Source organism: Ailuropoda melanoleuca, chromosome 3 (assembly GCF_002007445.2).
Source record: "Ailuropoda melanoleuca isolate Jingjing chromosome 3, ASM200744v2, whole genome shotgun sequence".
NCBI lineage: Eukaryota > Metazoa > Chordata > Mammalia > Carnivora > Ursidae > Ailuropoda > Ailuropoda melanoleuca.
Genome location: NC_048220.1, coordinates 122236392 through 122344569, shown reverse-complemented (window position 1 = coordinate 122344569; position 108178 = coordinate 122236392). Strand labels below are relative to the sequence as shown.

Here is a 108178-nt window from a genome sequence, read left to right as displayed (position 1 = left end):
GGCACTGTGACTAATGCTTTTTACCTTCATCTCCATAGCGTCGCTCCCAAAGCCTCTCCAAATAAACATAAAATCTAAGGGAAAACCAATGTGCTTATTTTTGCAAACATGGTTTCAGGGGAAGTCCTGCAGCCGCATTTCCAGTTAGATTGCCCTCTTCGAGCCTATCCAGTATGGCGGCCCTGGAGCCACAGTTGAGTAGCATTATCCCGGTTTTCAGGTGAGACAATAGATGCAAGTAATTTGCCCGTGTCTCACAACTAGTCACTGAGAGAGCTAGGATTCCAACCCAGGTTTGTCTGATTCCAATGCCCCAATTCCTAACATTGTGATTATGCAAATTAGGAAGGAGCGCAATTAAAAGGAGCCGATTCTATTTGAGAAGACCAAGTCGGTCTTCATAAAGAAAGACACTCTTCAGGGAGGTATGAGTTATTTGTTCAGATTAAAATATCACTTTCTCTCACAGCAGATTTTACTTACAAAGTGACATGACAGGGCAAATTTTTACTTTCTTACTTTTCTAAGGACTTTGAATTTCCATGGTTTTCCACCATAGTATGTTACCTTGGGTACATATGACCAGGGTTGGCTTCTTGGACATGCAACTAGTGCCGTCAGTCACACTGGGCTGGCACTTAGAAGTGTTTGAGGTTTAATGCTCTGCAGTTGCAACCTGGAAATTCTTAATCATTTTATCTTGAATTTATGTTTTTTTAAGTGAAGTTTGATGGGCCGATGGAGCAAGCCCAGGGGTCTTGCAGCCTCATTTCTACACAGTCCTGCCTCCCCTCCTCTCCCCACTTCTTCCCCTGTGCCCACTCCCCTGATACCTTGACACACCCCCGCCCCCCGCCCCAGCCAATCCCATGACTGCTGCCCATCTCTGTTGCGGCAGCAAGCTCATTCAATAGGAAGGAGTAAGAAGGGAATCTCGCATTCCACCATCGCCACCCACCTCTCACCCTCATGGATGCCTGGACACTGACTAGGAGATGATTAGGGTCAGGCACAGCCCCCACCCCACCCCTTCCTCTGTCTCTGGGTGAGGTAAACAACTATCCTTGCTCGAGACTGGAAGCACCATGGCTACTGGTGCCCACCCCCATGCAGATACCAAATGTGGCCACGCACAGCAGTTCTAATCCCTTGGGGGTTGCCCACACACCGTGGCAATAGGAGTTGACTTCCCTGCCCCTGGCCAGGACTCCACATTTCCATTTTGCACTGAGCTCCTCAAATTGTGTAGCTGGCCCTGCCTATGCCCTTTATTATCTCTGTGTCTTTGAGCAAGGTACTTTTCTCAGTGCCTCTATTTTTATGTAGGATGATGGCAACGGCAGTGATCATTTTCTCAATCTCTTGGGGATTGTTCTGAAGCTTAAAGATGATTCAGGTGATGCCCAGTAAGCAATAAGAACGAAATAGGGACAGCTGTCTTGGTACAATCCTACCAAGCAGGACTTAATTTCACCCGTTTCCCCGGACTGTAGAAAGAGAAGCAAAGTGACTTCTCCCAATAACCGGCTGTGGGGCTTCGCTTAACCAAGACTTTTTGTTTTTTTCCTTGTTTGTTTTTGTTTTTAATTTCTAGCCTAGTCCTGGGACTAGAAATAACAGCTTTTATTTTTAATCGACGGCACCAAATTTCCCTCTCTTCAAGCCATCCTGCGTTATGACAATTACTTTATCCTACTCTTCAACATCCATTTATGCTCAAGTTGGTTTGCAGTGTGATAATTCTGGACACTTGACACAACCACTGCATTCATACACCCTCAGGAAACTATAGCTAGCAAGAAAGGAAAGGTTTTAGAGAGCGAAACACTAGCTGCTTCCAGGGGCAGTTTAGCCTCGATGAAAACCCACACCTTTTTTTTTTTTTTTTTTTTTTTTTNAGTAGGATCTACACCCAATGTGGGGTTCAAACTCACAACCCTCAGATCAAGAGTCACATGCTCCACTGACTGAGTCAGGTGCCTCATAAGATAAAAAACAAAACAAAACACCACACTTTCTTTAAGAAGCAGTAAGGGAATGAGGACAGAGAATAAACTAACATGTGTTTCCATCTTGCTCTTAAGGTTTTCCAGCTATCGGCATATTTTTGCTTAATCTTTAGGGTGTGGGTCAGATCTCCTTGGGACAGCCTCTCCCAACTGATTGAAAAATTCCTGTCATGCTGAGGTCAAATAATTCTCCATCTATTAATAAACACAGATGGAAGCCCTTAGACGTTGAAATATTTTAATTTACACACAGTAGTTTAAAGTCACTCTTTTCTCCTAATGCTGCCCTAAGCTTTCTTGGAGAATTATAAATAGTAACAAATCTTCACTCACATAGAAACAAGTGCCAGACCAAAGGCAGAGCTTCCCACAGACAAGTGAAACCTACAGCATACTCTGAAATAGGGGGAAAATGTTTTCCTCTGGTGGATAGTTAAGCCTAGCCACATTCCCATTTCCTCTTCTTTGGAGTCACTTGAAGCAGCCTATCTGTGTATGTTATTCATCTTTATCTGGTATGGGCACATAGTAGGAATTCAATCAATATTTACACCTAAGTGAGTGAGATGTTATTAGATGAAAAGCAGCCCAGGTGGCAATTACTGTGTGGGGGAAGCAAGAGTTTGAATGTATATCATATTTTATGTATTATGTTATATTGCATATATATAATATTCAAGGACTAAGATGCACATGGCCACTTGCCAAACTTCAACTTTAGCAAATGGTCTGGATCTGACCATTTACCCTCTATTTTCACTGAAAATAGAAAATTCCTTAGCCTCTTGCTGCAGCCAGGGCTCTTTCAATCTTCGTCCGAGGATGGTGAGTAATAGACCATTTGGACTCTTCTCAATCTTGTGCGCTACAATACGACGTCCTGCTAGGGAGACTCAGAAATTGTAAACAAAGACTTTCTGGTAATTTTTCCCCCCACAAAACATGCGACTTAAGATGGTCACACGGTAGGGGGTCTACTGTATGCTCTGTATTCTCATCAAACACAAGTTGATGGCCTGATTCGTTTTTCATTAAATAAAGATTTACTAATGGCTCACTGTGACTCCCAGCCTCCCCCAACAAGACTGGAAGTAAAAAAAAAAAAAATGGGGCGCCTGGGTGGCTCAGTCAGTTAAGTGTCAGACTCTTTTTTTTTTTAAGATTTTATTTTTTTATTTGAGAGAAAGAGAGGCAGCAAGAGAGGGAACACAAGCAGGGGGAGTGGGAGAGGCAGAAGCAGGCTTCCCGCTGAGCAGGGAGCCCCATGCGGGGCTCGATCCCCAGAACACTGGGATCATGACCCGAGTGGAAGGCAGATGCTTAACGACTGAGCCACCCAGGCGCCCCAAGTGTCAGACTCTTGATCTCAGTTCAGTCTTGATCTCAAGGTTGCAAGGCCACTTCCAGCATTGGGCTCCACGCTCCAGGTAGAGATAAATAAATAAATAAATAAATAAGACCGGAAGTTCTCTAGAGCAGCGAGAGTGTCCTTTATAACTAGCACCTAACCATGAATTGGATGCTACAATATGAAGTGAGCCTTTAGTGAGAATGGGAGAAACAAAGATTCTCATCCATTAAGGGGTAGGGGGAGGATGGGGTAAATTGATGGGGCAAGAGGGAGGGCAACTTCGCAATATCCTTCAAAACTGTATCAATAATTTCACTTCTGAAACATAAAGTTTCATACATACATGTCTATATGCATCCTATGGATACACCCATACGTGTGTGAAATGCCATGTGCCCAAGCCTACTCATTTAGCAACTATTTGGAAAAGTCTAAATGTTCATCAGTAGGAATTGATTGAATAAATTATGGAACAGCCATAGAGTGGGATACTGTGCAACTGTAAAAAAGAATGAAAAAGTTTTTAAGTAGAGGTTGTAAAGTTTTGGTTAAAAGTAAATATTCTGGAGTCAGGTGCTTGGTTCCAAGCACCTGGCTCCCCCAATTAATAGGTGTGTGACTTTTAATTAAGCATTTACCTTCTTAGGTTTCAATTTTCTCCCCTATAAAATGAGGGTCATAGAGGAGCCTGGCTGGCCCAGTCAGGAGAGCATGAGACTCTTGATCTTGGGGTCATGAGTTTGAGCCCCACCTTGGGTGTAGAGATTACTAAATAAATAAACTTAAAAAATATTTAAACTGAGGGTTATGAAAATTATAATGGCATCTACCTCATAGGATTGTTCTGAAGATTAAATAAGTTAATGAATATACAGTGTTTACAGTGTTGTTACATAAGGTGTGAGAACCACAGTATATTCAGTGATCAAAGCAAGGGGCAGAACAGTAGGCAGAGTAGGCTACCATTTGTATAAAAAACTAGAAATAAAGACAGCGTATACCTAGGTCCTTACATTTGTATAGAACACCTTTGGATAGATATAAAGGGAACTTTGACATTAATTGCTTTTAGAGGGGGAACTTGGTATTTGGAAGAAAGATTGAAAGAAGAGTTTTCACTGTATGCTCTTTTTTAAAAAGATTTATTTATTTATTTATTTATTTATTTATTTATTTTAGAGAGAAAGAGAGAAAGCTTGAGCAGGGGGAGGGGCCGAGGGAGAGGGAGAGAGAGAATCCTCAAGCAGTCTCTACATAAGTGTGGAGCCCGACGTGGGGCTCAATCCAGGACCCTGAGATCATGACCTGAGCCAAAATCAAGAGTCGGACACTTAAGTGAGCCACCAGTCACCCCTCACTGTATTCTCTCTTATACCTCTGGATTTTAAGCCATCAGAATTATTACCTAGCTCAACAAGAAATTAATTTAAAATTACACACAAACTCACACACAGAATTATCTCCTATAGTTTTTAAAAATTGGGGTGAAAGTCACATGACATAAAATTAATCATTTTAAAGTGAACAATTAAAACATATTTGATTTTAATTTAAAAGCAAGAGCCTTTTATAAGACATTGTCATTTTCTGTCTCTGCTTGTCTTGGCATTAGTTCCCAAATCAAGCCATCCATCAAGGTCTAACCCCAATGTCACCACCTCTTTGACATCTTCCTTAGAGACTGTTGGAACTAGTCTAGAGATCTTCTGAATCCCTAAGCATCCAGTATCTGAATGCTGCACTGGCCCATGAACTTGAATATGTCTTGGAATCATAGCAAAAGGGCCTCCTCACCTTTGTCCTCTCTCCTAGAGCTATCCTGGGAGCTTCTCACAGTCAGAAGAGGCCCCCCTGCACATCTCGGCATTCCCTACAGTGCTATCCTTGGTGCTTTGAAGATAGTTATCAGATGGATGGAAAGCCTTTAGAACCTGCCTGAGCAACTGAGCATTCCTGAACCCTGGGGTCTCTGGGACAAGGAAACTGTGCCCTCTACAGGACTATCTAGGAAGTGCTGAGCAAGGACAGTATAGGTCTCCCACATTACCCCAAAGTTCCTGTTACAACACTCGTTTATGAAGGACCTCCATCAGTACCTGTTTTTGCTAATGAAAAAAAAATCCGAAGACAATTTTTGCTTTTACAAAATGGTAATTGCTTCTTTGTTTACACCATTTTGGCTTAGAATAGGTTTCATAGGAATGCTTTACTTTCCAACACACAGGACAGGCGGGGGTGTTCCCTCAGCTCGGGCTTGGGATCAAGGAAAATGATAAAGGAGGAGGAGGCTGGGCCCGTTCCTTCTCTGTCCTCCTTCACCAGGCCTCCTCTGGGCCCTCCTTGGGTCCCCAAGCCCCGGCAGCATGCAGTAGAAACTGTGCTTGTGTCCGCAGCTGGGCCACCCCTGGAGACTGTAGCACTGCTCCCAGAAGAAAAATTCATTTTCAGGAGTGGGGGTGGGGGTGTCTCCAGGCGCAGAGAAGTGAAACAACTGTCCTGAGATTGCACTGATCCGTGCCACCCTGGGACTTAACTTCTGTAACTCAATCTTCTTCCTGAACATGAATTCTAAGGCAGAGGCTCTAACACAGGCAACGTAATCGGGTTATTTCTAAGCTTTATCTTTGTCACGTCAAGTCTTCTAAGTCAGTCACAGTCCATTCCAGAGCTCCCTTCTGCGAGTCTTCCCCCACTCCCTGGCCTGACTTAAAGGATGCACAGAGCCCCAGCAAGGCCGGGGTGGGGCAGGGTGGGTGGCCCATCTCCCTGACTCAGGCCCATTAGGTGTCCTGTGTGTTCCTGGGCAGGGAAGGCGCCTGGTTCCAAGCGTGCAGACTTGGGCCTGCGATCGCTCGGTCTTCCCCGTGTGCAGCTGGCTGATGTGGCGATTCCGTAGAGCTGCAGCTCAGTCCTCATCCCTGGGGAGGCTTTGTGCCCTCTCTGTGAATGGCTGTGCCCATTCCCTCTGTGAGGCAGCCTCCCAGGAACACCTTGGCTCTCCCTCCTAATTACTTTCTGGGTCTCACTTGGGGGCTACCGAATACTCTGGATCATTTCCAAAACCCTTGGGAGACACAGAAGAGTCAAGGGGCTTTTGCAAGGTCTTTAGCGCCTGGAAAGTCCACGCCACAATTTCAACTCCTCTGTGCCTGGAGGCGGTGGAGGAGAGATGGTCTGCAGGGCCATGGCCCTCCGGAAGTCCTCTGTGGGGGTGCCAGGCTCAGGCCGGCTCTTCCCTTCTCTCGGTTTCCCTAAGTGATGGGGTAACTGTGGGGCAGGGTAAGTGCAGGGACACTACCTGCTTCTTGCTCTGCTCTTTCTCTCCCAGGCTAGCTCTCTCCCCAGCTCGGAGCCCAGGGCAGGGTGTGTGTGTGTGTGTGTGTGTGTGTGTGTGTGTGTGTGTGTGTGTGTCTGTCTGTCTGGAGTAGGTGGGAGGAAGCAGCCGGCAGAAAAACCTGTTACTTTGTTTGGCTCTCCATTTCAAATTTCTCTTGACTCATTCCAGGATGATAGAAGTCAAGATCTTTTGGGTTCTGATACAAACATGATCTCCAGGAAAGAGGAACGAAAAAACCTTGTTGATAACTCAAATTATTAAGATTGACGTGACTTCATGCTTTACGTGTTGTCCAGCTATGTGGAGGCTGCGTATCACAAAATAAAAATAAGGTATTATTCCTCCTTGAATTTTAACTGAGATCAGAGCATTACGTCCAGGTCTTACAATTTCTGGTGCTCCAGAGCTGGTTGGGAAAAATCGAGGGACCTGACATCCAGGCTGTTTAGGCTCTAGTTCGAAGGAAGATGACACTGAGAGAATCTTCTCTCCCTTCCCAGTTTTGTTCAGGGCTGTATCTGGTTTGAAATTCTGGAAGAAGGGTGGGAGGGCACCTCTTTTCCACAGAGTAAGGCCACTGGCGTTTGGAGCCTAATCATCTTAGAGGGAAGAAGGAAGCCATTGCTGTCACAGGAGCCAGGAGAACCTTCTCAAATAAAACAGGCTGCGCATGCCTCCCTGCTGGGATATTTGATCTTTGTTGAAAGTGCAGTCAAGCCTGTTTTGAGCTTGACTGACCCATTCCCGCTCACTGGAAACCTGAAAGCCTCATTGTTCAGGTAGAGTTGTAAAAGAACACAGAGGTCTTGAAAGGCCCGCTGTTTTTGGTCTGAAAAAGTTATCTGTCCCAAGGCAAAAATGTAATCAAAATTGTTTTTTAGAAATCCCTTTTGTCCAAAGGCAAAAAGAGAGTGTAAGGAATAGAAATGGCTGAGCCGCCAAGAAGCATCTCAGTATTTGTACAGAGTCACTTTCTGCTTGAGCTCTGTTAATGGTCGGCCATTTCCCTGTTCCCCTCCAGAACACTGGCGTCTATTCACCATTCATTCACCTGGTCTCTGGAACAGATCCCGAGGGCAGCCAAGTAAAGCACCAAGCCAGGCAATCGCAGACTTTGCAAACATCTTACACAGGTTTAAGAAATCTGAAAAGAAGTTTTGTGGCTCCGCTGAAATGGGGGGCCCAGAAAGAGGGAGGGAAGTCAACTCATTCTCCCCCCTCATTGGAGACAGCATCAGCTGAAGAGAAAATACTAAGAGGAACTCAATCTGAAATCACACAATGTTAGAGAAGCAACTGATTCCTTTTTTTCCCTTTTATTTCTTTTTCCTTTTTTCCTTTTTCTTTTTCAAGTAATCTCTACACCCATCAAGGGGCTCGAGCTCCCCACCGTGAGATCAAGAGTCTCAGGCTCCACTGACTGAGCCAGCCAGGCGCCCCAGATTCGTTTCTATAAGGAAGTTTCTCTGCTCTACTTTTCTCCTGGTCTCGTTTTGTGCCAGGGCAACACCGCCCCCATCCCCGAAGGAAAGGCTCTGTCCCTCTTGGTCAGAAAAGGAGCACCCCTCATGGGCCTATGAGGATGACCTCAGAGGGAGCAGGACGTGCACCCTGGGGAGAAGCGTGAGCCAGGGCTTTGCCCTGAGGTCACAGTGCTGGTTCCAAGACGGGCAGTGGTGGAAGATGAGGCTGGAAGGACAGGCTGGAGCTACAGTTTAGGGGCCCCTGAATGCCAGGCTAAGGATTTTGAAATTTATCCTTAGGGACGTGGAGCTATTGAAGACTTTTTACACCACTTTCTTCTTTTTAAAGAATTATTATGGGGACACCTGGGTGGCTCAGTTAAGCATCTCTTCTGCCTTCGGCTCAGGTCATGATCCCAGGGTCCTAGGACCGAGTCCCACATGGGGCTTCTTGCTCAGTGGGGAGCCTGCTTCTCCCTCTGCCTCCTCTGCCTGCCGCTCCCCCTGTTTGTGCTCTCTCTCTAATAAATAAAATCTTTAAAAAAAATTGCCCACTCATGTACATTGCTCATTTACACTTTCAAACAATGAAATTTATCTTATTATGTATTACCAAAGTTTTCCATGTTCATTGTCAAATCATCTCCATCTGTTGAAAAAGTCATCGAGGATCTCGTAGCATGGAGATAAGCAGTGGTAGCAGTTTAGAGCTGGAGCCTACACAGGTAGATGCAGGCACTGCAGAGGAGGACTCTCACAGATACTGGTTTTAAGAGATTATTTGTGGCCATCTCAGCATGCCAGTAAATACCTAGCTACACCATTATATGTAACGATCCACTATGTGGCTGTTCCATTTGTTAGGTTCTTGACCATTTAGGTAACATAATAAAAATCTTTATGCCTGTGTCCAATTCTTTCCTTAGTGGAATCAGCCCAGTTATTTGTCTTTAAATTTTATTCTGGGATACAGGAATTTTATATTTTTGTAGTAAAATTCATATGTTGATTGATTTTCATAAATTGAACCAGATATTCCCAAGATAAACTCCACTTGGTTGTGGTATATTATTCTTTTTAAAAAAATATTTTATTTATTTATTTGACAGAGAGCACAAGTGGGGGAGAAAGGCAGAGGGAGAAGCAGACTCCCCACTGAGCAGGGAGCCTGATGCGGGGCTCCATGGATCCCAGGACCCAGGATCATAACCCCATTGGAAGGCAGACGGCACACACAAGTGGGGGGAGGGGCAGAGGAAGAGGAAGAAGCAGGCTCCCTGCTGAGCAACGAATCTGATGTGGGGCTTGATCCCACATCACATGACCTGAGCTGAAGACAGATGCTAAACCGAGGAGCCAACCAGGTGCCCTGTGGTATATCATTCTTCCTTCCTTTCTTCTTTTTTTTTTTTTCAAGTAGGCTCCATGCCCAGCATGAAGCCCAACGTGGGGCTTGAACTTATGACCCTGAGATCAAGACCTGAGCTGAGGTCAAGAGCAAGGTGTTTAACTGACTGAGCCACCTAGGAGTCCCTATATTATTTTTTATATATATTGCTGGATATGATTTGATAAATCTCTCATTAAGGGTTCTTCCCTCTAACTTCATAGGTACGTTGGTCTGAGCTTTGTTTTTCTTTCTTTTTTTAAAAAATAAGTTCTATACCCAATGTGGCTTGAACTCACGACCCTGAGATCAGGAGTCACACATTCTACCAACTGAGCCAGCCGGGCAGCCTGGGTTTTCTTTGAGCTGTTTTTATTGGTTTTGAATCATGGTAATGTTGGCCTCATAAAGTAAGTTGAGGTTGAGCCCCAGAAAAAAATTATTATGAAGTTATTCATAAATAACTTTATGGATCGATTACCCTAGCTCCTCCCACTCCCCAATCTGTCCAGTGTGTTCCAGTTACCCAGGACTCCCCTTCTCAATCCTCTGGCCAGAAATCTGGGGCTCTAATTACTACTACCTGCTACACACTTCTATAGCTGTACTCATGTCTGTGGCTAAGCAGTGAGTTTACCTCTGGAAGGTGGAAATACGGCAAATTGTTAAGTTTGATGATATTTCAATACTTGTCTTCTCCAATATTCTTGTCACTAATTATGTTTCGGAGTCCTCAAATTGCTGTTCTATGTATTTTCTCCAGACTTTATATAATTGCATTCAGAGGGAGAGACAGGGAGGAGGGTGCTTACTTCATCTTACTGGGAACTGGGACTCATAAATTTGGTTTCAATTAATAATTTAGTTGCAGCTGCCTTTCCACTTTACCATATACTAAGTCCTCTCCTTTTCATCTCTTTTGTTGTACACTAAATTTCAGAAAAAGAAAAAATTTAATGACTCATATAATTAAGAATTTTGCCATCTACAAAATCTCTTTTCCCTTTGAGCCCATCTTTGTTTCCCTTCAACTCCCACAGCCTTCTACCTCCTTCAGTAAGTCCAACCGAAAAACAGGAAGACAGAAAGGCTGCTCCAATGTTACTATGAGATTTTCAGGAACCTTCAGGAACCCTTTAAAATAAAGGGTTCCCCATGGGGTGCCTGGGTGGCACAGCGGTTAAGCATCTGCCTTCGGCTCAGGGCGTGATCCTTGCGTTGTGGGATCGAGCCCCACATCAGGCTCCTCCGCTCTGAGCCTGCTTCTTTCTCTCCCACTCCCCCTGCTTGTGTTCCCTCTCTTGCTGGCTGTCTCTATCTCTGTCGAATAAATAAATAAAATCTAAAAAAAATAAAAAAATAAAAAATAAAATAAAGGGTTCCCTTATGGCTGTAGTTTGCTTAAATTTCAGGCCTCTTTCCTGACAGTTCTGAAACAATTAATGAAGGAAGTGCATTGAAGGTTTCCTTTATGACTGTCCTTTAGATTTTACTGTTTAAAGTCATCTCTATACCCAACATGGGGCTCAAACTCACAACCCTGAGATCAAGAGTTGCATGCTCCACCAACTGAGTCAGACAGATGCCCCGAGGACTGTCCTTTATGTTAAGTGTGGGTGTCATCGAGTAACGTAGTGTATAGGAGAGAAACACATGATCACGGAATTGAAGAATTTTGGAACTGAAGGTGATTTTGGAGACAGTGGCTCAGTTTAAGGGATGTGTTTACACACTAAAATTTGGGAGAGTCTATAGGTAAAATGGCTGGGGGGTCTCTGATGTCATAAAATCAAATGCACATAGGCAAAACAGGGAATGGTAGAGGCTGTGAATAACTTTCCAGAAAAGATTTTGTCTTAAATTTATCCTCTGGAAGGAATGGCCATTAGTCTTAGCTTTAGCTAATTGTTAATGCACAAGAACACATGTACCCTGTCATCAGATCTTCCAATTTTTCAAGAGGAATCAAGTTGGGATTTTTGGTGAAATCTTTAATATTGGCTGTTTTAAACAGTGTTTGGGCCAAATAAGACACAGCTATATCCTGGATCTAGTACATAAGATATGATCTCTGGCTCAGGTAAAGGTGGAAATGCAGAGCAAAGTAGATGGAATTCCCTCTTTTTCTAGAATTATTAACCATTGACCTTTGAAAAAGATGTAGCTTTTAAGTTCCTTAGAATGAAGAGGGGAAAGGGGGCTGATGAGTAGGCGTTGGGAGTAGACCAAAATTGGGTTACTTAAAATCTATTTGTACACCATGTGTTAAGCATTAAAATTCTACAGAAAGAGGCTTGGATGCAGGACACATCTATGGGCGGTTAGGGTTAGGGTTGAATGCTTGGTTTTGAAATCAACAGTACTCTCCAAGTACGTAGCTCTCTGATGATATGACCCAGTTCAAGAGATTGTAGCGTTCAAATGATCTTTTATTACAGAAAGGGCTAATTACTTAAGCTCAAGCCCTAGTTTACACGTGTGTAATACTGAACACATAGCAGTGTTGTGAGGATGAAATAATATATAACGTTCAGCACAGTGATATGGAGTTGCTTGAAGGTATTTTGAGCAGGAGTGACATAATCAAACAGATGCGTTAGGAGGAATAATCTGGGGGTTGTTGGCTGAGAGACTGGAGGCAGAAAGAAAAAAAGCAAGATTGGGGTTTAGATAAAGGCAGGATTTGGAAATAATTTTAACAAACAGAATATTTAAAACTTGGAAGATGAATGAGATCATCAATAGCATGTATATATACCGAAAATGCTGATGACAGAACCATGGATGACAGAAGCAGCAGCACAGAAGGAATGTTTGGAGAGACAGGAGGAAAAAAAACAAAACAAAACAACCCAGGAATTTCAGTGCCATGGATAACAAGGGAAATGTTAACACATTATGTAGCAAAACCAGCATCCATTTTGCCAAATCTTCTTTATGCCTGCATTTTGGCTGCCATGAAATAATTATCGACTTTGAGGCAACTGGCTATCTATTCAAATGATCTTTACCACGTCCATGGACTAACAATATAAAGGCATTCTTCTTATTGTGCTTTGCTTTATTGCCCTTCACAGATGCTGCATTTTTTAAATAAATTGATGGTTTGTGGCAACTTTGCATCAAGCAGCTCTATCAGTATCGTTTTTCTGACAGCACTTGCTCACTTAGTGTCTCTAAATCACATTTTGGTAATTCTCAAAATATTTCAAACTGTTTCATTAGTAAAATTGTTATGGTAATCTGTCATCAGTGATTATGACTCTGAAAGCTCAGATGATGGTTAACATTTTTTAGCTTTAAAAAAATTTTTAAGTTTTAAAATTTATTTTTATTTATTTGACACAGAGAGAGAGAGAGACAAGAGAGGAAACACAAGCAGGGGGAGTGGGAGAGGGAGAGAGGCAGGCTGCCAGCTGAGCAGGGAGCCCAATGTGGGGCTTGATGCAGGGCTCCATCCCAGAACCCTGGGATCATGATTTGATCTGAAGGCAGACGTTTAACGACTGAGCCATCAAGGCGCCCCCTAAAATTTATTTAAAAAAACTTTTTACTTTTTAAAGTTGTGTACATTGCTTTTTAAAAGACATAGTGGTAGGGACGCCTGAGTGGCTCAGTCGGTTAAGCGTCTGCTTCAGCTCAGGTCATGATCCCGGAGTGCCGGGATCCAGCCCTGGCATCGAGACCGCATGGACCTCCTGCAAGTGCAGAGCCTTCTTCTCCCCCTGCTCCGCACCCTGCTCGTGCTCTCTCAAATAAATAAAATCTTTAAAAAAAAAATAGACAAATGTAACTTATATATATATGGGGAAACCACTTTACAGTGACATTTACTGTATTGTGGTGGTCTGGAACTGAAACTCCAAGTACCTTCAAGGTATGCCTGGTAATCACATCTTTTTCTTTCTTTTTTTTTTTTTTAAAGATTTTATTTATTTGACAGAGACAGACACAGCGAGAGAGGGAACACAAGCAGGGGGAGTGGGAGAGGAAGAAGCAGGCTCATAGCGGAGGAGCCTGATGTGGGGCTCGATCCCATAACACCGGGATCACGCCCTAAGCTGAAGGAAGACGCTTAACAACTGAGCCACCCAGGTGCCCCTGGTAATCAGATCTTAAACTTGGAAAAGATCTGATTATCTTATATACTTTCATACCTAATGCCAGGACCATTAACCAAAATCTTTTTTTTGTTTTTTTTGAAGATTTTATTTATTTGACAGAGATAGAGACAGCCAGCGAGAGAGGGAACACAAGCGGGGGGAGTGGGAGAGGAAGAAGCAGGCTCATAGCGGAGAAGCCTGATGTGGGGCTCGATCCCATAATGCCGGGATCATGCCCTAAGCCAAAGGCAGATGCTTAACCGCTGTGCCACCAAGGCGCCCCCCCCATTAACCAAAATCTTAAACAGGTGGTTATAATTTTGAACATGGGCGACAACTTTACAGATGACCTCTATTTTACTGTTGCAGTTAACATTTTCAAAAAGCAATTTGATTTTTTTTCTATAGCTTTTCATATTTGAAAATACTTAAAATCCTTTCTCACCCCCACATCATCTGTAGTCCCTCCTGCTCTGTGGTTCCAATTACACAGCTTAGTTTCAAATTCACTACCTTGGTCAAAGTATCACTTAAAATAAGAATGCCCAGAGGGGCACCTGGCTGGCTCAGTCAGTAGAGCATGTGACTCTTGATCTCAGGGTTGAATTAAAGCCCCACTATGGGCATAAAACTTATTTAAAAAAAAAAATGCCCACGGGGTGCCTGGGTGGCACAGCGGTTAAGCGTCTGCCTTCCGCTCAGGGCGTGATCCCAGCGTTATGGGATCNGTCCCTCCTGCTCTGTGGTTCCAATTACACAGCTTAGTTTCAAATTCACTACCTTGGTCAAAGTATCACTTAAAATAAGAATGCCCAGAGGGGCACCTGGCTGGCTCAGTCAGTAGAGCATGTGACTCTTGATCTCAGGGTTGAATTAAAGCCCCACTATGGGCATAAAACTTATTTAAAAAAAAAAATGCCCATAACTGAACACTATGGCTCTAGATATGGTGTGACCAATGCCAAGGATATGTATCTCTCATTTTGGGTATCAGATAAAGGACAGAGGTAGCTCCTTCTGGGTGAAGTTTCAATGCTAGCTCACTAAAATAAGTTGTGATTGGTAATGTAGGTTTGAACTTACCTCCAAACCCCTACCTTATGCATTAACATTTTAAAACATTTTTTAAGTAATCTCTGTACCCAACATGGGACTCAAAACTCACAACCCTGAGATCAAGAGTCACATGCCAGGTGCCCCAGGGCTTCTGTTTTTATCTACATTACAAAGCACACCAAATTGCACTGAAATGCAGCATGCTTATTTTAGGTAGCTCATAGAAAGCTCGTTGGAAATTACAAGACCCTGGAATTTTTCTCATCAGGAGGAATCTGTCATACTGCATTATCCTGTATTTCTTTAACATAAGGCTCCATTGATCCAAGCCCTAGGTATGTGCTGTTTTCCCTAAATAGGGTTAGGGTTAGGATTTCTGAACTCATTTTAAGAGTGATTAAGCTAATGGAGATCAACTTAATTGCCTTTTCATACTTTGATTCAAGAAGCATTCATATTGTTACTGAACTGATTAAACAGTCCTTTTCAACTTGAAGACCCTATTTCGGTATTACTGGAACTAATACCAGGTATTACTTGGAACTATTTTAAGAGAAGATGAATATAGTAGCTTTGTATTTAACATACCAGTTTTTTCTCAAAAATATTATTCAAGCTTTAAGTTGGTTACTGTTTTCTTTCAGATTTTATTTTATAGCTAATATTATCACACTAAACAAGATAAAGGGAGACTAAAACTACCTAGACTACAGTTAATCAGTAAAATTGCTTAGGGAACAGGGATATTATGATTTGCTAAATATCTTAATTAACTTAATTCTATATATATTGTGCGGCTGATAATAAAATACCTTCCATACTAAATTTAAAATATAGTTTTGCAGGGTGCCTGGCGGGCTCAGTCAGGAGAGGAGACTCTTGATCTGAGGGTCATGAGTTCAAGCCCCACCCTGGGCATAGAGCTTACTTAAGAAATAGATATATAAACAATAGAGTACATCATGGTCACTTCTATAAAGCATGTTTTTTCAAACATGATCAATGTACCACTCTTATCAGAACCACCTATACTTAAAAGAAAAAACATCTAATTTGAAACGATTCTATAGTGCTTGTTAAAACTGCAATTTCCTGAAGCACCTGGGTGGCTCAGTTAAGTGTCCGACTCTTGGTTTTGGCTCAGGTTGAAATCTCGGGGTCATAGTTTCAAGTCCCAAGTTGGGCTCTGTGCTCAGCAGAGTCTGCTAGAGATTTTCTCCCTTTCCCTCTGCCCTCCTACCCCACTCACGGACACACTCTAATAAATAAAATTAAAAAAACACAAAAAACAATCTCCCTATGTGTACTGATACGGAACAACCTCCAGGGCTCCAAGATATTAAATGAAAGGCAGGTATAGAACATAAACAGTACGCAGTCATTTTAAAAGAACAAACGGGTGCACATGTTCACGCACGCGCACAGACCATGATACATAGATTAATACTGACTACCTCTGGGAAGGGGCAATGTAAGAAGATGACATTTATGCCATATACTTCTTTACACCTTTTAAATTTTAAACGTGTATGAACCATCCACTCAAACAACATTCTTAGGCTTATTCTGGTCCTCCACAAGTTTTGGAATTAGGGCTTAAAAACCTTCATTTTTATGTTCCCCAGACAGCTCTCATGAACAGTCAAAATTTGAGACCTTGGGGCGCCTGGGTAGCGCAGTCGTTAAGCGTCTGCCTTCGGCTCAGGGCGTGATCTCGGCGTTCCGGGATCGAATCCCACATCGGGCTCCTCCGTTGGGAGCCTGCTTCTTCCTCTCCCACTCCCCCTGCTGTGTTCCCTCTCTCACTGGCTGTCTCTCTGTCACATAAATAAATAAAATCTTTAAAAAAAATTTTTTTGAGACCAATGCTATGGATATTATCATTCCTAGGATACTATAGAACTTGCCCTTTTTATTGGGAAAAATCTTCAAAAATTAGATAGCTCTGTCAAATTCAGTATAAAAAGTAGTGGATCCGTTAAAGCAACTGCTTATAACTCTAATTCATAACATACATTGACAACTAACAGGATGACCAGGCAAGACAAAAAATTTTTTTAAGAAGCAGGAAAAAATTATTTAAAATACCTGACTTTAAAAAACCAGAGATCTTTTGCTGTGGTGTTCATTTAATTCTGCATTTTTAATTCTAACTCAACCGAAAAAGCAGAAGAAAACGTAGTGGTGAAGAAAAATAAAATTCTAATTGGAGTGCATTGTAAAATGCACATGTAAAATGCACATTGTAAAATGCACATGTAAAATGGGTGAAAGGAAATCAATTTGCTTTATTTGGGGTTATCATTAAATTACTCTAATATAAGAACAGGGAAAGCCAGCCTGAGATGTAGAGAACTGATAATTAGTTGCCAAAACAATTGGTTAAAGAATGTATTAGCAGGACAATGCCCAATAGTTTTTTTTTTTAAAGGTTATTTTATCTTTGTGAGAAAGAGAGAGAGAGAGAGAAAGGGCACAAGAGCCCACAAGCAGAGGGAGGGGCTGAGGGAGAAGCAGACTTTCCACTGATGAGGGAGCCGGACGTAGGGCTCTACCCCAGGACCCCGGGATCATGACCTGAGCCAAAGGCAGATGTTTAAGTGACTGAGCCACCCAGGTGCCCTTCCCCCAATACTTCTTTTAAGTTTATAGTTTTCTTTAGAAATTGTCAAAGCAGAGGCTCCTTGGTGGTACAGTCCGTTAAGTGTCTGACATTTGGTTTGGCTCAGGTTGTGATTTGAGGATCTCAGGATTATGGGACTGAGCCTCAAGTCAGGCTGCACACTCAGTGCAGTCTGCTGGAGAAGTCTCTCTCCCTCTTCCTTGGCCCCTACTCCCTGCTTGCTCTTTCTCTAAAATAATCTTTTTAAAAAATGTCAAAGCAACAGATACAATGAATCCAAGTTATTTCATACAAGATGGTTAATGTGGGTCTAGCCACAACAATGAAAATAATTAAGTCGTGCAAAAAAATTAGTACTGAAACAATTATTTTTATAAAAAATTTAAATGGCACCAACTGTGTATCTGGACGAAGACACCCAAAACAAATGCAAAATTTTGAAACAGGCTGAAAACATGTTTAGAACATAACTGTAAGATGAATGGAGCAGCCTGGGAAAGTGCAGAGCATGAATTTTGAAACCTGACTCAATCCTGTCACATTAAGCTGATTTGTGATCTTGTTAGTTAGCCACTCTGGGCTTCAGTTTTCTCTGAAAAATAAGAAATATAGCACCGTCACTCACTGTTTAAGATGGGAAAACATATGAAATGACATAGCATGGTATGTCATTGGTGTGTGATGTTAAGTTCTTGCCTTCTTAAAGAGAACAGTGAGAAACAAAATTCAAAAATTTTACTGGGCAAAACTAATTATTCAAAAGAGTAAAACGAAACCCAGAAACACTTAAAAAACAAAAAATGGGGGTGGGGGTGAAAAAGGCTTGCCCATATTACATCGATAGTATGTGACATACTTGGGAGAAAAGCCCAAGTCTCCTTTTCCAGTTCTTCAGTGGTTGTCTCCTACAGTTTCCTGGTCTTCTAAGGGTCCAGGGAAAGATTCTAACTCCAGAAAGACACTGAGCCAATGTACTACTGAATTAGATTTTTCTGGAAATTATGTGCTGAGGCAACAAGTAGTTGTCAGGAATAATAAGATGTAAGTACCCAATAAACTTGAATATGGTTTTACCGAAGCGTAAGTCATTTCAAAGCAAAAGCAGTTTACGAGTCAATTCTAACATATAATACATTTAAGTCATTATGTGAATTTAAGTTTTTATTTGTGTATTTCACTGTAGTGCTGTGACAACAAAATGACATCTGTGTACCAGAGCATACATACATCAACAGTAAGATGTAACTTCTCATTACATCACTGCTAGAATATTTAGCTTTTTGCAGGACACATAAGCATGTAAGATGGCCACACCAAATAATTTTCTGGGTTTTTTTTCCTTAGATAACCTTAATTTTTTATCAGTAATACTTTATCAACCTCACTGTTAAGAGACCTGTAAATTATATGGGTGATGGGGTATGAGGGCAGGGGGGAGGAATCATTCAACTGTGTTATACTGTAATAGTTTGCTAGAGTAATCTCACACACACCAATAAGGAACTGTCATCATAATTAAGGGCTAGTTACTGTTGTTAGTTGCACAATGATAAAGTTCTTTTGAAAATATTGGTTAGCCCACTTATATATGAAAAATGCCCTTTCCACTTATGCAGGAGAAAAAAATATTCAGAAAGTTATTTTTGGCCTTGCTATGTCAAAAAGTCAACTGTACAAAGATCTACGTGTCAAACCTAAAATTATAATTTTAAAAGTCTATTAAAAACAAAAATGTCATGCATTTTTATTATCAATTATGCAGAGGCTTTAAAACTGTTGCAAGACCATATAGTATATATTAGCTTTTATACTGCTAATGCACAACTAACAGCAAACTTGATTAGATTAACAGAAATCTGTCTTAATTACACCTTTATATATCACACTAGAGACAAATGCCACAAGATCTGCAGAAACATTCAGTTCTGAGCACTTAAATGGCAGGATAACTTTTTGTGTTGTAATCCATCACATACAGAATAACAAAACAAAAGGAAAAAATTCTGCAGTTTCACGTTACAAAAAAACGTACTGCTGTATAATATTAAGAAGGGGTAAAAGATATCATCTATAACACAAAGTAACAACTAGTGTCAAAGAGCAAACAAAACTCCTAAATAAAAATATCAAAATACACATAGTAACTGAAGCACAAATACTGCATTAAATACAGTAAAGATTTAATAAGACTAGTTAATAAAAGACACAAAAATAGGGGGAGCTAGGGCAACCAGTAAATAAAACCAAAATAATGGGGAAAACATCTTAAGCATTGTTTTTCCCCTAGTTGGAGCACAATTTTTTTTTTTTTGGGTGTCTTTCCATTCATATAATACCTAACACTGTACATTAAGATATTAACGTCACAGAAAAACTTGGTTCTTCCATGAAATTCTTTAAATTCTTGATAAATTTTTCAAAGTAGACATTATTATGAATGAAAAACAACCAACAAATGGGCACCTGTTGTCTTTAACACTGCAGATTTACAGGAACTTTTTAAAAGTTATCATAATCTTTTTTGTCTTTTTTCCCCTCAGCTTCAAATCCATCAACTCCATCGCTATCCCTTCTTCGTTTCCTGTTGTTGTGGATGTTAAAACGTTGGCTCATTTGGGGTAATGGATCCATGCCTAGAACTTTGTGTATCTGGCGGAATGCAAGGAGTCTCAATGCAAACTGCAACAAAAAGAGCCAGAATTCAGAGTTAATTTTAAGAACCAAAATATTAATTAACTAGGTTTATAGTTCCATATAACAGTATAAAAAAGCATATTTAATGAAATAAACACCTTGAATAATTTTGTCTCACAACCGAAATACTCCATATGTTCTAGTGTTTACATTTTCAGGCTTTTCTGTATGCATGCTGTTTTGCTTTTTATTTTTATTTTATTTTATTTTTTTTTAAGATTTTTTATTTATTTATAAGACAGAGATAGAGACAGCCAGCGAGAGAGGGAACACAAGCAGGGGGAGTGGGAGAGGAAGAAGCAGGCTCATAGCAGAGGAGCCTGACGTGGGGCTCGATCCCATAACGCCAGGATCACGCCCTGAGCCGAAGGCAGACGCTTAACCGCTCTGCCACCCAGGCGCCCCTGTTTTGCTTTTTAAAACATAAATTAAGAGGTGCCTGGGTGGCTCAGTCAGTTAAGTGTCTGACTTGGTTTCCACTCAAGTCATGATCTCAGGGTCATGAGATCAAGCCCCAACTCAGGCTCTGCACTGGGCATGGAGCCTGCTGATTCTCTCTCACCTGCTCCCTCTACCCCTCCCTGCCCTGCTCGCAAACACTTGCATTCTCTTTCTCTCTCTCTCAAAAAAGAAAAAAGACATAAGTTAAGAAAGAAATCTTAAAAATTCAGCATTATGTTCATTTAAAAAAATGAAATTCAAACAATACACAGCAAAAGGAATGTAAATCTCATTGAGTAAATCCCTCTTTGGTTTCTACTCATGTATTTCCCCATTTTTCCTGTGGATGCCCACGTGTATAGGCTGCACACATGCACACACACTTCCCCAGGTTTACAAAAAACGGTCACATTTCTTCAACTTGTGACTTCATGAACTAAAAAGAAAATTTTCACTACATGGCTATGTACGTGCAGGTATGTGTTAGGCATCAATGTCACAAGATTTCATAAGACANGGGTCACATTTCTTCAACTTGTGACTTCATGAACTAAAAAATTTTCACTACATGGCTATGTACGTGCAGGTATGTGTTAGGCATCAATGTCACAAGATTTCATAAGACATAATCTATTCCTCAAATTAATTCAAGGAGATGTAGTCNATAATCTATTCCTCAAATTAATTCAAGGAGATGTAGTCGTTTGATTATACGGCAAATTTCACTATATGGTTATAACCTTTAATGTAAATGTTTAGATTATTTTTTGAGATATAATTAACATATTCTAAGAGTCACCCTTTTAAAGTGTACAATTCAGTGTTTTTTAGTATACTTACAAAGTTAAAGTTGTTGAACCATAACCACTCTCTAATTTCGACATTTTCACACACCTCCACCCCCACAACCCCATAACCCAATGTTAGTCATTCCTCAACCCCTCCATCCCTAGGTCATGATAACCACTAATCTATTTTTCTATTTCTACAAGATTTGCACACTGTGGACATTTCATATAACACATGGCTTTCTGTGTCTGGCTTCTTTCACTTAACAAAGTGGCTGCTATTGAGACTATTTTTTAAAAAAAGATTTTATTTATTTGAGAGAGAGAGAAATAGCGAGAGACAGCACAAAGGGGGGTGGAGAGGGACAACAGGCTCCCTGCTGAGCAGGGAGCATGACGCAGGGCTCGCTCCTAGGACCCTGGGATCATGACCTAAGCTAAAGGTAGAGGCCTAACTGACTGAGCCACCCAGGCGCCCCTATTTTTTTTTTTTTTGAGAGAGCGAGTGTGTGCATGGGGGGAGGAGGGCGGGGGGACCGAGGGTGAGGGAGAGCAAATCTTTTTTTTTCCTTTTTTCTTAAAGATTCTATGCATTTATTTGAGAGACAGAGACAGTGAGAGAGGGGACCCAAGCAGGGGGAGTGGGAGAGGGAGAAGCAGGCTCCCTGCTGAGTAGGGAGTCCAACTCGGGGCTTGATTCCAGGACCCTGGGACCATGACCTGAGCAGAAGGCAGGTGCCCAACCAACTGACACACCAAGGCGCCCTGGAAAGAGCAAATCTTAAGCAGGCTCCATGTCCATGGTGGAGCCCAACGCAGGGTTTGATCTCATGACACTGAGATCAGGAGGACCTGAGAGGAAATCAAGAGCCGGACATTTAACTGACTGAAGCACCTAGGTGCCCTGAGACTACTTTTAATACCTAATTATTTTCTTCAGCTGAGATTTAGTTGTTTGTTACAATTATCTGTGTAAGAATTTACTATTTTGGAACTTTCCTCGATTATACAATTCCAATTCCTTGGAACTTTGCCTCATATGTTAGCTTTTGAAATCCTCAAAGTCTCCAAATCATCTGTGTTAAGGACTTGATATAGCAACTATTTAGTCTGTAATTCCAGATTTTCTCGAGTACTGGGTGCTTCTCTACCTCATTTAAGCTTTAAGGCTGTTAACTTTCTGAAGTGAGAAAAAGGAATATTTATCATTATAGAATACTAATTCTTTATTGAGAGACTTAGAAAAAGATAAACAGAATAATGTTTTCTTCTGTATTCATGGAAAATATCCAAAGATACCTGGTATATAATAATGAATACTAATACATTTCTACCACAGGGATATTGCTGCTAATCATCAGCCTATTTTAACACTAGGAGTTTCTAAATGAAGGAATACGCCAGTAAGTAAAATTAAGGATCTGAGGCTAGGGTGAGCATCCCATAACCTCTTGTTCTGCATGTGGTTTGTATGTATTTATAACATTTAACAAGGGAGAATTCTGCCACATAATTGGCAATTATTTAGCAGCAAATGCAATTTGAGGATTGACACTGGAATAATTCTCAAAGGCATCTTGGAATTTTAAAATAACATCGAAGAAGGGGAGGGTTTACACCTATGGGAAGGCATCTGGATAAATGGACCAAGGCTTTATCTTGCAGAAGCATCTTGAAAGGATCACTGAAGAATAAGACTACAGAAATACAGAAAAATAAAGATAAGCATTATGGGGGTGGGGAGAGAAGAACAGACAGAGACCAAGGAAAGAAGAAAATTATTAACATGGGTGCTACAGGTCACCAAGAAATAAACTGAAATCAACATGGGTACAATTCATAGAGCTTATTCAGATTTTACCAGTTATATATGCACTTCTGGGTCTTTAGCTTTAATGAGATTTTGTCGTATGTGTAGCCTTGCATAGCCACATCACAATCAAGATATTAAACTGTACCATCACAAGACTCCCTTTTTAGCCACCATTAACAATCCCTACCCCCACCCCTAACTCCTAGGAACCACTACTGTTCTTCATCTCTATGTTATTTCATGAATATTACATAAATGGAATAATGCAGTTAACTCCTTCACTTTTAACAAGGACATTTGTCACTGCCTCCTAAAGCCAGACCACTTTCTTCAAGGTGACGTTAAAAAAAAATGCCTTTCGGGGCGCCTGGGTGGCACAGCGGTTAAGCGTCTGCCTTCGGCTCAGGGCGTGATCCCGGCGTTATGGCATCGAGCCCCACATCGGGCTCCTCTGCTATGAGCCTGCTTCTCCCTCTCCCACTCCCCCTGCTTGTGTTCCCCCTCTCTCTGGATGTCTCTATCTCTGTCAAATAAATAAATAAAATTAAAAAAAAAATGCCTTTCAAATGTGAATTCTATTAGTTTTCGAATGCTCTGCTCCTAATCCTAAATTTCCTTTCTCTTAGAATTTACAAATAATTCCTCCTTTAAGCACCAAGGAAGAAAGAAAGCCACTTAGGGTAACTATGTTCATCCCCAAAAATAAAACCTAAAGAAATACAAACAAAACTTGTCCAAAACACCTGAATTAGTAATCATATAAGTTATCCCTTAATATACTTTTGACATAACAATTTATTTTAATCTTGACATCTTCCAAATTATCGTTGCCAGAAGAGAGAACAAATCAAGAACTTTAAGTCCAATAACTTAATGTCTTAGAGTGAAATTATTACTGTTCACTGCTAGTTTCCTTTTTTCCCCTTAGTACATTTTTCGAATAAAAAAAGGAAAGCTATAGTTTTTAGACTGGGTTTTTTCATTCATTTATTAGGTTCATGTATCTTTTCTCTTCCATTAATCTTTTTTTTAAAGATTTTATTTATCTATTTTTATTTATATATTTTTTTGAAGATTTATTTATTTATTTGACAGAGAGAGAGAGAGAGAGAGAGAGAGACAGTCAGAGAGAGGGGGAACACAAGCAGGGGGAGTGGGAGAGGAAGAAGCAGGCTCCCAGGAGGAGCCTGATGTGGGGCTCGATCCCATAACGCCGGGATCATGCCCTGAGCCTAAGGCAGACGCTCAACGACTGAGCCACCCAGGTGCCCCCTCTTCCATTAATCTTTTTCCAATAAAATTCTTAACTGATAATGATGGTAATAAGCTAACATTTATTAAGATCCTTCCATATCCCAGATACTATTGACAAATTAACTCATTTATTCCTCCCAATAATCCTGCTTGAGACAGGATACTACTTTTATCCCTGTTTTATAGATGAGATGGCACAGCTGGTATTCAAACCCAGGGAGTCTTGACTCTAGAGCCCATCCTCCCACCCTCAAAAGATTTTATTTATGTGAGAGGGAGAATGCACGTGCAAACTTTCATGGAGCGGGGGGTGGTGGTGGTGGTAGAGGGGCACAGAGGGAGAGAAACTCAAGCAGACTCTCCACTGAGTGCAGAGCCTAACACAGGGCTGGATCCTGCAATCCATGAGATCATGACCTGAGCTAAAATCACCAGTCCAACATTTAACCAACTGAGCCACCCAGGTGCCCTGAGCCCACACTTTTAGTTAACTACACTAGGAGCCTTTCCAGTGGCAGGAGAGACTAAATTATAATAATAATTACCATAAACCACACAGCGTATCACTTCTTACAACCAGAGTACATAAACAGTTCCCATACCGATCCTGATATATAACCTAATACTCAGATTTAATAAGACACTGAAAATACAGTTCTATATTCATATAATACACTTACTTAAGACATACACATTATAGTTAAACTAATAGAATCTAAGATTATTTTACTGAAATCTAGTTTAAATTATATCCCCTCCAAGGGCTTACTTACTAAAGAAGAATAGAAATAAATACTATATAGTAACTTCACTCATTCACTCACTCACTCACTCATTCATTCATTCATTCAAAGATTTTATTTATTTGACAGACAGCCAGCAATTCATTCATTCAAAGATTTTATTTATTTGACAGACAGCCAGCAAGAGAGGGAACACAAGCAGGGGGAGTGGGAGAGGAAGAAGCAGGCCCTCAGCAGGGAGCCTGATCCCAGGACCCTGGGATCATGCCCTGAGCCGAAGGCAGACGCTTAACAACTGAGCCACCCAGGTGCCCCTATACAGTAACTTCTTTTAAAGGACAATTATAAAAAAACAAAACTTTAAGGGCAGTGAGCCAACAACAAAGCTCTGGGATTACAACACATTGGTACCTGTGCACTGGATGTGATGTCTTCACGCTGTTGGTCAGTCATTGTTGCCAAGGTATCGAATGGATCCTTCTCACAAGGATCCAGAAGTCCAGGACTACCTACAAGCAATCAATATATGGAGAAAAAGGCATTAGCATTAACCATTTGTAAAAGAAAGAGTTTTTATTCAACTATCAAACACACAAACATTAAGAACAAAGCAAAATTTACCTTTAAGAATAATCCCTGAAGAAATGCACTCAAAAACTCTTCTCAGTGCATCTCCAGGGCTCTGAGGACTAGAAGCACTACTGATTGCTTTCTCTACTAGTAACTCCATAGCCTAAAAATAAAAACATAAAAGATGTATTTAACAGCTTATAGACCAAAGGAATCATTCAAACACCAGAATGCCAAATTACTTATGAAGTCGGTTATTAAAAATTTTAAAAGACTGAAAACGTTACACAGATCACGAAACCAGAAAATGAATCACATATAAAAACAATCAAAATGAAATAAAACAAGTAATGAAAACAAAACTCATGAGGCAATACATAACTTACATTTAAAAAAGATACTGTAATTTATGCTTAATGAAGAAAAATGTAAAATAGAGTAACAGTGTTTTTGATTTTTAGTTTTAATTACTGCTGGTTTTTCCTACTAAAATGACAGTCCTTAAAATTCTTTTCTTCCCCCAAATATTTTATTTATCTGAGAGAGAGCACGCACAAGAGGGGAGAGGGGCAGTGGGAGAGGAAGAAGCAGACTCCCTGTTGAGCAGGGAGCCCCACTTGGGGCTAGATCTGAGGGATCACAACCGAGCCGAAGGCAGACACCCAAGTGACTGAGCCACCCGGGCACCTCAATCCTTAAAATTCTTCTTTTTTTTTTTTTAAAGATTTTATTTATTTATTTGTCAGAGAGAGAGAGAGAGAGAGGGAGAGAGCACAAGCAGGGAGAATGGCAGGCAGAGGGAGAAGCAGGCTCCCTGCTGAGCAAGGAGCCCGATGCAGGACTTGACCCCAGGCCCCTGGGATCATGTCCTGAGCTGAAGGCAGACGCAACCAACTGAGCCACCCAGGAGTCCCAGTCCTTAAAATTCTTTACATATTTAGAGGTTACATGTTCGTTCTTTAAACCTACAGTTAGGGGTGCCTGGGTGGCTCAGTAGGTTAAGTGTCTGCCTTTGGCTCAGGGCATGATCTCAGGGTCCTGGGATTGAGCCCCACATCAGGCTCTCTGCTCACCGGGGAGTCTGCTTCTCCCTTTCACTCTCCCTTTGTGTTCTCTAAGTGAATAGATAAAATCTTTAAAACAAAATTAAAAAACCCCTAGTTAGAGCAGGTCAATATCCCAAGTAAAGGCGACTTGTTCTTTCTTTACAAACAATGTATATTATCTAAATTTTCACTTAACGCACAAATGGACTTCTATTATCCCTAAGGAAAATATAAATTATGCTTTCACTGTAAATTACATTTGAGAGACTCAAAATCTAAACCAATCGATAAAAGACAAAAGTATAGACATAGAAGCCATCCAGGAAGTGTTCTGAACAGTCTATTAGAAAAAATTGCTTTCATTTAGATTTTAAAACTTGAGATGTAATTCACGTAAGAATCATTCTTTTAAAGTGTACAATTCAGTGGTTTTTAGTATACTTAGAAAGTTGTTCAACCATAATCACTAGCTAATTCCAGAATATTTTCACCACCCCAAAGAAAGTCTATACTCCTAGCAATCATTCCCCATCCTCCCTTTCCTCCAACCCCTGGCAACCACAAAACCACTTTATTTCTACAGACTTGCCTGTTCTGGACATTTCTTACAAATCTAACTATATAAAATGTGGTTTTTTGCATTTAACTTCCTTCACTCAGCATAATGTTTAAGGTTCACCCATGTCATAGCTTTTACTGAAATTTTTAAATATGGCCACCAATATAACATTCAAAGAAACTGAATATATTGGAACTACAATAAAGTCCTAAAAATGATAGCAAAGCTGAAAATACCTTAGTAAGAACCCATTTTTAGTTGTGTACCTAAGAAGCTTATGGATGTATCCACCTATTCACCCCAAGCTTATCTCGCAGATCTTTTAAATAGGAATAACTCTAAAAAGTTATGTGGAGATTGCAATTCCAAGCAAATCAGGAATAAATTGTAAGAGAAGGAAATTTAAAGAGACAGTACACATTAACAACTACAAAAAATGATAACCTGAGCAGCATGAGATTGAAAACAAAAATCAAAAAATATAAATCACAATGAAAAAAATTAAGACAGTTCAGTTTATTCAGTAGAAGAATACAGGGAGATGTTCTTTTTTTTTTTTTTTAAAGGATTTTAATTTAAAAATTTTTAGTATTTTAAGGAATCAACTTCAGTTACTCAGATAATTCTATGAATGTATAACGAATATCTTTCCTTTTTTAGACAAACCAAGTATTATTTTAAGATGTCTAATAGACTGTGAAATCCTTAAGGATAAGATCAATGTCATTTATTTTGAGCTCCTGTGACTAGTGTAAGTGGCCAACATATAGAAAATACTCAATAATTATATGCTTAGGAAACAAAACACTTTTGAAAATAATACTGCTCATAAGAGAAATTAAGGGAAAGAATTATCAAAATTATTGATGCTATGCTTGAAATACAAAATGAATCATAAAATATGCAACTCTCATAAATATAGTCGACCCTTGAATAACATGGGTTTGACCTGTATGGGTCTACTTACATGTGGATTTTTTTCAATAAATGTATCAAAAAATTTTCTGGACATCTGTGACAATTTGAAAAGACAGTTGAACCACACAGCCTTGAGATATCAGAAGAATTTAAGAAAAAGGTATTACTATAAGAATACAGGATATAGGTGCCTGGGTGGCTCAGTTGGTTAAACATCTGACTTGATTTCAGTTCAGGTCATGATCTCAGGGTTATGAAACTGAGCCCCATGATGGGCTCTGCACTAGGTGTGGAGCCTGCTTAAGATTCTCTCTTCCTCTGCCCGCCCCTCCCCCCCTCTTAGGAAAAAATACAGGATATAATACATATAACATATAAAATGTATTAATTGTGTTATTGGTAAGGCTTCCAGTAAAAAGCAGGCTATAAGTAGTTAACTTTTTGGGGAGTCAAAAGTTATACATGAATATTGGACTGTGTGGGGATTGGTACCCCTAAACGCCTGCATTGTTTAAGGGTCAACTGTATCTCAAACTTTTACTAAGTACTGTTAGAGAATGTTAAGAGAAAATTAAGTATTAAATAATCAGCTCTAATCTTGGTATGTCAAGATACAGATGTTTTCCAAGTAATTCAAAGCTTTAACAAAATCTGCTTACTAGCTGATCTTAAGAAACGAAACTTTTTTTTTGTTTTTTAAAGATAATTTCATTTATTTGACAGAGAGAGCACAAGCAGGGGGAACAGCAGAGGGAGAGGGAGAAAGCAGGCTCCTTCCTGAACCACCCAGGTGCTCCAAAAAAAATGAGAATTTACGATTTATAGTTGCATATAAAGGTAGAAACTAAAAACCAATAAAGAAATAAATTATTTATGGAAAACCATAAGTCAACATAGCAATACCCACAATAAAACTAAGTCCACTATCTGCCTTCTGAGATCATCTGCAATGACTGAGCAATTTAAAAATACTGATTTTCTACAGAACATAGCTGTTTGCCAACCAGATGTAAGTTAGGAAAGCAACAAAACTAGAATACACATGGTTTATAAGCTCTGAAATGTATGCAAAGTAAAAGGACAACATCAAAGATGAACACAATTGAATCAGAGAAATAATATTTAGACTGTACTATAAAAGGTCTTGGTAGCTTATGTTAGAGAGAAAAGCTCTCCATATTAAATTATTTGAAATCTAAGATTGTAGTATTTGCTTTAAAAACCACTCATGGGTCCCTCTCCGGCATTCAAGATGTTGAAATGACTACATGGTGGGTCCTCTGGTGTGAAATTCCAGATTTCCTGGGTCTTCTGGTAGGAGCCATGATCAACTGTGCTGGTAACATGGGAACCAAAAATCTGTATAGGGGCCCATGAAGAGGACCTAGGGATGACTGAACAGACTTTCTGCCTCTGATGTGGGTGAGACGGTGACAGCCACTGTGAAGACAGACAAACCACAGCTCAGAAAGAAAGTACATGGAGCAGTGGTGATTCAATAATGAAAGTCATACAGGAGAAAAGACGGTGTGTATCTCTAATTTGAAGATAATGCAGGAGTCATAGTAAACAATAAAGGCAAAATGAAAGGTTCTGCTATCACAGGACAAGCTGCAAAAGGGTGTAAAGACTTGTGGCCCAGGATTTAATTCAAAGCTGGTAGGACTGCATGATTCTTTGGTGTATTTGTTAAATAAATAAATAAATGAATGAATGAATGAATGAATGAATGAATAAATAAATAAATAAATAAATAAATAAATAAATAAAAATTATTTGTGCCCTCCCTACTCCACCACTCATGTAGCCTATTTTTCCTTCCCACCTCTAGTAGTAGTAATAATGCTTACTATGTGGAGCAACATGCTAAGCACTTTAAATGCATGATTTCATTTATTTTTTTTAATTAAAATTTTTAGAAAAAGATTTTATTTATTTGACAGAGAGAGACAGTGAGAGACGGAACACAAGAAGGAGGAGTGGGAGAGGGAGAAGCAAAACAGGCTTCCCGCTGATCAGGGAGCCCAATGTGGGCTCAATCCCAGGACCCTGGGATCATGACCTGAGCTGAAGGCAGATGCTTAATGACTAAGCCACCCAGGCTCCCGTGCATGATTTCATTTAATTCTCATATCTAGATGCTATTATACCCTAATTTTAAGATTAGGGGGTTGGGGAAAAAAGTTAAACAGGCTGTCCAAGGTTATACAGCTAAAATGTAAAAATTAGGCTGGGATTTGAACTCGGGTCTGATTTATAATCTATTTTTGTTTTTTAAAAAAACCACAACTGTATTTCAATAAATATCCTTTATCAATGGGTGATCCAGACCAATAACTAGTTTCCTTGCGTATTAGTTTTTGTTTTTTTTTTTTTAAGATTTTAGTTTTTAAGTAATCTCTTTCCCAACGTGGAGCCTGAACTCACTACTTGAGATCAAGATTCCCATGCTCCACTGACTGAGCCAGCCAGGTGCCCCACTGACTAAAAAACAATATGAGATTGTAGTAACACAAATACTTTCATTTGGTGGCAGTGTAAACAGGTAAAACCTTTTTTAGCATACAAGTGACAAATTCAAAAATTTACAATGGGGCTATTATACTTAATGAAAGCACAAAAAAGGGCACCTGGGTGGCTCAGTTGGTTAAGCATCTGCCTGCAGCTAAGGTCATGATCCCAGGGCCCCGGGACTGAGCTTGGCGTCAGGCTTCTGGCTCAGCTGGGAGTCTGCTCTGCCCCTCCCCCCACTCCTGCTCACTCGCATGCTCTCTCTCTCCAAGCAATCAATCAAAAAAAAAATTTTTTTTTAATGAAAGCACAAAATATATCTAACACTAGGAAGTCTGGTTAAATAATAAAAATAGTAGTAATTATCCTCTTCATTACAGCTAATATTTACTGAGTGCTTATTATATACTGACCACGGTTGTAAATTCTCACATTAACTAGTTTAAATCATCACAATCACCTTTTGGGGATAGATATGACTATTATTCCTATTTTACAGATGAAGGTGTTTATATTAATAACACAGGATTTTATGAATACCATTACAATAAGCAACTGTATACACAAAAAACATTACTACATTCCAGCTGATGTAGGTTAATACTGATACATGCATGACAGACTTCCATTCCTAAGTCCATGTGTAGGATATTTACGCATAACACCTTATTTCATACTCAATAATTCTTGGTAAAAACCGTCACGTCTTGTGGGAAAAAGATTTTTACAGCTTTTGGTGATTCAGGAGTGCATGTACCTTTAAGTAGATGGTTTTTGTTGGGGGTAGCTAAGTGTTGCACATATATTATTTTTAAGCTAAAGTGAACAAGATGATACACTTCAAGTATAACGTGTGGATTCTTTCGCAAGCTAAGAGAATGGTTAGTTCTTTGCCCTAAATGTCAGTGTCCTATCATTTAAAAACTCTTCACTGGTTCTAAAAGTGACAGACTGGGGGATGGGGGAGGGGGAAGGGCTGGCTCAGTCAGTAGAGCATGCAACTCTTAATCTCAGAGTCTTGAGTTCAAGCCCCATGTGGGGTAAAGAGATTACCACCAAAAAAAAGAAAAAAGAAAAAAAAAAGTGACAGGAGCTCTCTTACTACAAGCTACCACCATTAAAATCTAAATTACTTATATTCTTAAAAACAACAACAAAAAAACCCCCATGAAATATGTAGAAAGAAATACTGAATCACATATTTCAACAGCTATTTGGGACAAAGTAGAATTACGGCAGTTCTCTCAGCCTCTTCTTTGAGAACTGTCTTTTTACATTTGACATCGTTCTTTTTTTAAAAAGCAAGGTAAAATTCACATAATATAAAATTAAGTACTTTAAAGTGAATAATTTAGAGGCATTCAGTACATTCATTATGTTGTACAATGACCACCTCTTATCTAATTCAAAACATTGCCATAATTCCAGAGTAAAACCTCTTAACCCATTAAGTAGTTTCTTCTATAACCTCTTTCCCTCAAGTCTCTGGCAACCCACCAATTCGCATTCTGTATGAATTTATTTATTATGGATATTTCATATAAATGCAACCATATAATGTGACCTTTTGTGTCTGGCTTTCTTCACTTAATGTACTGTTTTGGAGGTTCATTGATCTTATAGATCATTCTTGTCTGTAAAATATTCCTTACCCTAATCTGAAATAAAACATATAATAAACATTAAATGATCTTATAGATCATTCTTGTCTGTAAAATATTCCTTACCCTAATCTGAAATAAAACATATAATAAACATTAAAAAATTAAATATACACCCTTTGTAAATTATAGCAGGTATACCATTCCAAAGGAGGTTTAGATACTACATAGCAATTCTGATATCAGACCAATCTGACAAGAACTCTACCTGTATTTTCTTTACTTCATTACCATGTGTTTAGGACAAAAGAACTAATTTGAGGGCAGAGTACCATTTTCAGTACTCAACTGCAGTGGTGAAGGAAAGCCTAAAAGTAGGCACTGTTGTTACTTATTCATTCAAGGTAAATAATCTGAATGCTAAATAAAACTGAAAATAATAAAGTTCATTAAGAATTTCACATTTCTTTTATGAAAATCAAGAAACACTACTCTTGGGGTGCCTGGGTGGCTCAGATGGTGAAGTGTCTGCCTTCGGCTCAGATCATGATCCTGGAGTTCCGGGATCATGCCCTGCATCAGGCTCCTTGCTCAGTGGGGAGTCTGATACCCCCGCCCCCGACCTTGTGTTCTTTCGCTCTCTCTCAAATAAATAAAATCTTTAAAAAACAAATTTTATCTCTGCCTAAGGTGATAGTATAAAGCCTAATTTCATGCTCTTGCCCCAACACATAATTAATAAATATGTTACAATACACCCAAGCAAAAATGTAACAGTTTTAACCAAAAACAGAAGAAAAGGTCAGTGAAAGACTCTTTCCAAGGAACAAACTACCTTGGGAAACTCTCTCCATGGAGCTCCTAACTTGGTTCTCTAGAGAGAAGATGGGGGTAGCGCTGGCAGTTGAGTGGAAAAAAAAAAATCCAAAAAAATTTCAGCAATAACTTCCCAACTAAGAAATGCAGATAGAACAAGACATACTGAAGTCAGTCGCAGAAAAAGAAATTTCCTAAAAGTAAAAATCCCTTCCTTACCAGAGAAAGGAAAAGAAAAGAATTCACCATCCTGAAGACTCTTGCAGAAGGGAGGAAGAGAAGAACAAAAGAATCCTAATTATCCACATCTAATATCTCTAAACAGACATTTGGCTAATATGTAGGTAAAAGAAAAGGTAAGATCTACCCAAGAAGGAAGCAGTAGGGAAAATGTATTATGAAGAATGGCTGTAAACTGTCAACAGAAGCGTCCCAAAGTGGCTTCACATACTCAAAACACTGTTGGCTCAGGGAAATGAAGTTGTTCCTAAAAGGGAACGGTGTATAGAAAAAAGAAAAAAAAAAAAAAAAAAAGCGTGAGTGATCAGATTCTGCATAGGCAAAAGCTCTAGGTGCCCACACTGGGTTTGAAACCAAAGCACAAAGGTGTGCCAATGGAATCTACCTCATAGAGTAGCACAGCACATTTAATCAAGATGTCGTAGAGAGCACTGCCTATGTCTGCAACAAGGCTGGATGCAGCAAATCCATATATCTTTTGTTTGATCCTCAAAGCAGAGCTCACAGGGGAAGAGAAAGGAGAGCTATTTTAAAAAGGCACGGAGAGGTTCAAAGACAATTCTTGTTTGGATGTCAGAGCACAAAAAGATGATTTTGCAATGGAACTGACAACTAATGAGATGAAAAAACAAAAACAAACCAGGCGTGGTATCTCTATATTTGGGTGGAACATACCATGAAAAATAGAGATGAAAAATCTATTCTCTATGGACTTTGAGTGATAATGATGTGTGATCTATGTTCCCTGGCTTGTAACAAATGTAGCTCTCTAGGGAGGCATGTTGATAGGGAGGGTGTGCATGTGTGAGAGTAGAAGATCCAAAAACTGCTCTAAAAAAATAATGTCTATTAAAAAATAAAGTAAAAAACCTGTTCTGGAAGGATCTTAGTTTAAGCTAATAAAGATATAATCAATCTGCTAATATTCTGAGTTATAAGAGAACTTGATGAACAAAAAACCCCAATAAAATCAAAAACTCAAAAGGAAGATTACAGAGCTAGTAACGCATGCTAAAAAATAAAATAACATTATTAGAGAATAAATGAATTATAAATAGCGAAGAACACTAGGACACAGCTGAAAACCAAGTTACTGTCAAAGAAATAATCACAAGAGACACAAGAGGAAAGAAGACAAGACTTAAAGAAATTACAGGGGTGTCATGGTGGCACAGTCAACTTAAGCAGCCAACTCTTCGTTTTGGCTCATGTCGTGGTATCAGGGTTGTGAGATAAAGCCCCATGCTGGGCTCCACACTCAGGGGGAAGACTGCTTAAGACTCTCTCTCCCTCTGCCCCTCCCACCCTACACACACTCTCTCTCAAATAAATTAACAAATCTTAAAAAAAAAATTATAAAGATAAAAGATATGCAGGACAAAAGCAATCCAACATAAGGATAACGGTGTCCCTAAAATAGAGAATCCTATCAATTAGACATAATGGAAGATTGTTTTCTCCCCCAACTGAAAGAAAAATCAAATCTGCAGGATAAAAGGACAAAGATTTCAGTAAAATGCTGATACTGTACACAACACATTCCAAGACATAATTTGGTTAAAGTTAATGATATGCAAAGGTAAAGAAAGAATTCTTTCAATGGCTTGTAAAAGGAAGACAGGGCCAAAAAACTAGGCTGAACTTAGACTTACTAACACACAATACTGAAATACAGTGAGGTGAAACTAAAAATGGAGAGGGGGGAAAACTGTGAACTAACAATGTATTTCTCATTAAAGTAATGGCAACTGGGAAAGCTTCTCAAACATGACAGAATTTCAAAAAACTTAAACACCTTTTGGTAAAAGCTATTTGATTATAATATACAACCAGGAAACGAAAAGGAAAAGCCCCAGTATGAGACCTAGTGGTTTGTATCGAACCATTTTAATATATAGAACATTGAACAATCAGAATATGAATACAAAAGGTAAAGGTAGTTATTTTTACACTTTTAAGGTTTAAAAAGCCTAAGTGTGTAAATGGCTCAGTTTTCTAGTGGAATCAGCATATATCAACATAAGTTAATCAAGAAACAGGTTTAAATACATTAAAAAAATTTATGGAACAAATGAAAGAATTACGGAACAAGAAACCCAAAGGAGGACTGGGGGAAGGGGCAGAAATATAAACGAAAATTTTCTCAACTTTTTTTAGGTGAGAGTTGACAGATACTATATAAAACTGTTAATAGATGAATGAGAACATCATATGAAACTAGAAAGGCAACAACTAACTGTCACAAGGAAAACATTCACACACAAAAAAGAATTAAGAAAAGGAAAGAATAAGAATTATGGTAAAGCACAGAAGAAAACAAAGGAAACATACCATACTCATACCAGACAAATGCTCATGACAAGAAAGCTAGAATTCAATATTAATCAATGGACAAGACTTATTAACTCAGGGGACCCTTTAAAATAGCAAAGGTTCAAATTCACTATGAAGATGTAACGGTACTGTTTATGTCCAAAATTATCACTGCAACAAAACAGTAAAGCACAAACTATAGGAAATAGAACAGAAATGGAAACATAATAGAAATAGCAGATTTTAATTCACTTTCATCAATCCATGGATGGATGAAGTACACAAAAAATATATAAGGAAAAAATACAGATGATATGAACAAAACGACTAAGCTGAACTAAGAGGTGTTATGCTGTGTGTTATACCTTACTGAGAACACCTCTTTAAGGTGCCCATAGATCATAAAAACTGTACAAATTAAACAATAGAGACTTTAAATTCTAAAAATTGTAAATAGAATACATTTATCAGATTACAATGCTGTAAAACTAGAAATTATTTACAGAAACAAAAGCAAGCCACCTTCAATCACTAAAATTCCCTCAAAGGGGGCGTGTGAGTGGCTCAGTCAGTTAAACGTCTGACTTGGGACTTTGGCTCAGGTCATGATCTCAGCTCATGGGATACAGCCCTGCGTTGGGCTCTATGCTCAGCAGGGAGTCTGCTTCTGATTCTCTCCCCCTCCATCTCTACCCCTGTGTATGTGCCCTCTCTCTCCAAAATAAATAAATAATTAAATCCCACAAAAACCAAAAAACAAACCAAGAGTGTACCTGTCTCGATGAGCACTGGGTGATGTACAGAACTGTTAAATCACTATAGTGTACATCTGAAACTAATATTACACTGCATGTTAACGATACTGGTATTAAAGAGTGAATGAAACAAGTATCCAACTCAAGGACTTTGTAAAAGAACAATAAACTCAAGGAAAACGAAATTAGGAATAAATAGGAAAATGGTAGATCTGGCAGATAAATCCACGGAGCTGATTCTCTGGGGAAAGGAAAAAATAACATGAAAAGTAAGCCACTGCCTAAAGAAGATAATACTAGGAGCATTTTAAAAAGTCAAAATACTAACATTCTGGTGTGTCTTAAATAATCAAAAAGCTGGTGTACTTTATGTAAACCGTTTAAAAGATCAACCACCAGCTTCATTTGTTCTCTCTGACTCTCCAATCCTTACCCTGCCATGGCCTATGCTCTTCTAATTCCTTCTACCTTTTCCTCTCTTTTCCACTCAATTCATAAAGCTCTGCACCCTCAAAGGGTGTCTGAAGTTCATGTCTCCCTCTGATAAAGAGGAAAAATAAAGTTGTAGGGCAGGGATATCTACAGTGATGAACCTTCAGACTCCCAAGAGTGGCCTAGAAAGAATGGCCTGAGAGTCCATTCTCTAAAGTCTTGTATCTTGGACTTAGTACAACAGTAACAGCCTCAAGGGCACTTAGGTGTAGGGAACTGAAGCTGAAGGAAGCAGAAAGTAGAATGATGATGTGTAATAGTGCATATATTTTTAAACATTAAAAAAATTTGAAGTTAGATAATGCTTAACACATTTTTATATTAAAATATATCAAGAATTTAGTGAATTCTGACCACATGTAAATAATGAAACACCCATTTGTCATTTTGCTCCTATATAGCAACTACTACCGCTGGCTAGTCTAAATCAATCAAATTAAGAATTAAAAACAGACAAAATAATAATAAAGATCCTGTAAGTATTTAAAAAACCCTGAGAGGGGCAACCTCGGCGGCTCAGTTGGTTAAGCCTTTGGCTCTTGATTTCGGCTCAGGTCATCTCAGAGTTGTGGGATCGAGCCCCGCATTGGGGTGGGGTGGTGGGACGAGTCTGCTTGAGATTCTCCCTCTCCCTCTCACCCACTCATGTGTGCACTTTCTCTAAAATAAATAAATAAATCTTTACACCCCCTCCTGCCCAAAAACCTAAAAAGAAAAATAAAAACAAAAACCCAAACAAAAAAAGCAAAAACCAAAAAAACAACCCCCCCAAGAGCCCCCAAAGCAAAATTCTATCATACAAAAATCTGAATATCTAGCTGAATTGGTCAAATTTTCTAGGATAATAAAAGTTGCCAAAATTAAAGGAGAGAAAAAAATTAGACTAATCACAACAGAAAAAACTGAGAAAATGCTACCCGCTTTATTAACAGAGATTGGAAAATAATGTCATCAAATGACAGTAGCTTGATCCTACTAGAAGTGTTTCAGAATTTAGATACAGAACAAAAGCTTTCAAACTGTTTTTAGAGAGCTAGTGCACTATGATTCTAAACCTGAAAAAGAGGACAAAAAATAAAACTATAAAACTTTATGGCACCAAGAAAATTCCTAAATAGACTATCAGCAAAATAGTTCATTAATATCATTCTCACATATGAGAATCACCCTTGGAATGCAAAGATAGCTCAGTACGAGGAATGTATTTGTACAATGAACAATACTGAACAGGTTGAAAGGAAAAAACTATACGTTCAGGTCAATAAACCTTGAAAGAGTATCTGATCAAGCTCAATTTCCATTCCTGATTCATTCTTTTAACCTCAAAGCATTTTTTAAAAAAAAATGTAAGCTCCACACCCAATTTGAGGCTTGAACTCACGACCCTGAGATCAAGAGTCACATGCTCTACTGACTAAACCAGCCAGGTACCCCTCTATTCCTGATTCAAAATTACTTAGCAAACTAGGAAAAGACTGATAATTCTAACTTGACAGAGAAGTGAGTATCTCAAATAAAAGGCTAACCATCATGCTTAGTACACTGTACACCCTAGAAACATTTTTTTTTGTTTTTTTTGCTTAAAAGTATTTTCAATACAATCAGGAACACAGCATGCATGTAAAGTACTATTTCTTTTATTTCCTATTTATTCTAGAAGTATCAGTTAAATTAGAAAAAAAGAAAGAAGGCAAAATATAATTTATAGGTATGATTCTAATAGAAAACACAAGAGAACAATATGAAAAAAATTATTATAAACAAAGAAATGCAGTCAGGTGGTAGGGGTTGCAAAATTAACATCCAAAGTTAATAGCTTTTATATACACAAAAAATAACTAGAAAATAGATGAGAAGGGGGAAAAAAAGCCTCTAAAAGATAAACTACCTACCTAGCTACAAACAACCAAAACCAAAACTTAACATGCATAGAACATATTCAAATTTAAGCAGGTACAAAAAATTAACTTCAGTAAACAGGACGTCACATACTCTCAGCTAAGAACAGTATAGAAGTGATAATTCCCCCCAACGAATCTATAAATTCAATGCAGTACTACTTAAAAAAACATCACAAGAACTTTGGAGAAACTGAACAAAGTTGTAGTCAAGTTCATTTGGAAAAACAAACATATAAGAAAAGCCAAAAAAAAAAAAATTCTGTGCAAGACGGTGTTTAAAAGGGGGCAAAGAACAGAGAGGGAAGAATGTGATGACAAGGACAATCAGAAATTTAAAACTCTGAAACTTCAATTGTTAAGTTTAGTACTACAGAAGAAAACAGACTGAAGATTCAAAGACAACTGCTGAAATGGACCCACAAAAAAGGAGCTTTGGTCTAGGACAGGGTTTCTCAACCTCAGTGCTACTGATAACCAGTTTTGATAACCAAAAGTGTCTCCAGACATTACCAAATGTCTCCTGGAGGACAAAACTGTCCCATGTTGAGAACCACAGGTTTATGATAATGGTGGTATTTCAAACTGGGGGTTGGGAGAACAGATATCAGTGTTAAATAAACTATTAAAATGGTACTGAAGTAATTGGCAAATGGTCTGAAAAAACATTTAGCTAAATCCATTTAGGATTTGAAAATGTTTTTTAATTGAAAATTCTTTTTAACTATACAAGTAATGTGTATATATTTTGTCCTGGTATAAACATTACAGATCTCTATCATAATCATCCCTTTCTCCGACTCGAGACAACCCCTATTGTAAGTTGGAATATAGCCTTCTCAAAGCTTTTATTATGTATTAAAAAATATATATATGCACTTGTAGAAAATACAATTTGGGGGTGCCTGGGTGGCTCGGTCGTTAAGTGTCTGCCTTTAGCTCAGGTTATGATCCCAGGGTCCTGGGATCGAGCCCTGCATCGGGCTCCCTGCTTGGCGGGAAGCCTTGCTTCTCCCTCTCCCACTCCCCCTGTTTATGTTCCGTCTCTCACTGTCTGTCTCTGTCAAATAAATAAAATCTTAAACAACAAAAAAAAAAGAAAATACAATTTGATGGGGGAAAAAAGCTTTATAAGAAAGTATGTGTGAACTAATTTATAACCTAAAATAAAAGAGGATCTTTATAAGGAGAATACAAAACACAGAAGTCATCAAAGATTAATGGATTAGAATTTACAAAAATTTAAAAACTCTGATACAGCAAAAATGATCTTGCTATAAAAAGTAGACGAAAAGCTGGAAAACACCATTTTTGCTAGAGATAAGGACTAATCTCTTATAAAAAAAATTTAATGTAATTAAGAAAATGTTGAGTAACAAAGGAACTGCTGGTTAAGAGAAAAATAATTCTAAATGCCAGTAATCATTCAAATAAATGTAAATAAAAAATGAGACACCATTTTATATTTATTTATTTTTTTAAAAAATATTTTATTTATTTATTTGACAGAGAGACAGCCAGTGAGAGAGGGCTAGGGGGAGTGGGAGAGGAAGAAGCAGGCTCCCAGCAGAGGAGCCCGATGCGGAGCTAGATCCCAGGACTCCAGGATCACACCCTGAGCTGAGGGCAGATGCTTAACAACTGAGCCACCCAGGCGCCCCCCATTTTATACTTATTATTATTATTTTTAAAGATTTTATTTATCTATTTGACAGAGAGACCGTGAGAGAGGAAGCACAAGCGGGGGTGGGGGGTGGGAGAGGGCCTGATGAGGGGCTGGATCCCAGGACTCTGGGATCATGACCAGAGCCTAAGGCAGATGCTTAACAACTGAGCCACCCAGGCACCCCTATTATATTGTTAAGAAGTGTGATGGTATCACAGAGTTAGTGAGGGTGTGAAGGAAATGATCAATCCAACAGTTTTTGGATGTTTTCAATGATCCAACTTTCTGATAAATAATTAGCACATTCTTTGACCTTGGAATTCTAGCCCTAGCAATTTATTACATCAATTATAATACAAAAGCTTGACCATAGTATAATGAAGACTTAACGGCAGAACACTGCAAACAACCAAAATGCCCATCAAATGAATACTAGTTAAATAAAATATGGTATGTCCACAAAAAGAGAATACCATGTAGTCAATGCAAAGAATAAGGTGGATTTGACTATGCCCTTCTCAAAGAGCTCCAAAATGTATTTTGTTAAAATGAAAATAATGTAAATAGCACAAACGCCCCTGTGTTCAGAAAAAAATTAAAGAATTAAAGTAAACTGGCTATTCACGTCTCACTAACCCAACTCTGAAATCAACAGGTTCAATTATATTTTTGAATAAACCCCTCCTCTACCTGAATTCTTGCTATTCAGTAACCAAAAGGGTTCAAACATAAAAAGTATACTAGTACATATATAAATATAAGAACATATATGGTTATATACATGTACTTTTTTCCTGGAAGTAATCACAACAAACTGTTAAAGATAATTTGCCATTAAATAATGAGAAAACTTTCACTTTTTGGGGCCTTTCGGCATTATTTGAATTTCCTAACTTCACACATTTCTTTTTCTTCTTCACATTGTACTTCACAATCTATATTTCTGAATTCTTAAAATTTTAAACTTTCACACTTTTTAAAAAAACATTTTATTTATTTGAGAGAGAGCTTGAGAGAATGTGCACGAGCGGAGGGAGGGGCAGTGAGACAGCAGGGAGCCCAATACAGGACTCCTTCCCAGGATCCTGAGATCACGACCTGAGGCCAAGTCAAACACTTAACTGACTGAGCCACCCCAGGTGCCCCTACACATTATTAAAAACAAAACTGTCAACAGAACCCTGCATAGGGAGATTAATAGCTTATTTTTAGTCTTTGTACCTTTATGTAAGTAAAAGCCTATTAACAATTGCTGTTATCTTAAAAAATAAACATCAAGACAAAAGAAAAAAAAAAACGAGAGGACAATACAAAAGAAACATCAAGGGCAATTCTTTAAATAGTAATATCTCAGGAAATTATAGACACACTATGACGCCCAGGATTTCTCACTAGAAGAGGAAAGAAACTACATTTAGGAAATGAAAATAAAGTTGACAATTAAATGTAACATATTATAAAAACTGCGGAAGCATTTCCTAAATATTTATTTTTCACACCATAAAGTTACATACTACTCACCCAGCTTGGAAAATCAGACCACGTTGGAACTCGTTGACAGAGGTCCCGGAGAATACGTATGATAATCACACAGGACTGCAGACCATTAGCTCTAGCCTTGAGAGCAACACAAAAACCCAGGTGAATTAATCTTAGAAATATTGAAAATATCCCTTGATGAAAAAAAGTTAAAATACCACTGTTCAATGGAAGCTCAGATAAAAATAAAACAAAAATAACCACACTTACAATTGGATTCAATGAGCTGCCATTTACAGCAGTATTTTATGCCAGGGTTAGTATTTAAAAGCTGGTATTTTAGGTCAAAGTAAACAGATTATACAAGAATAATATTTCTTGATCCCCTGTGAACCTTGACCTGTGTTCATTTAAAACAGTAAACTTAAAAAAAAAAATCTGCCTACATTAGAAATAAAAGAAAAAGTAAAGAGCTAAAAAGTTTGTCTAGGGACTGAAAGGTTAAGGAAATCTGTTTGGTTTCCCTTCTGTGCCTTTGCATGACTGCAAAGTCACTAAACCAAACAGCTGCTTCCTCACCTTTCACTCCCTACACTTATTAACTTAGAGAAAGAGGGGAAAAAATCTTAAAACTATACACAAAGCTTTAAACACATATTCCATTATTTAAAGCAAAAGTTAATCTGCAGCCTTATGGAATATAATATATATACACAAACATGTGATGTTCCTAAACAAGTAAACTTTAAATATAGCCACTAAAAATTAAAATAAAAAAACCCAAACTACAAAACACCCCCAAACCTAAGGTATTGTCAAATTAATAGTAACTGCAATATGCAGATCTTCATACCCAGCTTTCTATGTTAACATATTTTCTGAGATTTAATTTAAAATAGTATTGCTTGGGCAATCTTTTGAAATGTTTAAACACAGTTAAACATGTTGCACTGAACTACTCTCTCATAAGGCTACAAGAAAAAAGTAAAATGATGTTCCGAACCTGGAACCACTTAGCGTGGCGTAGAGCAGCCAGAGCGTCAAGGCATTTTTGCCTGTCCAAGACGTCCGGTGGGTCTTTCACCATACCCGAGGTTACATCTAAAATGGATTGAATTGGCAAAATGCAGTGAGGAATGGGTGTTTGACCAGGTGAGCAAGACACTTCCTTAAAGTAGCATCAGTGTCACATGAGCCATTTGCGAGTTTATCAGCACTTTAATGTACCCAGAGTTATTTTCAGCAAATTTATATAATCCAATGTGAAAATCAAAAGGACAATTTAGACTCTTAAGAAATATAATAAATGATTCCTGCAAAAAAATCAACCCTACCCACCAAAATAAAATCAAAAGGAAGGATTACTGGACACAGCGCACCAGCATAAAGACAAGACAAGAGGGAACACAAAAATCCACCTTAATAAATGAGAGTTCATGATAAACTATTAAGTTTGTTCAGTATTCTAAACCGTCAGGTTATTCTGGGGCTCATATAGCAAAGAACTAATAATAAATATGGAATGATCAATACAGTAATCATGGAAAAAAACGGAGAGCGAAAAACACATTTCTAAGAGGTCAATGCTTTCTCTTCTACAAGGAAATTTTAGCTTATTTAAGGGAATATGAAATGCTCTTTTAAAAAGTTCCCATGAAGTATTCCAAAGAATAATTGGAGAGAAATAATGGGTACAGTGGAAAAGGGCAACAGGAAATACCATGGTTAAATAGGAAAGTACAGAAAAAGAAGAGGTGTAGTAAGAAGTCTTTGATGATAAATAATATGTATGGTCTAAAATTATAATAACTGATTTTAAATCAGACTATTGTATTAAAACATAAAGGAGCTATCTAAAAATTTGAGAAAATCTGAACCTAAACTAGGACAAGAAGTTAATTTTACATTCATGTTAGATTCGTGATTGGCCAGCTATATGTTCATCTAAACATATCTGTAAAGTGTGTATAAAAATAACAGCATATTTGCCAAACTATTCAAAACAGCAACTAAGTCAATCTAATTCATAGCTCTTAATGATTTTAATAGTAGAAATATTTTCTAAATACAGCATAATCGCATACTAGATGAGTAATCTATTGAATTTAATAGTCTTCTGGCTAAAGTGACCAAAATTATGGGGTACTTAAGATGTAATTGTAAATCACTGAGGGTACCAAATGAGTGTGAGGGACAAAAGAAATATATGACAAAAGAAGTTAAAGATGATTTTAAAAGTATTATTGCCGCTTTTGGCAAGTTATTTAACCGTTTATTTTGTATGAGCATTTAATTATCTTAAAAGACACTTCTCCTTGAGTAGATAACACATAAAGCATATTCTAACATGATAAAGAAATTTATCCACTTGGGCTTTCTATTCTTAGTTCTTGCTCCTCAAATAATCAGATGATACAGGTTTTTCAAGAAGACATGTTAGGCAATTTATAGATAATCAAAGAATACTGTGCAGCATTCTGAGAACACTTAAAAAATTTGGGTACTAAAAAGAAACTATCAAGACAAAAAATATTAGTGATTTTTAAAAAATAGTGGACACTCTCAAAACCTGAAAGACCTACTACTAAAATCAGAAACATACTGACCACAAGAGATGGGGCTCTTCTGAGATAAGGAAAGGGAATACAGGAAAGCACAGCTAACTAAGGAAATAAAAAAGAAAAAAGTGAAACAAAAAACCACTCCTCAAAGCAGAATTACAGAAATGAAGGACCCTCTTTCTATATCCCTCATTTACATTATTTGCTAAAGCTAGAATGCAAATAGGTGACAATGTGCAATCTCTTTCTAAAAAAGTTTCTGCGTTTCTAATGTTATTTTCACGATGTTATAATTTCCTTCAATATGTAAGAAAAATTTTTTGCACACAGCATTTATAACTTTGAAAATTTTAATTAATGAAACAATTTCAAAGATGCCAAGACACCTATTGCAATTTAAAAACAAATTAAGAGCTGTAAGTAGAAAGTTTCTGTTAAATTTAGAGTGTGGATTTTTGCACCCATTTTGTATTTCAAGTGGATTAACCCCTTAGGTATATTGTACTAAAAACAAAAAAATCATACTTGTTGCTTAATATCCAGTTAACAAAACAAAAATCATTTAATTTATTTAAAAAAAAAAGAGCAAATTCTTACCCTACATAAATGTATTTCATAAATTTTAAGGGGTTAATCACCAGTTAGAAGACATGCTGTGTCCACACTATTTTATGATTAAAAGTTAATGGGAATATATTAATTTAAATTAACATGGTTATATAAAATATATAATCCACCCACAACCATTTAAAAACTAGTGTGAACACTGCTCAAATCTAGAATAGACAAAGACAAAACAAACAAAACAGCCACACAAAGGACAATAAATGCCAGACTCTGCATCCAAAATCCCTCCTTAATCAAATGGCAGGTGTGACACTGAGCTTTTGAAAACCTTGGTCAAAAATCCTTCCGATGTCTTGGCAGCAACCCCTGACAGGAATCAATCCCCTCTGCTAGAAGGCTTTGGACCGGGCCTGATAAGCTACAGGTGGAAAAAAACACACACATACTTGACTTGCTGCAGAAAAGACTCTGTAGCAAGGGTTAGAGCATTTGGAACATTTCAAGCTTCAAGTCAATTAACTGTTAACTTAGTGTTTAACTGTCAAACACAGTATCATAAAACAGATCTGTCATGCGTTTAACAGTTATTTGGGCAATTTAATAATTTCTTTTAAATAATCGAAAAATAATTTTTGGTATTAAACAGAACCATTAAAGAGCTACCACACTGTGCAAATCTCAAGTCTCAAGATTTATAATTGCTCTTCCGGCAAAGCCTTCCTTACCCCCTGTACTAACTCCCCAAAGCAAGCTATAGGCTTTAAGTGATTTTAAGACACAGAGCATTGGGAGCTGCAGTGAGAGAGAATACATACCGTTATTCTGCAGCAAGAAAGAAGCAATCTTCATAATGAAGCTAAAGACATAGTTTACTGCAGTTATCTGCAGCAAGGAACACTCTTATCAATGTTTCTACGCTTTTTGTACATCCAACTTTTCAGCTCAGTGTCTTGAAGTAAAATCTTCCAATTTTGGACTGATCACTTCTCTCACCAGAGTATTTATGAAATCCAGAATAGTAATTCTAACTCAAGTCTGGGTCAGACAAAAATATAATTTTGTTTCCTTTAAAAGGGATAGGTTATCAAAGACTCTACTACAAGTGAGATATGAACTTTAGACTTTTGCAACATAAAAAAATAACTTGATATTGCATAAATTCAACTAAGGCTAAATATAATTGGATAAAATATGCTCTGAAATAGTTAAATGGTTATATGAGTATAATTTCATCCTAAGTACAACTTTTATTTATATATTAGAAGATTTCTTTTTCAAATCCTAAGGGTCATATATTGCATATGAATCGACCAGACTGACTCAGGAACTATTTTTCCAGCAATATCCACAGTCAGACCTTGAGTGGAAACTCATGTTCATATAAAAGATCCTTTACACAAAACCCATTCATTTTTAAGATGTAAAGCTTATACAATATACAAGTCCTGATATGGTGTGTATATGAAGTATGTAAGATCAGACATGTCTCCCAATGACCACATTTTAAATAAAGTGTTCTCTTCCTGGGTCGTGGAAAGCCCAGTGCCTTAAAAAAAAATTGCTTTGCTGTAAGAAAACAAATTTAAAGGGACAGAAAGAGCCTACTGATGCTATTTTAGACAATTTTAGTATTGAATATACAATATTCTTTTCTCCTCTATCTGTATCACAAAGAAGTATTAGTGTAGACTATATAACTCCATACTCAACAAGTTAAGATGTACAAAAACAACATGAAAGGAAACAAAGTAAATTTTATCTGACCCATAAAACAACAGAACCAACATAAGGCAGACACTGACCATGCTTTTTGGCTTAAAAGCTTTTGAAGCTTTGAAAATGTTACAGAACAGTCCCTAAAGCAACATTGCTGGCACCAGCAGGATTTCATATTCTACAATTGTAAAGTAAGTTTAAAAACCCTGTAGGTACTATAACTTACTAACTACACCTAAACCATTTATTTTTCAATATCTCTAGTATAATAATATTGGGTTCAAATGCCCAAATCTACGTGCATTAGGATGCTCTGCATTTATGAAAACTCTCCAAACCAAAGAGCAACCTCAGAGAACTAGAAATATTTACCTCAGGACAAGCCAAATCCATGATTACACATGTAACAATGCCTCTTAAAATATAAGTATTACGAGTATATAACCAATTTTATTTGAAACTCTCTTGTCTTTTTTGTAAGACAAGGCAAGAACAAGAACTTCTTAACAGAAGTTAAATTTGTGGCCCCTTACTACCAACATTTAATTTTTTTCACGTGTCCACTACATCAGCAAGAATAATTTTGAACTTTTTTTTTTTCCAGAAATCTGAGGTTAGCAAGAAAAGAAAAAAATCAAGAAAGTCAATAATACCATGAGTGTTTTATATAAAAGTACATGACTTAAAAAGAGCATTTACTTTCTGGGAAATGATCTTAAGCAAACTGGTTGCTACGTAAGTCAAAACTATCAAATTCATATGTAATGCCAGCATGTTGCCTTCTAGGGCTTAATGCCATCTTAAAGAGTAGGTAAATGAAAAAAAAAAAGTTAATAGAAAAGTATAATGTTTAATGGCTTTCCAACCTCCTTCCCTCATGTTCTCTTCTCGAATAATTGGAGATGTCAGGGTGATAGTGACTTGCATTTTGGGTTCCACACATGAATTCAAAATTATTGCCGCTTCAGACACAGCACATTTTATATCATACTTCTCAGGACTTATAACCTATGTAATGAAGAGTACAAAAAATTATTTGGACTTTTACATTATCAGACAAAGCAGTTTCACTATGGCTCTTTCATTTTCTCACTACCAAAAGCATTTTGTAAGGAGTAGATAATATACTACTCCTCCAAGAAGCCTTACAATAATGCAAAGATCATAAATCTCTTACTATACCTTCCTTTTAGAATTCTTTGTTTTTTACCATTATTTGTATCAGAAGAGTTATTTATATATGTCCCTCTTAGATTATAAATTCTTGGCTAAAGAAACACTGCTATATTTGCTACTGTACCTTTCAAATAGCATCTGGGTAGTTAAGTTCTCATACATTTGCAGAATTTGAATGAAACTAAATGACAGATGAATTCAACAATTCCCACTGTACATTGTGAAATCAACAAATCTATATTTCATAATCAGAGAGCAAAAAATCTTGATTAACATTCCAGAAAAACCAAGATTCACTACAATTTGATAGATATAGATAATACACCTCAGTTTCTATGAATGATTACAGAAATTACATTGAGTGTTTATAGTATAGTATATAAGTTCAAATTCCAGCTGTAACGTTACTAGTGCCCTGAGGATGGGCAAACTATTTAACTTCCCTATCCTGTTTCTGTAAAATGGGGACAGAAATCTTTACCTAACCTATAGAACTAAACGAATTAACTATATAAGGCCCTTAAAACAGAGCCTGGGGTTGGGGCACCTGGCTGGCTCAGTCAATTAAGTGTCTGACTTTGGCGCAAGTCATGATCTGGGGGTTCTGGCACTGAGCCCCATGTTGGGGCTTGTGCTCAGTGGGGAGTCTGCTTGAGATTCTCTCTCTTCCTCCCCCTCTGCCCCTCCCCCAGCTCATGTGCTCTCTCTCTCAAATAAATAAAATCTTAAAAAAACAAAAAACTGTGCCTGGTACATACTAAGTACTATATAAATGTCAACTATGACGATGATGGAGAATTAATTCTACTTTTTTTATTCACCTGTACAGTAAGTATAGTCTGATTTGGAAAGGGTATTTTGTTTTTAGTCTAACTGCTTGATTATTTCCTTAGGATTTATTTCCTGCTTTGTAGTTTTACTAAGCATTACAATTAAGAGCAAGATATTTCTAGCAAATTACATAATTCTCTCAAGGTCCTCAAACCTTTCCTCTCTTTCCACCTCACACCCCACTGCCCTAGCAGCCTCAACAGATAGATAAGAAGCAGACACACAGTGCCAATTCTGTTGGCTTGTAGTACTTAAAAAGACTCATCCACAATAAGAAACTTTTTATCTGGAACAATGGTAACATAAAGCAAACAACAGTAAGTGTCAGAGTTGTCAGAGCTTAAGTTCAACACTGTGCTTCACTGCCCCTTTTGTCACCAGTTGCACTGCTGTGTTCAGGTACTATTTATTCTGACTCATTGCTGTAATGTGTTTTACATTACCAATCAACTGTCAATCCTTGGATTTAGAATATCTAATTAAACTGCAAGGTTTTAAAATAAATTATATACATTAAATTATTCAAGGAATATTTTTTTAAAAAAGATTTATTTAGAGAGAGAGGGGGAGGAAGCACTTGTGGGCGAGTAAAACGGGGGTGGGGGTGGGTGGGAGGCAGAAGGAGAGGGAGAAAGTCTTAAACAGATTCTGAGCTGAGGGCCAAGCCCAATGTGGGGCTTGATCTCATGACCCGAGCCAAAACCAAGAGCTGGACGTTTAAATGACTGCACTACCCAGGCGCCCCAAGGAATATTTACTTTAAATCCCAATCTGAAGGATGCCTGCGCAGCTCAGTTGGTTAGCGCCTGCCTTCGGGTCAGGTTATGATCCTAGGTCCTGGGACAGAGCCCCACATTGGGCTCCTTGCTCAGCCAGTGCTTCTCCCTCTGTCTGCTTTGCCTGCTGCTCCTCCTGTGTTCTCTCTGACAAATAAATAAATAAAATCTTAAAAAAAAAAAAAAAACCCAATCTGAGATTCTGACAAACTAATGTATAAAATTTCTTAGAGTTCAAACTTGAAGTTTGCTTTTGTAAGACCAAAAGGGGATATTCTACTAATTGTGATTTGCTGGAGACAGAATTCCTATCATTATAAACAAAGAAGAACAAAACAAAACAAAAATCACAATAAAACCAGGGAAATTCAAATTGGAAAGACTATTTCTTACTATATTTTATTAAAAACATGTATTCAACTAAATAGACAAGAAGCTCACAGATTTAAAATATTTAAGCCTGCTATGCAGGGGCTTTGTTTTGAACAAAAAAAAAAAAGAAAAGAAAGAAAGAAAAACCATTTTCTGTCAACTGCCTTCAAATACTTCAAAAAAACAGGATGAGGACATGTGCTACAATTTTACATTTTTAAATAAATTAGCAAGATGGCTTCATGTCAAATACAAGCACTATAAAACCAAAAAAGACAAAGTAAAAAATAGTCCTACCAATTTGCACAACGAAGCAAAAAAAACTCAACATGGAAAGTCAAGCCAAAAATTTAAAGGCTGGCTTAGATTTAGGCTGAAGCACAGTTAGTCCTGCCAAAAACTTCTGAACCAGACAAGGGGTAAAAATGAACATTTCCATAATACTTACAGCAAGCTGTTTGGGTAGGTTTTCTGCAATACGGCTTAATAATGTCTTTGAAGGTTTCTCGGAGCACAGCAAAACAAGGTTGACATTTCTATCTCCTCGGAGAAGTAATCCTTTTGCCAATACTCCTACTCGTAAAACTCCTTTTAAAGCTCTGCAGTGAAATCAAATTATATTATGACATTTCCCTTCCAAACCAGATCCATGATAATCTCTAAATATATAATAGTAAGTGTAATAATTTTTATACTATTAAAAGTTTCAACTACAGTTTAAAAATATTTAATATTTTTAAGAAGTATCCTTCATTTAGATAAGAAATATGGATAAATAAATCAAGAATTAAGTTCTCACAGGGACAATTTCAAAGAATATCAACATTTCTGCCTCTCATTTTACAAATCGAAATAAGTGTCATGGTTCTTTTTTTTTTTTTTTTTTTTAAACTCATGACCTTGAGAGTGAGACCTGAGCTTTGATCAAGAATTGGATGCTTAGCGGCACCTGGGTGGCTCAGTTGTTAAGTGCCTGCCTTTGGCTCAGGGTGTGATCCCATGGTCCTGGGATCGAGCCCCACATCAGGCTCCCTGCTCTGCTGGGAGCCTGCTTCTTCCTCTCCCACTCCCCCTGCTTGTGTTTCCTCTCTCGCTGGCTGTCAAATAAATAAATAAATAAATCTTAAAAAAAAAAAAAAAAAAGAAAAAAGAATTGGATGCTTAACTGACTGAGCCACCCAGGCGTCCCAAGAGTCATGCTTAATATAATATAAAAATATTTCCAAATGGTAAAAGGAAAATGAGAAGTTATAGGCCACAATGCAAAACGTGATATGAAAGATGTTTCTGGGGATGCCCGAGAGGCTCAGTTGGTCAAGTAACTCTTGATCTCAGGGTTATCAGTTCAAGCCCCATGTTGGGCTCCACAGTGGGCCTGGAGCCTACTTAAAAAAAAGGAAAAAAAAAAAAAAAAGATGTTTCCAGAGCCTAAGGTTCTTCATGCTCTATGGTCAATGAATTAAGGAAACAAGATGCTAAAAAGGACTGAACATGGGACAGATATAAGAAACAAAAACTGCAGAGTAGCTGAATGCATTACAAAGGCTGCTTTGAAAAAAGACTCAAAAGTGTTATAAATTAAAATAAAATTAGTAAAATCACAAGGATGGAGATTTTAAGGAGCTGTATTTCTCATTTTAGCAAAAAGCAGCTAAATACATTAAATATCTACCCAAACAAGATAGACATGTACACTCAAAACAGAGAGTTTTAGTCTTTATAACTTTTAATTTCAAGTATAAGAAGTCCATGGAAGGAAAAACAAAAATAAGCAAAGTAAATAACTCAGAAAACACACCTGTCTTTACCTCCCTCTTTCTTATCATCTCCCTCTTTGCTCTTGCTCTTCTCATGTTCAGACAAACTGTCTGAAACAAGTTTTAAAGCACGTTCAGTGATAGAAACAATTTTCTGAACTGCCTGTAATTCCTCCTCAGTTGGATAAATGGTTGCATGTTTTGTCATTACATAACGGTCATCAGATGAGTCAGGACGACGTAATGGCTAGAGAAAAAAAGTTATTTCATTTAAAAAGTGTTTACTGGGCAAAAGTAAACTTATTTTTCAACTATACATATATTTGTCATATCTTTAAATAATAAAGTCAACTATGCAAAACGTCCATTTAAAATTATCTTCCCTTTCCCTATTTCAGTAAAAACAAAACTGCAAACTTGGGAAAGTTACACTACCAAGAGTCTGATGCTTGTATACGTATGCTTGTCTCTGAATGTATACACGCTTTGCCTGAACACCACACCTAAGGTTATGAAAATACTTTTTACTCAGCTTTAAAGACCAATGATTGTGAAACTTTTTTTAGCTTTGTTAAAACAGGTCTTACAAATGCTTGTTCTGTGTAAAGACAAATGAGAAAGAGAGTAAGCTAAAGAGGAATTTCTTCGAAACACTCTCTGGAAAACAGAACAAACAAAAAAAATCCTCTCGTTTTGTAGTCTGAACTTCTATGAAATGTTCCTCATAAGCTGGTGTCTCTTCTTTTACACAGCTTCTATTCAACACAAACCCTCATGATGCATATCTTTCCTACAGTTTTCATAGTACACCAACTGTGACGCTCAAGTTGAGCCATATAAATACCCCCTTCTCCTGCACTCAATTCAGAAGCAGTAGCAAGTTTTAGATGGTCAGGATTTGAAGAAGGAAAAAAGATTCTCAACAACAGATAATGGGAAGATAATAATGTTGAAGGCAAAGCAGGTGCCTTCAAAATTGGTTGTTCATGCAAATGTCAAGAAAACAAAGGAAAGAAAATCTCTAATGTTAAAGAACACTTGACAGAACAAAAGCTCTGCTCCTGCTTAGTTTATATTGAAAGTAAGAAAAGTTCATGGAAACTCTATGAAGTCCTTATATATAAAGACATGAGTTAGGAAGCTATAATAAAAGGAGGGAAAATTCTAAATTAGATGAAAAAGTTACACTGAGATTATGAGACTACTAAATCTAGCCCCACCCAAACTGTTATCTTCTAATGCTCAACCAATCATACACTTTCACTCCTATGTAAATTAAGTGGACACTCACTGCAGGCCCCTGTGGCTGAGGAGGCATGCCTGGTCGGACTCCCAGGAGACCTAATGGGCCCGGGGGACCATGAGGATAGCCTCCATCAGGCATTCGGCGGCGATCATCCCAATGGTGTTGTTCTTCCTCCATTCTTCTCCAGTACATGTCCTCTTCATAACGTCTGAAAACAGAGAATGATATCACAAGACTTTAAGAAAAATAACAACCCAAGAACTTAAAAAATGACAAAAAAAATGCAATTAAAAAAACTGTCCTAAATCAGCTTAGCTAAATTATTCCCAGTGTATCTAATATCCCTTATTTGCTTTCACCTACAAGTAAATGGATGCGAATATAACAGAAAAGAGGTGAGAAAACAGAAAAGCAACACAAAATTTCATAGCCTGATGTCAAAGCCAAAGGAACAAACACCAGAAACCTCAGAGCTCCTTTCAGTCTCTCCCTCTTTAAGATAAAGATTGTAAACTTAAATGCCTACCCTAGAGTGGCCAGACCAGTAATATGTGTGAATGAAAGACCTGAAGCACACATTCAGGAATTATCTTCCTGTCTCCAAAGAAATGTACCATTTTCTCCTTAGAGAGAATTAAGACTAATTTTAATTTCCCCATTTATGATACAGGCATACACACATTTGTCTACTATGAGGAAAGACAGTGATAAATGGCAACTCAAATTCTGTCTCATTTTTGGGGACATATTAAGGGTGGAGAGGACTATGGTCAAGTAGAAAGCACATCTTTGTTAACTAACTAGAATTTAAATAAAAATTTGAAGGGGGGACAAAAAAGAAAGTACATGTTCTAGCTAAAGAGAACAGCTGCTGCTCAGCCCCAATTAATTAACTACCATAAGGAAATACAGGTTTGCAATCCTAAGATCATCAGGATTTTAATGTTTTTCAAATCTTTAATGTTGGTTCAGATTAAAAATGCCATGTACATCAAATGAAACATCCATGGGCTGAATTGGACTGTGGGTAGCTATTTATAACCTCTGTTTCAATGGTCATTTTCAGAATCTAATTTCTTTTTTACTACCTCACTCACTCTCACTTCTGTCTTTACTTTTATCTTCAAACTAAGATACTGATAACTCCCAAGGGAAATCATGTCTCTAAAGTTAATCTTGATAGCAATAAGGTTTTACTAGACAAATCTGTGTAACATAAAACATAAGAAAAAAGCATGCTTCTCCAAAAACGAAACAAACAAACCCAGGTATGCTTCTCAAGTAGCTCTGCAGCAACTACCAACTTCTCAGTTTGGGAGTAAGTAGTGCTTTTTTGGGTCATCCAACTTAGAAGTAGTATAGAAACATACTTCTCTGTTATTTAGGCCTTGAGAGAAAATGATTAATAACAGGTTGAAAGCTCTGGAAAACTACATTCATTCCAGTTTTGAATAGTTTATGACTGAACACAAACCTTTAAGTTGTATAAGTGCAGGGATTTTTATCCATTGCTTACCAATTCATACTCAGTGCCTAACACACTATATACAATTTCCTAGCACATCATAAGTGCTTAATATTTGATATATCAGCAAAAGAGGAAGAGTTCCATAATCTAAGTATATAGAGTTTCAAATGCATTACAAAGGCAGATTATTCATAAAAAATGAGACTGATATATTTAAACATATTAAAAAAATAAAAATCAGGGGTGCCTGGGTGGCTCAGTCATTAAGCGTCTACCTTCGGCTCAGGTCATAATCCCAGGGTCCTGGGATTGAGCCCTCCATTGGGCTCCCTGCTCAGCGGGAAGCCTGCTTCTCCCTCTCCCATTCCCCCTGCTTATGTTCCCTCTCTTGATGTGTCTGTCAAATAAATAAAAATCTTAAAAATAAAATAAAAAAATAAAAATCAATACATAACAGCAAAAAATATCTCAAGATAGCACATTAATGATACGTTAATAGCTACAATATAGTGTCTATACAAAACAACAGGTAAGTAAAAAAAATTAAAAATGAATAAGGAATTTACTACAGAGGAAATGTAAATGGTCAAAAACATGAAATAAAATTCACTTTATGAAATAAAAAGCGGTTGACAAGGATGTGGAGAAAAAGGGACCCTTGTATGCTGTTGGTGGCTATGTACACTGGTGCAACCACTGCAGAAAACATTACAAATGGAAATAATTTATGATCTAATAATTCAATTACTATGTTAACTACCCAAAGAAAATGAAAACACTAATTTGAGAAGACACATGCGCCTCTATGTTTACTGCAGCATTATTCACAATAGCCAAGATATGGAAGCAACCTAAGTGTCCATTGATACACAAACAGATAAGATGTGGACAGACACACACAGGAATATTCACACAGGAATATTATGCAGCCACAAAAAGGATAAGTTCATGCCATTTGCAACAACATGGATGGACCTAGAAGGTATTATACCAAGTGAAATAAGACTGAGAAAGACAAATACATGATTTCATTCATATGTGGAATCTAAAAAAAACAAATGAATAAACAAACAAAAGCAAAATCAGACCTATAAATACAGAGAACTGATGTTTGCTACAGGGGAGAGGTGTGGGGGGGCCGGGCAAAATCAGTGAAGGGGAATGGAAGACACAGGCTTCCAGTTATGAAATGAGTAAGTCATAGGAATAAAAGGCACAGCATAAGGAATATAGTCAATGATACTGTTAACAGTGTTGTCTGGGGGCAGATGGAAGCTACACTTGTGATAAACACAGCATGAAGTATAGACTTATTGAATCAGTATGCTGTACACCTAAAACTAATGTAGTACTGCATGTCAACTATACTCAGAAAAAGGTTTTGAAAATTTGCCAGTAATATAATTACACTTCAAACTGAACTGAAACAAATTTGAAAAGATTTTCCCCTTCTACCCCCAAATTTCAAATATGAAAACAAAAAACCACCACCCAAAAAAGGATTTCATCTTTCTCTCTCTCATTGGGAGAGACTTTAATGTTATAGCAGCAATTTTTGAAGTATGGCCCAAGGACTCCAGATGGTCCCTGAGGCTCTGTCAGGGGATCCATGTCTTAATATTAAGACATCATCTACCTTTTCCATTCTCATTCTCTTTTGAATGTACAGTGGAGTTATCTAGAAGCAAAATGTGGTATTGCAAAACAAACTGAACACAGAAGCACATACGAGAATCATGCTGCCCTCTCTTAAGCAAAACATTAAAGAGATTTGCAAAAATGTAAAACAGTATCACTCCCACTATTCTGGTGAAGAAATAGTTATTTTATAGTTAATTTTCACCATGTTATATTTATTAAATACATGCAATGTAATACAGTCAATATGTTTATATTTTAACAAATATAGTTCAAATGTCAATTTTAAATGAACTCATAAATATTAAACTTCCCAGTCTTAATTTTTAATACAGTGAAATCTTCATAGCTATAACCCACATAAGCAAAAGCTCTTTGGAGTCTTCAGTAATTACTGAGTATAAAGGGTCCTGAAACCAAAATGTCTGAAAACCACTGAAGTTACAGTATTCAGTATAGGCAGAAATATGGGTCTCCTTCTAACAAATATTTCCATTTCTGGAAATATTATTATTAGCAACTAGTCATGATTTATGCAATAATACAGTCTCAAGAATGGTCAATGTAATAATTATGTTACAGAAACACTGGAAACAACCTAAGTATCTAATAATACGGGACAAGTTATAAAGAAAATTACACATCTATACAAGAGAATACTACGCTGTCATGAAAAATAATCCTAGCTTAATTTTTAAGTTGACATATAAATGAAAAAAGTGAATTATAAAATATGTACAGGGGCACCTGGGTGGCTCAGTTGCTTAAGCATCTGCCTTCGGCTCGGGTCATGATCCCAGGTCCTGGGATTGAGCCCCTCACCAGACAGGGAGCCTATTTCCACCATTCCCACTCCCCCTACTTGTGCTCTGTCAAATAAATAAAAAAATCTTAAAAAGAAATGTGTACATTATGCTTCTGTTCTTATTTTTTGAAATTCCATATATATATATTTATATATGTTTAAGATTTTATTCATTGGACACAGAGAGAGAGCATGTGCACACAAGCAGGGGGAGTGGGAGAAGAAGAAGCAGGCTCCCCATTGAGCAGAGAGCCCAATGTGGGGCTCGATCCCAGGACTCCTGGATCATGACCGGAGCTGAAGGCAGACATTTAACTGAATGAGCCACCCAGGTGCCCTTGAGATTATATTTTTAAACTTGTACACGAATACTCCACAGCAGTATTTCATGATAGCCCAAAAGTGGAAACAACACAAATGTCCATCAACTGATAAATGAACAATGTTACACATTCGTATGATGGACTTTTATTCAGCCATGAAACAAAGTACTGATGATACATGCTAAAACACCCATGAACCTTGAAAACATTATGCTAAGTGAAAGTAGGCAGACAAAAAAAGACCACAGATCATGAATCCGTTTATATGAAATCTCCAGAGTAAGTCTAAAGATTTATTTATTTGAGAGAGAGAGAGAGAAAGAGAGCATACAGAGGAAAGGGAGAAGCAGATTCCCCCCAAGCAGGAAGCCTGACGCAGGGCTTAATCCCAGGACCCTAGAATCATTACTTGAGCCGAAGACAGATGCTTAACCAACTGAGCAACCCAGGTGCCCCCAGGGTAAGTCTGAAGACCGAAAGTATATTGTGGTTGCCTAGGCGTAGATGTAGGGGTTGGGGGGAAATAGGGAGTGATTGCCAATGGGTTTGTGGTTTCTTTTGGGGGTGACAAAAATGGTTCTAAAATTGACTGTAGTGATGGCTGTACAATTCTGTGAATATTACTTAAAAACCATTGAACTATACCATTTATTTTCAAGTAACCTCTACACCCAATGTAGGGCTTCAATCTATGACCCTGAAATCAAGAGTCACATGCTGTACTGACTGAGCCACTGAGTGACCCTGAATTGTATCATTTAAGGATATGTTCGGCTGCCTGGCTGGCTCAGTTGGATAAGCATCTGACTCTTGATTTTGGCTCAGGTCATGATCTCAGGGTTTTGAGATCAAGCCCCATATCAGGCTCCGCACTGGGCACGGGGCCTACTTAAGACTCTCTGTCTCCCAGGGGCGCCTGGGTGGCTCAGTAGTTAAGCGTCTGCCTTCAGCTCAGGGCGTGATCCCAGAATCCTGGGATCGAGCCCCACATCGGGCTCCTCTGCTGGGAGCCTGCTTCTTCCTCTTCCTCTCCCACTCCCCCTGCTTGTGTTCCCTCTCGCCGTCTGTCAAATAAAGTCTTTAAAAAAAAAAAAAAGACTCTCTCTCCCCCTTTTATGCCCTTCCACTTGTGCACACACTCTCTCTTTTTTTTTTTAAAAAAAAAGATTTTATTTATTTATTCGACAGAGATAGAGACAGCNAAATCTTTTTTTAAAAAAAAAAAAAAAGAAGGAAAGAAAAAAGATGTCAGTTATATCAATAAAACCAAATGTTAATATATCTCTAGAAGATAGGTTTTCTCCTTTCCCCTTCCCTATAGCCTCTAAAGCTTCTATAATAGACGTTTCTTTTTAAAAAGTATGTTAGGGGCACCTGGGTGGCTCAATCCGTTAGGTGTCTGCCTTCACCTCAGGTCATGATCCCAGAGTCCTGGGATCAAACCTCATATCAGGCTTCATGCTCGGCGGGGAGTCAGCTTCTCCCTCTCCCCCCCGCTCATGTTCTCTCTCAAGTAAATAAATAAAATCTTAAAAACAAAACAAAACAAATTCCACACATTATTGTCTAGAATCTACCAAATCTTATACTCAGGATATTTTTGTCATGTAACCAAAAGTTTGGTTTTAAACTGAGGCGTTTATTTATAATATAATAAACTATTCTGGGGCACCTGGCTGGCTCAGTCAGTAAAGCAGGTGACCCCTGATCTTGGGTTTTTGAGTTCAAGCCCCACACTGGGTGTAGTAGTGTTTAAAACAAAACAAAAAAACCCAAAACTATCCATATGTAATTCAACTATTTCTTCATATATTTAACATATATAAGACACCACTTACACATAATTCCTAATACCAAGGCCACAGTCAAGTACTAGAATAGCCAATAACTTAATTTTAATGCATTTCTTTCCTGTACCTAGGATCTTCCTGAAAAGTGAAAATTAAAAGTACATTAAATAAATCTGGATTGCTCTGAATGGGCGTCACATACTCAGAATAAGTTTTTTAGAAAGGCTGAACCACTTTCTATCATGCTACTAAAAGTTAAAGATATTACCTCATTTCCATTCTCCAGCGTTCTTCCTCTTCTCGTCTTCGCCAATACTCTTCTTTCTGCATTTGCTTCCTCATTTTCTCTTCTTGAATCTTTCTGGCTCGAATACTGGGCTTTACTTCTACTTGCAAATCTGGATTTACTTTTTTCTGTTAACACAGACACTTAAAAATTAGCAGGCCCTCTAATAATCTACACATACTATTAAACCATACAATCCGCCATATTCTTTCATCATAGAGGCCTTCAGTTGCAAATTTCTTATTGTAAGGGTAAGATCAGTAAAATAAGTTGTATTAGAGGAAAGATTCAGAATATTAATAAACATCCTTTTCCCCTCCCACCTCCCAAATTCTTAATTGTCAAAGTTTATGATGACATACATAGTATGTAAAAAGTACATAACTTAGAGTTAACCAATAGAAGAAATCCTTAGGGAACTAATGGATATTTAATTTTCCTTTATTTGTTTTTAAGTAGATGACCCTAAATGCCTGCAAAAAACAGACTGTTTTAATTTTCACTACCTCTTTGTTTAGAAAGGAAAACATGAGGGGCGCCTGGGTGGCACAGCGGTTAAGCGTCTGCCTTCGGCTCAGGGCGTGATCCCGGCGTTCCGGGATCGAGCCCCACGTCAGGCTCCTCTGCTGAGAGCCTGCTTCTTCCTCTCCCACTCCCCCTGCTTGTGTTCCCTCTCTCGCTGACTGTCTCTATCTCTGTCAAATAAATCAATAAAATCTTTAAAAAAAAAAAGAAAGGAAAACATGAATCTAGTGCATTAGTCTAGGCTAATTAAAAACTTTTAAGTTTTTTTTTTTTTTTTAATTGGACAGAGTGAGACACAGCGAGGGAGGGAACACCAGCAGGGGGAGTGGGAAAGGGAGAAGGAGGCTTCCCGCTGAGCAGGGAGCCCGATGTGGGGTTCGATCCCAGAACCTTGGGATTATGACCTGGGCTGAAGGCAGACGCTTAATGACTGAGCCACCCAGGCGCCCCTAATTAAAAACTTTAAATAAGTAAATCATTTGGATTTAACATCTGAAGTGTTTTCAATGAAGAATTCATATTATAATTCATTTTAGTGGGAATTCTACCAAGACAAAGAAGGTAAATAAATGGAGACCTAAGACTTCTTTCAAAGTACTTTATGTGAAGCAATTATCTATATATACGTGATTACTTTATCCAAGTAATGTTACAGTCACTAAAAATGATGAAATATGGATATACTGTTCTTAAGTATAACAAACTAATCAATAAAAACCAAACATCTGAATCTAAGTGAGACATGACATGCTAATGTTAGAATGGAGTTCATGAACTGAATTCTGTTTAGTGTTTTGTTTTTTATGGAGAATGTTCCAAGCTGTGTTAAAAAAATAAAAAATAAAAAATAAAAAAAAGACAGTTGAAAAAATTTTTAGTGGGGGAGGGGTAGAGGGAAAGAGACTCTTTTTTTTTTTTTTTAAAAGATTTTATTTATTTATTTGACAGAGACAGAGACAGCCAGCGAGAGAGGGAACACAAGCAGGGGGAGTGGGAGAGGAAGAAGCAGGCTCACAGCAGAGGAGCCTGATGTGGGGCTCGATCCCGTAACGCCGGGATCACGCCCTGAGCCGAAGGCAGACGCTTAACTGCTGTGCCACTCAGGCGCCCCAGGGAAATAGACTCTTAAGCAGGCTCCATGCCTGACGTAGTGTTTATCCCACAACCCCGAGATCATGACCTGAGCTGAACTCAAGGGTCAAACATTTAACCGACTGAACCAACCTGACAGTTGAAATTTTACTCACTTTATACTGAAGTCTGTGTCTTCGCCCTTTTAAGTGCATCTCCTTAGCATTGGGATCGTTGAAACTGCACTCACATAATTTACAGTGGAATCGAATTACTTTTCCCTCATCATTTCGTACCTTGACACGGGAAAAAAGAATTCAAGAATCATTAACAAAATATTATAGTTGAAGATTTCATTCACAGACCCTCACAGATTCTGTGATGAATAATGTAAACAAATAGTTTGAAGTGGGGGAAAAATGAGACAGTATCTGTAATTTTTTAAAAAACGATAATCTGGAGAAATGAACTAAATGTTAAAATTCTTAACTGCAGCATGCAAGATGTGTATTTGCATGTATTTGCTTTTGATATTAACTTTAATTTCAATACCTTTATCTATGTGTAAACATTCAGATTTAAATGCAATTGGGTAACAGTTCTCTAACAAAGTCTCTAGTCAATAGTGAATACCGGCTACTGGCTAGGTACTGCTCTTGGAGATGGAAATAAGATGATTAAAGACATTATTTTGGTATACAAGTTTCTACAAAGCTCAAGATTTTATACATGTAACTATGGAAAATCAATGTCAATATTTTCTAAATGCACAACCACTTAGGAAGAGAAGTACAGGGTTATTAAGATGTCTATAATGGATACTAGGTTCAAATTATTTGTGAAAGCTTTAAAGATCGCCTCTGAATGCAATTCTCTGAAGTTCTGGATTACTTAATTAACCAATACCATTAAATATTAAGGTGTCTTGGCTGTGTACATTTCTTTAGATAACCAAACGTTACTCTTAAGATCTGTAATTTTTAAATTGTGAGCTACTTATAAACTATATAACCCAGTTTTCTATCTGGTAAAGACAACATAATATGTAATTTTTCTTGATGGGAGTAAAAAACAAAGAAATATTTACCAAAAATCTATATGGTAGGCACTGTCTTAGGTACTTTATTTAATCTGATCTTCACAACTGTGGAAATATCCAAGTTCTACAGATGTGACCACTGAAGCTCAGAGAACTTATGCATGTTCTGTGATACAGTGAAAGTAAAGAGTAGTGCTACACCACTCTATGTTGGGCTTTTTGCTAACAGCAAATATTTATTAGGCCCCTCCAATGTTCCCTCATTCCTCAATTTACTGAGTTTACCTGTAAAACAGGAAGATTTCTAACCATCCTGAGAAATCAAATAAACATAATCTGATAAATCAGCAACTCTAATTTACACATGAATCTACATGATTGTACAGAAAGAAATATTGGCTCTGTCATTATTTTGTGGCTCACAATTTTTTTTTTTTTTGCTCTTTATATTCAGGTTATTTGAAGGATACAAGAATGTCTACCAAACAAATAGAAAACTACTTTATATCACAGTGATGGTACTGGTAGGAAAAAGTTAAAAAAAAAATTATGGCATCACTTATGCAAGCTTAAAGAGCATGCTTTTTTTTTTTTTTAAATATTTATTTGGGGGGGGCAGAGGGAGAGAATCTTCAAGTGGACTCCCTGCTGAGCATGGAGCCCACCACGGGGCTTGATCTCACACCTGTGATATTCTTTTATAAATAACCTAAATCTAATTTTATGCATAAAGCATTCCTGCAACAAAATGACACTTCTGGGGGGGAGGGGTGTGTGCAGAGGGAGAGAATCTTAAGCAGGCTCCACGCCCAGCATGGAGCCCGACATTGGGCTCAATCTCACAACCCTGAGATCATGACCTGAGCTCAAACCAAGAGTCGGACGTTTAACCGACTGAGCCACCCAGGCACCCCCAAAGTGACACACTTCTTTCCTATACTAATCTCACAGTGATGGTATTCTCAAATCAGTACCTCCTCCACATAATCATGGCCCACTGGCTGCACATCACTCTGCAAAGCAGCAAGAGATGCAGGTGTGACTGGTTCTGACACGGTGTCTGGCTTTACTTCTGGAATCTGTACAGAGGTGACAGGAGTGCTTTTAACACATTCGGTTCCTTTTAAATCATCTGTTTTATTTCCTGTTGACTGCAGCTTATTCCCCCCTAGAAGAGCATAAAAGAATTATAGTAATTTTAATTCACTTTTTGTAAATTACAATCTGATACAACAAAAATTTCAGATAAAGTTATTTTTTCACCATTAGTCCAACTCCTGTTTGACATACATCAGAATTTTGAAGAACACATCAACCATTTGGCCTTTTTATCCTGTTAACGAAGTACATTTTTCCCTTCTCCAGCACCCAAAGATACTCTCCATCCCCACCATGACTCTCGTAACAGCAAATACCAAAAAAGGTAGGGTCTAAACCCAAATCATGTTTGTATCCCAGTTCCCTCCCAAGGAACTGGGCAATGTCCTAAGTCCTGGTAATATAAGAATAAGATACAGTAGCTGCTTCTGAGATGCCAACAATTTAAGGGAAGATACAAATAATTATAATACAATGTGGTAAGTGCACAGTAAGTAGGAACACAGTGTGGTGGGAATGGTTTTTAAAAAAAGAAGGGGGGGAGCCTCTACCCTCTAACAGGATCCAGTTAGCAAAGGCTTCACTAAGGGTGTGTCACTTGAGCTGGGCTTTGAAAGAAGAGTAGCAAGTATGAACATGGCCCAGCAGAAAGAAGAAGATGATGTCTATATAGGATAACAGACACAAGAACACGAAGTTTAAAAGACTATGGTAAATTCAAGGAAGATATCAGCATCAATTACTATGCAGGCAGACATGATGACACATTCAGACTATGAAGGCCTCAGCTGGCATATAAGAAATACAGTTTTTCCTACAGGCAAGGAGAAGGCCACTGAAAATTTTTCAGCAGGAGACTAACACAATTTGACACGTATTTTAATAAAATGACTTTGATAAACTTGAAGAAACTGGCTGTGATAGGAGACAAAGCCCTGAGGAAGAGACTTGGAAGACCTAAAAACAAGGCAAAAACTATGAAGAAAAACAGGCATTTTTTTTGTAGAAACACTGTAGTGACAGAAAAAAAAGACTATGTACACAACCGAAGGAGACAGTAAACAGGTAGAAATGTCAATAAAATTTTCCATGTGAAAAAAGCAGCAATTAGACAAGATTATTTCATGACACTCTTTTTTTTTTTTTTAAGATTTTATTTATTTATTCGACAGAGATAGAGACAGCTAGCGAGAGAGGGAACACAAGCAGGGGGTGGGAGAGGAAGAAGCAGGCTCATAGTGGAGGAGCCTGATGTGGGGCTCGATCCCATAACGCCGGTATCACGCCCTGAGCCGAAGGCAGACACTTAACCGCTGAGCCACCCAGGCGCCCCAAGATTATTTCATGACACTCTCGTGACAGAATGAGACAATGGTTGGCCACAGAGAGCCATACAGATAATGACCAGGTAATTCCTACAATATAGCTCTAAAAGGTGGGAGGTTTTGAGTTTGCCCAAGAGATTTTAAAGTTACTACACACTGGAATAAATGAGACCACTTGTAAATACGGGGTGAATAGAGTGAGATGAGAACCAGAATCAGAATCTTAGGAGCATCACCATTTAATGAATATGAAGGCAATAAAGACACCTGAGAATGGGGTGGGTAGACATGAGAGAGACTTTAAGCTTTAAGGTATAGCAGTCAACTGTGTCAAATATTAGAGAGGTATAGCAGTCAACTGTGTCAAATATTAGAGAGGTCAACAGGATGAGACTGAAAACTGGTCACTGGATTTGGCAATTAGATCTTTGGTGACCTCTGAAAGTAGTTTCAGAAGAGTAGAGTGGAAACACTGGAACAGACTGAGGAATGGATAAGAAGTACAGAGGTAGAGAAAGTAAGAATTAGGCTGTAGCTTGAGAGGATTATAGTAATAAGAAAATGTCTGGTTTTTTATTTTTTGTTCTTTTATTTTTTTTAAAGACTATGGAGGACACAGGTAAACCTATATGACCAAAAGGAAGAAGGAAGAAACCATTAGAAGACGTAGGACTGATTAAAAATTCAAGAGAAAAAAAAAGATACATGATCAAGTAAGATCCCAGAGAAGAAGGGAGATGGGTACAAGAGCATAAAACTGAAGGGTTAGTCCTGTAATGGAGGAGAAACATCACTTTGACAGTTAGGAGAAAGAGAATCTTCAGTACTTGCCAACAAAGTTTATTTTGGGTGTAGATGTTTTCTTGGCAGCCATATTTGTAGGCACTGCTGATACTTTAGTGTTGGATGTGCTATTAAGAGACGAGTTTCCTGTAGTTGTAAGACCTTTCACTGAAGAAGTTGCAATTGATGAAGTATTCACAGTACAATTGCTTGCTGCAATGCTTGAGGGAGAGGCAGTTGGTTTTGAAGCAGACACAGCTGTTGAAGAAGTAGCTTGGCTAACGACATTTGGTTCTGTTGAAGGAATGGGTTTACCAAGTTTTGTGTGTAATTTAACCACCTACAAAATAAAAGCACATTTGTGAGGAAACTCAAAAAAGCACTGATTTTTAACTTTTTCTAAAAGAGTTTATTTTTGTTTTTAGAAATAAAAAAAATGGATATTTTTTATTACTTTAAATAAAAACCTTAAAAAATTCTATATATGTACACACACACACACACACACACACCCCCTCTGCTTTAAACAACATAAACTAAACAAAATCCATCCCTTTTTTGATGACTCTGTGAATACCCCTGGTTGCTCTGAGCTGGCATGAAAGACTTTATAAAATGAAAATCTGAACTATATTTTTCTTTGTTATTTTTATTTATATATGTATATACACAAAACTCATTACTTTCAAAACAATCTCCGTGAAGCAGATTTCGATATTCCATTTACCATGAGGTTAGGAAACGAAGGGAAAGAAAGATGAAATCAACTTGGCTACATACATATCAACCTAGACTTAAGCATGACAAGAGGAAAATAATCATACAACAAATTTCCAACTGGAAGAATAAATGATCTCGTTTAATTCAAAGAAAAAAGTCTCCAATCCTTCCCTCTTTAAGCAATGACTATTTGATGTTACCTTTATGTATAATGGCATATAAACAAAGCTTATAATGCACTCAAAATTTTCAAGTTTTAAAACCACCTATATTTAAACCCTCCATTGAAAAAGTAAAAGAAAACAGAGTAAGACATAAGGGTGTGTGGGAAAAAACACCTACTTTCTGATGCTTAGCACCACGAATGTGGGCAGCATATGCATCTGCTCCTGTACAAGACACATCACAGAGCTCACAACGTAGCTGATTTTGAGTCCCACGAGTAGAGTTGTTGCTGCTGCTGGTATTTTGTGAGGCTTTCAATGCGGCTTCTTTTTTTTTATGTTTCTGTCCTTCTAAATGTTCTTTATAAGTCTGTTTCAAACAAAAAGGATAAACGTTGCTTTGCTAATTTTCAATCTATATCATTTGAAATTATTCAATTCTCAAATCTCTAGTACTCATTTAAAAATGAGCACTAAAACAACTGTAAAAGCAACTGAACAACAGCATGTGGGATTTCCTATATATGTGATATATCTGTGGTTCTCGTATTTTGCTTACAAAGAATACCTTTATCTAACACTTTGATTTACAAAGGACTTCCATATATAGCCATATTAACAGTATAAGGTAACCACTTCCAGCTTTAAGAATTTAAATCTTTTATTGCTTATGTATAATGATGGACAGTGACCATTCCACAAATTACTTAATTGTAGAATTAAGATGAGGGAGTGAATGTATCTATATCACACAAAAAGTTACTGAATGGTAACAAGACATTTTACGAACAAGCGTATTTATTGATAAAACTAACTTTTCCAATTCAGAATGTGTTTTCATATAGAACCCATGCCATCCTGAATAAAAGCTTATTTAAAATATATATAACAGCCAAAATTACATATATTTGTAATGAAAAACAATATTATTGTAATACCAGCCAATAAAATTGTGAAATTGTATATTTAAAACTGTCTGGGGGTGCCTGAGTGGCTCAGTTGGTTAAGTGTCTGCCTTCGGCTCAGGTCATGATTCCAGGGTCCTGGGATTGAGCCCCATGAAGGGCTCTCTGCTCAGTGAGGAGCCTGCTTCTCCCTTTCCCTCCGCCTGCTGCTCCTCCTGCTTGTGTGCTCGCGTGCTGTCAAGTAAATAAATAAAATCCTTAAAAAAAAACAAAACAAAACAACTGTATGGAATCAGATGATTAAAGAAGGCAGATTTATTAAAATGAGGAGGTTAATAAGGACTGCTGTTTCTTTTTTCTTGAGTGGGGCCAAATACTTCCTCTTTCATGTTTTATTTTTAAATTTGTTTTTAAGACAGACGTATCATTAGCATAAAACTGTATATTCATCACAGAATTTAGAGCTGGATGGAACTTCAGAGATTACCTAAAACAATGATTTTCTAATTTTTAAACAAGAGAATGCTTTCCCCAAGTGAAATCTTATGCAGAAGTAGGGGAAGTTGCTCTGTTTTTGAAACAAAAGAGGGAGACCTAAAACCCAGTCATCTGATTCTCCTCTCATTATCTGCAGTGGCCTGAAGCAGCTCCATGAAGCAGTCTGAACCTCAATTATTTAGGGCAAGTACTTAATAAGTGAGGAAACAAAAGCCCAAAGATGTGAAGGTCTCCAACTTGTCCAAAGTCACACAGTGACAGAGCCAGGACTGGGACCATGGCCCCTTAAACCTGAACCTTACTCTCCCCCCACCCTTATATCCACATCTAGATTCTAACTTACAATGTCAATGATGCTTTTCTCTAAGGCTCATTAGACACTTAAGGCACTGCCTCTGACTTGCATTAAGTATCCCTGGCCTATTCTTTCATAAAGATCTAGACACTCCAAACCAATAATCAGCCTCATCTATATTCATTCTGAATGCTACTTTTCACCTATTAGACCCATGTTTTATTATTTTATATGGGTACCAGATACTCAACACATCTCTTTGGTCTACATTTGCCACTCATGGCATCATCCCCTCTCAATAGCCATCGCAGAGTAGGATATATTCCATGTTTAATCCTGGGTGCCTGCCAACATTCCCTACCTGCTCCCTCTCCCCCGACCCCATCACAGTGAGACTATTTCTTATCACACTCAAGACAGGGAGAAGGTTTTATGTAACTAGTCATATGTACTAAATGTTCCACAATTATTTCCTAATTTGTGTAACTCAGGGAATGCTGGTAATTGAAAATAATCTAAAAAATCAGTATTAAAAAGTAAATAGTACTAATCTAGTATATTAAAGAATGTACACAGGCGGGCCAGAGACAATTTAACTGAGAGAAACTACTGCAGAGTCAAAGATTGTTCCTTTCCAATAATATGCCTTTTATCTGCCAAACTGTTGGTCAATTCTTATCTAAAAAGTCACTCCTAAAGAAATTAACAAATAATGTCAGGATAAGGGTTGAACACATTAGACTTTATGAACACTCATGCCTAAATCACAGATTTTAAGGTGTAACAGGAAAAAAACAAAACCTGGGGGAAAAAGGGAATAAATATTTTACATGCTTCATTAGTTGATATTTTTGAAAAAGACATGTCCCTACATCTTTCTTTTTTTTTTTTTTTGAAGATATTATTTATTTATTTATTTGACAGAGAGAGAGACAGCCAGTGAGAGAGGGAACACAGGCACGGGGAGTGGGAGAGGAAGAAGCAGGCTCCCAGCGGAGGAGCCTGATGTGGGACTCGATCCCAGGACTCTGGGATCACTCCCTGAGCCGAAGGCAGATGCTTAACGACTGAGCCACCCAGGTGCCCCCTTACATCTTTCTTGTTCCCAAAGTTTCTATTCCCTCACAGAGGAAATTACACAGAAATAAGTAACATTCTATAAAGCATATACAAAAGTTATTAGCCTTATTAGAAATGTTATCCTGGGGGAAAAAAAAAAAAGGAATGTTATCCTGCAAACTACAGATTGTTAAAAGAACTTATTTCAAGGATTTTTAATATTTCAGAAAGACAATTTCTTCTGCTATTTATATGCTCCAAAAAATATCACATTTGACAAAGTCCTCGCATCTTTAATTCAAGTACGTAAAACTGAATTATCTCTATGGTCATCCTTTCTCAGCTGTAAAATTCTATTCATATACTCAACATGGACCTCCAAGAAGAGCTAAGGAAATCAACAGGCAACTGTGTTAAGCTGAAGAATTTTGTATAAAGGCTTTATAAAGCAAGCTGTGGACACTATAAGAGAAATAAAAAGTCAATCTTACCCCTAACCCCAATTAATTTGAATATAAAACTTCTAAGTTAAATTTAAATTTTATTTAAAGAACAAAATATCTTTCATGAAAAAAGTATAATTTGCCCATTTTTCATTAACATAATCATTTTTAAAGTTTTTCTTAATAAAATTCTTGTCTCAATACAAGTACTTCTTAAAAAAAGACTGCTTCACGAACTATGTATGTGTTAGCTAAAAGCTAACAGGAAAGAAAACATAAACCTTCTCTGTAAGCGTTACAATTAGAATATCAACCATACTTGACTATCAAAAATAACTAAAGGCTCGTGGTAAAACATACAACGTAAGTACCTGTGGTCCAGCACAGCTGATCTTACAAACATCACAATAGTGAATCTGGGGCGGTTTGGGAGGCTGTTTTGGTTTCAGTTGTTTATTTTGGAATGGTGCTTTTTTAGTAAAGGTGGTCCCTGTCCAGGCAGCTGTCGCTGCCGCCGCTGCTGCCGCCGCTGCCGCCTGCTTCTGTTGCTGCTGCTGCTGTTGGTAGTAGGAGGATGCAGCTGAATACACTGCTGCTTCATAACCTGAATAAGACGTACCTTACAAATGAAATCAAACAAAGATTATGTTACATAATTACAAAAGGCCAAGTTAAATGCTATGAATTTATTTATTTATTTATTTTTTAAAAGATTTTATTTATTTATTCGACAGAGATAGAGACAGCCAGCGAGAGAGGGAACACAAGCGGGGGAGTGGGAGAGGAAGAAGCAGGCTCATAGCTGAAGAGCCTGATGTGGGGCTAGATCCCAGATCGCTGGGATCACGCCCTGAGCCGAAGGCAGACGCTTAACCGCCGTGCCACCCAGGCGCCCCTAAATGCTATGAATTTAAATTCAATAAATTGCGCTAGGAAAGGTATGTTTACATGTGCATATTTACAAATAATGAATATCTCACAAAACCTGGAAAAATCTTATTTACCCTCTTTTAAGTCAATCAACAAATTTTTAACTCAACACATGCCAGGTGTTATAAAGGCATAAGAGTATAAGATTTGGTCCTTAACTTCGAGAAGCTTACAGTTCAGTTGGTAGGACGAGACAGAGTGATAAACATACGTGGTTACAGAATCTGTTAATATTTCCCCAAAAAGAATTCTTCTGCATACAATTTGGGAAGGGCTGAATTTGAGGGAGAGTCTGAACTAGGATATTAGATAGAAAAAAAAAGAAACTCATTAAAGTAAGATTTTTATATGCTTGATGCCTAAGAGGATAGAAGATTTAAAGGAAGAGGAAACACACCAGGACTCTCAATCCCAGTGATTGACTGATGGATTGTGCAACTGATAAAAGCAAGGAGCCGACAGAAGCTGGTTTGGAGAAGCAAGGTGAAGAAACCTTAGCAGAAGTCTGTGATATGGAGCTGGAGTTCAGACGAATATATAGGACAACAGATAAAAAAATTCTAGAATTAAGGACCAAAAACACTGGTTCTCATTCTCCAAAAGAAAAAGAGCACTGTTATTTTCTGGTTGAATGCAGGGACTGATTCTATCCATTTCCACTGTTCAAAGTCTTTAATGAACAAGCACACCAAACTAGTCAGTGATACAGACGTAACATATACATGTTGCTTATGTTCAGTGATTTATAGACTTAAAAGTCTACAGAAGTTTAAATTTTGACAAAGTTGCTGATTTTATTTATAAGCCTACCACAAAGCTGGAAAACTTACCCCTTTCTAAACTAAGATCTCTGGAAATTTGGTGGACTCCCTATTTATCACATTGCAGTAACTGGGCAAAGAGTCATGTAAGGCTCAAGAAAAATATTCCTAGTTGCCAGGATGGCACATAAGAACTACTTAAGGAAAACTGAACTTTTGGTCTCTCAAATGCAGACTGCTATGTTGAAAAGAAAAGACTTATGACCTGCTAGCTCTGAGGCATCTACACACATAGGAAAGAAAACATGACATGAATTGGAAAGGTGAGGATTTAAGATGCATGGAAACTGAGAATCAAAGGCATCTGAAACTGGAAGTATCTAGAAAACAGTGCAATCAAGTAATTTGCATGAAAAGCCTTCCTAGACATTTATGTCAGGCTATTAAATTATACAAATGCTTATAAAGATAGAAAGTATGGTAAGAGAAGAAAACATGTAAAAGTAAAAGGAAGAAGCAGGTAGGCATATCAATAATAATCATATGATCTGATAAAAAAACAACTAGAAAACAACTGATGTAACTGATCAAAGGAAAAACTATAGATCAGTAAACTCTTCTGGTCAGTCTTACCAATATCCTATGTTACTTAAAAATGTGACAGAAGACCAAATGCCTTCAAAGTTATAGGCAGAAATATGTACAGTTTAAATTTCACTTTTAAAACATCATAAATTGTCTAGTTAAAACTAACAAAGCTATTTTTAAATTATAACTGGCTAGGACCATGATTTCTGTATGAATTTTTTTTTTTTTTTTTTAAGATTTCATTTATTTATTTGACAGAGAGAGAGAACACAAGCAGGGGGAGTGGGAGAGGAAGAAGCAGGCTTTCCAGCGGAGCAGGGAGCCTGATGCGGGGCTTGATCCCAGGACCCTGGGAATACGCCCTGGGCTGAAGGCAGATGCTTAACCAATGGGCCACCCAGGCGCCCCTGTATGAAATTTTTTAAATAGACATTTCCCAAATGACTAGCTATTGTGTATAGAAACTGTAGAAATGCCACATAAATGTAACCTCATGAATTAATGTATCAAGAAAATAAAAAGTAGCATAAGGGCAATAACATCCTACAAAGCTGACCAGGAATTTTAGTTTTTTTTTATTTTTGTTTTTTTTCAATTGAGAATCCATAGCATGAGAGGCAGTGTTCCAGACACAGTAAAGTCTCAAAACAGATTTATAAAGCAAGTATTATTATCCTTACGTGACAGATGAGAAAACTGAGGCTAAGAGATAGTGAGGTGCTTTAAACACTGAGTTATTTAAACTACAAAAATCAGCAGGCTAAGCTTAATATTTACAAAATAATCTTTCATTTGCACACCTGTAGTCTAAAACTAATAAAAGGTGAGCGTAAATATAGCTTACTACTTAATCTCCTATGACTATTAGCAAACAAATGTACGTTTCTTGTAAAAGCACTATGGGAAAACAAATATAAGGTTTCATCTCTAAATAAAAGCTCAATTTTTGAGGGCTAAAACAGTTTCACTTAAAAAAGTACTTTTATTAGGAGTGTCTGGGTGACTCAGTCGGTTAAGCATCCGACTCCTGATTTAGGCTCAGGTCATGATCTCAGGGTTGTGAGATTGAGCCCCATGTTGGGCTATGCGTGGGGAGTGGAGCCTGCTTGGGATTCTCTCTCCCCCTCATCCTCTCCCTCCACCTCTAGGAAAAAAAGAAGTACTTTTATTAAAAATGCTTACCAATTAGTAAGTTACATGTTAAGTTGAAATATAATTTTTAAATGCACAATATCAGAAACAAAACATACCATTTCAGTAGTAAATTCAGCATGTTACAAACCACCATTTAGCAAGATTCTAGAACCACCAAGATTCTAGAACTAAGCTTAATGACAGGAAAAAAATAGCTGACCTAATAAAATTGTGCATACAGAACTCAGAAGTCCTAATAATGATCTTTCTGGATGGCAATTTCACATTATGTATCACATATTTTTTAAAGTGCATAACCTCTGACATAACGGGAATTTCTAGGAATTTATCTTAGGGAAACAACTACCAAATACACGAATCTTTTCAAACAAGGATTATTTTACCCACTGTTGTTTCTAGTTCTTCCCTAATATGAAACCTAGCATCCCAAGAAACTTTAAAATCTATATAGTACAGTCATACAATAAAATATTATGCAGCCATTAAAAACTATGTATTTCTAAGCGTAAATTCTGACTTCTAAATACCATATTAGAAACCACAGCTCCTTTGTGAAATGGCTGATTGTGAGTCTTGGTCATGAAATGCTTGAAGTGTATCAGTAATAACTTACTGTGGAAGGAAAAAAGGAAAAAGTGCTCAAAGAATAATGATGCCAAGTCCAAAAGGCTCAAGAGCGAGTTTGAAAAGAATCTCATTGGCCAAATCTGGGAAAACATGTGCCTCAAAAAGAAAAATGAGAGTAATGGATTGTACTACACTGAACAAAAAAGAATGAGTCCATAGTAATACTAAAAAGAAGAGGAGAGGGGACACTTCCTTAGAGAAGAGTGCTAAGAATCAATGTAATAAGATTTTATATCCATCACTGTAGAACTTGATTCTGTTAAGACACTTTCAAAGGATCTAACACCACAGAGTGTAAAGTAGTTGGGTAATAGGCCCATAGATTACTTGGTTAATTATTAAGGGGAAAAGGTATCCTTAAAATGGAGAGATCTGGTAGTCACCACTTCAATTAGTGATTATACTTGGCATCATCAATAAGGAATTTATAGCATTACTTATGTGCTCCTGATGTGATGAAACACAGAAGTTTAGTTAGGTAGTTTTATTGACTAAAAAACTGCCAAAATCTAAGCATAAAGAAAGGAGATAAATCCAGATTGTGGGATATTTTACAGGACAACTGGCCTGAACTCTTAAAAAATGTCAAGGTCAGGAGAGACAAGATAAAAAGGAAACTGAAACTAACAAGATACGACAACCAAGTACAACCCATGATCCTTGATTAGACCCTGAACTTAAAACAAAGCAGACACACCAAACATTTTAGAAAGCTCAGCCATAAAAACCACTTGTGGACAACTAAAGAATTAGACAATATCCACATTCAGTTCCTTTTAATGATATTTGCATGTGGTTATGTAAGAGAATGCCCATATTCTTAGGAAATATAGACTGAAGAATTCTAGGCAAAGCACCAGGTCATCTACGACTTAAAAATATAATGCTGACCCATTTGAAATGTTTTAAGAGATAAAGCAAATATGATAAATATTAATAACCAGTAAATCTAGGTAAATGGTATATAGACTTTACACTATTTTTTTCAAATTTTCTGCAGAATTAAAATTTTCTTAAATAAAAAGTTACAGAAAAACAAATCAAAAGAATATCTTATATTTGGTGACATGAAAGAACAGTCACAATGAGAAAAAAAAGCAATTAACAAAATGGTATGCATTAGACAGATTCATTTTTTAAATTTTTTTTTTATTTTTTTAAAGATTTTATTTATTTATTTGGCAGATAGAGACAGCCAGTGAGAGAGGGAACACAAGCAGGGGGAGTGGGAGAGGAAGAAGCAGGCTCATAGCGGAGGACCCTAATGTGGGGCTCGATCCCATAACGCTGGGATCACGCCCTGAGCTGAAGGCAGACGCCCAACTGCTGTGCCACCCAGGCGCCCCATAGACAGATTCATTTTTATTAAAAAAAATGTATACACTGCATACATATATTCCCATGAATAAAACTAGAGAACATGCACCAAAATGTTAATGGCAATTAGTACCTAGGGGTACATGTCCAGTGATTTAATATTTTCTTATCTATAGTCTCTAGTTTTAAATGATGTATTACTCATGTAATATAGCAGTAAATAAAAATAACTTCATCTGTGTAAGATATATTCAAGCAACTGAGACAATGAAAGAGAGACAGAAAAGAGAGGGAGGAGAACTTATAAGACGGAAGCAATAACAGGAAAGAATACTATCATACTCCTAATTTTGTTGAATGTGGACATTAAAAAAAAAAATGTGTCCAGTCAGGTCTCACTGAAATAATTACATTTACAGTTATAATTGATTAATCAGATATAAATAAAAACTAATCAGTGATAAAGAGGGGGAGAAAAGTTATATCTGGGCAATCACAAATGACAGATCTAGGAATAATAACCTCTCCTCACTCCCAATTCACTTCTGTATGGTTGTCACAGTTAACTTATATATCTGTTCCCACTGCTCCTTTTCGGCACCCATTTGGCCCACAAGATAAACAAAGATACCGTAACAGAGCCTGCAAGGTGCTTCACACTGACATTTCCAACCTTATCTCCTCATATTTACCCCTTATATCTGTATTCCAGCCACAACAAACTGTTATTCCTAAATATTCCATGTATGCCTAATTCACCACCATATCCCTAGCACCCAGCATAAGCACTGAGCGTAAGAAATTTAAAAAAAAAAAAAAAAAATCTCTGAGAAACAGGGCGCCTGGGTGGCTCAGTCCATTAAGCGTCTGACTCTTGATTTTGGCTCAGGTTGCTATCTCCGGGTTATGGGATCAACCCCCGCATTGGGCTCTGTGCTGCGAGTGAGGCCTGCTTAAGATCCTCTCTCCTTCTCCCTCTGCCCCTCACTCCTCCCCTGCTTAAGCACGTGCCCTTGCACTCTCTCTCAAAACAAACTCTGAAAAACAAAAAAAAATTTAATTCAGTACTTAGCCTTTTAACACCCAAACTGCAGCAAAATATCAAGAATTAAAATTGCCGATATTGCCTTAAATCCTCCACAGAACAAGACAAAGTATTGAGAGAGAAATAAAATGCAGAACAAAACCATATAGTAGTACAAGGTTACGCTGTCTACAAAAAAGCAACAAGTGATTTTAATCACTGAAATAATGCAAAGTACCTTAGCTAGAAATTAGCAAAAGCAATGAACATAGTAAGGTATTAGTGATTATATTTCTTAGTATAATGATTATTTAAGGAAATATATAATTTCCTTAATAAGATAATAAAATAAACACATGATTATTTAAGGAAAATAGAGCTAGTCTGTCCTTCCAAGAGACATATGTTATATAACGATCTTATGGATATTTACAAAGGCTACCCAGTATTTTCAAGATTACTTATTCCTAATAAAGAAATAGTTCTCTAGTGGCTGAAATAAACAATATAAACAATTTGTCAGTGGTAGTCCTTGAATGTTAACCTTAAGTTTTCAAATTCATTTGGAAAAGTCAGGAAAAAAAATGACCCTGTAAAATACTAGGTGTTTTTTCTCTAACTGCAACGCGAGGCCCAGGACTCATGACTGGCTTTCAAATGCCCAAAGAGCATTACATTGTTAATATATCCTGACTTAAAAAACCAAACCCCCAAAACACAACTTATAGTCCATTTGTCACATCATACACATATATCAACACCTACCAATTCAATTATTGCTACTGCGAGTAAGATCATTCATTCCACAGAACATCAAGATAGTGTCTAATAAGTTTCTGATTTGTTTACTCATTTAAACACAGTTTATCCATCTTACCGGAATAAGTAACTGCCGTGGTACTGTAAGTAGCACTCTGGGTATAGGATGGCACCACAGTAGCTGCAGCTGCTACTGGCTGTACGGTGGAAGATACAGGATAAATGGAGAAAGTAGTGGTAGCTGGACTTGGTGTGGCTGGTTTTATGGCTGTCACTTGTCGAGTTTGCTGGGCTTGTGTATACTGAGTTGCACCTTGGCTATAACCCGCTTTGGGGGCTAAAATGGCAAAGAGATTTCAGAAAATTAGAAACGTGAACCTCAACAGTTATTGTATCAATATTCTTGAAAATCAGAAAAAGTGTAAACATCAACTGTAAATTTGGTGCTAGCAATTTCTTCTTGGCCAAAGGGTTGAAATTCTTATTACCAACTGAATAAAATATAAATCTATATAAATTCATTTACCATCCCTTCCCAGATGCTTTCTATGTATTTCCAAAATGGCATTTTGTCCAAATTTACAACTAACTGAAATAGCAGTACTACTTAAAACACGTACTAATAAAGTTTTTAGAAAAGGCATGTGTGTGTATTTAGGATAGTCAGTCTAACTTGAGGGTTATGCTTAATATTGCGAATAAAGAGGCTCAAATATGATTTCAATTCACAGTAGAAATGTCAACATTTAATTATATCGAACTTGTTCATATACCAATCATTGCATTTTATTAATCTATAGTGAACTTCAGTCTAATTCCAACTCACAAGGTGCCACTGATTTAATTCCTCAAATATCAACAGGTTGAGTACAGCTCTTTTTAAATGGCTACCATTCATGTTTCTGCTAAACTTTCTGCTGCCTTTGACCATATTCAAAATAAATGTTCACTCTAAGAATCTTATGAACCTTATTATCAAGCCCTAAATTAATAATCTTATTAATGATCACTAAAGCATACAAATGTAATTCCTGATAAAGGCCCAATTACCAGGGGGCCGAACTCACTTTATGCTTAGTTAAGGCACCTTAAATAAACAGCACTTAAGATTTATAAAACTGCTATCTACATGTAGTATAAAACTTGATCCACATGACACACAGATGAGGACATTTTACAAAAGGAAACTAATGTCCAAGAGCTAAATGGCTTACAAGGCACACAGTCAATGTCAGAGCTAAGACTAAATTAAGACTCTTTTGACTCTTAAACACAATCTAACTTTGAAAATTAACCAGGAAGTTCACTAAAGATCAGTGTACCCACAAATTATTAGAGAAGAAACTATAAGAAAAGTTGGTCATTATAATTCAAAATATTTTTATACCACTTTTTAGGGACTCACAGAAGTCTTAGAACTAAAAGTACCATAGAGAGATTTGGGTCAACTACCTCATTACAAGTAAGAGAACAGAGATGAAAAGAGGTAAAAATCACTCACCCACATTAGCAGTAAAGCCAGTACTAGAAGCCAGTCCTACTCTTTCCTAATCCAAGGCTCTACCCACACTCTCATGGTCCTTCAAAAATAACTAAAATAAAGGAACTGTTTACTTTTCTGGACTCAGAGAGCTTTGTTTTAAAAATTTTCAGTTAAGTCTCTATAAAAAAATCCATCTTTTAAAGACTACAAGGGGTGCCTGTGAGGCTCAGTCAGTTAAGTGTATGACTCTTGACTGAGATTCTTTCCCTCTGCCCCTCCCCCCTGCTCACATGCACTCTTTAACTAAATCCTGGGGTGCCTGAGTGGCTCAGTGGATTAAGCATCTGCCTTCGGCTTGGATCATGATCCCAGAGTCCTCAGATCAAGCCCCATATCAGGCTCCCTGCTCAGTGGGGAGCCTGCTTCTCCCTTTTCCAGCCACCCCCCCTTCTTGTGCACTCTCTCTGTCAAATAAAATCTTAAAATAAATAAATAAATAAAATAAAACAATCTTTAAAAAAAGAAAAAAAGAAATAAAGACTACAAATATGTAGGCTTCCTTGAAAACAAATTATTTCCTGTATTTGAACCATTACATTTACTGTAATATCTGAGGCTGGAAACAGAACCACCTGTTATTATCAACCAGAGAAAGATGAATTAAAAATACGGGCCCACAAAGAGTCTCCGCTGGTTACACAAGGGCAATAGCAGTATGTTCTGGGCATTTCTGGTGAAGATAAGGACCTGGCCAGAAGTTATCACCACAACTCCCACGGTACAGCTTACTTCACAGCAGGAAGAGAACTGTAAGCGGAAGACCAGATATAAAGTACATTTTGGGGAGAGAAGGGCACGATTATGATTTGGGACCATGGCCCTCTCCCTCTTTGGTACTCAAAGGCATGGAGCAGAAGAAGAGGAGGACATGGCTAGACTCTCCTTCTTGAGGTAATATAATACAATGAACTTAGGTGGACTCAAAGGGTATCTTCATTAAGCACAATGAATAATATATTTCGGTAGTTTGCAATGAAACTGTGTATGCCAATAAAACCCACCTGTCTGATAGTAGGTTTCAGCAACAGAAGGCTGAGGCTGGGCAGCAGCTGCTACAGCAGCAGCAGTTGCTGTTGGTTGTTGGTAGTACTGCTTACTATCATACGCTACAGCAGGAGCGGTGGATCTTACGTATGAGTATGAGTCCTAAAGAAAGGGAATGAAAGAAAATCTTGCTGTAAGTGAAGCTGCTGGAAAAAATTCCTAACTCTACTATATAAAAGTGTAATAAAGGAAAACAAAAAACTAACTATAGACCTAGGTATAAGAGTCAAATTCAAAACAAAGGGCATTCATTTTGGACTTTGAAAATAAGGTCAAAACCATTTCAAGCAGCATGTTTAACTTTCACATCAGAAAAAAAAAATCATTGAAACATTTAAAAATAATGCTTATCTTTAAAATTCTATTAAGAAAGGGGCACCTGGGTGGCTCTGTCGGTTAAGCGGTGGTCTTGATTTAGGCTCAGGTCCTGGTATCAAGTCTTGTGTTGAGCTCTGGGGCGGGGGGGGTGGGGGGGTCGGGGGGTGTCTGCTTGAGGATTCTCTCTCACACTCAAATAAATAAACCTTAAAAAAAATTCTATTAAGAAGTTCATAGCAGTTTTGCTTTAAAAATGGATCTCATAGTAAAGACCACCTGCATGTCCTTTGTGACTACTCCAGCTTTCTTTTCATTCTTTTTTATTTACCACTATTATTATTAACAACTTGTTTTTTAAAAAAATAGGCTCCACACCTAGCATGGAGCCCAATGCAGGGCCAGACTCATGACCCTGAGATCAAGACCTGAGCTGAATCAAGACCTAAGCTGAGATCAAGAGTTGGACGCTTAACTGACTAAGCCACCCAGGCACCCCTACTTACCACTATCATTAACATAATGAATAGAAGCTTCTGGGTGGAGGAGAGGAAAGGGGAACACAGGTTCTAGGGAGAAGGAACACTATATATGAACCTCCCAGGCAGTGAAGATCAAGGTGAGCTGGGTGAATTCTGGCACTAAACAGTGAGGAGGGATGGGGAGATATGCAGGTTGAAAGGCTGAAGAAGTAGACAGGGCCCAGAAAATGATGGGCTTCATACACATTAAAAACAATGGAATTTATTACATTCTGTCTCTGGACAAAATGAAAACAATGACACATGGCAAGAGGAATTCTGAGTTTAGTAACTGCAGATATCTTTTCTTTATTTACTTATTTTAGAGAGAGAGCACAGGAGGGAATGGCAAAGGAGAGGGAGAGAGAGAATCTCAAGCAGACTCCCCACTGAGAGCAGAGCCCACTGTGGGGGCTCATTCCATGACCCCAAGACCATGACCTGAGCTGAAATCAAGAGTTAGACACAACCAACTGAGCCACCCAGGTGCCCCATATAACTTGCCAAATATTAATAAAAAATACTAATATTATAATTCATATGTCAATTCATTACTTAACAAAATAAATTCACATACTTTAGAAAGTATAGAAAAACTAGGCAAAGTTCAGAAGATCCTAAAGCAAACAAATAGAAAGCAGGTTATTAAAGGATTAGAACCAGGGGAGCCTACGTGGCTCAGTCGGTTGCGTGTCTGACTCTTGATTTCGGCTCAGATCGTGGTTTCAGGGTCATGAGATGGAGCCCTGCATCAGGGTCTGCACTCACCGGGGAGACTCTTGAGATTCTCTTTCTCCCTCTTCCCTAGCTCCTGCATGCTCTCTCTCAAACAAATAAATCTTAAAAGAAAAATAAAGGTTCAGATTTATCCAAATTTAAATAAGTAGTAATTTAGTACCATGATAAACATAGTACTATAAAAGGAAATTAGATCTTCATGTTCCAAATAAGACTGAACCAAAAGCAACTATAGGATACAAGAGCACAGCATCAATTTCTGTTACATACTGAGAAAGAATACTTTGAGGGGAAGAATGTACAGGCAACAGAATTTCTGCCCTTGTTAAGTACCAAGAAGACACCATATAATTTGTTTGGCCCATAGAGCTTAGGCTCATGGTTCTTGAAACAGGAGACAAGAGGAATACTGCCATAGTACAAACAAGGAGCATCTTCCCAATGTCTTCATTTTTCTGAAAACCTTGGTTAAATATACAACTAGTAATTAATGTAAAAAATGGACTGGAATGGACTCAGGGGAATTATCAATAAAAACTCACTGCAAGGGAGCTTAATACATGGACTAGGTCCCTAAATTACCTAAGAATACACATTCATTTCTATCATCAGAGGTATATTTTGGAAGACCCAAGTTTGGTAAGCACTGGCTTGGACATTGTATCATACACTAGGGCCACTGAAGCCTCGTGTTAAGACTGCTGAAACCAGTAGTTTTCTTACCTGGTAGTTCTGTGTAGTAGCTGGGGGTGGTGGTGGTGGTGCTTCTTGTTGTCTCTGGGTATAACCATAGTCAGTTGCTGTATGTGCAGTGGGGTAGCCTCCATAAGCAGCAGCTGTTGCAGCAGCTGCAACAGCTACTGGAGCAGGCCTGGCAACTGCAACTGTGGCGGCCGCTGGTGCATAGGCAGCAGTAACTGTGTGAGCAGCTACTGGAGCCTGATGGACAGTGTAGCTAGCAACTGTAGTTGGATGAGAGTAGGCTACACCCGAAGCTGGCTGCTGGCTATAGTGTGGAGTAGAAGAATAAACATAATACAATTTAATTTTAAAATCTAAGAGTTGAATAAAATAAAAAGCACATTTTCAAGAAATTTAATCATGAACTACAAAACACCAAGTATTTGAACTCAGTAAGTCTAATCAATACCATATTTGTTACTGTTGTATAATTTTTACTTCTTAATCTTAATACACTAGACAGTCACACATACTATGCTTAAGATCATGGACCATATCACAAATCAGGAATGCCAAATTGGGATAAAAAGCAGTATTAGGAAGAAAAGAAAACTTGATGAAACTAGGAATTTAAAAAAGTATTTGTTGCTTGTAGAGTTCTTTATTATATTTTACAGTTTAATCTCTACAAAGAAATCATGTTAAAAATACTGAATTCTAACTCCAATTGTAGAAAACATTTTAAGTAGAAACTATTACCCAGTTGACTTAAATACTTCTGATTCTCTAGGGCAGTAGTTCTCAACTGGGGGAGATTTTGCCCTCCAGGAACATTTGGCAATGTCTGGAGATATTTTTGATGGTCAAACTGCAGAGGAGGTGGTGGTGATGTGTGCTACTGGCATCTAGTGGGTAGAAGCCAGTGATGTTGTTACATATCCTACAGTACACAGGACAGCTACCCACAACAAAGAATTATCCAAAGAATGTCAACAGTGCTGAGGTTGAGAAATCTTGCTCTAGGGCACAAAACCTAAAATGGACTCTCTATTATTTTAGATAAATTACCCAAGTTACAGGCAGCATTTCATTATACACATTTATTTTTCTCTCAAAAATGTAGCACATGTTGCAAAAAGAGACCTAAGTCAGATGCTTTGCAATCATAACCATTTAAAACTCAAAGAGGCAAAAACATTTTCCAAAACTGTAAATCAAATAAATTTCCAGCTAAAGTTCTCAGAGTAATGTTTAACTTTTTTTAAATTTTAACTTTTAAATTGAGAGTCTGTGTCACATAAAACCAAGGCTTACAGATGTTAAGCACATGAAAGTGTTATTTGTTGTTCTAGGTTCTCTAAAACACTCACAGTTACACTTGCTAAAGCTTTATTACCAAGGCAGAAATGCCTTCTAAAAAAAGGAGAGCCCCAACAGTTATTCAGCTGACAGGTTTTAGATGACCATGAGTCTTAATATGAGCCAACAGTTAAGAATAGCTAAGGAAAAAAATACCTGACATAAGCTGAAGCTGCTCTAATAAGTGTCTGATTCATGGGTTATAGTACAGGATATTCTTCACTGGTATGCACACTGCCATAGAAATATGGCATAGAATTAAAATTTGGGGCCGTCACATTTTAACTGTATTAGGGAAAACACTGATACTTATATAATGTATTCAAAGGGAATCAATATGAAGCTTATAAGTATGGCTATTATTTTACATAAAAAGTGGAGGACCTGGGAACATTCAGTCTAGAAGAGGTGACTGGGGAAGATATGAGAGCTGCCTTCTAATAGAAGAGACTTACTCCATGCTGCTCCAGAGAACAGAACTAGAACCAATGGATGGAAGGGTGGCAGATTTCAGCCCAATATGAAAAAGAAAAAAAAACAAAAACTTAGAACAAAGTCCAAAGAAACTCTTATAATTTATATTTGGATGAGGTTTTCCACATTTTGATATTAAAAGTAGCTAATATTTTCTACATATATGACAATTAAAAGGCAGGAAAAGGGAAATTTAAATTATAATAGTGGAAAAACTGGGTTTGGGATTGACATTTTCTATGGATAATTCCATATCCTTAAGAAAAAATGCCAATAACATTATATTTCTTCAAAATTCCTAGAACTGAAAAAAGAATTATATTTAAAATATAAGTACACCAGTTCTGTGAAACTTGTATTTAACATTTACTGATAAAATTTCACACATTCAGACTACACTGCATAAAAAGGGTTTGGTTATGTAAAAATTCAGATAATCTTGGATTCCTATACAGTTTCCATTCATCCCACTGCTCTTTATTGAATATCTGTTCACACTTTCTGATCTCCAAAACTTGTCCTACAGGACAAAAAACAAAGTGGGAACAGAATAGAATATCAAGTCAACTAGACAAGCAATTTGACTTATACTGCCTCTGATCCTTAAAACTTCATGTGACTAAAAAAGGGATGATGATATGCTCTGGTTTAAGTCTATTGTCCCCCCATAATAACAGTACGCTCTCACACCTATGTGTCTCAGTTTGAACAATAAATCTTATAATCTCCCTTCCCAGGAACCATATAACAAGATGTCAGTACACTTAGCAATTACCATATACTACCTGCCTAGGGCTGCCTAAGCTAACTCTCATCTGTATAGTCGGATCTGCTCTGTATAGCCAGGATATGGCTGGAACCATTTCCTCTACCAAAAGCATCATGAAGAACAATGATCTAGTTCCAATTTCCAAGGGTTAAGGGCTAGTGCAGTGGTCTGCTGTTCAGAATAAAGATTCTCTAGTTTATCTTTTTTTTTTTTAAAGATTTTATTTATTTATTCGACAGAGATAGAGACAGCCAGCGAGAGAGGGAACACAAGCAGGGGGAGTGAGAGAGGAAGAAGCAGGCTCATAGCAGAGGAGCCTGATGTGGGGCTCGATCCCATAACGCCGAGATCACGCCCTGAGCGGAAGGCAGACGCTTAACTGCTGTGCCACCCAGGCGCCCCTCTCTAGTTTATCTTAAACCCATCTGGGAAATTCTCTTTCAATCTGAAATATCCTTAGAAAATGGCCTTTTATGTGATGTATATGACCAGCCTGGATTATACCAATTCAATTAAATACCTAGTGGCTAAGTCTGAAAAGTAAGTAGATTTTTAAAAATTCAGGTCACATCAAGTTCAAATTAGTTTAAGCAAATTAGTCTTGAGCTGAAATATTTTAAACCAAGGTTTATGCCTAGTTTGTAGTGTTAGAATAAAAGGTATTAAATTATATCCCTACATAAAACTTAAGACTTACTGGTCATTAATGATTTTTAAAATAAAATAGTTTAAGTAAATAAAAATTCAAATCTTATGCCATAAAAACTATTTGTGAAATATGAAAAGACTTTCATTTTCATCCAGCAGACAAGAAGCTTCTATTTAGATAATATCCTTTGTGAATAAATTAAATCTAATAAACCAATTTTAAACCAGGACAAACTAAATAATAAATCACAAAACAAACATAAAAATATAGGATGAGCAAGGTTAAGAAATACTTGAAGAATCATACATAAAATAGAAGGGTATTTCTCTTGGGGGGAGAAAAAGGTAAAGAAAGTATTTAAGGAATTATTAATACTAAAAAATGATTAACACTTGTATATTCTTGGACTTAACCTGGAGGTTAATGGCCAGCTCTCTCCTTGCTTACCAGAAAGTGAAACCAGTCAGAGTCCTTACCAAAACAGACAGCCGACCAAAATCACCAGTCGAAGAAAGCCTACTATAAACTGCAAAAGAAACAGGAATAATCCTGCAGGGAATGGATATCTCAATGCAACAAACAAGAATTTTCACAAACTCTATTTGTATCCATAAAATAAGAACTTAACACCGTTAGAAGATAAAGTTAAGGGATATAACCAAGATCAGGATATAAAAACTATAAAAAGACAAGATAAATCTAGAAAGTCCAATATCCAACTAGAAGGAACTCTGAAAAGAAAAGAAAAAAGCAAATAAAAGAAATTAAGAAAGTATATTTCCCACTCTGGAAGGGAGGCAACATATTTTCAAATTTCAAGGGGCTACAGAGGAGCGCTTGGGTGGCTCAGTTCCTGAAGTGTCTGCCTTCAGCTCAGGTCATGATCCCAGGGTCCTGGGATAGAGCTCTGCATCAGGCTCCCTACTCAGTAGGGAGCCTGCTTCTCCCTCTCCCTTTCTTTGCTACTCCCCCTGCTTGTGCTCTCTCCCTCTCTCATAAATAAAATATATTTTTAAAAAAAAGGGCCTACAGAGCGCAAAACAGAATGAAAGAACAACACCTAGAGACATACAGCATTTCACAGCATCTCAAGGTTAAAAAAAAAAAAAAATCTTTCAAAGTCTCCGGAGAAGAAAAACAAGTCACCTGCATACAACTAAACGAAAACCAGACTTTTAGTGATAACATTAGTGGCTAGAGAACAGTAGACTACTGTCTTAAAAATATGAGGGAAAATGGTTATTAATACAGAGTTCTGTATTAACAATTAGCTGTACCCAGCTAAACCATTAAGACAGAATAAGGGGTTTTTGGTGCTTGTTTCTTTGACATTCAAGAACTGAAAGAGTTTACCTCCTATATACCTTTTCTTTGAAGTGACATGAAGATGTACTTTAACAAAAAATAAAACAAGAAAGAAATTGTGGGATCCTATAAATAGTGGGCCCAAACCCAGGAGGGAGATGAAAGCCCAGGTCAGCAGCTGTGTAGCAGGCCCAAAGACGCAGTGAGCTCGGACTCGAAGTAAAAAAAAGGACAGAAGCCTCCAGGAGAGAGAAGTCCAGGAAAATAAAGGATTGGCCAATAGACAGTAGACGAGGAGCCTGGAAAAATATTAAGATACAATCAAGGCAACAAAAACATTTTGGGGGGAAAAAAGGTAATGAAAGACTTTACCAAATATGACATTGCTCAAGAAAGGCATGATCCTGGTAAAAGACACCAGTTAAGCAATTAGTAGGGTGAAAAAAAAGCAAACATCCATTTGAACTTGAACTGAGGAAGATTCTTCTATTATGTGGTACAGGGTTGTAAAAATGGAACACGTTAGGAATGATAACCATAGAACACCACCACCTGGATCCACAGTAAGTACTAATTACAGTCATAATAATAAAAGTTTCTGCCTTAAAGTTTTAGCATCAACCTAAATTACAGAAGATAAACTATGATTATAGAATATAATGTAAATGTTAATCACAAGTAGAACTACAACTAAGTTGGGGGATGGGGTGGAGAAAGAGGAGAAGTAAAGCACAAGTGTTTCAAGATTCTTTTCCTAAAACAGAGAGTACTGAGATACTGACTACCTTTGTTGGAAATGGGGTATCTGAAAGTAAGAGGAATAGCCTTATCACTGAACCTGGAAGGAGAAATGAGAAGCTTGAAAGGGTGTGTACTAAATCTTAACTACGACTGTAGGAAATCAAAATATATTGCATAAAACGTTAATAAATCAAGACACAGAGAAGCATATTATGTAATGATAGGGAGTTAGAAATAAAACCAGAACGTTTTAAAGGTGGGAGTCCGTACAAAGTGGAATTGGGGAGAAGGGATTAGGAAAATAAGGGAATGCTGTTTTCTTAAAAAGCCCTTCTAGGGGTGCCTGAATGGCTCAGATGGTTAAGTGTCTGACTCTCGGTTTTGGCTCAGGCCATGATCTTCATCAGGGTTGTGAGATTGACCCCACATCAGGCTTCACACTCAGTGCAGGGTCTGCTTGAGATTCTCTCCCTCTCCTCCCCCAGTTTGCGTGCACGTGCACATGCTCTCTAAAATAAATAAATAAAACCTAAAAAAACATCCCTTCTATGCTATTTTTAATTACATTATGTATTATTCTTGGGGGGGGAGAAGCCTAAAACATAATTTTCAAAATGGCAAGTTGAATGACCAACCAACCACAAATTTAAAATACTCCTGTCTAGCTATTTCAACTCAATTCTAATTTCTACATTTCTGGTCTTGACCCTAACCTATACCCAACTCTGAGTCCATTTTTAGTGCTTTCAAATTCCATTAATAAGACCTGGATTTACATTATACTAAAGTTACAGTCACTACCAGCATTAAAACAGCTATGCATACCAGTGGCTTGTCCTTATAAGTGGTATCTGGTAACAGGGAAAACATCGGTATACCTCTTAATTTCTATACAGCAGTGCTTTTCAAAATATGATCCAAGGACTGCTAGGATCCAGGAGGTTATCCCTTTTTCAATTACAGATTGCCTTCATATAATTTTTTTTAAAAGATTTTATTTATTTATTTGACAGAGATAGAGACAGCTAGCGAGAGAGGGAACACAAGCAGGGGGAATGGGAGAGGAAGAAGCAGGCTCATAGCAGAAGATCCTGATGTGGGGCTCGATCCCATAACGCCGGGATCACGCCCTGAGCCGAAGGCGGACGCTTAACCGCTGTGCCACCCAGGCGCCCCTGCCTTCATATAATTTAATCCAAACAATCTATTGCAACAGACTGAATGCAGAAGCAGACCAAGGACCATTTTAATTGAGATATTTAGAAGATTTATACAAATCTTTGTAAAGATATAAAATAATGTCTCTTGTCTCATTTTGGAGGACAGGAATATAGTTATTTTTTTTATAGTTAACATAAAGAAATCTGGGGTTAACGTAGTAATCTTATTTCTTTAAATATTTTTTAAAATTCTAAGACAGTAAATATTAATATAACCGACATAAACAAAAGCTCCGTAGGGTCTTCAATAATTATAACTGCTTTAGGGGTCCCAAATCCATAAGCTCTGAGAACTACCATTTTATGATACAGAGCATTAACTTTGATTCATCATTCATTTCTCTGCTCTTTACACCTTTAAACTAAAACTTGTCTTCTATTCTGTAACAGGGAACAGTTCTCAGGGAAAATGAGCAGCCAACATGGTCAGAGCCCTGGGTCTGTTGCCTACAACTTCAATATCTCTATCGGGGGCTCCAAATCTCCCACTTTATCTAGTGTGCTGCTCTTAAGGATCATTTTGTGTTAACAGGCACAAAGGGCATTGGGAAGCAATGGCCTAGAACTCTGGGACTCCTGTAAGAAACCAGCACAGAAGGTGAATTAGAAAAAAGTCTTTTCCCTTTTTAAGGGAAAACTGTAGAAGAAACTTTCCTAGCTCAGCCTTGGCTCTGGGTAAAGAGGAGAGAAGTCTCCCCTAACATTTTTTCTTTCTTTTTTTGAGAGAGCAGCGTGTGCGCATAGGGTGGGGGGGGGCAGCTGGAGAGGGAGGGAGAGAACCCTAAGCAGGCTCCAAGCCGAGCATGGAACCCATCAGGGGGTTCCATCTCATGACCCTGAGATCATGACCTGAGGCGAAATCAAGAGTCGGATCCTCAACCTACAGAGCCACCCAGGCGCCCCTCCCCTAACGGCTCCTTAAAAAAAATTTATTTATTTATTTAAGAGACAGATTGAGAAAGCACATGAGCGGGGCTAGGGGGTGGCACGGGGAAAGGGAGAAGCAGGCTTGCATCGAGCAGGGAGCCCAACGCTGAACTTGATCCAAGGACCCTGGGATCATGACCTGAGCGGAAGGCAGCAGCTTAATCTACTGAGCCACCCAGGCACCGGCCCTGACAGGTACTTATTACAAGCTAGCCTTCCCCTAGTTTTGGGTTCTGGAATTCACCTTATCTGATTAGGAAAACTCCAAGCTAAGAAGTTAGTTTAATATATCTCTGAGCTGATACTGCTTTCAGATGTCATAAAACACATTTTCCTCTCTAAATGCTACAATGTTCTAAGAAACAGGAGATGGCAATAAAAAGCATCACAATGAATCCATAAGGGAACAAGCTACTAGAAGCAAGAGTTTGCAGAATAAAAAAAATTTTGAAAAGATTGTTATTAGATTATATACAAAATACAAAATAAGTACACTTATAGTAAAAAAAAAAAGGGGGGAGCACCTGGGTGGCTCAGTTCATTAAGTGTCTGACTCTTAAGCTCAGCTCAGTTTTTTGTTGTTGTTGTTGTTGTTGTTAAGATTTTACTTATTTGGGGGGGAGGCAGAGGGAGAGGATCTCAAGCCGACTCCTCAGAATGGAGCCCATGGAGGGCTCAATCTCAAGACCTTGAAATCATGACCTGAGTCAAAACCAACAGTCAGACGCTTAACTGACCGAGCCACCGAGGCACCACTCAGCTTAGGTCTTGATCTTGGGGTTTTCAGTTCAACCCTGCATTAGGATCTGCCCTGGACGTGGAATCTACTTTAAAAAAAAAAAAAAAAAAAGTAAGAGAGACTATCAAAACTAAGACAAAGGACCAAGAAGCTGATTACTTTCCAGAAATGAAATACAGTATACAAAAATTATAATCCAAAACTTAAGACATTATATAACTGATTAGACACGACTGATAAAAAAATTACTGAACTAGAAAGTATCCCCACAATTACTCAGAATGCACACAGACACAAAGAGATGAAAAATATTAGAGGTTAAAAGGGGAGGAGGATAGAATAAAAAGTGGTAAGTCACATCTAAGTAGCGTTACAAATGGAGAAAAAGAATAGAGGAAACACATCTAAAAAGAACGTCTGAGATTTCCCAAAATTAATGAAAGATTAATTTGGAAGTTCCAAAAAGAAAAAGGGAAGCTCTGAGAAGAAGAAGAAGAAGAAAAAAACAGTGCCTACAGAGACCAAGTGAGGACTCCTCAAGAACGAGGAAGGTGAGATTAAAACAAAAAACAAAAACTGTTACTAGCAGACCCATATTAAAGGACATTCTTAAAGATTTCCTCTAGGAAGAATGAAAATGATCTCAGAATGAATAAATGTCACGTTAAAAAGGTGGTAAATATGAAGGTAAATTTAAATAATCACTGACTACATAAAGTAATGGTATTCAACAATGACTGGCTGTGGGGTTAAAATCTAGAATATCGTACAAAATTAATAGCACAAAAATCAGGAGAGGATTGATCAAGGTTAAAGCATTTTAAGTCCTTGTATTGTTTAGGGAAGTAAAGATAATGATTAACTTTAGACTGCATGAACTATTCATGCTAAATTTCTAGAGGAGCCACTATAAAACAGAAACAGAATGTTCAATTTCTGACCTTATAAAAGGAATGAGAAAAAGTCTCAATCAAGAAAATGTAGATTGCTTCTGTCACTCACATTACTGGATGTGTTTTTTTCTCCCTGGAAAACATTCTCTGTGTGTGTGCATTATTTTCAATTTTGGATAAAATGGCAAAGTAATTGATAGACAAAACACTTTTTCAAGGCATACAAAATACAATTTGATCTTTTCATCAGTCCAAATTCAATGTTCAACATTGTTGGACTTTTCTATTTTCTAGGTCAAATTATGGCATTTTATGTATCTACCAAATTACTGACAGATTTTTCTTTAAATTATATTCAATATTTTATAATTTTGACAAAGATGCAAAATTAAACTTCCTCACAGAATCACCCTAAAGACAAACCATCTTTATTCTGTACACTTGATATTATATATTGTGCTCCCATTATCTTTACAATACTATCAGAACAATAACTGTATCACAGAATTTTAGAAGAAATTTAAATTTCGTCTAAGAACTAGAACAAATAAAATAACCAATCCTACAACTTTTACTAAAACATTACACTAGTAGACTACTAGTGGGGCAGGGGGTGGTTAAATATAATTTGAAAACTGTTAGTTTTCTTGGGATTCGTAACTCACAGTATATCAAGAAAAAGAATCATTATGATTTACCTGGGTCCACTCGACCTTTTGCACTTTATTTTTGAAGTCATTTGACAAATTATTTATACCAGAATAAGGGATAATAATAATAAAAAAAAACTATCAGAAGTCTTAAAAGCAGCGGCAGACCCAAATTTTTATTCCATATGCCCCTCGTTTTAAAACGAACCATGTTGTCTTAACAGAACTGCTAGTCAACTTTCACGCATGAACCTGGAACATTTCTATCTCATAAATGCTGACTGCAGATTTCAAATATATCTTTAATGAGTTCTAACTTATCATTACTTCTGTTTCTTCTTTTTGCACTTGAACTGTCAAAATGCAATGCTTATTACAAAATTTTAAAAAACATTTGATGGCTTTAAGAGAGATCTTCTTTGCTTCATAATTGCAAAACATTTTCAATTTTTAGTCTGGAATGATCAATATCAATCTTTTCCTTTCTACATCATTGATTTCCTCCCAATTATCTTTGTATACATACCTGCCTTCAGCATCTGTCCACTAATGAGTCATTTGAAGTAAATTTTGGTGAACAAACATCATAAAAGATGAAAGAATGCTGCCACATACACTTTTAGCAAATTGACATGTTCAAGATCTTCTCATGGAATATTACATAACGAAGTCATTCCTACTGACTGACTGGATAAAAACACCATATTTACTTTTTTATCCTTAGAAAAACTTTATCTTTCACACACTGATTCCTGAGCTAAAAAAAAAAATTCACCTAGGACACTGTATCTGAAGATTCTTAATCTGAGATTTTGTTTTTACAATCAATTTCACTATCACCATTAGTCTAGAGTGGTGCTGTTTTTTGCATTACTTATCTAATAATTGCCAAACATCTTCTTGTGTTTTCTTCTTTGCCGGTATGGACAGAGTATGGCTAACTTGGAATTCTCAACTGTGCTGAAGGAAAAAACTAAAAGCCAACTATAAAGGCAGTGTCTCTACTTTTTTTCATACCATTTTCAATTCAAAGATGCAAAAATTGGGAAACTGGGAGGCTCAGTTGGTTAAGCGTCTGCCTTCAGCTTAGGTCAAGATCCTGGAGTCCCAGGATTGAGCCTGGCATCAGGCTCCCTGTTTGGTGGGGAGTCAGCTTCTCCCTCTGCCTCTCACCCCGCTCGTGCTCTCTAATAAAATCTTGAGGGAAAAAAAAAAAGGACGCAAAAATTTGGGCAATGCAATGTCTTCCAATTATTTCATTATTGTACCACCCTTCTAGGTGATTCCAACATTCCTCCATTTTTCTATCATATCAGTCTTTTTTAGAGTAGTCGGCAATAAGTGACAAAAGGAAACAATTCCTAGGATGATGAAATAGCACAATGTTTCAAGACAGGGAAAAATAAAATCCATTTACCATTTATCATATGGTAAGCCTTAGACTTATAAAAGGATCCCATGGATCCATAAAGTAATTCCAAGATAAAATGAATTTTATTCCACTTTTAAAAATAAGCAGATTTTCTTTGGAAGACCTCTAAGGAAAAAAAAAGTCATGAAATATCAATCCAAAAAACAAAACAAAACAAAACAAAAAACCCCAACAAATGTCTGGGTACAATAAAAGCTGATAGACACCATAAGTTAATTAAACCAAAGTGCCCTGTAACTTCCTGAACTCAAGAAAAATTTCACCGATGAAAGACATGAACACTCACACTAAGTGAGATGAAAAACAAAACCAAACCAAAAATAGCCTCCTGACAAATGTTTTACAAACTTACAAGGTGTATTTTCAGAAGTTTTTTGATTTCATAAATGTGGATAAGTAATTATAAATGTGTAAAATAAGATCCTGAAATTCTTAAAGGTAGGATAACCAGATATTCTGAAAGTAATGGATAGCCAGTGAAGATTTTAAGCAGAAAAGTGTTGTGCTGAATTTACATTTTATGATAAGCATTTTGTTTATAGTAAAAAATGGTTTGGGGTGGGTAGGACTTGGAGAGTGAGAGAAGCTATAAAGCCACCTTCATAAATTACAGCATTCTTTGCCTTCACCTGTATGGTTATTGTTTAAAAGGTTTTTGTATTATTTTTCCTGTCAAAAAAGTATTACATTTCTTCAAATTTCTTTTTGAGAACATTCTTTCCCACTTAAAGCTGACTACCATATCAGTGCAATGCATTTTATACACTGTATTTTCCCAGAAATAAAATGATTTAAAATTTTTCATTTAATCATCTTTAAGACCAGTGCTTCCCAATATTTTAAGCTCCTTTGATCTCTAGGACCCTCAAGAATTTATATGAATACTAAATTAGACCACAAAACTTTTTTTTGTTTTTGAGCCCCCAGGATGAAGGTTCAAGGTATGCAGACAGAAAAGCAGGTTTCTAGCACGGATCTAGGACACAGGGAGTGTAGTTAACCCTATACACCCCACAGTGAGGCTGGAGAAATGGGGAGAAGGCCTTTCTCTTCAGGGATGCTATGTGTGCCCTACTGGAGACCACAAAACTTATTTTAAGCAAAATTTTATGCTAGTCTTTCTGCAGTTTCAAATAATTAGATTTTAGTTTTCCTATAATGGCTACTCATTAAAATTATACCTATAATTTGACAACTAACAAATCCTTAATCCAGCCTCTCTAAAGCCCTAACATTGCTTACTACCTCTCTTCTTCTGCTTTTTATGACATAACACTCTCACAGCTCTCTGCCTACCCTGTATTTGTTTCTTTCACTGGCCCTACCTTAAACACAGATGCAAGTTTGCAACCATGGCTATATTTTTTGTTTTTCTTTCATTCATTAAAAAATGTTTACTGAATGATGTATGCCACATACTGTTGAAACTTTGGTTTCATCCATACTCTACATTATATCCCCCATTACAGGGGGATCGCTACCATATGAATGATATCCAGATTCATACTACCAACCCTTACCCCTTTCCTAAGCTCCATTTCCAAACGTCTATTGAATATAATAGCTAACACTGATGGGGATATAATATATGCCAGGGACTGTTCCCAGCACTTTGCAAATACTAGTCATTGATCTCAAAACACAATGGAGAATGTAGAAGCCTCCCAGGATGCTAATAATATTCTGTTTTTGTTTTTAATCTGGGAGCTAGTTATACACGTATGTCCAGTATATGCCATTTCATCAAGCTATACTATTATATATGCAGTTCTTTTTACATATATTACACTTTCACAGAGAATTTTTTAAAAATCGCAATCCTATGAGGTAAGAAACAGTATTATCTCCAGATTAAAGATGAAGAAACTTAAGTATCAAGAGACTGTTTTCCCACTGTCAAATGGCAAGTAGTATAGGGAACCAGGATTCAGCTCAGGTAAGTCTGACTTCAAAGACCATCCACTCTCAACCGTATCAAGCATCCGACATTTCTATCCTGGCTCAACACATTTCCTTTGTCTTAAGTGATCTTCTCTCGGGGCACCTGGGTGGGTCAGCTGGTTAAGCGTCTGCCTTCAACACAGGTCATGATCCCAGGGTTTTGGGATGGAGCCCCATGTCCGGTTCCTGATCAGCAGGGAGCCTGCTTCTTCCTCTCCCTCTGCTGATGCTCTCTCAAATAAAATCTTAAAAAAAAAAAAATGCTTTAAAATAAAAAAATAAAATAAAATGATCTCTCAATTTTCAGAGTGAAAGACCATGAAGCGTACCTCAAATTCCATAGTCAGAATCCTCCAATTCCCCATTTTAGTATTTCATTACAACTCAGGTATGATCATTATCATGGCATGGTTATTTGCAGGTGTATCTGTCCCCACTCTCATCCTACAGAAGTATAAACTCCTGAGTGCAGGGACTGCACATATTGTAGATGCTCATTAAATATCATGTGTTACTCCCTACAAATATATTTTAACATATTATATATGAGACTAATATTAAAACAACAAAAAAGCCCAATGTAATCTTTATTTCACGAATTTGTCCTCTACAAGCATGAATTAAAGAGCTATACTGCACCACAGCTTTCACACAACACTCAGAAATATTATACTCCCAACAGTGACCCTAATTCTGAGATAAGAGTGCCAAGGACAATTTATGGCTGAGCACAGTAGGTGCACTCCACACCTTTAATCATGTATCTAAGCAATTCTAATATATTCTGTCAATTACTACACTTATAAGACCAAAGGTAGGTCTTCTGGTTAACTGACAGTGTACTTCTGAAAAAAAAATTTGACTGGTTTTACAAATATGTCTATTTAAACAGCTATATATTATAATCCAAAGGCTCATAAGCATAATTCCGTTTCTGGGATCTCTATTTTATTTTATTTTATTTTTTTTAAAAGATTTTATTTATTTATTTGACAGAGAGAGAGAGAGAACACAAGCAGGGGGAGTGGAAGAGGAAGAAGCAGGCTCCCATCGGAGAAGCCTGATGTGGGGCTCGATCCTGGGATCACGCCCTGAGCCAAAGGCAGACACTTAACGACTGAGCCACCCAGGCGCCCCTGGGATCTCTATTTTAATCCAGTGATCTATTTGTCTATCCCTGTACCAATAATACCACATTCACCTGCTGAATAAAGTCTGGATATGTGGTAACGCAAGGCCTTCCTTGTCATAGCTTACAAGTCTCTTATCACTACTTTTGGACAAATACTATCTTCATCACCAACACTAAATCTGTTTTGATCCCAAACACTGTTTGACTGCTGAAACAGTAATGTTACCAATTTTTGCCTGATCTTAGATCCAGAAAATTTGCTGAATGCTTATTATTTCTCATATTTTTCTCTGTTGCCGGCAAATAAAAAATTTCCTTCCTTCCCCATTAAACTGACATGGAAATTGAGACCTATCAATTGATACTCAAGTACCTACTCTTAAAACATTTTACTTTGAGATTATGAAGTTCTCTACATAAAGTATATGAAAGACATCAACTAAGGAGTTCCTTTAAAAATCCTTACAGAATTACTCAAATACCTATACTTTATAGAAAACTATCATTGGTAAAATGCCTACTGAAAATCAGGCACTAGCATAGAAGGTTTTATACATAATCTTCACCCAAAGGAAAGTTAACCCAGGGCAGTCTCAGAAAAGTGAAGTGATCTGTCCAAGTGACTGATGAGATAGAGGTGGGATTCAAATCTGAAGTCTTACAAGCTCCAAATCCAAACTCTTCCAATGAGAGTATATTGTAAAGCCATTTACGAAAGTACAAATATACACCTTAAGCATTCTATACAGGAATATTGTGGCTTACAACTACTCTTAAGGCTATTAATAACATAGACAGGAAATATCATCAATGTAACAGCAGCAATCCTTTTAGCACATTTTCATTATTTCAAACTCATTCATGCAATATGAATCCCAAAATCTCTGATTCAACAATGAAAGAGCTGATATAATTAGCAGTTGCAGAATTTTTTTTTCTTCTGTTGAGCCAGTAAATTTCCATCACCATGATTGGTTTCAAAAACCTGCTCACCTGGTTTTTCACCTTCTCAGGGATTACTCCTTTTCTACCTTACTACTGTTACTCTTATTCTTTCCTCAAGACATAGTTTTTTTTAACACTACATTCAAAATAAAGTAAAAAAGGAAAAGGAGAAAAAGGAAAATTCACCAGCTAATCAGCCTACCCAAGTTATTTATCTCAGTGATGTGAAGAGATAATTATCCTTTAGGAACAGACATACTAAAGGTATCTCAAGAATCACTGGATGAGATGCTTTCCTAACAGATGCTTAAACTGTTGTCCAGCAAATAGTCAAGATTTACCATTAAAGAAGGGTTAAAAAAAAAAAGTTGCCAAATGATTTTTTTCACATAGCTAACTTTATTGAAGTTATTCAATGATACGCTAAGAGTTTTATATAGGACAAAGAAAATTAGTTTAATTAAGCACAAGCTAAAGATTTAGGTTATCCAGGTAACAGACAAGTAGCTTGATTAGACAGAAAGATGACAAGGAATTGTTATGTCCAAGGCTTTTCTAAATAACAATTAAAGGGAAACTGGCTGTTTAAAACTCTCAAAGAAATGTTTATGTCCTATCAATACTGGAATAAGTAAACACCTATGAGAACTTCTTTATCACCTCCAATGAAGGAGTGAAAAAAAAATGATTTTGAGCCTATGAAACTATCAGAAAACTTTTTCTACTGAGGATTATCTTTCCCCAAATTCTTTGCTACTCTAAGTCCTCCTAACTGTTGAAATACTTTTCCCCAAGATTACAAAATTAGATTTATCTGTAAGTCTATCTTCTCAAACAAAAAAGGTAACTCTACTAAAGTAGGTTACCTACCCAACCAAGTCCCCTTTCTGCTGCGAAGCCATCCTATTTTTTTCACTACACTTGAGATCTGCATCATCCTGTGCCCCACAAATTAATTCTACCAGAAATACACACATGTAAACACATACAAATTTCTTCATTTCCAAGGGGAAAAAGTACATGAAAGGTCAGAAAATGAAAAGATTGCATTTGCAAGAGTGGCAAATGGACATAATAGACTTACTTGACTTAAAAAAATACATAAAGAAAAATATTCAGTAGCTGATGGAAAGAGAAGCATGAACAGTAAGTAAATGCTAATCACAAAAATATTTAATATGCATTACACAAATGAAAAACTTAGTTTACCTAGAAGTTAGCAGTTAGAAGTAGCAGAATTTATAGCTTTACATAGCTATAACCAAGAAAACTAAGAACCAGAATGCAATGAAGACTTAGGTTACTTTCTGTTTATCTGTATTCAATGACAGGTGTAGCAACCACTCATATCATCCACACATGAACACTTAAAATTTTCCCAAGTTTGCATCCTTTAAATTAAAACAAACAAAAAAACACAAACAAAAACTTGCAAAGTAAGCCTTGGTCTTCTGTCTAAAAGTTACATTATAGTGATTTCTAGACAGAAGAAAAATAAGTATTTGTATATCCTTTTATTATTGTTACTTATCTTCCTTGAGCCAAAGTATTAGCGTTATTGGGCCTGATTTCTTCCCATTAAAAGCAAACAACTTTCCATGTACTCTATTTCTATAAAAGGACAGAGCATATTAACAATTAGTTTTGCTGACATATATGTATGCATAAATAAGTATAGTCCAAGCACTAGTCTTTCCTCATTAGACATTCACGTAACAAGAAATTTAGTAATTTGGATGGTTGTTATAGTTTACTGAAACTTGGAGAGATTCAAAGCCAAAGAAAAAATTAGATGCACAAATTCCGTACTAGCTTTCTATACGAGGATAAATTGTATACATGCAAATATTTTATTAAAAAAAAGATTAAGTATCTTTAAGTTTGCATTTCCTCCCCCATTTGTCTGTAGGTTTGCACTAGAAAAAAATACTTCAAAACTGCCAAAGAATCCACTATATTTTCAGTAAGTAAATAATCCTAAAATTTATCACTCTGCCCATAGTAACAACAAAAAATACTGTGTGAAACAAGTCACATTTTTAATGGTTAAATACAGCCTTGTCTAGAACACATAGTACTTGGTAGCACAGGATTTATAGCACAGATGCTGATTAGCTATCTTGTTTCCCAGAAAAAGAAAATAGCTTGATTTTCTCTCCCCACAGAAATTGACTCTAAAAGGTTTTATCAAAGTAACTGACATTTTGTGAGTTTAATTATCACAACTTATAAGCAAAGAATTTCTTAATGTCGGAAAAGTTCCAAGATTTTGCCCCAATAATCTGTCATCTCAGTCCTTTTTCTTGAGTATGTCTCAAGATAAAACAGATTTGTAAAAAATGCCACATGCATTCAAGACATACAAAACAATTATAAAAATTTAATACCCATTTGTAAATATAATGCACATTTACACATTTTAACAGCTCTTTAAATCAATGGGGTCTTAAACATTGTATCATATTTTAATTGGCAGCACTTTTTTTAATGACACATAAAATAACGTCACCCTTTACAAATAAATGGCATTTTAGAATTCCATGAAACACGGCAACTTTCTTAGAATTACAGGCTTTTACCCAAGAAGAAAGCCCAATATCTCATTTTACAGACGAGGAAAATGAAAGCCCAAGTAGGTATGTCCCCAACGTCATAAAATCAAGAGCAAATAAGACACGGAACCCAGATCTTCTGATTCCCAGTGATGCCCTTTCCATTACACAACTCAACACTTGAAGTTAATGAGATGAAAAAACTACCCGGGTTTAACCAAATAGTTAACACACTGCTATCTAATATAATCTCTCTCTATAAAAAGCTTGTCACTTAAGAACCCTGCAGGTTTATGGTCTGAATCTGAAGAAAATGTCTCAGACGGACTCAAAAGCAACGACGACCACAAAAAAAAAAAAAAAAACCAAAAAAACCCCCAAACTAGCGTGTTTTTCTCTTCTGACAAGATGTATAATGAACTACAGACACTTCAGATATTAGAGCTTCCCTTAATATAGAAATTTCATAGGACGCATCACGGTAAACCAGTATAATCTCACTTGCACCCCCAAGGGGAATTATTACCGCCCCCCCACTCCCAGCCTAAACTCAATAGTTAGAACAAGGCCATGGATTCATTTATCAGAACTAGAAACTTCGCACATCTTTTCCAGTCTACCAACTACAAATTCACAGGTGGTTGCTATGTTTACATCTCTTCCCGGAGGAAAAACTAAAGGAACCCAATGACTGTAGTGACACCCGCAGTTTGTTTGCAGGCTTCGAGCGGAGGGACAGGAGGAGCCAAAGGAGAAGGTACCCGAGAAAACGACACGTTATCTGGGCTCAGGGGGCCGCAGCACCGGGCGAAAACTGGCCCACGGGAGGCGTCGCGGAAGAGGCCGGTGGGCAGTGTGCCTTGGCACTCCCCTTCGCCCACCCTCTCCATTCCCCAAGTGGGAGGGGGATTAGAGGTGGGGACTGGACAGGCGGGGCGGAGACTGGGGAGAGAGCCGAGCCTCGGCCTCGGCTCCCTCCCTCAGCCGGGCGGGGGTGGCGGCTGGGCTCCGAGGCCGCGGGAGGCCATTTTAGCTGCGGGGCCGCCAAAAGACCCGGCGGCCCTCCTCGTCCCAACACCTCGGCCGTCCCTCCCTCCCGCCCCCACCGGGGGCCGCTCCCCGCCGCGATGCCGAGGGAGAGAAAGGGAGAGAGAGAGGCGCTGTGAGAAGCCGCCCTCGCCGGGCCGGGGCCGCGGCCGCGCCGCCTCCCCCTCCCGCCTCGCACTCCCTCACTCACTCGCACGCCCCGGTGGCGGCCGCCGCCTCCTCCCCGGAGCCAGCCCCAACCCCCGCGCCTCCCCGCGGCCCCGGGTCGGGGAAGGGGCCGGGCAGGGACCTCGGCAGGGTACATTATACTCACCATAGGTGAAAGAAACTACAGGGCATATGGGAATCATGGGCTCGGGCTGCTGCTGCTGAACTCTGAACTCTCACCCACTGCCTCCCTCCTCTGCCCCGCTCCTCCTCAGCGGAGAACAGACCGCCGCCTCCCGCCGCACTGCGCAGGCGCTCCCCGCGCTCGGCACCCTGGGAGCTGTAGTCCCGGCCGCCTTCGCGGCTCTAGCAGGCGCGTGCCGGGCCTCAGGCGAGGCGGGCCCTGGGGAAGCCGGCGGGCGAAGGCGGGCCTGATCTAGTGATAGGGAGCCGCAACAGGGGCAATAGAGAGTGCGAGGAGCGCCTCGCCCTGCCGTGGCGGGATCTGGGAGAATGAGCAGAGAGAGTGACGTCTGTTAGCCTTCCCTTATTACTTTTCACTCTTTCACTTTTGCATGTGCAATGTTCTCTACCTATCAGGCCTTGCTTGTGCTCTTTTCATTAGAATTTGAGCTGGACTGATTTGGATTTTTTCTTATTTGCCTCATTCCTGCTGCTTGTTCCTAGCCTCAAAACTGGGGAGGGAAAGATGGGGGAGGAGAGAAAATGATTGCTAGTCTGTCGGGCTGGAAGCACACCCGCAACACCCCTCCCGAACACCCTCTCCGCCACCTGCACCCACTCCTTGAGTCCTTCAACGTGTGTCGAGCACCCCACGAAGTGTCTGTCAGGCTAGGTCCTGGAGATGTACCAACGAAGAAGATGATGTCCCTTGCACACATGGAATTTACCTTCTGGGAAGGAAGGAGGAGGGTGTCAGACAAGACCAAACAGTATAACGGATGGTGATTGCAGCTTTAGGAATAAAGCCAGGCAAAGATAGGAGGGAGGTGCTGTTTTAAGCAGGGTGTGGATAGAGCAATCACCAGAGCAGAGCCTTGAAGGAAGTGAGGGAAGAGGCTGGAGATACCTCTAGATACCTGGAGGAAGGACAGCAACTGGAGGGTCCTAAAGCCAGAGTGCTCAAGAGCAGCAAGGATGTTAGTCTTGCTGGAGTGGAGTGATAAGGAGACAGGATCTTCAGAAAGGCCCCTGGTAAGGATGCCAGAACTTTCATGGTAAGGACAGAAGAATACTCTCCCTCATGCAAACATTTCTTTCTTCCCTCTGCTTTCTCACTGTTTTCTCTTTACTTTTCCAGTTCATTTCCAACGACTTTCTCTCCTTTTCCACCTTACCTCCTTCCTGCCTCCCATCAATGCATAAGTGCTCCACTTCACCTCTTCCTCATCTTCTCCGTGCCCATGCCCCAGACCCTCTGCTACTGGCCTCTCCTCAATGTTTATTTATTTACTTATTTATTTTTTTAAAAATAATTAACCATTTTTAAAAAATGTTTATTTAAGTGATCCCTACATCCGCTGTGGGGCTTGAACTCACGACCCCGAGATCAAGAGTCACATGCTCCTCCAACTGAACCAGCCAAGTGCCCCTCCTCAATGTTTAACACGAGTATTAAAAAGAAATGCAAAGGGTGAATCAGAACTCTCTCATGAAGTTTAGGGCTCTATCCCACCTTCTTATGCCACAGCAGAAACAATACCTCAATTCTTATTTGTGCCAACCTGGCTCCCCCACACCTCCTACAAAGGTACCAGTTCTAAGAACCTGTCTGATTTATCCTCTTACTCATTTCAAAAAAGAGAAAATGTAGAACTTTGGGGGGGAAAATCAATGTCATTGTTTTTGACAATACTGATGCTTCTCTAGGCAAAAGTTATTTGCAGTCCAAATGTGTTATTGGAAAAAGTATCTTCTACACATAGGATATTAGAACTACATTTTAAAGGTAATTTGTCTTGAACTTCATGAAGCAATAAAGCTTTGAAGGCACTGACTGTAACTGCTTTGATAAACTTGTACTATCAGTTACTAGGCTACTTGAATAAAATTGGAGGAGAAAAGACAGGTGTTAATCACCTGCCTAAGAAGATTATTTTTAGGCCAATTTTATGCTTGGCTGCTTGGCAGGCCTTTAGAGGATGGAAGAGGGCTGCTAGCACACCCCAATGAGCAAGCAGGTAACTAGAAAGAGGAAGGCGTTCCTCTTCTCTTTGGTAGCTGTTCCTAGAGTTCAGAGTAGGTGTGGCAGTAGTGAAAATTGTTCACAACAGTGCAATCTTCAAAGAGGGAATCTGTAGGAAGGGCTCAACTTATCCTAGGCATGGGTTTATTTAAGGAAGGAGTTTTGGGATGGGCTTGGAATCAAGAAGCTTTGGTTCCTTTTCCTGGGTATTTAGTAGCAGAATGGCCTGAACACATTATTTAATCTTTCTCAACCTGCATGACAGGAAAAATAATAACATCTCCCTCATGGGACTGTGGTGGGGGTTAAATGAGGTAGCATTTCTATAAAACAACGCCAAGCACAGGGTATTTATGTAAAAAGAACTAGGTGGGATGATTGTGAATCCTTTCAAAGTCTACCTTCTAGTAAGTGAATGCGCTGTGCAAGTCACTCACCTAAAACCAAAAAGTAAGTGGCTCTGCCCTAGGAGGCTTTATGTCCCAGAGTGTACCCAGTCTAGCCAACATGGTGATATGTAGTCCTCGAGACAAAAAACAGGTGGGAGACTTGACTGGAGGAAGCTAATTACAACATCCGTCATCCTTCATGTGCAGAAATGGTTGGCAGTGGGATACAAAAAACTACGACTTAGCAGTCATTCTCCACATATCAGCTAGAATGATGGGTTCAAAATGTAAATCTGATCAAACCTGTCTATGCTTCCCTTCACTCTTGGGACAAAGCAAAACTTTCACGTGGCTTTCAGGGTCCTGTGCAGTCAGGCTTACGAGTCTTTTCCAGCATCTTCCTCCTTCTTCTCTTCATTCCAGTTACCTTGGCCTCCTATTTACCATGCTCCCTCCCACCACAAGGCTTTGCATGTTCTGCCAGACTAGAATGTTCTTCCTTCCTCTCTTCACCTGGCTAACCCTCATGCTTCAAGATCTCCACTCAGTCAATTCCTTCTCAGCCTTCCCTGACCTCTTGATCTATCAGACCCTTATTATGCTCTCAGAGCCCCAGGCATCCCTCCTTAAGTTGCCTTTGTGACAACTGCAATCTCACACTTACTGAGTGATTGTTTGATTAACATTATTTCTGCCATCAGACTACAGCTTGATGAAGGCAGGGTGCCAATATCGGGTGCCTGGTGATAGGCACCCAGTAAGTACTTATTGAATAAATGAACCAGGCAGTGCACAGCTTAATCTTCGGTGATTCAGGGGCAGTTTCAGGGACCTGTAATGCCTCAGGTTCATCATTAAGAACTTCGGTTAGCATCTGAGGGCAAATTAGAAAACATTAATTGGCAGACCCATTAACCACAAGGTGGAGCTAGCCTGAGAAGGCGGGTCCCTAAACTCACCCCAAATATATCTAGTCACCTTTAGTCACACCTTTGTGTGGAGACCTGGTATCCTGAAAGGCCTTGTTAAAATACAAACCTGTCAGCCAGAAAGGATAACATATGAGCTACTCTATATAACAAGAGAGTATGGCATGGGGAATGAGGGCTTGGTCTCTGAAACTGGACCCATATGGCTTCAAATCTCAGCTCTCACTAACTGCTCTGTGACCTCAGCCACAACCTCTCTGTGCTTCATTTCCCTCCTCCGTGAATAGAGATGATAAAGTGTTGTCTGCAACAGGGAATTGTTGGTAGGGCTTTAACAACTTCCTAGAGGTAAAGGTCTTAGGTCAATGTGGGGTTCATTGCAAGTACTTGGAGTGTTGGCTGGTTGGTCTACCCATCACCCATTCCTGTCACAACCAGAGAAGAAGCCAAAGGATGGGATTGGGTTTTTGTTTGTTTGTTTGTTTTTGTTTTTTTTTTGTAGGGGAAGGGGAAGGTCAAGTCCACGATGGCGCAGAATGGGTGGGACGGGGTAGGGAAGGGGGCACAGAGGATCAAAGGGAGGCATGCAAGGGGAGGCGAGAGGCAAACAGCTGCTGCATCATTGTTTCCCTGAGAACCCAGGGAGAGAGCAAGAAGGCCAGGAAATTCACTTGGAACCTGTGATGGGCTCCCAGGAAAATACAGTCATTGCATTTGGGGCTAATAAAGAAAGAACAGGAAATGAGGCTCTAGCTCTGGGCATGACTCGGACAGGCTGAGTCTCCAGGCATTCTGGGACCTTACCAACATAGACAGGTGGTGCTGGGAGGGGACAGAAGAATCAGGCTAGGGAGCTGACCTAGCTGTCAGACTGGCTTTTAAGGGCCAAATGGGTAGGACAATGTTCACAATTCAAAGGGAGAGTTCTGGTTTTATTTTTATTTTATTTTTTAAAAGATTTTATCTATTTATTTGACAGAGAGAGAGAGAGCACAAAAGCAGGGGGAGTGGCATAAGCAGGCTCCCCACTGAGCAGGGAGCCCAAAGTGGGGCTCGTGACCTGAGCCGAAGGCAGACACTTAACCAACTGAGCCACCCAGGCGCCCTGGGAAAGTTCTGACTTTAATCAAGAAAACCTTAACTGAAGGATGTACTCCAGGTGGTGGGTGTGACAGTGAAAGACCAGGAAGCCTTCCCCTTTAAATTCTTCCATCCCCTCCTTTCCCCTTTCCCCTTTCTCCTTCTCTCCCTTCCCCTCTACTCTCCTCCCTTCCCTCAGAGGAAGAACTCTGTGGTCTAGGAGATGTGCTGTAGTAAGGATATTCTTCAGAACCCAGTTGAAGTTCTTTCTTGAGTTTTTGGCCAATGGATGGTGGATGGTGGATAAATGGATAGAGACATGAGGGACTTTGAAAGAATAAGGGAGCAAACGGAGAACCATGGTCCAAGGTCAGACACTAGGGTGATCCACAGAGAAAATGCATCCTTGATAAACACAGTGACACCTACTGGTGCAAATGGGGGTTTAGCGCAAAGATGATGTATTTCATCTCTATAAGAGAGTTTGTGATATGGTGGTTTCTTCTAAGGGTAGGTTTTGTGGATTCAAATCCTACCTGACTAACATAATGTAATAAAAAAACATTTAAAAAATCCTACCTGCACCACATACTAGTTGTGTAGACCAAGGACAAGTTATATAACCTCTCTGAGACTCAGTTTCTTCAGGAACTGATAACACCTAGTTTATATGGTTGCTATGGACATTAAATGAATGTAAAGTTCTTACAACATTGCTTGGCACATAGCACGTGCTCAGTGCAATCCTTTTGGTTACCACAAAGACTGAATAGATATTAGCAATGTCTCTGGGAGTAAAGGATTTCTTGGCACAGATAGCCTCTGATCTCTGTCACCCTGTTATACTAATTTTTTTCAATTAAATTTTTAAATTGAAATATAATTCATCTACCATAAGACTCACCCTTTCAAAGCATTCAATTCAGTGGTTTTTAGTGTATTCATAAAATTGTGCAACTCTCACCACTGTCTAATATCAGACCATTTTCATTACCCCATTAACAAATCCTGAACCCATTAGCAGTCATTCCCATGCCCTGTTCCTCCGAGTCCCTGGCAACCACTAACCTATTTTCTGTCTTTATGGATTTGTCTATACTGGAAATTTAATATAAATGGAATCATACAACATATAGCTTTTTGTATCTGGCTCCTTTCACTTAGTCTAATGTTTTCAAGTTTCCTTTATGTTATAGCATGTATTGGTTCCTTTTCGTGACTGAGTAATATTCCATAGTTTGAATATACCCCATCTTGTTTATCATTCATAAGTTGATGGACATTTGGGTTGTTTCTACTATTTGTCTATTAAGAATAATGCTACTATGAACATTTGTGATGGCTAATTTTATGTGTCCACTTGACTGAGCTAAGGGTAGCTGGTAAAACATTATTTCTCGGTATGTCTGTGAGGGTGTCTTTGGAAGAGATTAGCATTTGAATCAGTAGACTGAATAAAGATGCCCTCACTTACGTGAGTGGGCATCATTCAATCTGAATAGAACAAAAGGGCAGAGGTCTGGGGAATTTGTTTTCTCTGCTTGAGCTGAGACATTCATCTTCTCTTGCCCTGGGATTTAGAGCTCCTGGTTCTTTGGCCTTTCAGCTCCAACAGGGACTTACAGTATTGGTTCTGAATTCTCAGGCCTTCAGAATTGGACTAAATTTCATTACCAGCTTTCTTGGTTCTCTAGCTTGCAGATAGCTGATCAAGAGACTTCTTGGCCTCCACAACAGTGTGAGCCAATTCTTATAATAAATATCCTCTTATATATATATCACTGTACATCCTGTTGGTTCTGTTTTTCTGGAGAACCCTGACGAATACAAAACTTTACATTGACACGTTTTCAGTTCTCCTGAGTGCAATTTCTGGTATACACGTAAACTTTTTAAATATCTCAAGTTCTCTCTCTGCACAGCTACTGCCCTAGTTTGTCTCTTGCCAAGGCCGCTTCAACAGCCTACTAATTGGTCTTTCTAAGGATCTAATCCTCTCAATCCCATTCTCCACATAATTATCAAAGGATCTAAGATTGAAAAAATAATAGTAAGAATAACTAGGTACATTACAATAATTCATTCTTTTAAAGAAATCTGAGGTAGGGGCTACTAATGCTTATCCTATTTAGAGATGATACAACTGAGTTCACAAAACTGGTAAGTGGCAGAGGCAGGATTTAAATCTAACACCAACCTGACTCCAGAATGCCTAGCCTCTGTGACATACCACCTTCCTGAAACACCTCTGGGCGATACGTCACTACCATGCTGAAAACCATACAAAGATTCCCACTTGCCTAAAGTAAAAACATGGCCTTTTATTTATTGTACAAGGCTATGTCTCATTCACAAATTCCTGGAGTATTTATACTATCAACTCTCTATTTTATTCTGAAGCATCCCATACCTTGCATTTCCTCACATACATCAGACTTGTCATTTCTTGTTCAATGTCTTTCTTTCCCCCAGGAACGCATGTAGTAAGCACCACAGGGTCAGGAATCATGTCTGGTTTTATCCACTGTTAAATTCCCAATGCCTAGGACAATGGCAAGAACACTGTAGGCACTTGATAACTATTTGTGGGATGAACGAGAGTAGTTCTATGTTCTTCATCTCTTGAGGACAATGGTTTTATGATATATATCTTTGGTATCTCCCTCCACCCTCCTCCAACTACCACCTAGCACAGTACTAGACACAGAAGAAAATGCCAACCTGTTTTAGTCCTCCCAGCTCCCTTGACACTTTAGCACAGGTTTTCTGCTACCAAATCTCAACACCAGTGTTGTAAGGGTTCCTTTGTGTCAGTAACACATTCTGAGGAATCGGAAGCACATGCAGAATTCAAAGTAGCCATAAAGAGTAGCTATTTAGGGGCTTGGAGAAGAGTCTAAGCCATGCTGTGATCTCATTTAGAGATTGATCTGAAATTAATGAGTGATGCTGAAGGACATATTGGTGATAGAAACTATATTTTTGATATTGTTTAATCTAAATACCCATACATGGCTAGGGACTACCATATTGGATAGTACAGCACTAGAATCAGATGACCTGGGTTCAAATCCTGCCTCCACTATACGACTGGCCAATTTACTCAGCCTCCTTGTGCCTGCTTTCCTCATCTATAAAATGGGGAAATGATAATAGTACTAATGTCATAAATTTGGTGTGAGGATTGAGTGACTGCATACACACTTCAAGCTAGCACTGGAGTGGCTAGGAAAAGGCTGACATACAAAAAATGGGTCATCTAGTCTGCCTGATTAATAGAGTGCTGTCTCTGCTGGGAACACCGTGTTGTGGTCATTTACATGGTGTATTAGTTTCCTATTGCTGCTCTAACAAATACTACTAACTTCTTGATCTGCAACCACACACATCATCTCACAATTCTGTGATTCGGAAATCTCGCTGAGCTAAAATGAAAGTGTCAAGAGGGATACACACCTTTAGAAGGCTCTAGAGGAGAATCCATTT

At 38.0% G+C, this 108178-nt stretch overlaps 1 protein-coding gene across 1 annotated transcript; it reads right to left on the bottom strand.

The window, feature by feature from the left end:
* Nucleotides 1–18469: 18469 nt before the first annotated feature.
* On the bottom strand, nucleotides 18470–100402 carry ZFR (zinc finger RNA binding protein). Its single transcript, XM_034657047.1, has 19 exons — nucleotides 100255–100402; nucleotides 81209–81491; nucleotides 78869–79013; nucleotides 76443–76661; nucleotides 69535–69782; nucleotides 66142–66333; nucleotides 65128–65419; nucleotides 62848–63041; nucleotides 61011–61130; nucleotides 59221–59366; nucleotides 52974–53136; nucleotides 51724–51929; nucleotides 50374–50524; nucleotides 47637–47778; nucleotides 42930–43027; nucleotides 41969–42064; nucleotides 25684–25795; nucleotides 25474–25571; nucleotides 18470–20008 (listed from the first exon to the last, which is right to left on the bottom strand). Exons 1-19 carry the CDS (start codon nucleotides 100278–100280, stop codon nucleotides 19829–19831), a joined length of 3111 nt encoding a protein of 1036 aa, XP_034512938.1. The 5' UTR covers nucleotides 100281–100402; the 3' UTR covers nucleotides 18470–19828.
* Nucleotides 100403–108178: the final 7776 nt, after the last annotated feature.

Bases quoted from the DNA above. Each gene is read 5' to 3' on its own strand.
- ZFR (XM_034657047.1), bottom strand. From the start codon at position 100,280: ATGCCCTGTAGTTTCTTTCACCTATG. The intron at 25,796-41,968 runs GTGAGTAGTATG...TTTTATTTTTAG, and splicing joins GGTCTGATTTTCCAAGCTGG to GCTATGGAGTTACTAGTAGA. The intron at 25,572-25,683 runs GTAAATTTTGCT...GATTGCTTGTAG, and splicing joins TTCAGGGATTATTCTTAAAG to GTAGTCCTGGACTTCTGGAT.